Here is a 139731-nt window from a genome sequence, read left to right as displayed (position 1 = left end):
ACCCCAGATTCCTGGCTAGAGCAGCTGAGTGGATTAAGAGCAATCCACCAAGATGGGGAAGACAGATGGGCAGGGGAGGGTGCAGGGCGAGGACCAGGCTGAGATGAATGAAGCGCTTGCCTCAGGCACCAAACACAAGGGTGTACTAAAACCCCCCAGTAATCAAGATAAATAATGTCTTAATGCACCTTTTTCTTTTAAATCAAAATTAATGCAAAAAAAAAAAAATCCATGATGAACACGATCGGTATTACTGATTTTTCCTTTTGCTTTGGGCTTCAGTATGGCTCGGCTTGCCACCATTACTGATCCTGTTTTGATTTAAAATTCGGATATTTTGTTCATCATGGATTTTTTTTTTGCCTTTGCTTCTTTTTTTTCTTTAAATATTGCATTAAAATATTATTTGACGGCTGTGGGCTTTGGTGCCCTCTCAAATGTTGTACTAGGAACAAGGGCTTCATCTCCTCTAGTCTCAGCCCTGAGGAGAAGAGGAGGTCAATGAAGGCGCCATCTTGGATGTATGCCAAAATTAAAGCAATGGCCGATGTTAAGTGCCTGGATCCGAGTAGATCTCCGACGCATGTTGTAATGGACCCACCGGTGCCTGGCTTGAATCCCCCAAGGCCTTACCCTTTCAGGGCATGCCAGCTGCCAACACCTGCACTTCCTGCTTGAGGACCGTCCTGGCTCCCGAGTGAGATAGGTTAGAAGGCCCTGCTAATGAACACGCCTACAGTCGCCCTCAACCAACCATCCACCAGAGCCAGTGTGTCAATATTCCAGCTCCCTCGCCTCTCGGATGGGGCCATTTTGAGGTATATATGTAACGCCATTTCCGCCAAGTCTCCAGGTGAGATTAAACTCCATTACCTACAGTGTACCTGGGTTGATAACACACCTCTAAGCTCTGTCTCTTCCCCCCACCTCCCTTCCCTACCCTCTTACCCACATTTTCTGGGATCGCCTCCCAGGTAAACGTCACATACTACCATCTTTTTTCTCAGGCCCTGCATCTAGGGCAACCAAACCAAGACAAATATGTGTCTTTCCCTCCCTTGCCCTCTTCTCTGTGGAAACACAGAGCGTTCTGCACATGCTTGGAAGTCTGGGCATGCCCTCAAAAGAGAGACCCCTGATTCTAGCACAGTCCTGGGGCGCAGGGGGAGTTAGTAGAGGGAGGCCCGGATCTAGGATGGGCTGGCTGTGTTTCTGTAATCTCTGCACCTAGAGTTGAAAAATAATTGGCAGACACCTTTCCTGGCCATTAATTCTTTACAGCAGACGCTGAGCCCTTGGGGCAAAACCTGATAGTCTGCAGTTCCTGCCAGCCTGTCCCTGCATGCAGAACAAGGAGCACGACTTTCCCCTCACCCTCTCTACAGACAACCAGGCTTCTCCTTCCTTCTCCTCCTCTACCCGCCCCAGAGCCCGAGAATGGCCAGAAAAGCTGTTTGTATACATTGGAGAAGACGAGAACTAGCCCTCCATCCAGAGGGATGGGGCTAAGAGTTGAAAGCTCTGGTGAAAATCATGAAACGTAGAGACATGATTCATGCTTTCTCTTTAGAGAATAGTTGTCCCCACGATCACCAGTAACCCCTGCAATGATCTCACGCAGCAAGTTTTATTTCTGTGCCCATTTTATAAGCCCAGAGGCTCAGAGAGGGCAAGTGGCTTAGCTTAAATGACAAAGAGCCTCTCCTTGTCCAAACTGCAACCAGGCTCCTCTAAACCCTCTTCCCAACAAAGCCCTGACTTCAGGGATTCTGTGTTCGCCCCCCGCTGATACATACCGTATTAGCAAGAACCCTGCTAAGTCAGTTGAGCCAAGACCCCCCACCCTTAATATCTGATCCTCCTTGATGTCCAACCACGTACCTCGTTCTCCACCACCTACGCCAGGTTTAGCCACCCGGGCTTGCCTTCAGCAAGAACCCTGTGAGGTCACTTCAACCAGAATCCCCCTTACTCCTGATGTTGCCTCTTAGTAATATCCTACCCACCAACCACCCCTGGCTCCTCAGCTATAATTTACTTGTCCTTGTTGTGTTAGGAGGTGAGCTTAATCTCTGTCCCCTACCACAAACCCCGTAACAGTCACCTCTATACCCATGCCCACGCACTCCCTAAATTAAGTCTGCTTAGCGGTTCTTCACAAGTGTCATCATGAACAATGTTCCCTTTAAACCGATCACATGGAGAAGATGTTGACCCAGGTCTAATGTCAAAGGCCTTTCTCTTCCCTATGTCATATGTTGTTTTTCTTCCTTCATTAAACATTTCCTGAGCACCTGCTATGTGCTGGGCCCTATGCTGAGCTCAGAGAACACAAAGATGAGTAAGAAATATTTCTTTCTGGGGCAGCTGGGTGGCTCAATTGGTTGAGTGTCTGCCTTTAGCTCAGGTCATGATCTCAGAGTCCTGGAATCGAGCTCAAGCCCTACTAAGCAGGGAACCTGCTCATCCCTCTGCCTCTGTCTGCCACTCCCCCCTCTCTCTCAAATAAAATTTAAAAAATTATATATATATATATTTATATGTATGTATGTGTACGTGTGTGTGTATATATATATATACACACATATATATGTATATATATATATATATATACATACATATGTATACAGATACGTGTGTGTGTGTCTGTGTATAAAATTTCTTTCCTGTAAGAGGGAAGAATAAAATCTTTCCCATTCTGCCCATTTCCAGCCCAGGGGTCCAGGCCTGTATTTACAGTATTTACAGATACCCACAGGGGCTTGAGCTACAAGGGCAGAATGGAACAGGTGCCCACAAAGCCAGAGTACTGACAGCCTGACCCTTTGCAGAAAAAGGCTGTCACCCCTGGTCTATACCACACTGGGCACTGAAGAAACACCGTCTTAGTTGCTCCTCAATTTGACTCTATGAGCTGCGATTGATGACGCCCATTTTACAGGTGAGAAATGAGGCTCGGGGACATTGGGGGACTTGTCACATTGCTGGAAAAGTATAAAGCTGGATAATCCCAAAGCCCACCACCCTCCCCTTCTAGATGTCCCTTCACTGCCCCAAACCCTGTCTAAAACACTGGTGGCCAAAGTTTTGAAACACTGACACTGACACTTGAAACAACCCACAGCTCCTGCCAGGAGTGGGCCACTGGGCCACTGGACTCTGCCAGGCGGGTTTGATTGCTGAAGCTGGTCTGATCTCCTGCAAAGCACGTTTTCCTCCAGCTGGATCAAGAGGCCTTTCACGTAAACAGGCATTCACCTGCTAATCTGCAAACTGATGGGGAGTAGTTATTTCTGTTGGTTTTATTATTGAACCTTCGTGGGAAGGGCAGGGTGACAACCACAGGGGAAGATGACTGGGGGGGGGGTGCAGCTGTTGTGTGGGGTGTGCCCTGTAACAAAAGCATCCTGGATTAGTTCACTAGAAGCCACCATCCATACATTCTGATGGGGGAGGGGGTAGGTGCTCTGCAAACAGAGTTGCAAAGGGAAGTGGGTTGAGCTGAGTTGCTGCTCTGTTATCTCAGCACTCTCCTCCACAATCAAAAGTTGAACACCTCGCTGGGAACACCGGCATCTCTCTGCCCAGGGCTTGATTTCTAGCTGTGGGAGACCTTGGCCACAGAATGAACACTCTTGGAGGTGGCCCTCGACCAACGCAGCTGGCCAGCTGATAGCCTCCTCACCCCTTGGTCTGAGGGGTGTTCTGCTGGCTCCCAGAGTCCCCAGGTGGAATTCAGCTGCAGGTGTCACCACTGTCATCAGCCCAAGAATGCGCCCTTTCCTGGCTTTCTTCCCTTCCCTGCCACGTCCTCCTCTCCCCGGAGACAGGGAAGTTTCCTGGGATCACCTCCCAAATTAACTACTTGCACTTTCATTTTTTTTTTTTAAAGATTTTATTTATTTATTTATTTGACAGAGAGAGAGATCACAAGTAGGCAGAGAGGCAGGCAGAGAGAGAGAAGGAAGCAGGCTCCCTGCTGAGCAGAGAGCCCGATGTGGGACTCGATCCCAGGACTCTGAGATCATGACCTGAGCCGAAGGCAGTGGCTTAACCCACTGAGCCACCCAGGTGCCCCTTGCACTTTCATCTTATCTTAGATCTCCTTCCAGAGGAATCCAAGCTGAGGTAAGTAAGTAAGGCCCAGGAGCTCGTCACGCCTTCTCACCTGATCTCTACCTCAGCTGTGGCAGCCACGATCATCCTGATTTTTTAGAGGTAGAGACTGAGGTGCGCATGAAGTATAGGCAGTCAGAACCCCAACAAGCCAGAGATCAGCAAGAGCCAGAGGCTCAAAAAAGGTTCCTGATGGGAGGAGATTTGAGCCTGTCTTCTTGACCCAGACTGAAACTGTCCCAGACCCAGGCTGAGCCCCAAATTCACACTCATTCTGCTCCAGCTCCTGTTTTCCTCTCCCCGATGGCCTTCACCCCCCCCCCAGAATCCTCCATCAGTGAAGACAGCTGGAACGGGGTCAGAGGTTATTTCTAGAATCAACCTGTCATGAAAGATGGAAAACTAAAAGTTCTTAGCTTGTAACAATCCCATAAAAATGATCGCCGCGGGTACACGGAGGGGAACATGGCATCGAGGAACTTTGCATTTATTAAACAGTAATAGCCAAAACCTAGTTAGTGCCTACTGTGGTGTCTCTCCCAAACAGATGGGGGCCCCCAAACGTGGGGCGTGGGCAGTGAAAGCCACCCTTGGCAGAACAAAGGAGATGGGTGTTTATTGAACACACTGGCGGGGGGGCGGCAGAAGAGCAGAGGAGAGGCTGTCTGCGAGGAAGGGTAGATGCGGGCTGTGTTTAAAGGCAGAAGGTCAGGAGGTATGGGAATGTATGGAATCCTCCCTTTTTGGTAACTGTGTCTGGTTGTAAGTAGCCCATTGGTCAGTTAGGGCCTATGGATATTTTGAGCTGGGTCACCTGATGGGCCTGTCTGGATTCAGCTGGCGGCGGGGGGGGGGGGGGGGGGGGGGGGGGGGGGGGCTCCTAGCCCTTTGGCCTTGCTCTACGTTCCATTGCTCAAGCCTGTTTCCTTACAGTGGCCTCTACATCTGTGTAGTAATTTCTGGGCATTATTCTAAAAGCTTTTTTTTTTTTAAACAGAGGTGGATCTATGTACTTTTTTTTAAAAGATTTTATTTATTTGACAGAGAGATATCACAAGTAGATGGAGAGGCAGGCAGAGAGAGAGAGGGAAGCAGGCTCCCTGCTGAGCAGAGAGCCCAATGCGGGACTCGATCCCAGGATCCTGAGATCATGACCTGAGCCGAAGGCAGCAGCCTAACCCAGCCTGGGTGGCACCCCTATTCTAAAAGCTTTATAACAAAATGCTTCTTTATTTTATTTTATTTTTATTTTTTTTTTTAAGATTTTATTTATTTATTTGACAGAGAGAAATCACAAGTAGATGGAGAGGCAGGCAGAGAGAGAGAGAGGGAAGCAGGCTCCCTGCTGAGCAGAGAGCCTGATGCGGGCCTCGATCCCAGGACCCTGAGATCATGACCTGAGCCGAAGGCAGCGGCTTAACCCACTGAGCCACCCAGGCGCCCCAAAATACTTCTTTAAAATGCTCACTCTGGGGACACCTGGGTGGCTCAGTCAGTTAAGCGTTTGCCTTCAGCTCAGGTCATGATTTCAGGCGTCCTGGGGTCAAGTCCCACATGAGGCTCCCTGCTCAGCAGAGAGCCTGCTTGTCCTTCTGCCTACCTCTCCCAAATAAATAAATAAAATTTAAAAATAAATAAATGAAATACTCAATTTGGGAGCACCTCGGTGGCTCACTTGGTTAAGGACCTACCTTCGGCTCAGGTGGTGATTTTGGGGTCCTGGGATGGAGCCCCATGTTGGGTTCCCTGCTCATCAAGGAGTCTGCTTCTCCCTCAGCCTGCCGCTCTCCCGGCTTGTGCACACGCTCTCAAATAAATAAATAAAACCTTTAAAAATAAATAAAAAATAAAATGCTCACTCTCTGAAATAGGTACTATCACTTTTCCCATTTTACGAACAAGGAAACCGAGGCTCGAAGAAATTAAGAAATGTGCCCAAGGTCACACAGCTAGCAGATGACGGAACTGGAAACAGAACCCAAGCAATCTGGCTCCAGATATATGCCTTTAATCCTTATTTTTAAAAAAGATGAATGAATGTAGAAACTAATACAACATTGTATTGTATGTTAATTATACTTCCATTTAAAAAAAAAAAGTTAAAAAATGAAGGAAGGCATATGAACAATTTTAAGAGTTTGAGTAAAAGCCTATTTGACTCTGGCAGCATTAAACCAACAGTGGTTGGGACACGCCTCCCATGGGGTTAGGTGTAAAAACATACAGAGAAGGTAGGGAAACCAAGAACAGAAATTACTTGGTGGACTGTAGCTTAAAGCCTGGTCGGCTCTCTGGGGCTGACTGACCCTAGTGTTTGCCTGATTTGGGAAAGCCTACTTGACTGGGATTGGTTATCCTCCCTGGGTTTTGGTTTGCTTACATGAACCACCAAAGCCTTAGAGACACTTCCCCCTTGTGGGTTCCTGTTGAACTGATTTACCACCACCTTCACCACCCTGTGCCCGTGGCAGAAAGTGAGGGTACAGACTGCTCCTTTGCATTCTGAGTAATATTCCATTTTGCAAATATGCTACCTTTGGTTTATCCAATGACCTGGTGATAGACACGTAGGCTGTTTTCCAATTTGGGATTATTATCGGTAGAACATTTCTGTCCAAGATTTTCCTGGTTTATGTAGGATTTCATTAATCAATTAATTAATTTTTTAAATTCAGATTCAGGGGTGCCTGGGTGGCCCAGTGGGTTAAGCCTCTGCCTTCAGCCCCGGTCAGGATCTCAGGGTCCTGGGATCAAGCCCTGCATCAGGCTTTCTGCTCAGCGGGGAGCCTGCTTCCCCCTCTCTCACTGCCTGCCTCTCTGCCTGCTTGTGATCTCTCTCTGTGTCAAATAAATAAATAAATCTTTTAAAAACCCTGAATTTATATATGTGTGTGTATATATATTCAGATTCAGAAGGCTTAGGTGAGCCCAGGAGACTTCATTATTTTTTAAAGATTTTTATCTATTTATTTATATGAGAGAGCAAGCACAAGCAGGGTGAGTGGAAGGCAGAGGAAGAGGAAGAAGCAGACTCTCTGCCGAGCAAGAAGCCTGATCTGGGGCTCAATCCCAGGACCCTGGGATCATGACTTGAGCCAAAGACGGACACTGAACCAACTGGGCCACCCAGGTACCCCTCATTAATTTATATTTAATTACCAAGCAATACATGAATGCATTCTTTCTCTTATCAAAAGGATACAGAAGGCAAAAGGCAAGATTCCCTCATACCTTGCACTGGCAACACTGCTCAAACTTTATAACGTGCACACAAATCTGCCTGGGAATCTTGTTTAAATGCCCGTTATGATTCAATGCGTCTGGGGTGGAGCCGGAGATTCTGCATGTCTCACAAGCTCCCAGGGGTCACGGACATGGGCGGGGGCTCCACAGACCACACTTGGAGTAGGAGAATTTCTCAAAGCATGGTGCCCTGACCATCTGCGTCACAGTCCCACTGGAGGACATGGAACAGGCGCATTCCGAGGCCCCGCCCTGCACCCAGTGACTCCACCCTGAAAGGCTGGAGTCTGATATATTCTTATTTAAATGGAGCTCACTCACCAATGTCTGAGGACCACTCCTTTGGGTCTGTAATTTCTGGAAGGGCTGACTGGGTCTGTCTTGTTCCTGGTTATGCCCCCAATGCCTAGCACGGTGCCTGGGCCATGCAAAGTGCTTTTGAAAAAGACTTGTTTTCTCTCCCTCTGCTAGGGCGTGGGTTCTGTATCCGGGGCACACCCTCGGGTGCTCTCCGGAATGTTGCAGTTCCCCAGGACTCTCCTGTCCTATGACATCAAAGAACCACCACTGGATGCCGCATTTGCCCCCAGAATAAGGGCTGTAGTGAGAAGCAAGAGCATGTGCAAAGCACTCAGGACTATGTTTCAGCCTGAACTTGTCAAATAATAGCATGGAGAACTGATGATGGGCAAAACGTCTGCAAGCCGCAGCCCAGGGTCTGGCAGAAGAATGGAAACCTACATGCACCAGCTCAGGGACCATCTGGGAGGACAGCCCAGCACTGCCTCCTGTGGGACTTTGACAGTGGGGGAGACCATGGTATCCCGAAAGTAGGCTGTGGGTTCTGCAGTTAATGTCTTCAGAGTTTCCTCATGGCCTCATGCTCCTCACCTGACACATAGTCTACTAGGATTTCCTCATCTCAGCTCTGTCTCCCGGCTGCCCCAGGAACAGAGACTCCCTGCCAATAAGCACTGTTTTTCCATTCTGCTGTCATGCCTTCTTCCATTCTCAAGACAAACACTGTTTGCTACAAATGGGCTAGTCCGACCCCAGTTTGGTTCCATGCAGCAGAAGGGGTAGGGCTGAGTGAGGAATTAGACACCAACTACCAACATCTCTGCCAACAGCTCTTAACAACCTGCCTGGAGAACAATAATGGCCACTGCTGCAGCATTGGACAAGTGCAGGCAAGTCAGGGGGCCACACCTGAAGAGGGCCGCAAAGGAGTCGGAGTCCAGACTGGTCAGCAGCCAGGGTGACAAACAAACTTGGAAGCCGGCCCCAGGAGAGACTGGGGGACTGTGGGCATTCAGCCAGAAGGGAGGACTTGAACAGAGGGTCTGAGGGCTGCCCCCAAACACCTAGAAGACCAAGGTGTGGGAAACAGATGTGGTTATTTGAATAGCCTCAGGGACATAACCAGGACCAGTGGCTAGACAATTCAAGAATTTACTCAAAATGAGAGATGTCTAAGAAGGGACTCAGCTGTCTGGTTAGGCAGTGAACGCTCCACCACGGGAGATATTCAAGTAAGAGCCAGAAAACCTATGGGTGAATAAGGTCTTGACAATGAGAAGATTTAGATTCAGGAACCTTCAAAGACCTCCCTCACCCTGAGCTTCATTGAGACCAGGATGCGGCATCTAGTGAATTCATCTACCGCTGTAATCATACCAGTGGCCACCAGATGGCCACAGAGCCCCATCTCCCCAGTCAAGCGGCAATTCGTTTACAGAAACTAATTGGAAAACAAAAACCAAAATAGTTCTGATTCAGACAAAATGACATTCATGGGCAAAGATTATGAATCAAATCCTCAGGAGCTTTAGTCCCCAGCACAATCCACAGGGTTCCAGGTCAAGTAAATCATAAAAATTTTTGAGATAATCCTTTCTCGAAAAAAAATTTTCCGTTGGGGCACCTGGGTGGCTCAGTGGGTTAGGACTCTGCCTTTGGCTCAGGTCATGATCTCAGGGTGTTGGGATCGAGCCCCACATCGGGCTCTCTGCTCAACAGGGAGCCTGCTTCCCCCTCTCTCTCTACCTGCCTCTCTGCCTACTTGTAATCTCTGTCTGTCAAATAAAATCTTAAAAAATATTTTTTTCCATTGAAGTACAACATACATATAGCAAGGTACACGAATCATAAGCGTATAGCTCAGTGAGTTCTTGCAAACGGGGCCCACCTGTGTAACAAGAAACAAAATATGACCAGAATTCCAGAAGCCCCCAACCTCGTCACCACCCCCCCGTCCTGACCTCTAATGCCACAGACTAGTTTGGCTGTTTTTCTCCCTGCAGGGAATCAGGTGGTATGGATTCCTTTGTGCCCTGCTTAGATGGTTATGCCATGAGGTCCGCTGATTTTGCTGTGTGCTATCAATCAGTCTTCTTGCCATGTAGTAGTGTGTGGTGTGAATAAACCGCAACTGATTTCTCCATTCTCTTGTTATCCGAGAGCTCATATGCAGGCTACTAGTCAAGGGCTACTACGTGTAATGCTGCTGTGAATTTCTAGTGGATTCCTTACGGAGAGCATGTATACAAATTTACTTACAGAAATGCTAGGTTGCAGTGGTAGATGCTAGCTAGCCCTTTGAGCCTTAGTAAACAGTCTAGTGGACATTACCACACAATTTCCAAAGTGACTGCACCAAGTGACATTCCCACAGACAATGTATGAGAACATCTGGGGCTGTCTGGCCACACCAGAATCCTCTGTCTGGATAAGTTTCAGTGAAAGAAACGTGGGATCATGGAGCATCCCTACAGAAGGTCTGAGGGTCCAGGCCGCGTGAGCGAGTGGGCTTGAACCAGAAGGAAGAAGAATCCATCCCACCAGCACGCCCTGATAAGCCCTTCAGCAATGGTATCTGCAGAATGGACAGCCTCACTTCATGAGCTCTGAACAATATTGCTAGAGCGGCGCTACTCTCACCGAGTGCTCGCCGCATGCCTGGCACTCTCCTCGGTGCTGGGGATAGAGAGGAAGCAGACATCATCCCTGTGCAAATGAAGCTCATGTTCTAGTGTCAGTGGGCATGGACAGTAAATCAATGTATGTCAAGTGGTGAAAGTTCTGTAAAGAAAAAACGGAACAGTGGGTGCCTGGGTGGCTCAGTGGGTTAAAGAAAAAACGGAACAGGGTAAGAAGATGTAGAGTGCAGAGAGAAGTGCTATTTGAAACTGTGGGCTAGGGGGTGCCTGGGTGGCTCAGGCAAGTTAAAGCTTCTGCCTTCGGCTCAGGTCATGATCTCAGGGTCCTGGGATTGAGCCCCACATCGGGCTCTCTGCTCAGCGGGGAGCCTGCTTCCTCCTCTCTCTGCCTGCCTCTCTGCCTGCTTGTGATCTCTGTCAAATAAATAAAATCTTATTAAAAAAAAAAAAAAAGAAAATGTGGGCTATGATGAGCTGTCACCTCACACCTGTCACTATTTATGTATCTGACTGTTGTCTGAGAGACCAGAGGCAACAAGCATTGGCGAGGCCAAAAGGGGACCCTGTGCACTGTTGCTGGGAATGCAAATTTGTGCGGCGCTGTGGAAAACACTGCGGGGGTTTCTCAAAAAATTAAACATAGAACTACCATGTGATCCTGCAATCCCACTTCTGGGAGTATACTCAAAGGAAATGGAAAGCATTATTTCAAAAAGAGATCAGCACTCCCACAGTTGTTTGAGCATTATTCACAATAGCCAAGGTATGGAAATAACTGAAGTGTCCATTGCCAGAAAAATAAATAAAGAAAACGAATATATACAGAATGTTATTGAAATTCTATATGGAATATTCAGGCATTAAAAAAAAAAATTCCTGCCTTGGGGTGCCTGGATGGCTCAGTGGGTTAAGCCTCTCCCTTTGGCTTGGGTCATGATCTCAGGGTCCTGGGATCAAGCCCCACATCGGGCTCCCTGCTCAGCTAGGAGCCTGCTTCCCCCTCTCTCTGCCTCTGCTCTGCCTACCTGTGATATCTCTCTCTCTCTCTCTCTCTCTGTGTCAAGTAAATAAATACAATCCTTAAAAAAAAAAAAATCCTGGGGCGCCTGGGTGGCTCAGTGGGTTAAGCCGCTGCCTTCAGCTCAGGTCATGATCCCAGCGTCCTGGGATCGAGTCCCGCATCAGGCTCTCTGCTCAGCAGGGAGCCTGCTTCCTCCTCTCTCTCTGCCTGCCTCTCCGTTTACTTGTGATTTCTGTCTGTCAAATAAATAAATAAAATCTTTTTTTTTTTTTTAAGATTTTATTTATTTATTTGACAGAGAGAAATCACAAGTAGATGGAGAGGCAGGCAGAGAGAGAGAGAGAGGGAAGCAGGCTCCCCGCTAAGCAGAGAGCCTGATGCGGGACTCGATCCCAGGACCCTGAGATCATGACCTGAGCCGAAGGCAGCGGCTTAACCCACTGAGCCACCCAGGTGCCCTAAATAAATAAAATCTTTAAAAAAAAAAAAAAATCCTGCCTTTTGTGACAGTATGGATGGATCTTAAAGGCATTGTGTGCTAGGTGAAATGAGTCGGACAGAGAAAGACAAATGCCACATGTTCTCCCTTATATACAGAATCTTAAAAAGCTGAGCTTGTCAAAACAGAGCAGAATGGTGGCTGCCAGAGGCTGGAGAGGGGGTGGGAAAATGGGAAGACATTGGCCAAAGGGTACAAATGCCCAGCTGTAAGATTAGTAAATTCTAGGGGCCTAATGCACAACATGGTGACTAGGATTAACAATTAACAACACTGTATTAACAACTGGGAAAATGTCGGGAATAGACCTCAAGTGTCCTCATCCCACATGCAACAATGGTAATGACGTGAGGGGCTAGAGGTGGTAACCAGCCTGATTGTTGCGACCAACCTGCATTCGCTGAACTGTTGTGTGTTGAATCATCACACATTCTACCATGAGCTTAACCATGTTGTGTGTTAATAACATCTCAATAAATCTGGGGAAAAATAAAATATGAAAGAATTAAAAAAATAATAAGTGGTTAGAGGAATGATAAGGTGACTTTGAATAGAAACCAGAGATGGGGAAAGAAACCATAGGAATAAAGAGCTCCAGAATCAGGGAGCCATTCAATGCAAAGGCCCTGTGGTGCGTGTGTGCTTGGTACATTCAAGGCACAGTGAGAAGCAAGTAGAAGGAAGAGTAAGGAATGCTGGGAGAAAGTTAGTAAGGCCATGATTATGTAGGACCTGCCCTCACTGATGCTCGAAGATAACTATAAACCCAACCCAACACACACATACATACTCAAAGTGTTGGGGCTTGAAGGCTTGGGGCACCCACTGCTATTTATAAAAATGCAATCATGTGTATATTAACACTGGCCTTTCTCACTTAACAACGTACCATGGGCATCTTTTTAAAGTTCATAGCATGAATTGAGGCAGGCAAACTTTTTCTCTGAAGACCCTGCTCGTATATACTTGAGCCTCTGTGGGCAGACAGCATCCGTGGCTGTTGCTCAATCCTGCTCTCGTCCACTCCAGAGCAGATACAGACCACATGTGAGAGGGTGGGTATGGCTGTATTCCAACAGAACTTAACTTACAAAATGGGTGACAGGCCAGGAAACCACCTAAGGTGGTGGCTTCCATACCCTGACATGCAGCTTCCATGTTATATTCCCAATGCCAAGAGTAGTGCCTGGCACATAGTAGGCACACAAAAAATATTTGTTAAATGAATAAATTTAATGTTTTTTTAAGTGGTTACAGAGTATTCCATTGCTAGAATATCATCCTAGGGCCTGAGGTTTTACAAATTAATCCTCTTATCAAGATTTCCAGGAGTAAGGTGGTTGGGTCAAAGCCTCATGAACTTTCAGCTTATCGGTTGGTGGCTCACTGCCTCCTTGAATCCCTTTGTTCTCTTGGCTTCTGTGACACTATGGTTTATTTCCCTACCTCTCTTCCCCGTCTCTTTTCCTACACTGAAGTTTCCAGAGTCTTCCTGGCAGGCAGAATAAGGCCCCCCACCGAAGATGTCTACGTCCTCCTCCCCAGAATGCAAGATGTTACCTTACATGGCCAATGGGACTTTGCAGAAGTGAGCGGCTCAGTTGGTTAAGCAGCTGCCTTCAGCGCAGATCATGATCCCGGGGTCCTGGGATGAGTCCCTCATCAGGTTCCATGCTCAGTGGGGAGCCTGCTTCTCCCTCTGTCTGCTTCTCTCCCGGCTTGTGCTCTCTCTCTCTCTCTCTCAGTGACAAATGGATACACAAAATCTTAGGACAAAAAAAAGAAAAAAAGAAGAAGAGATTAGGTCAAGGATGTTGAGATGGAGAGTGTATCCCAAATTATCCAGGTGGGCCCAATGTAATCATGGGGGTGGGGTGGGAGTAGGGTCTCCTAAAAGGCAGGCAGGAAGCTCAGCATCAGATTTGACAATGGAAGAAGGGGTCAGGGTCAAAGTAACTGGATGCAAGGAGATCTCAACCAAAATTCATGGCTTTGGAGATGGAGGAAGGGGCCACAAGCCAAAGAATCCAGTCTCTAGAAGCTGGAAAATGCAACGGAACATAAAACCCTCCTGGAGCCTCCAGAAGGAATGCAGCCCTGCTGAAACCTGTTTTAACCCAGTGAACCATTTTGGACTCCCGACCTCCCAAACTGTAAGCTAATAAATCTGTGTTGCTTTAAACCATGGAGTTGGTGGTAATTTTTAGAGCCGCCATTCGCTTTATATATAGGAATTAATACAGTTCCCCAGAGTGTAGTTCTGAATTTTCTTCTGCTCTCCATCTAAATGTACTCTTTTGGGGTTTCCATCCAGTTTGTGACTCACAGATTTATATCTCTGGGCCACTGTGTGCATTTTTTTTCCCACTTGACACTAATAGATTTTATTTGTTTATAGGTTCTTAATGCATGTTTTACTGGGCATGGGCTTGGATGCTGTTGGCCCAAACTCATGTACTCAGAAAAGAAAAAAAAAAAAACCTGCACATTCACAGTTAATCATAATTGGATGATTACATTTCCTTATCATATTGCTCGGATGACAGCAGATATTTAAATAGTTTAGTATATCCCATTGCCTTGAGTGATGAAACCTTGTTATCCTGCCACTTCTGGTGAGAATTCTGGTTAATCCTTGAACACTTTGAATGCAGAAGCAGCCCATTCTCAGTGCCATACATGCCCTCACTGTCACAAGCAATACCTCAGGGGGCAATTCTGTGTCTCAGCAGACATTTGTCAACATGTCAAGACACTTTCGTTGACCCCCAACATTGGCAATATTTAATCTAATACTGCATTTGGAAAATACCTTTAATCTCATCCCTTCTGAGGTTCTTTCAATCATGTACTTCCCATCTCTTTCAAACTATGTCCCTGGGGTGCCTGGGTGGCTCAGTGGTTAAAGCCTCTGCCTTTGGCTCAGGTCATGATCTCAGGGTCCCTGGGATCAAGCCCCGCATCAGGCTCCCTGCTCAGGGAGCCTGCTCCCCACCCCCACCCCACCACCTGCCTCTATGCCTACTTGTGATCTTAGTCTGTCAAATAAATAAATTAAATTAAATTTAAAAAAAAAAAACTATGTCCATGACAATTTCCATTACTGAATTCCATTTCTGCAACAACTCCTGCTACATTTGCTTCACTCCAAGTAAACATACTTGAGTTGCCATGGTTCACACCAAATCCACTCAGGATGACAGCTTCTGGGATGCTAATATTTTCAGACATCATAGAGCAAAACCGACCAGAATCCAGCTTACACACACTTCCAATCAGATGGCATTGGGATTGAAAACCACAATGTGGGCTCTAAACTGTTCAATCTGGGAAATTATGGATTCAAAGTTATTAACACACTCTCTCTCAATGACAGATTTCAGCAGTTTTCTCCACAATTTTAGAATTAGCAACAAAGTGATCTTTATTTGCTGCAATTGTAGGTGTCTAAAGAAATGGAACTCCTGTGCTGTACATCTATGATTTCTCCTTTGAGTTGTTCTTTCGAAATATCAACAGAGGTGAGTTAGATCATTAAGACTCCACAGAATGCTGAGGACCCAACACTCCCTTTAATGATGATATTTGAGACTGTGTCTTTGTCTGTAGCTGGTGCGTTAGTAGTTTTTTTTTTTTTTTTTTTGTAAGAGTAGCCATTGTGGGGCACCTGGCTGGCTCAGTCCATAGAGTGTGTGGCTCTTGATCTCAGGGTGATGAGTTTGAGTCCCACGCTGGGTACAGAGATTATTTATTAAAAAAAAAAAAAAGGAGGGGGGTTGCCATTGAGCTCTGGGGAAAGAGAGGTGAGAGGAAGCACAGGATGACACCGCTGCACCTTTCTCTTTAGACAAATGAACTGCAAAAAGAGGCAGCAACACCCCATTTCCTGTACATATCCTTTAGTAAGGATATTACCCCATTACCTTCCCAAAAGGAATGTTCAGTACAACCAACACTGTATCGGTGCTTTTCTTGATTCACCTCTCGCCCATAATGAATTTTAACGAGTTTTTAAATATTGACAATTTGATGAGTGTGAAAATGTCTCATCGTTGAATTCTCTTTTCCCTAATTAATATAGCCCACGAATTTTTAAAGATCTAACTTGTATTGTATTTACCTAACTTTAACCACAGGCTGTTTAGCCTTTACCACTAGATGCCAGTATTAACACTGCTCCCCCTGTCCCTGCAACCAGCTTGCCTCTAGACTTTGCCACAAGTCCTCTGGAGGGCAAAATCACCCTCTTTCAACCCTCTGAAGAATATTGAGGTAGGACCACTCAAAAAGAGCTGGAGTATTCGGAGATACTTGAACAGCAAGTGGTATCTCACGGATACGGTTTCCTCTCTTGGCTTCTGTGACCCTGTGCTCTCCGGGTGTTCCCCGTCTCTCTGCTCCCTCATTCCCAGTCTGTTTTGCTGTAGTCAAGTTTCGAGAGTACACCAGGGCCTTCTGCTCTCCACTGAAACCTACTTCTTCGGGGTTTTCATACAGTTCTCCAGCTTTAAAAAGTATCTTTATAAATGCACTTTAAAAAGTGTATATTTCTGCCACATTTAGAAAAGGTGCCTTCCAACCTGGTGGGGGAAGAGAGGGCGCTGGGACACCCGGGGGCAGCGCACCTCTGCAAGAGGGCTGTCAGGTCTCGCTCGACTTTCTTGGGCCAGGGGCTCCCTTTGCGAGCGCCCACCGCGAGCGTGGAATGACCAGGTACACAGCAATCTACAGGTGACTCCAGCTGCCGGGGCTTCCAGAAAGGCCCACGGAGGGAGAGGGGGGATGTGCCGCGAGGCGGTCAAGGCTGACGATGGCTGGGAGTGAGACCACCAGGGACAGAGACCAGTAGGGCTGGGCGCTCACAACGCGATCCCGACCGGGCCACAGCGACTTTGGAGCTCAAGCCGAGAAAGCGGTGAAATGAGTTAATCATCCGCGCCCCGCGCGCCGGTTCCCCGCCAAGGGGACCGTGAGCGCACCAGCGGCAGAAACAAGCAGCCTCTCTTTCAGGAGCCAATCAGAGACCACGGAGGCCTAGTGTGACAACCTCGAGAACCAATGAAAAGCCGGAATCATCCCGGCCGGCCTCCCGAGCGACTGTCCCGGGAGAGTCACCGAGAGGAAGTTTTGTAGAAAGTACAAATTAGAAAACAAGTCTGTGGCTCGACAACGGGATACTGCGCTTACAGTGCACTGCGTGCAGAAAACAGTGTGAGCGAACAGAACCTCACCTCACAGAAACCTCGCGGACGGGGGACCTGCCAGTCACCCCCTAGCCCAGGGCTCCAGCGCGGGAGGGTACGCGCTGCGCGCTGACGTCACGCGCCGGCCCCGCCCCCCAGCCCGCCCGCCCTTATAGCGTAACCCTGGCGCGCGCGCACCATTGTGTGGCTGGACTCGGCCGCCGCTGCGGTGTGAGGCGCGTGTACAGGCTCTCGCCGTCCCCGCACCCGCACCGCGGCTTTTGACTTGCGGTCCGCTGTTCGATAGCCAGCCTTCGGGGCCCCTGCCCGCCACGGACATGCCGCGCGTCTACATAGGACGCCTTAGCTACAACGTCCGGGAGAAGGACATTCAGCGCTTTTTCAGTGGCTATGGCCGCCTCCTCGAGATAGACCTCAAAAATGGGTGAGTCGGGACTGGGCGCCCGCGTCCTCCCGCAACGCCCCGGGTCTGGCGGCGGCGGGGCTCTGCCGGACGGAAGAGGGCCAAGGCCGCGGCGCCGCGTGGCAGGGCCTCCAAGATGGCGGCGGCGCGGGGGCGCGGGAGCGCGCGCGGGTAGTGGGAGCGCGCGCGTGCGCGTCCTCGGCCTAACGACGCCTGCCGGTTCCCGGCCCTCGCGCCGCCCCCAGGTACGGCTTCGTGGAGTTCGAGGACTCCCGCGACGCCGACGACGCCGTTTACGAGCTGAACGGCAAAGAGCTCTGCGGCGAGCGCGTGATCGTGGAGCACGCTCGGGGTCCGCGCCGCGATCGCGACGGCTACAGCTACGGAAGCCGCAGTGAGTCCCACCCCCGCGCGCTCCGCGTCCTTGGGACCCTGGGGGCGGGGCTTAGGGTGGGCGCAGGCTTAGGGTGGGCGGAGTGGGGCCTCCCAGCCCGGGCAGGCGCGGTGGCAGGGGTCCATTGATTACAGTGTCCCCGGGCTTTGCTGCCTTCGCGCCTGCCCGGGGCAGCCACGGGACGCCGGAGCGCGGGGACTGGGTTGTGGGTTTTGCTTAGCCAGGGTTGGGGTGTTTGGGGAGGGGGCGGGTTAAATTTTCTTATTTTTGGTTATTTGCTAAGTTGGGAGGGGGGTGGTTTGGGCCCCTGTCAGCACTGTCGTGGGCTCTGCCCACGGAGGAAGTGAGGGATGGCTGTATTTGTTATATTCCCCTTGCTTACCTGACAGTGCTTTAGCTAGAAATGGGAATGTGTTAGTGTAGAAGTTTGAGGGCAGGCTGGGTGGCGGTGGGGGGTGGGGGCGGGGTCAGGGGAAGGGTGTTAAGTTTAGATCTTAGATTTAATTAAATTGGCGGGGGCCAAAGAAAATGCTGTTTTGAAGTAATGTGGTATAGTACCACAAAGTAGACTTAAATGAGCTTCATGCTATATTCGAACTAGTTGGGGCATGTTATTGGGAGGAGGTGGGAGGGGTTTGGTTATGTTAAATGTTGATGTTGAAATTGTTGCATGTTGAATTCAAACTTTTTAACAAGTCCTTGATGTTTCAATTTGAAAGTGACCAATGGGGCTGAGGCTGTGTCCACTGAGGCTAAGATGACTGCCTTTCCTGATTGGCCTTGGCTTTTCCATACATTGTGTGACCCTTGCCCTATGACCCTTTGGCTGACCTTACCGGAAGCCATGACGACAGCAGCCTTTTGCCATTAGACGCAGGGTGATGGTGAGGATTCCAAGGGTTAGACAAAACTGGTTAATCTGAACTAGGTGACTGTTACCTTGCGTGTTTTGTGGCCAAACCACCACCAAAAACCTCACACTGTGATGTAAGTACTTAGTGTAACTAGTAAACATTTTTGTAAAATGTAGAAATGCATGTAATCAGTTAAGTTTTATATTTTACAATGTTCTGTAAAATAAAACTTAGCGAGGTAAATTGAATAAAGGAGCAGTCACTCTCTAACAGATTGTAGGAGAAGTTTAGTTGGATTTAGTCTATTTGACTTGCCCTTAATTTAATTTATGGCAAATCACAACTGTATCGAAGGTTTAGCAATATAATAGCAAAGTCCTACTCCAGTAAATAAAAGTTGATATGTTTGTACTAACTTTCAAGAAAACATGCATCCCTATCATTACAAAGCATCTAATTATTCTCTTCATGTGATAAAGGTGGTGGAGGTGGATACAGCAGTCGGAGAACCTCTGGCAGAGACAAATACGGACCACCTGTTCGTACAGAATTCAGGCTTATTGTAGAAAACCTTTCTAGTCGTTGCAGTTGGCAAGATTTAAAGGTATGTGTTATAATTTGAGATAAAAATAATATGACTAATGTTGAAAAGGTAGGCTTTTCTTTCATTTTACTTCTGAGAATTGAGTACGGTATGTAGATCTTTTTCTTTACGTTTCTAGGTTTGACCAGTCTTGTTGCTTTCTTAGGATTTCATGAGACAAGCAGGTGAAGTAACCTATGCGGATGCTCACAAAGAACGCACAAATGAAGGCGTGATTGAGTTCCGTTCCTACTCTGACATGAAGCGTGCTCTGGATAAACTGGATGGTACAGAAATAAATGGCAGGAATATTAGGCTCATTGAGGATAAACCACGAACGAGCCATAGGCGATCTTACTCTGGAAGCAGATCAAGGTAATTTGTTGAAAGAGGGGAAAGGAGAGGAAACAATACTTGCCAAGAGTAGAGGAAAATCAAATGGCAGTACTTGAATTGGAACTTAATTGAAACAAGTTCAGTATTTGGTGTCCTTTTTATTGTGCATTATTGGGTTCTTTTCCAGGGTGCTTTCAGGTGGATTTAATTTGTAGTAAACGATTACGTTTTGTTTGCGTATTATTTTTTGTAAATGACCCAAAAGTTCGTTTTGAGATGTATTGAGATTAAGATTTGTATTGTGTTTCTGGTTATAGGTCACGGTCTAGAAGAAGGTCACGAAGTAGGAGTCGCAGGAGCAGCCGCAGTAGATCTCGAAGTATCTCAAAAAGCCGCTCCCGGTAAATAATAAGCTGTTTAGTTTTTTTTCTGATTGTTACTGTGCTTGTGTGTTCTGGCAAGGTACTGAAAAAAAAAAATCGACTCTTCTTGTCCAGATCCAGGTCTCGGAGCAAAGGTCGATCACGTTCTCGATCAAAAGGCAGGAAATCTAGATCAAAAAGCAAATCAAAGCCCAAGTCTGATCGGGGCTCCCGTTCGCGCTCTCGAAGCAGATCTAAGGAGTATGAGAAATCTCGAAGCAGGTCTCGTTCTCGATCTCGTTCCCCCAAAGAAAATGGAAAAGGTGATATAAAGTCAAAATCTAGATCAAGAAGCCAGTCTCGTTCCAATTCACCCCTACCTGCCCCACCCTCAAAGGCACGATCCGTGTCCCCTCCACCAAAAAGAGCCTCAAGATCCCGCTCTAGATCTCATTCAAAGTCAAGATCACGGTCCAGATCGAGTTCCAGAGATTAACCTAGAACTCTATATTCTTTGCACACTATTATGGAACACTTTCCTACTTGCTTAGGCAGTTACTCTTCCATGTTTGTACTTGGCCTCTTCTGCAAGAGGAATCTCCTGAAAATGGGGCACACAGAAATTTAATTTGTGGCCAAATTTGATGAAAAAAAAAATGAGGTTCTAAAGAAATGGTGGCATGAAGTCAAAGACGCTCTCCCTTCTTTGTAGAATTAAGATAACTTTGATTTTATAGCTTTTGAGCTAAAATAACTTTTGTAAAGATTAAGCTCATTTAGATTTTTTTTTAAGTATTTCAGCAGGATCTGCTGCAGGGATTTTGTTGTTTTGTTTGCTTTTAAATTAACCGTTTCAAGCTTTGAATACCTAAGGCTTTAGAGGGAGATCCCGATTTTCAATTATGTTGGCTTTTTATAAAGCTTGAGTTATGTAAGATTTCAATAAAAATTTGCTACCAAGTTGATTGCCTTACTGAATAGGTCACTTAAGTTCCTTTAAATATTGATAATTTGTTCTTTGTGAAACAGTGTAAATTCTACATAAGTGTAAAAGAAGGCAAGTCTCAGACCAGCAATAAATTATTCCATTTGGATAACATTTGTGCTGTTAATCAAATTTGCCAAAGTCTATCTGCCCCTTTGAGTTAAGTTAAAAATAAAAGGTATTTTGTAGTCAGTTACATGATTTTGCCTAAATTAGTAGGTTTTAAATAATGAAACTTTTTAAACTTAAGTTTGCTCAAACTCTTGGAAGAAGTAGTTCTTAACACTTGGGATCCCATTTAGCCTAGTAATTCTATTTTCTGGAAGTGGTCAGTGTAATTAGTGTTTTGTTAGAGTATGGTTCTGTGGTTTTCAATGTTTGTTACATAAAAATGGAAGTAGCCTTTCTTTGATTGGAAATTTAGTATATTCTTGTTCAAAGTAGAAAAGCAAATACTGCATTTTCTGCTGGAAGATCATTACATTTAACAGGCACTTAACAGGTTGCTTGGTAAAATCAGTTGCTTATTAAAGTAAAATTCTACCCAACAGTCAGTCCTCCTTAGAGTTGATGAGGTTATGTAATAATGGGTTAGATCATCCCTGTAACTTTAGGACATAATGGTTGATTTGAAAAGGATTTACATAGATAAACCCTAACCTTTCTGTACTTTATTATGAAGTGTAATATGCTATGGAAGCCAAATTATACTGCAAATTTCTAGGAGGTACTGGGTAACCAGTTCCTGTATTTGTAGACCTAATTAGTTGAAATTGCAGTTTGAGAAATGAATGACCTTAGATCTTTTTGTTCAGGTACTTTTCAATGAAATTAAAGCACTCATTAACCTTGGTTTGGAACTGAGATGTAGGTTATTTGACTCAGCTTTTCTATCTTTCAGGAGCTGTCACTGTAGGTATCAAGGGCTAGGTTGTACTATATAAATAGGGCATGATGGTACGGTGCTCATGGCGCAAGTATGACTAGAAAGCATGATAATCTAGAGTTGGTTTATAGGTTCATATAATCCAGAAGGCATACCTGATAAAATGAGGTACTTTAAAAAAAAAAGGAGTCAAAGATTTTAGGCATCAAAATCAGAGTAGCTGGGAGTACTTGGTAATGAGTAAAAAGACTTGTTATTGAGAAATTTCTGGGCTTCCTGTTACAAAATCTTAGAACCTACTCTTAGGAATATAGTGCCCCAAAAGATTGATGCTTCTTCCATAACCTTATTTATGTTCTTACTTCCTAAAATTTAGATATTCATATGAAATGGGTTTTTTTTTCCAGTATAAACTTCAGGATTTCAGAGAAGACACTGGTGTCTGCAGTCGTAGTTCATTATTTTGCCTACTTGAAAGAACAGAAATTACAACTCTTACATGAAGAGGCACATCTCCAGCTGCCTTTCAAAATTTGGTTTAAGAATTGGCTTTGACCAAAGGTCTCTTGTTTTCAGGGAAAAAACAAAAGCTTTTAAAACCACAGCCTTTTAAAAAGGAAGGGGAGGGAATATCAAAATGTGAAATTTGACTTTGTAAAGTCATCCTTCAACTGGGCTTTCTTGTTTTAGTGTAACATCACATGGTAATAGGTTTTGTGTACGTTGTTAGCTGCCCCCAAAGTGGGTAATTGGAAGGTAAATGCCTATACCCATAAGTTTCTGGTACTAGTAAAGACCAACTTAGTGAAAACCTAGTCCTAGTCCATACCTGTGGACCTATACATCATTGGATATGCTGAAGCCCCGGAACACTGACCCACTTAAGAGCAGAGTTAACTGAAATGTTTAGTTCCTTGCTAACTTATAAGTAGAATCTGAGAGTCTACAACATGCCATGTGTACATCTGTGGCTGGATAGAGAATTTAAACAGCAAAAACAGAAATGAGCAACATGAGGATTCCCCTTTCTTTTACCTGATAATGTTGTTTGATACGCCATAGTGCCTTTAAGGCCAGTTTGAGTCCTACCAGTTCCTGTGATTACGTTCCAGTCCTGTGTTGTTACTACCTTCATCTTGGTATCTTCTTTTTCCCACTTTGTTAACCCACTTTATGCTTTATCTCAATAAAATGCTTACTGAGGGAAAGGCTCGTTTTGAATTTATTTGTATTCCCACTTAGTGCCAAACATTTGGCACATGGTTTTTTGAACTAGAGTTGGCCATTGGCAAGCCATTCCTGACTTGAGTAGGAGAAAAGGGCCTTGTTTTCAGTCCCCCAGAGACCTGCGTTTAGAATCAACATAGTGTATGGCTTATCTTGGGGGAAGGTCTTTACCAGTCAATCTTGAATGTTATGGGTGAAATGGTAAGCATAAGTCATGAGTTGTGAAGATAGGTTAATATCTAGGGTGTCTGGCTGGCTTGGTGGAGCATGTGACTCGATCTCAAGGTTGTAGGTTTGAGCCCCATGTTGGGTATAGAGATTGCTTTAAAATCTTTAAAAACAAAGGTTAGGAATGCCTGGGCGACTCAGTTAAAGGGTCTACTTTCCACTCAGCTCGAGATCCCAGAGGCGTGGCATTGAGCCCCATGTAGCGTTCTCTGCTCAACAGTCTGCTTTCTCCCACTGCCTGCCATTCCCCTTGCTTATGTGCTCGCTCGCACTGTCAAATAAAAATCTTTAAAAATAATAAATAAAAATAAAGGTTAGTAAGAGGGAAGTGTTTAGTACCATAATGAGTACTATCTGCTACTGTGAAGAATTAAGCATACAAACCTTTTCTATATTGTCTTGCCTTATTTTCACATGAAATTTACTTGTTACCTTGTAGTGATTGAACATTTTCCATAATAATTATTTCTCAGGAAAACTAGGAAGCTTTTAATCACCTTTTCCAAAGTCCTTAATCTAATTTCCTTCATTTAGGACTTGGAGCACTCTAAACTTTGGCAGTTTACATTTAGGAAACTTCACATTGTTAATTACCTTGTGTTCAGAAAGTGTTTTGTCACTATTCAATTTCAGTCCTGTGGCACTTGAATGATTTTAAGGGTTTTTGTTTTGTTTTGTTTTGTTTTAAGATTTTATTTATTTATTTGACAGATCACAAGTAGGCAGAGAGCTGGGGGGGAGGGTTCGGAAGCAGACTCCCTGCTGAGCAGAAGAGCCGGATGTGGGCTCCATCCCAGGACCCTGAGATCATGATTTGAACCAAAGAGGCTTAACCCCCTGAGCCACCCAGGCGCCCCAAATGTTCTTAAATTTTGACTTAATTTTAATTACAAAAGTATACGTACTGAGGAACATAAAGTGTCTTTCCTTAGAGCCCTTTGTCTAAGGTAGCTGCTATTAACAATATGTCTGTGCCTAGATTTTGGTCCTAAAATCTGTTCCAACAAGCTGTTCTTACCATGAGTGGTATCCTACAACTTGTTTTTACTTAGAGATCTGCTATTTTAAATGACTGACAAGTATATTCCTGAATGTATAAACATACTTTTTCAGTACCAACATTGTTTTATTGAAGTAATCCCTTGGCTTATGTGGCAGGAATGAAAAATACTACTTTTAACATTAAATATCAAAGAATGAGAATATAGAGAGTTTTAACATAGTTTAGTACCTGGTAAATTTACGAACATTAAAGTTTGAACTTTTTAAAGCAGTACCACTTCCGGAATAAGATGGATATATGTATGTTTAATACCATGTATGCTTCTGTGTGCTGAAGGGATGAGTTGATGGGATTATGTAATTGATGTAGGTCCTCAATAGCTTGTTTAGATTGTCTTGGCTGTGTAACAGCAGCCCACAGATGGGCCCACAGTGTAGTACTTAATAAATGGTTAACTTTTTTTTTTTAGATTTACTTATTTATTGTAGAGAGAGCACACGAGTGGAAGAGAGGAAATCCCCAGACAGACTCCCCACTGAGCTCAAGAGCCTGACTGGGTGCTCTGTCCCAGGAGCCTGAGATTGTGACTAAGTGGAAATGAAGAGTCAGATGCTTAACCAATTGAGCCATGCAGGTGCCCTAGTGATTAAGTTTTTATACTTGAGCAGGAAGGAATTGTGGTTCCTTCAGAAGTTGGAAGAGAAGCATAAGAGTTAATACCAGCAAATTCCACCTTTGACCCTTTGGAGGAAGCCAGGATTGCTAGTTTTTTGTGTATCCTTCTGGAAATGCAAATCTAGAAAAATTGATAGTCCCCAGATAGTTTATCATAGGTCACTGGAATTTTACAAAGACAAGTAACATAAGTATTGGAGCTCAAACACTAGGAAACTTCTTGTAATTAAATTTTTACTGTTAACATCCATCTATTTATACCTATTACCAGTATCATTTCTAAGGAAGTCCTAGAATTACGATTTATAAGCAGAGGTAGGATTTAAAGCCTAGTTCAGTTCCTAACTGCCTTGAAGCATTAGAAAAAAATGTGTGTCAGATAATTCCTAGTGAAAAGCACTTAAGAAATTAGATTGAGGAAGGCTCAGAAAGTACAGAATGCACATGCTTTCAAGCAGAATTATTCTGGTAAATAGGAAAACTCTATGAAAAACTGCCCTTTTCAAATTCATTAATTATACTTTGTTTCATTTACATGGGTTTTTTGGTTTTTTCCCTCCTGATTCCTAGGAAAGTAGAGACATCTTGCTGTTGTATCCCTAAAAACTATTTCCTAGTAATGGGACACTGTCTATGTAACTACAGTGCGTACCAAAAATAGCATCAGTAGTTTCTACTCCACGGTCCATAGTTCTGTTTCATTAGTGGCCTGCTAATAATCTTTACATTAGTCAGGATCATTTGCCACATTTTGTTGTCCTGGTTCTTTGGTCTCTTCTAATCTAGACCAGGTCCTCTTGACATTGTCATTTTTGAAGAGTAGAGGACAGTTAACTTTGTAGAATTTTCCCTCAATTTGGGTTTGTCTGATATGTACTCGTGATTGCATTTTTAGCAGGAATGTCACAAGAATGAGACTGTGCTCAGTGCACCATATCTAGTCATTTTGTAATAATAACCTGTAAGTCACTATTTCTGTGAATAGACAGTCTTATAAAGTTAAAAGAAAGGGTGCCTGGGTGGCTCAGTGGGTTAAAGCTTCTGCCTTCAGCTCGGGTCATGATCTCGGGGTCCTGGGATCAAGCCCCACATTGGGCGCTCTGCTCCGCAGGGGGCCTGCTTCCTCCTCTCTCTGCCTGCCTCTCTGCCTACTTGTGATCTCTGTCTGTAAAATAAATAAAACCTTAAAAAGAAAAAGTTAAAAGAAGGAGTTTTTGGTTTTAAGGAGGGAGCCATTCATTTTCAAATTTAAGAGCTGCTGAAGGGAGAGCTTTATTGGCAGCAGATAATACCCCATTACCCCTGAAAGCAGGAGAGTGATTCTAGCCCAGGGCCAAAAAGGAGCAGAAGGCCACTTTAAATAGATGAGAGATGGCAAAGATGAACTGGAAAATAAGCTGCGGCCTCACATAGAAAATAGTGCCCTCTAGTGTTGTGGGGGTAAATGCTGTTACCTAAGCACTCTTGGCAGATCCTTAAAAATTAGCTGCTCTTACTAAAACATTCTGTAAATAGTCAAACTTTAACATTTCTAGCCAATGGAGGAGAAGGTAGGCAAAGCAGAGTTGCTGAATATGGTGCCCAAGTATGAGAGTCATTGACCACTACTACTTTCTAGCTATCCTAAACAGCTTTGAGCGTGCTATTTAAATATATTGCTGTTCTTTTGATTTTAGAAGATTGCAGACACCAAATAGAGAATAGTGATGAAACTTGGGTAGTTACTCGGCTTTAACAATATAGATCTGTCTGCTTCCTCCCCAGATAATTTTGAAGGAAATCCTAGACATTCCAGCTGAGGGTAGTTCACTGTATACCTCTAAAAAACATCTTAAGTCACCTCAGTTTCTTCTTTGCAGTATATTTGTTCATGGTCACTGTTGAGTAGTTTCTAAGTCTTGATTTTGCTGACTGCATTCTCATGGTATCATCTAGCATGTTCTGGACCTAAGAACAGTGGTTCTCAAAGTGTGCATGGACCAGTAATATCGGCAGCATCCTCTGGGAATTTGTTTAAAATGCATTTTCTCAAGCCCCACCCTAGATCACTGAATCAGAAACTAAATTGTAGCCCAGCCATAGTGGTGTTATAATAAGCCTTCCAAATGATTCTGGTCCATGCTCAAGTTGGAGATCCATTATTCTAGAGGCTTTGTCAGATTCTGGTGGGGGTTTTTTTCCTTCCCAAAACTACTTGGATATCTCTTGTCGTTGGGAGGCATTGATGATCTTTGCCTAGGCTCATTAAACCATGAATTCATGAGCTTTTTTTCAATCCATGGCAGTTCTCCTTACTGGTGTGGCCTTTTTCTATCTTTAGTCAGTGGAAGTCAACTCAGGTTGCCTCCTGAGTTCAAAGCAGCCCTAGTAATCTTACCAGTTTCCTTGCTTTCTAATATGGTGGGATTTCTAAACTTTCTAGTCCCAGATGTGGAAGCAGCCATTTCTCTAATGAACCCAGGTTATCTTTATTTGGAAACGGTATTTAGCAAGCACAACCTGGGCCCTTGGGTGTTATTTGCTTCTTACTGGATCTCTGCTCTTGTGAAGGTCCTCTCCTGCAGGCTAAACATCCCCTCAGCTGTCTCAGTGTGGCAGTTTTAAAGCCCCTAACCATCTCTGTTGTCTCCTTGTATTCTGGGTGGTTAGGTCCCTCTTACAGAGCGGGGCCTGCTAGTTAGGGACAGCACTCCAGATTTGCTTTAACCTACTCAGAGCAGGGGTGCCTGGGTGGCTCAGTTGGTTAAGTGTCTGCTTGCAGCTTGGATCCTGATCCTGGGGTCCTGGGATGGAGAGTTTATTTTTGCTTCTGCCCCCCCCCCCCCGCCACCGGCTTGTGCATGTGTGCACACGTGCTCTAACTCTCGAATGAATGAATACCAATTTTAAAATCATGAATAAACTGCTCAGAACGAGCACGTAGTATGTGGACACCTTGCCCTAATAGATGCTTAGCTTAATTCTGGGTCAGTTCTGGCAAAGGAGTGAGGAAACTTTTTAATATCCCTACAGAATATCTTCCACAGGGCACCTGGGTGGCTCAGTGGGTTAAAGCCTCTGCTTTCAGCTCAGGTCATGATCCCAGGGTCCTGGGATCGAGTCCCGCATTGGGCTCTCTGCTTAGCAGGGAGCCTGCTTCCTCCTCTCTCTCTCTGCCTGTATTATCTCTCCTACTTGTGATCTCTGTCTGTCAAATAAATAAATAAAATCTTTAAAAAACAAACAAAAAAAATATCTTCTGCTCCTTCAGAGTGTTTAAGCAAATACTGTGTTCTCCTGCTCTGGGTAACAGGAATAGGGGGAGAAGGAAATTCAGAGCATGAATTTCAGTGTGGTTGTAGAGTACACAACAGCATTGTAATTGGAATGAGTAAAATCTTTTTTTTTTTTTTAATAAATTTTTTTTTTTTAAAGATTTTATTTATTTATTTGACAGAGAGAGATCACAAGCAGGCAGAGAGGCAGGCAGAGAGAGAGGAGGAAGCAGGCTCCCTGCTGAGCAGAGAGCCCGATGTGGGCCTCGATCCCAGGACCCTGAGATCATGACCTGAGCCGAAGGCAGCGGCCCAACCCACTGAGCCACCCAGGCGCCCTGGAATGAGTAAAATCTTAAAGTTACACCTTTGCTATAGATGACATACCTCTGCAGACCCAGCATCGATAACTGTGGCTGTGATTGTAGTAAGCTGATCGGTGTAATATCCTGAGTCATAGTGGTCCAAACTCAGTAAACACTTGTAAGAGCCTTGCCAGATTTGTTCATAGATCTACATATATTTCTATAAATCTTCCCCCCTGCCCCCTGCTTTATGAGCAGAATACCACCTGTCCCTTGATTTTGGCCAGTGGATTTTTGGCAGGCATAACATGTTAAATAGACCAGATGTTACCCTTCTCTTCCCCAAAGATGCCTGCCTTCTAATCCTGTAAACCTATCACTATGTTACCTTACGTGAAAAAGGAACTTCGTAAATGTGATTAAAGTCTGGAAATGAGAAGATTATCCTTGAATATCCAAGTGGGTCCAGTGTAATTACAATAGGAAGGTTGAAAGTAAAAAGATCAGAAAAGGTTGATGTGAAAACAAGCAAAGTGAGAGATTTGAAGATGCTACACTACCGGCCTTGAAGATGGAAGGGACCACTAGGCAAGAAAACTAAATTGTCTACAGCCTCTGGACGGAGTACAGGCCTACCCACAGCTAGACTCTGAAGGTCCTCTCCAGGCTAAACAGGCCCTTCAACTTATTTTGGACTTCTGATCTCTACAACTCTAAGGTAACACATTTTTCTTTTAAGCCACCAAAGTTGTAGTTACTGCAGCACAAGGAAAGGCTTAAGCAGCACTTGTACAAATGGGCTTGGTCTTTGGCATCTCAGTCATCACCATGACAGTAATACCCTTTGTAAGCCTGCTGGTAAGAGATGAGACCGGTGGGGCCAAGCTGTCAGTTAGCCTCAGCCACCTATAGCTTGAAACAACAGCCCAGCCTAAATCCACCAACCTGCAGACGAATGAAAAGGGAAAACTTAGGGGGTTATTTCATTTTGCCTAAAGAGATACTTGACTTTTTTTTCCTTTTTTTTAAGATTGGAGTACTTCCAACAGCTCCCTCCCTGTAGAGTTTAGGTTGGAAGTGGTTGGAGTTTAGGTTGGTGGCCCTCATCGGAAGGACATACTGTCTTCTACATACAGCCCTCTTTTTACAAGTCCTGATAACCACTGTCACATTTTCCTAGCCCCAGTGATCTTTTGCTAACAGTTGTGAATTTCCAGCAACTGACGTATACCTTTAAAAACAGACCCTTTATTAAATTCTCTTCAAATTTACTTAGAGTGTATGCCGTGTTTCCTGACCCTAACAGAAAAAAGTAAATATTTCCTATTTCAATAAAGTATAAAACATCGCACGCACTTGATGAAGTTTGCTTTTTTCATTTGCAATCCAAAGCCAGGAAAAGTTCTCTTAACAAGTACACCAAGGAACTTTATTCTTAGCTCTCAGTAGATAAGCTTTTCTGAGGGACATACCCACCCACTCTGCCACCCTCATATCTGGCTAACATTGTCCAAGTACCTGGCTTGTACCAGAAAGCCAGTGTGTTTTGTTCCTTGAGTGGAAGAAGTTCCAAATAGCTGATTGTGTGTTGGGAAGTGCGATGGACTCTGTATCTCTCCACAAAATTCATGTGGCAGCCTAATCCCGATGTGATGATACAGCAAGGTGATGGCTGTTTGTGAAGCCAGGAAAACTTCACTAGACATGAAATTTGCAGCGCCTTGGATGTTCCAGCATCCAGAACTGGGAGAAATAGGTTTCTGTTGTTGTAAGCCATAGTCTTGTCTGGTGTTCTGTCCTAGTAGCCCGAGTGCACTAGGACATGAAGGTATCTGAAAAATGAAATCAGAAGATGGCCTGGAGCAGATAGAGCCAGAAGAAAGCAACATACTGCCTTGTACAGAGACCAGGATCTTGGATCACCTTTCCTAAGTGGTATTTGTCCCCACTGACAAGCAATTCTTTGGGAAGAAAGTCCTTGAGAGCCAGTGAGAACCAGTTTGGGCTTCTGATCTCCTGAACTACAAGGTAATTTGTGCTTTTCTAAGCCACTAATTTGTTCCACAAAAGTAAATAAGCCTTGATTGAGTGATTCTTTTTTGTTGGCACCTCAGTGTCCTAAGACAGGAATTCTATCAGTATGTTGAGAACAAGGTTCAAATGTTTAGCAGGATGGGGGTAAGGGAAATAGCTGAGGCTCTGGCCCTCACCGAAACAAGTTCTAGCAATTACAAACATAAGCTTCCATTCCCAAAGCCAAATAAAATTTTATCAATGAAGTTCTGAGTAACAAAGCCATGCGTCGGGGAGAGCAAGACCTGAAGCTGATCATGTTTGGGAACTTGGGTCTCCCTTGCCTTTCCCACTATGGACCCACAAATACGTAGTCTGTGTATGAGAAGTGTCCAGTCCTTAACGCTGGTTTCAGTTCATACTACTCCCAGTATTGGCTAGACCTAAGATCCCATCTCCTGCCATTAAGTGTGTGATGAAACCCAAGTCCCTAGCAGCTGGTCCCCATCTCTAATCAATAACCACCTCCAGGACAGGAGAGACACCAGGGCACCCCCACCTCCATGGCTCTGTTTCCCTCTTTTGTTTCTGGCTCTTCCTGTTACCCTTTTCAGCCATGAATTTACTCTTCTTCCTCCTCTGTTTGCTTTTTTTCTTGTAATATTTTACCCACGAATCTGGGGTGTTTATGCTAGAAAAGTCTCCCTATTAGTAAAGTCTGTCAGGTTGTAACCAGAAGGATGTTCACATTGAACAAAAAGGGCACATTTTAATGATTTTCCTAAATAGACTGCCTCAATGGTGAATTCTGTAGAAACAGATGTGGGCTTAACAATTTTCCCAGTGCTTCTGTTAACATTTCAAACAAATTTGGGTCCATTCTTTGGTAGAAGTTCAACTTGGAGTAGACAGTGGAGGTTTTTGACTTGTACAAGAGGGCTCTGTCACTTGAGGGAAGGACAGGACTTGCTTCCTTGCTCCTAAAGGCATACTGGAACAGCGGAACAAAGGGTGGCCTTAGGAGAAGCCACCATCCCCAAATCCCATCAGCTTGGGAGGAGCTCTCCATCCCTGAAGATGTTCAACAAAGCGAGACTACTGAAAGTGCTAGGACCACCTGTTAAGACTGTTAATGGGCAGAACAATGATGTCTCAGCAATTCCTGTTGGTTCCTGCATCCTGCTAGCTCAGATTCCACTTGTCTGTCTGAATCACTGTAAGACACATTTGTAATTGAGAAGCCATGTGTTTGTGTAGTTTCATCACTTTCTTATAATCCAATACCTAAAATAAATCTTTTGGAAAATCTAGAACAAGCAGTCTGGGTAGAGAGGAGAGAAAAAGAGGATGGCTGTGTGTGTATTGGTGTGTATGAAGAGACCACTATTGTTATGGCAACCAGCATCCTCAACTATGCTGTTCTGTTCCCAATAATATGAGATGTGATTAAAAATTGACATTGCAGCAAGGAAGAACACATGTAATGCGTTGGTGTAGCAACCAGAATAAAGTCTGCATAAATTTAAACCCGATGATCACAATTTGGGGAATTTGTCTACGATTAATTAGGAATTCTTTTCTCATCTGGACTGAAGTCAGGAGTCTGGAGGTCTGACCTGTGTCCATGACCTTAGGCCAAAGGGACCTCCATGTCCTCTTCTGTAAAATAAGGTATTAGGTTTAATCCTTTTGTGTGGGAGGGGGGCCCCCAGCTCTAGGCTATACCAAGAGTTTCCCTGTTATCTGCATGCAGCGTATTACTAGCAAATATTTATTGAGCACCCACTCAGTATCCAGTTTAGTGCTAAGGATACAAGAAAATGTCTCTTAAAGCTTGCAGTCTCTTTTTTTTTTTTTTTTTTTAAGATTTTATTTATTTGAAGGACAGAGATCACAAGTCGGCAGAGAGAGAAGGGGAAGCTGGCTCCCCGCTGAGCAGAGAGCTGATGGGGCACTCAATCCCAGGACTCTGGGATCATGACCTGACCGGAAGGCAGAGGCTTAACCCATTGAGCCACCTAGGCGTCCCGAGCTTGCAGTCTCTTAACCTCTCTAATTACACAAATCTATGTGAAGCTACAGCTGTGTTAAGTGTGAAAGGAGGTATTTTGTGCTATAAGAACCAACAACAGAGATGTAACTAGTTAGATCAAGGATATTTAAGCACAGAGCGGCAGTGACTTGTTCAAGGTAACACCGCAGCGGGAACGATATGCCATGAAGCAGTGAGTCTTTACAAATGGAGAAATGAAGTACCAGGAGGATAAGGTGAGGTCCTCCAGGTCACACTAGAAGCCATGGCAATAGGTCATCTAAACGCAGGCGCGGCTAATGAGGCCCTGTATGCCTGTCAGGGGCTGAATCGGAACCCGCTGTCCTGGGCCTCCTATCCTCTGGCCCCAAAGCCCTTCGCCCCCTCTGGAACCGTTTTCGGACGCTCCCTGGCTCCACTTCTCAAGGGAGGGGATGGAGCTGTCGCGGTGGGAAGGCACTGGACAGCTCAGCGACCCAGCCGGCGTGCGTGCGGGAGCGCAACCCCGTCTTTTGTCACTGACCACTCAGCCGGGGGCCGGCAGGCTCGCTCTTCGGCTCGGCGGGCCCCGCGCCCCCTGCTCGCTGCTGGCCGTGACGCGGACGGCGGAGGGCAGGATGAATCCCCACCCGCCTCGCCTGCGCAGCCCTCTGGTCGCGGCGGGGAGAAGCCACCAGGCCCACGCGGCCGGGCCCGCGCCCCTCGATCCCGCTCTGCGCGCGCTCCGCGCCCCGCGTCCTGCAGGGAGGCGGGCCCGCCCCCTGTGCGCGCAGGCGCGCGCGGCGCGGGTCTCGGACGGCAGCTCGGCGCTGGGCGGCCACGGGCGGGCCTCGCAGGTAGGGAGCCCTCGGCGGGGGCTCGGCCCGGGATGCGGGGCGCCGCCCGCCCTGCCGCCAGTGCCCGGTGCGCGGCCCCAGCGCGCGGCCCATGGCGAACGCCGCCGGCGGGGGGCGCGGGCTGGGGAGGAGAGCAGGGGAGCGGAGCGGAAGGGGTCCGGGCAGAGTGCGGCGGGGCGGGGGCAACGGCCGCGGGGCTGGGGGCCGCGACCGCGAGCGGGGGAGGCGGCGGCTCCGATTTTTAGCGAAATGCAGTCAATTAAGAGTTTTCCATTAATACGACGGAGGGTGTAGAGGGCGGGCTTTGAGGTTTCTTAGGAAATGGGTCATTTGGCAAACTTTCTTTTTCCTACCATTGATTTCCGATTTTTATAACGGGAAATGGGATTATTACTATTTTGCCATAAAGAGAAAGAATAAAAAGAATTCCGCCATTTTGGCGTCTTAAAAAGTAACCGTTGCGCGGAATTGACGGGTCAGTGGCCGCCCCACCCGCAGCCCTGTGTGCTGGTTCCCCGAGGGCTCGCGGGCGGTGGTCCCGACCCGGAGCGGCTTGCCCCGCCTCCCGCGTCCCGGCCGCAGCTGCGGGGGGGGTGGCCCCAAGTTTGCGGCGCTCTGTCAGACCCGGGCTCTGAGTGTGTGTCGCTCCCCACCCCCAACCCCTATAGCCAGGGCTTTTATTGAGCGTCTGTTGTATACGAGGCCTTGAAGGGCAGGCGGTTGGGAGGAACCTTAGCAGAGAGACGACGAGAAAATAAACAGGGACATCCTCATGCAATAAATATTTATTGAACATATGCTATGGGCTGGACACCGCTCTGGCCCGGGGACCCAAATGGGTATTTTGGGTTAGGTTCCTTGGAACCAGACTCCCAGAGGGAGATGTGAGCGCAGGTTTACTGGAGTGCCCTTGCGAATATCACCTGTAGGACAGGGAAGACAGCAAGGTGGTGGGCAGAAGTTAAACAGCCAATGGCCTGGGACAGGCCCCAGCCTGTCCCAGGGGAAGCTCTGGAGTGGACAAGGGAGGGCGCTGCTGACATAATCTCAAATTGAGGCTAGGGGGCGAGGTCTTCATTCCCCTTATCAGCTGGTCTAACAGGATGGCTGCTTCCAGGAGAGGGCACTTGGGCGAGGCAGCTCCCCTGGCTAAGGGCAGTTCCCAGAGAAGCTGAGGACTGCCCCCTGACAACCTGCAGGGCAGCTGGGACCTCCCACTTTATCCCCTCCTCCCGGAGTCCCTGAACAGCTTGGGGAGGGGTGGATCGAATTCCAGCCCCTAAGGCAAGAATGGCTAAACCTTTTATGAATTTCAGTACCATTGTTTCTTACACTGTTGACCACTTTTTACTCCCAGCTCTCTGATTCATTCATGCACTGCCGATTTGAGCGGGCCTGTCAGGCTTTTCGCACGTCGGCAGCTTTGTTCCATCCCTGGGGGAGACAGACAAGTTAATGCATAGTTAGACTGTGGTGGAGTGGAGTACAGCCGAGGGGATGATTAACTTTGTTTGGGGGTGGATTCTGGGAAAGCTCAGAGAAGAGGTGTCACTCAAGCTGGATCTGGGAGGCTGCTTGAGATATTTCCAGACCTATGGGATGTGGAGAGGTGTGTGCAGAGGACAGAGGAGTGGGGTTCTGAGGGTGTGATCAGGCCGTAGGGTAGGAGTAGATGGCTTCCTAGCACGTGGCTGGGGCCTGGGAGCCATTGCAGACTGGTTGTGCTGCTGTATGTACCGAGTGAGACGATGTTTATGAAAATGCTGCATGAGCTGCAAACACAAGGGGTGGCAGCGGGAGAGGAAGAGTGAATTCAGATCACAGAGAAGGCAGGTACGGGCCTCAGAAAAACTCATGGTCTAGCTGGGGAGGATGGACACGGAAGCAGTGGGTGCCGCGAGCCAGGAGGCCACAAGTAGGTGTGATGGGTCCCAACAGCTCAGATGCACCAGCTCCTCTTTCCTCCTGCATATTTAAGGACTTGTCTTCTAGAATTATTCTTTTCCCCTTCACTGACCGTTTTTTCCTCTCTGTAGGCTCATTTTCATCAAATACAAACATGCTCTAATATCTCCTATTTAAACAAACCAGGGGCGCCTGTGTGGCTCAGTCTGTTAAGCCTCTGCCTTTGGCTCAGTTCATGATCCCAGAGTCCTCGGATGGAGTCCCCGCTTTGCTCTTTGATCAGTGGGGAGCCTGCTTCTCTTTCTGCCTCTGCTTGCCACTCTGCCTGCTTGTGCGCGCTCTCTCTCTCTCTCTCTAACAAATAAATAAATAAATAAAATCTTTAAAAAACAACAACAAACACACCACGCCCCTTCCTTGAGACCACATCACTCTCCAAACAGCCGTCCCCCAATTCCATGCATTCCTCTTGATATCACAGCTCACTTCCCTATCTTTCATTCTTCTGTGAGGCGCAAATTTTATTATGTTTTCTCCACTAGAATGTAGAGTCTGTGGCAGAGGGCAGAGGTTTTTGTCTGTTTTGTTCAGTGACAAATCTGCATTGCCTAGAACAGTAACTGGTGCATAGTAGGTGTTCAGTAAACATTGAGCTAATCCAGGATCCCTCTCTAGAACCCACTCCAATTTGGTTTATGTGTCCACAGCTCCTCCGAAGTGACTCCTTTGGTCAGTGGTCAGATCTCAAGATCTGACTTGATCTGTCAGGGGCATTTCACACTGAGCAGTCCCACGGTCCTGAAACTTTCCTCCTGTGTCCTCCAGAAGTTCAGACTCTTCTGGATTCCCTCTGACTTGAAGGCAGGCTCTTTTACCAGATCTTCCTCTTCCCAACCTATAAATCTTGGTGAGCTCCAAAGCTCCTACCTGTTTCTTTATACTCAGTTCTGTGCTTTTCAATGCCAGCTATCCACAACGGCTGTCCAGTTTACATCTCCAACCCAACTTCACCCCTTATTTCTACAATATGTTTCGTGAGAGCACTTTTGTCTGGTTTGAGACTGTATTCCCAGAGCACAGAATGGAGCTGACACCTAGTTGCCCTCCAGTGTTTGCTGAAACAACGACAACAACCCTGAGCAGAAGGCCATTCCCCTGGCCTCCCTTTCTGGACATCCCCAAAACATGTGAGAGGTTCTGAAACAGGAACAGAGTTCTTCCAGGAGTAACCACATGCACTCTCAGTGACTGCCAAGGTTTTGAATAAAAAGATTGACTCTATCTAAAAGAACTTAAAAGTGGTCCAAGTACATCATCTGTGAAAAGCAAAATAATTAGAATTGAAATTCAGGGAATTCTATTTTACAATCTTAACAAAGGGAAACACACCTTGGTTTGAGTATTGCCTTCATTAATCAGGTTATATATCTAGTCTTCACCTACCTGATGATATAATACAGAGGATGGACTCTCTGTTTTAGAGAGGAAAAGCTGGAAAGTAAACGAGTGCACAGGAACAGCAGGTGGGAGGAGGTGGGAGAGAGCAGCCCCCTCTGCTAGCAGGCAGCTTCTATGTTACCAGAAGTGACCCAGCTCCCTGGAATTTCTTTTTTTTTAAAGATTTTTATTTATTTATTTGACAGAGATCACAAGTAGAGTGAGAGGTAGGCAGAGAGAGGTTGGGGAAGCAGGCTCCCTGCTGAGCAGAGAGCCCGATGCGGGGCTCGATGTGGGGACTCGATCCCAGGACCCTGAGACCATGACCTGAGCCAAAGGCAGAGCCTTAACCCACTGAGCCACCCAGGCACCCCTGGGATTTCTGTTAAAAGGGAGTGAATTGGTGTTTGTTGAAGACCTGCTGCTACCAAGACTTTACCTGTTTTTTACATGTGATATTCACTAGAACCCTTTGAGACAGATATCATTTCTGTATTTATTTTACACACGAGGAAACTGAGGCTTCAGTCAGGTAAGTTTCTTACTCAGAGCCCCATGAGTTAAGCTCTGGAGCTGTTTCTTTTTCTTTCTTTCTTTCTTTTTTTTTTTTTTTAAGATTTTATTTGTTTGACAGAAATCACAAGTAGGCGGGGGGGGGGGGAGCAGGCTCCCTGCTGAGCAAAGAGCCCTATGCGGGGCTCCATCCCAGGACCCTGAGATGATGACCTGAGCCGAAACCAGAGGCTTAACCCACAGAGCCACCCAGGCACCCCTGGAGCTGAGTTTCACACTGTCTTAAGTCTGTCTTGAGCTGAGGCCATGTTTTCCTTTAACTTAATGCCACAAGCCATTGTCAAGGACTGTCAACACCTTAAAGCAACCAGGAATCAATCACACACCCAGAGCTTTTTATTAACACGTTGAAATTACTGAAATCCAACACAGATTTATTTAGCACCTACTGTGTGTAGGCATTGTTCCAGGGGCTGGCTCTATAGCAGGGAACAAGACGGATTAAAGTCTTTGCCTTCGTGGAACTTAGATTTCTATAGGGATGACTAATGACACACAAATAAGTAAATGAAGATCATTACTGATTATAATGAAGGATGCAAAGGAAAGAAACACAATAATGGGATGAGCAGTAGTGGCATGGGTGAGGGGTGTGCTGCTTAAACTGAGTGGCCAGGAAAGACCTCTTCTGAGGAGGTGACCACTGAGCTGAGGCCTGGAGCATGGAAAGCAGGTAGCCAAGCAGAGAGCTTGGGGAGGAGCATTCTAAGCAGAGTTTAGAACAAGGATCCAAGGGCTCTGCAGTGAACATGTTTATTAGTGAGTAGAAGGAAACCAATATTTGTCAGGGGTGGAGAACAGGTGGTGGACGATGAGGTCAGAGGAACACAGGGGTCAGATTCTATAGGGTAAACCTCTTTGATTTTATTCTAAGGGCAGTGGAGAACCATGGAAGAATTTTAGGTAGGGAAATTATGTGATTTGGTTTACATCTTTTTTTCTTTTAAGATTTTTATTTATTTTTTTGACAGAGAGAGAGAGAGACAGTGAGAGAGGGAACACAAGCAGGGGGAGTGGGAGAAGAAGAAGCTTCCTGCTCAGCAGGGAGCCCGACGTGGGGCTCCATCCCAGGACCCTGGGATCATGACCTGAGCCGAAGGCAGATGCTTAACCACTGAGCCACGCCCCTGTTTTACGTTTTTAAAGCTTTCTCCTACTGGAGAATAAACTGTAGGAGGCAGGAGGCAGTTTCTGAAGTCCAAGGAGGGCTGATGGGAGTTGGGACTTGCAAGGCAGCAAGGAGACGGAGAGAAGTCAGACTCTGAGAGGTGTTTTGCAAATAGAGGCGACAGGCCAATTATATTATCTGTAAAGTTTTGCTGTCCAGTACAGTAACTATGGCCACTGTGACTATTTAAATTTTAATTTGAATTAAGATTTTAAAAATTCAGTTCTTCATTCACACTAGCCACATTGCAGGTGCTCAGGAACCACATGTGGCTAGTGGCTACTAGTGTGTTGGACAATGTAGGCATAAGACATTTACATCATCACAGAAAATTCTCCTGGACTGGTAAGCCACTAGGGCAGTGGCCAATACGTTTTAGGAGTTAAGTAAATGATAGGTATTTATTAAGTATAGTTGTTACATCATTAGGTCTTTTTTCCCCATATATTTACTTATCCACCCACCTCTTTATTAAATACTTTCTTGCCCTTGCTTTATTATATGGAAGAGTCATGCACTATCTGGGTTCTCCAAGAGCACGTCTTTGCTTTTCACATGTGTGCGTTTGTTCAGCGGACCTTCTAGTGCTCACTCTGTGCTTAGGGTTGGAAGGATTGTGGCCAGGGGGCATCAAAGAATGTGATTGGGAAAATGACCTCCCAGGAAAATGGACCTTAAGAGTGAGAGTGAGTTTGGTACTTGAGGGCTCTAAGTCCCCACAGGAAGAAGAGTCTAGTGGGGCTGGAGGTGGGGCTTGAGAAGAGGGGAGTTTGGACTTAGCCTGAGCTCTGCATTGACGCTGGCCAGACAGAACCTTGGCCTGAGACCTACTCCCAGAGTCAGTGGTGCACCTGTACATCACAGTTTACAAAGCACCCTCACACATGCCCATCTTCGTCCGGGGGAGAGGCAGGGCCTGGCCAGAGCCCTCACCTGGGTGACCTGGTTAGAACCAGGAGCCAGACTTAGTGTTGGTCTCCTAAGAAACCGTGCTCTCCTCAGGGCTGAGGCTTTTCTCTACAGGGTGACCAGCTCCTCCTCAAAGAAGGCTCTTCCCTCCCTGATCACCGTGGGGGTCGTGTTCAGCTTGTAGGCCTACCAGGATGGAGGGGAATGCCGAAATGGAGATGCTGAGGACACTGAAGGGGCCCTCCACAGGAGAGGTCAACGTGCACCTGGTGGCCAGAGACAGCCCAGGTTCCAGCTCTCACCTACCCGCTACCGCCTTCATCATCCCAGGTGGGCCAAGCCAGGGGCCTGGGGGGAGGAGCAGCCCCACACCTGCCTAAGCAGGTGTGGATCCCGCGAAGGACATGCTTTCACCTGCCTACACACACGCATGGGCCAGGGCCGCCAGGCTCACCTGTGTCATGTCTGTGTATTTGTTCGTAGCCGGCTCGGCCACCCTTGGCCTGCCCAGCAGTGCCCTGGATGTTTCCTGTTTTCCACGGGAGCCCATCCATGTGGGCACTCCGGAGCGAGTGGCGGGCAGCGTACCTGTCACGGCCACCGTTCTGCCGCAGTTAAGCCCCGGGCCTGCGGCCAGCTCCGGTGCCACCTCAGTGCGGCTCCTGGAGTGGACGGAGGCCGCGGCCCCGCCTCCTGGGAGCGGCCTTCGGGTCAGTGTCTGTGGGGATTGGCGGAGGGGCCGGTGAGGGGCACTTGTGGGGCGGGGCCAGCGGGCAGGAGGCGGGGCCCGAGGGGAGGGAGGAGGAAGGAGCCCGCGATGGAGGGTTCTGGGGTGCGGCTTTGACAGAGGGACTCTAGGGGCATGGCTTGGGTGGAGGCGCTGGGAGTCTGGCGGGCTGCCGGGGGCGTGGCTTGGAGCGAGGCTCCCGGAGCCGAGCCTTGCGGAGTAAGGCGGCGGGAGAGGACCTTGCGGGTCGGAGGTGGGTCGAGGGGGTGCGGGAGTCCCGTCCTCAGACCCTCCCACGCTACAGTTCCGGATAAGCGAGTACGCACCGCTGAACATGGTAGGAGCGGAGCAGCCCCCGAGCCCAGAGCTACGGCCCGAAGGTGTGGCCGAATATGAAGATGGCGAGGCCCCGGCGGGAGGTGGCGATGCGGGCACCCAACAGCCGGGTAGGAACCCCCAGTCCCCAGGCTGGGGCCCTGCCCGGGTGGGGCATGGCCCGAGCTCCCTAAGGAGTATTCATGGGGCTGCAGGGGGAGGTTGGGGTGGGTGACCTGGGTTCTGCCGGTGCACCCAGAGGTTGGTCCTGAGATGGCAAAAACTGTTGGGGGGAAGGTCCCGGGGAGCCTGAGGGGGCGTGAGCTCCGAGGTGGGCGGAGCCCGAGTGTGGTTGTGATGGATGGGCGGCCTGAGGCCCCTTTGGCCTCCACAGCGGACCTCCCCCAGGATCCTCCAGAAGATTCCCCCCAGGATCCCCCAGAAGATGATGGCACCTGTCAGTGCCAGGAGTGTGGACCTCAGCAAAGCGCGGTTCCAGATCCTGCTGGTTCCTCCAATGATGACTGCCCGCCGCTGTTCCAAGAGCGGTAAGGGGGAGGGGATTGCACCCCTACTTGCTCTGATTTAGGGATCCCATTCCCCCTGTTCTGGGCTTAGGAGAGGGACTGGGTGGTGTAGGGTGGGTGGTTCTTTCTCTCAGGCCATCTGTCCCTCAGGTCAGTCATAGTGGAGAACTCCTCCGGTCAGAACTCCTGCACCAGCGCTTCTGAGCTTCTCAAACCCATGAAGAAGAGGAAGCGCAGGGAATACCACAGCCCATCAGAGGAGGAGTCAGAGCCTGAGACCTTGGTAGGAAGAGGGCTGTGGGGAGGGGAAGGGGAGGCTAGAGGCTACACGTCTATTCCCACTATCCTCTCCATCAATCAAGGCTGTGGGGCAGGGCCAGAGAAGACACATGATGACTCACTCATTCTATTTGGGGGTCCCGTTTTTAACTCAGGTCCTGTACAGGGTTAGAGGAAAATGATTAAATCACCTTCCCGCTTTTCTGGAGCTCCCATCTCAGTCTAGCGTCAGGGCTAAGTCACATTCACATACACCAGCACCCAAGGAGATGAGTAGGCAGATGGAAAGCTCCATCACTGGAACCCCGTCACGAAGCCAGAGGCAGAGAAGCTGGAAGAGACAGAGCATGAAAATTCCAGTGGACAAGAAAGATCAAGACACAGCTGGTCTGAGGAATGGAGGGGACTGTAGTCAGACTGTGTAACTAGGGGCTGTATGGTCATGTGAGTTTGTGCCCACGTGGTAGGGGGTTGCCCGCTGGAGCCATGCTCCTGCTGGTAATCTAGAAGAGATTCCACTTGTTTGGGGGCAGAATACCATGTGACCAGAGAGCCAGGCGGGGGCCTGGAATAAGTCTGGGGCTTCACTCCAACCCGTGAGGACAGGAATGAGGCTTGCCTTCCACAGGAGAAGCAAGAAGAAGGAAAGGATCCAGAGGGACAGCCGGCTGCTAGCACCCCAGAGAGTGAGGAGTGGAACAACAGCCAGTCTGGTACGGTGGTCTCCCTGTGTGTCTGCGTTGCTGTAATGTGTGTATACGTCTTTGGAGGTGTGAGGCTGGAAGTATGGGTTACGTATGTGGTGGCGTGTTGTACATATAGAGATAAGTAGAAATTAGTGTATGTGTGAGGGAAAGAGAGAAAAATGAGAAACGATGTTTCTGGTTTACACGTTAGTATATGTGTTTGCAGAGGAATTGTATCATGTGCTAGCCAGTCGTGAATAGGCCTCACAGCCAGGCTCGGAACCCAAAGACTTAAGCAGCTTTTAATGGCATCACATGGCATGGCTTCCCCTTGGTGGTGTGAGCAAGTTTGTGCTGGCCGTTGGTCTGTCCTTGCTATCTGAGCCCCCATTCTGGCCTTCTGGTTCTTAAAAAAAGGGGGAAACAAAGGCCATTTATAGTCATCTCTGGCCCTCAGGCCTTCTCCATTTCCATGTGACAGCAGTCAGCTGGAGCTGAGTAACATTCATCACACTTGTAATCACGTAGGTACTGTATATCAGCTTGTTTAATGTCTATCTTCCTCCCTCAAAACTGAATTTATTTGATTAATCATTGTATCCCCGGTGCTTAGCTCAGCGACTGGTATTACGTAGACTCTCAGTGTTTGCTCGGTTCAGGAATGCATGAGGTGTGTGTTGGTGATTCCGCTCGGACTGTGGCGTAGTTGCCTGAGTGACTGTCCTTCCTGTCTCAGGAGAGCCAGAGGATGAGGTGAGTTCTTAGGACATTCTGCCTTGATGGATCCAGTACCAGCCAGAGGAACCCAGTCTATGTCCTGGGCTCCGAACTCTGCAGTGCCTGTTAGAAGTTCTGCGCACTGCAAGCAAACCACATTTTCACTGTTGTCTCTCAACCCAAGGCTCTCACATCAGAAGCCGAAAACATAGCTCTCATTGGTTTATGGCTTCTTAAGTCTTACCTAGAAGAAGGAGACAGTCCAACCACCCAAGACAGTGGCTCAGCTGCTCTTACTTAGGGAATCCATTCATTAATCAGCATTCTTTTAGTTGGGTCCTGTTGGCCAGTATGGTTATCTTTTGATTCATACCTCTTGCCATCTCAACGGTAAATAAACATTGGTGTGGCATTGATTTCTGGATACTTTCCTCCTTGTGTCTTTTTTCCTTTGTCCAAGGGAAGCTACTCTATCAGTTGGCAGAAGTTTGCATGTATGGCTCAGTTTTTTTCCAGTTGTTTTTGGGGTCTTTTGGCAGAAGAATCTGGCATGAGGGGTAGGGGTAGCAGGGTTGTTTGAGTGTCCTGTGTGTGTGGAGAATCCACGTTATAGCTACACTCTGGCAGTTGGATGGCGAGCTCCTGGGTCCATGCTGAACGGCCTGACGTGTCTAGTCCTGACAGAATGTTCCAGTAGTTCATGAGTTAGAGCCTTGTAACTCGTGTATGCACTTGGGCTCTCTCTCTCTCTCATGTATCCACATTACGTTTTCAACAGCTACTTCGTGTAAGGAATCTTTCCAACATACCGTGGTTAAAGTCTTCACAATATATGTCGTTATTAATAGCTATTTTGATATTCTCGCGTCATCTCTCATTCTGCTGACGTCCAGATCGGGTATCTGTGGTGGCGTTCTTTGGAGTCAACCTGTTACAGCCTTTTCAGATTCAGAGCAGCCCCCCAAAATTCCTGTTCTGTCTCCCTTTAGTTACCTCAGACATATGTTTTTGCCCATTCTTTTATTTATTTATTTATTTATTTTTATTTATTTATTTATTTTAGAGAGGTGGAGGGGCAAAGGGAGAGGATGAGAGAGAATCTCAGGCAGATTCCCTGCTGAGCACAGAGCCCAGTGCAGGGCTCGATCTCACAACCCCGAGCATGACCTGAGCCAAAATCCAGAGCTGGACGTTTAACCAACAGAGCCACCCGGGCACCCCACATTTTTATCCATTCTGAATTGGGTTGTTTATCTTCTTCCTATTCTTTATATATTCAGCATATAAGTCCTTTGTCATATGTATATGTTACAAATATTTTCTCCCACTCTGTGGCTTGTTTTTTCCTTTCTAAATGATGGTTTTTGAGGAACTGAATGTTTTCATTTTGATGATGTCGACTTTATCCATTTTAAGCAGTTAGTGCTTCATACATAACTTTACAAAGTAGTGTCGAACAGCTTTATTGAGATGGAATTCACATACCATGTAATTCACCCATTTGACTTATACAAATTCAGTGTTTTTTAGTGTATCCACGGAGTTGTGCAACCATTACCACATTCAGTTTTAAAGCATTTTCATCATTCCAAAAAGAAGCCCTGTACCCATGAGCTGTCATTCCCCCCAAACCACCACCCTCCTGTAGTCCTAGGCAACCCCAAGTTCATTTTCTGCGGATATGATTTGCCTGTTCTGGACATTTCACATAAGTGGGATCATCTAATACATGGCCCTGTGTGACAGGCTTCTTTCACTTAGCCCCGTGTTTGTTGTTGTTGTTGTTTTTTCTTTTATTTGACAGACAGAGATCACAGGTAGGCAGAGAGGCAGGCAGAGAGAGAGGAAGAGAAGCAGGCTCCCTGCTGAGCAGAGAGCCCGATGTGAGGCTCGATCCCAGGACCCTGGGATCATGACCTGAGTTGAAGGCAGAGGCTTTAACCCACTGAGCCACTCAGGCGCCCCTTAGCCCTGTGTTTTAAAGGTTTATCCACATTGTAGCGTGCATCAGTATCTCATTCCTTTTTACTGCTGAATGATAGTCCATTGTATGGTTGTATCACACTTTGTCAATCGATAGGTATATGGGTTCCTTCCACTTCAGGGCTATCATGAGTAATGCTGGTAGGAATATCTGTATACAAGTTTTTTGTTTGTTTGTTTGTTTTTAATTTTTTTTTATTTCTTTATTTGACAGAGAGAGATCACAAGTAGGCAGAGAGCCAGGCAGAGAGAGAGGAGGAATCAGGCTCCCTGCTCGGCAGGGAGCCTGATGCGGGGCTCGATTCCAGGAGCCCGGGATTGTGACCTGAGCCGAAGGCAGAGGCTTTAACCCACTGAGCCACCCAGGCGCCCCTGTGTACAAGTTTTTGTGTGGATATGTTTTCATTTTTCTTGGGTATGCACCCGGGAGTGAATTGCTGGATCATGTGGTAACTCTACGTTTAGCTTTTTTTTTTTTTTAATTACGTTTAGCCTTTCAAGGAACTGCTAGGCTGTTTCCCAAAGTGGCTGTACCATTTTCTCTCCCCCCAACCCCAGCAGCATATGAGGGTTCGTTTATTCACACCCTCATCAGGGCTTGCTGTTGTCTTTTTTTTTTTTTTAAGATTTTATTATTTATTTATTTATTTGACAGAGATCACAAGTAGGCAGAGAGAGAGGAGGAAGCAGGCTCCCTACTGAGCAGAGAGTGGGATGGGGGGCTGGATCCCAGGACCCTGAGATCATGACCTGAGCGGAAGGCAGAGGCTTAACCCACTGTGCCACCCAGGCGCCCTTATCTTTTTTTATTATAGCCATCGGGGTGGGTGTGAAGGGTGCGTGTGAAGGGGTAGCTCACTGTGGTTTTGATTTGCATTTCCCTGATGACTAATGATGGTGAGCATCTTTTCATGTGCTTATTAGCCATGTATATATTTTCTTTGGAGAAAGAAAGTTTATTCAGAGCCATGCCATTTTTTTAATGACATAGAAGAAACATATTTTTTAATCAAAATACAAGGAATCCCTTACAGAGCTGGGGAACAAATTGGGAATGATTTAGTATAAGTCATTAATCAGTATGACTCTTCTAGATGCCTTCTTAACTGAGGTCCCTAGTCCAAATTTACATGCAAAATTCTGTGAATTATTTATTTTTCTGAGGAGATGGTCCATGGCTTTCATTAGGTTTTCAGAAAGGTCCATTTATATTTACTGGAAACTGAAGGCCAGGTAAAAAGTAGACCATACCATTTTGGAGCTCACCCTCTTCAGTTCTGTGTTCCCAGTGGAAAGTCTGGCTAGAACCATTTGTGAATTCTCTCTATGTTTTTCCTTTTCTTTCTTTCTCTTTTTTTTAATGTTTTTTCTTTTTAAAATTTTCTTTATTTATTTGTGGGGCACCTGGGTGGCTCAGATGGTTAAGTGTCTGCCTTCGGCTCAGGTCATGATCTCAGGGTCCTGGGATTGAGCCCCACACCGGGCTCTCTGCTCAATGGGGAGCCTGTTTTCCCCTCTCTCTCTGCCTGCCTCTGCCTACATGTGATCTCCCTCTCTCTGTGTCAAATAAATAAATTTTTAAAAACATCTTCTTAAAAAAAGATTTTATTTATTTGAGAAAGAGAGAGAATGAGAGAGAGAGAGAGAGCATGAGGGGGTGAGGGTCAGAGGGAGAAGCAGACTACCTGCTGAGCAGGAAGCCTGATGCGCAACTCGATCCCAGGACTCCAGAATCATGACCTGAGCTGCAGGCAGTTGTTCAACCAACTGAGCCACCCAAGTGCCCCAACAAATTCTCTCTACTTAAATGACTGAAGAAGTGCCAAAGAAGCTTCCTAAGAGATTGAGCAGAAAGAGAGAAAATCGGGGGGATTTACTGTATTTCGAGGGATCCACCATTGAGGAGCAGGGTTGGGGTCAGAGACAGAAGAACCACTGATGGCAAAAGAAGAGGAGGAAGATAGAGCTAAGAGAGCGCGGCAAGAAGGAAATGCGCAGATGGAAGGGGTGTTGGTAGCACATGGAGATCAAGAGAGTTGAGGAATGAGAAAAAGTCACTGGACTGTGGCTCTGGTGACTCGAGAACAACTTCACTAGTGCGCAGAGGTGGGCCTGAGACTGGGTGATGCAGGAGGAAGTGTGTCAGAAGGATGTAAAGTTGTTCATAATACCCTCTTATCTTTTAAAGTCTGCAGGATATGTGGTGATATCCCTTTTAAAATTTCTCTTAATACTATGCATGCCTTCTCCCTTTGTTTCTTTTTTTCCCCCAGCTCTATTGAGATAGAAGAGTTCAGACTAAGCAAAACACAGTACTAGCCCTTGGAAAACTTGTAGTCTGATGTCAGGGTGAGATGTATGAACAGGTAGTTATCATGCAATGGTAGAGTAAGTGTTATGTTTGAGATGTGTAGGTACAAAGGACCGTCACAGAACAAACTGCCTCATATAGTCAAGGAGGGCTTCATGGGGTAGGTAGGTGGGGTGACATTCCATCTCTGCATCCATCTGTCCACGCATCCAAGCATCCATGCGTTCAGTCATCCGTACATCCATGTATGCATATATCCACCCTTCTGGTCATCCATTTAACAAACATTCGGTGATCATCTTTCTGTGTAAAACCCTGTGCTAGGTGCCAGAGCTATGGCTGGGTCTTGAAGGATGAGAAGAAGATGGGATGGGACAGGATCTGTGGTAAAGGGATAGGATGGGCAGGATCTATGAGGTCGGGAGATTAGGGTGCGCACATGCGCAGAAGCACCCAGGGTCTTGGAAACGCATGATCAGGCTAGTTCACTGAGAGCTCCGTATGCTGCAGAAAGATGTCTGGATTTTTAAATTTTTTTTGGTTGTAAATCAGAAGCCATCATGGACTTTAAAGCAAAGAAATAAACCGGTTTTATTTTAGAGCTTTTCTGGTAATAGACTGAATCTAAGGCAGAGAGATCAATCCAGAGGCTCTTGGACCAGGTTCAAAGCCAGACGAACAGTGATCACGGAGAGGTGGGGATGGTTGGAGAGCCAGGTAGAGCTGGAGTCAACAGGTCTCGGGGACTGAAGGATCCTTGGGGGTGAAAAGAGAGACCTGAAGGATCCCTCCCAAGTCCGTGCCTTATGTGGCTGGTTGAACGGATGCCACGGACTGAAATAGACTGCACCAAGAAGGCCAGAGAAGCAACGAGCTTAGTTACAGCCTGGGCTAGCCGAAGAAAGTGCTAGCCGAGAGCGCTAGGTCTAAGGAAGCAGGAGTAAGCAAAAGAGCATTTCTGGAAGTCAAGAGAGGATCAGGACCATAGGGAGTCTGTATCATGCCTTGGGACACATCGTAAAAAGGTGCGCTTTCTGAGCAGACCCAATTAGAAAAAGACAACCTGAGTAGACAGCAACACGGCTCCTCAAGGAGCCCCAGCTGAATGTCAGCCCACATTCACCCTCCTTGCTGGGTGTCTGTGTGCAGTGCACAGACCGCACACCCGTACCCAGGAGCTTTGGGACTTCTCTGGTCTGGAGGTTGTACCTAACAGCTCAGCCCATTGTTCACCGTGGAAGACAGATGCAGGCAACTGGAGGAGGCTGGGGTTTTGGTCAGGGAGGGGAGGTCTAATCAGGACTGAAAGGTTTAGTAATCGGGCCCCTTTTCCAGTGGATTCTGGATAATTTATTTTTTTTTTAAAGATTTTTATTTATTTATTTGACAGAGAGAGATCACAAGTAGACAGAGAGGCAGGCAGAGAGAGAGAGGAAGGGAAGCAGGCTCCCCGCCGAGCAGAGAGCCTGATGTGGGACTCGATCCCAGGACCCTGAGATCATGACCCGAGCCGAAGGCAGCGGCTTAACCCACTGAGCCACCCAGGTGCCCCTGGATAATTTCTTTTCTCATCTGTGAAAAGGATTACTATGAATCCTACCTTTCTCCTCAAGGCATTGTATGAGAATGAAAGGGGTCCGTGGATGTGAAGTCGCTGAGGCATTCCCGTACCCCCAGTTTCTGGCACCAGCCCTGTCACACAGGAGGTCCCACTCAGTGGTAAAGGAACGGTTAAGGTTAATGGAAGTGGCGTTTGAGAACAAACTGCGCCGTCTGTATACCTATTATGCATCATGACTAGTGAGAGAATCCAGATAATTAAAGAGCCAATGACAAGGTTGGGGGTTGGGAGGCCAAGGGACAGAAGATGAAGTCAGAGGCCTCTGCTGTAGCACGGGGGTCTTTGGACTCAGCCACTTTGGGGTACAGCCAACAGACAATGAACTTGGGAGTTAGGACCAAGGAGGGGCAGAGGTACCTGAGGGGAGAAATCCTACAAGTGGCTCATGTTACGGTGAGGAAAAGAGTAGAGAAGAATGTCATCTCATCTCTAGAGAGAAAGGGATGAGTGCTGGGAAGGGCTAGTGGTAGAAGTGGCGATTTGGAAAAAGTGGGGAGATATTATCCAGGATGATGTGGAACTAGTGGCGAGAGACAGAGAAACTGTCCCGAAGACTGGGGTCCCGAAGCCTGCTCTCTCCCCTGGCATGTTCAGGAAGTCTGGAGAAAGGCCAAGTGGGAAAAGCAAGGCTTTCTTGACAGAGCACAGTAGGTGGTGTGTTCTTGGAACAATCCAGATTTCACTCAGGACAGAGGATGTGCTCTGTCTGGTGTGTCCCTGTGGGTGTCTGAGAGTTTGATGATGAAGAAAATCCTTGCTCTGGCCCAGCTGGGTCAGGCTCAGCCCAGTGACCCCAGACCTTAGGTAGCTCCCGGGGAGGAGCTTCTAGCCACCTAGGTTCCAACTAAAGAAAAAAGCGTCTTTGTGAGTGACAGAGCCCTCCACATCTGAATGACCCAGGGCAGTTGCCAAATGGGCCAGAGCATGGCAGAGCTAGAATCCAGGTAAGACAGACCAGGGGAGCCCTGGGAATCCAGAAACTCAAGACCAGACTTTGCATTTCGTGAGGATCTTTTATTCCCAGCATCTCATTTACTCCTCCCAACGACTCCCTGTGGTAGATGAAGTCGTTTGCATATTGCAGATGACAAAATGGGGGGGCAGAGAAGTTACTAGAAGAAGCTGGAGCTGTTTACCCAAGGGACATGAATTGATTTTTGCAAGTAGTTGCCTCTTTCATTGTCCGTGGCCTTCAGTTGAAGGCAGCCCAGGCTGACCTCGTGAGCCTACCTCACACGTTGCCAGCTGTTCTAGTCTCTAAAGGATGTTTCTCTTCCCTGCTGCTGGCCAGGTCCCCACCACAGGCTAACCTGAAGTTCCTTCAGGGGATTGGTCTCCCCTCGCACTCCCCAGGACCTGGAGCTCTGAGGGCTGTAGGCCCGGGCTGTAGCGTGCGTGCATGTGCTTGGGGGGGGGGTGCGCGTGCACGTACAGCGTGTGTATGTCTGGGAGGGCCATACAATCTGTCTCTATTCTGTGGGCACGCCAGACACATGGATAAGTATTTGTGTCTCTGTGCATACCTCTGTGTTCAGAAGAAGGATGGAAATATGAGTTTCTCATTTCCCTGTGATCTTGCTCCTCTGTTTCTTCCTCCTTCCATGTTTTCTTTTTCCTTTCTCTCTTCCTCTTTTCTCCCATGAGCTTAGGCAATGAAGTCCTCTGGCTCAGGACTTGCCACTCAGCTTTGTCAGAGAGCAGGGTCCCTCTGTGACTGAGACTTTGTAACCTCAGTTACGTGCTCTACAGTCCAAAGTACTTTTCCTGACAGTGGCCTGGGGATGAGGGCGGACAGAATTTGGCGTAGCCCCACCGGAGATTAGGCTCACCTAAAGTCTGAGCCCCTGGGGCCATCATGGCTGGGAGGGCCCAGAGGGCGGCACACAACCATAGAAAAGGGTTTGTTTTGGAGGTAAGGTAAAGTTGATTTGGGGGAAACTGAGAAGAAAAATCTGTCAGGAGCAGTCCAGGGGTCAGTCTGTCTGTCTCCTGTTCACAGCATCAGGGGAGAAGAAAGAAGGCTGGTCATGGGAGTCCTACCTCGAGGAGCAGAAGGCTGTCACTGCCCCTGTCAGCCTCTTCCAGGACGTGAGTCGGATAATTTCTACCTGGGAAGAGCTTGTATGCCCAGGCCAGGAACTCACTACCAAACTCAGACCTTCTGGTGTATTTTGTGTCTGGTAACCCTCAAAAAAAAAAAAACCTGGCAGAATAGAAGGGGGAGAGACTGGTTAGGGTCCCAGAATAGAAAAGGGACTCACCGTGAGAGGCTTTCAGGGTAGGAGAAAGTAGAGGGGTGGGACCCAGGCTTGCCCATCCCGCACCTGTGGACTCTGCAACCCTCGCACCTTCTACCCAGTTCTGTGCGCTCATCTTCCCATGGCGTGGGTAAGGGGGAGCCCTTTAGACCAGCCCTGACTTAGCCCACATTTTTCAGAGGACTCGGGAGCTGGTCTGTCCTGCTCCTTGCACTGAAGATCCCCAAATAAGTTACCCTTTGGTAACACGAGGCGGGTGGGGCCTAAAGGCCGCTCCTTCACCCCAAGCCCACTAGGCAAGGATAAGGCTGGATGGAGGCTGGGTCCTCCCCAATCTGTGCGTTGACAGTACCAGGCCGTCACTCATAATAAGAATGGCTTCAGACCGGGCATGAAGTTGGAAGGCATCGACCCTCAACACCCGTCCATGTACTTCATCCTCACCGTGGCGGAGGTGAGCTGAGGCAGGCACCCACATTCTGGCGATGTCTCTTTGGGTAGACCGACGGGGACTGCTGGGGGCACGGAGGGCCTGGTTTGGATGAGGGAAATGCTGACCTGCCCTCAGAAAGCACAATCTTTAGGGGCTTATAGTGGAACACACAGAAAGCTAAAAAAGGAACAAACACCAGAGTATTGGGCATGGTGATGTTACTGAATGGTGTGTCCTTCCATGCAGGGGTGGGGGGCAGCCCGAGGAGGAGAGGGGCTGAGAGCAGGGATGTGTGTGTGTGTCCAACCAAGGTCCTGTCCTCTGGGAGCTTGTGGTGTGGGAATCAGTGAGAGAAACACAGCAACGTGCGGCACAGGCGGGCAGGGGCGGCGGGGATGAGAGTGGAGCAACTGAGGTTGCGCAGGGCAGCACCGAGGGGGCAGAAGGGGTTTCATAGAGGAAAGTCCTCCTGCTGAGCCTTGAGGGATAAGTTGTGAATGAGTAGGGTGTTCCTGGCAGAAGTAGCAAAGGAACAAAAGTACTGGGGCATGGACAAGGGTGTCACGTTCAAGGAGCTGCCATCAGCTTGGTGAGGTCAGAGCAGTGTGTGAGCAGAGAGCAGGGAGACATGGTAGCAGAAGGCAAGGCTGTCAGCGGCCCTGAACAGGCCTGAGCCTTGGTAGGTGCCCGTGGGGTTCTGTCCAGGGCTCCAAAGGGCAAGAGGATGTCCTAGACTCCGCCTGTCACACCCAGAGCTCAGGGCTCATGAGTACCTGATCTGTCCTCAACGTGGGATGAGAGAGCTCGGAGCCACGTTTGGGATCGGGGGGAAGAGTGGTGGGGTGGGGAATCTGCTAGCATTTGAGACCCTTGAGACCACCAGCCTGGGCTAGGAGAGGTGAGGGGGAGGGAGTGGGTGTCTGCTGGCGTCAGAGTCCCTGTGATTTCCCCATCATGGGGCTAGGTGTGTGGCTACCGCCTACGTCTGCACTTTGATGGGTATTCCGAGTGCCATGACTTCTGGATCAATGCCAACTCCCCTGACATTCACCCTGCCGGCTGGTTCGAGAAGACTGGACACAAGTTGCAGCCCCCCAAAGGTAAGGCCTGGCTGGGTTGCTTACAGTGACCTTCCCTTGTTGCCCGTCGGTCGCCCTTCCTTACTCCCCATTCCACAGCTGGCCTTCATGCAGTCCCACTATGACTAGGAACCCAGGCTTCTGCTTTGCGCTTGCCCCTTGGGTGTCTACCCAGGTCACATCCTGCCTCAGCAGGGTTTCCCGGGTGGGCTCTTGAGGGTTGGGAGGTCCTTGGGCTTTCCCTATTCTGGTGCTTGGGTACGGGCCACCCTTGCTGCGGCCTAGCCTCTGTCTGCACGGCCCTCTCTTCTTCCCCCACTGAGGGGCCCAGGTTACAAGGAGGAGGAGTTCAGCTGGGGCCAGTACCTGCGAAGCACACGAGCTCAGGCCGCCCCCAAGCACCTGTTCGTGAGCCAGAGCCACGTGAGTGCCCCTGGGGCAAGAGTGGACACCACCCTCCGGGACAGAGTCCCTGCCTCGGGCTTGGCTGTCCGGACTCCTCCAGGAGAAAGTGCTCCTACCAGTGCTCTCAGCTTTGTTCTGGTCCCTCCCACCCAGCAGGCGGGGCCTCTGGGCTGGCCCAGGGCCAGAGGGAGAGCTGGTTATAGGTTCCACCCTGTTTTCCCCTCCGCCCCACTGCAGAAGCCCTCTCCTCCTAGCACCCCCTGCGAGTCCCTGGCCACCAGCTTGGCCCAGGCCCAGGGATGTCACTGTGCTGGTTTCTTGCTCTGGTTTGCTCTGCAGGTCTTGGTGTTAAGGACCAAGCCTCTGTTCTGGAAGCTGCTTTTTCCTTCCCTTTGACCCATACCGCAGCTCTCCCACTTAGTCCCAACACTCGCTCCTTGCCTTCTTCTCTGTTCAAGGCGGCTGGCAGCTTTATCCAGCAGTTAAAGTAGCTCCTGACCCCCAGCCAAAGGTCCGAGAGACTTCGGGAACCCCCATTAAAGTTGTCACTATATCAAAAGGGCAGGGTCCCGTGCCATGCAGACAGGGACCCTTACTCCCCCACCGTGGTCTGGCCCCAGGATCCCAGGTGACTGGGGGCATTCTACCCACTATGAGGACAGGGAATCCAGACTTTTAAGTCAAACTGTTTAAATCCTGGTCCCACCATTGACTAGCATTGTGGTTCTGGGCAAGTTATTTACCTTCTGAAATGGAGATGATCATACCTGTCTCCATGGGGTTGTGATAAAGGTCAACAGGGAGGTGACAGTTTTGGAAGCTTATGCCTGACAGATGCCCTCCCTTCCCTCTCCCCCGTCATGTCATTTCCTCCCTCCCCAGTGGCCTGGTGTTGACCCAGACGCCCCAGCCGGCAGCAGTGCAAGCTTGGCCAGGCTTGCCTGGGGAGGAGAGGCTGTGCTCACCCTGACGGACTCTAGGGGAATGTGTAACTTCCTGCCTGTCCCTCCTCGTCCAGCTCAGTGAGGCTGCCTGTTAGTGCCCCTTGGAGAGCAGAAGCTCCCGAGTGGCTCAGGGCTGGGGATTAGGATTCTGCCCTGGGGGACACTCTTTCTCAGCTGATTTCTCTCCTGCTCCCCACCCCACCCCAGGGATGACTCCTAGAGAACTTCCTCCTTCCTGGGCCAGGGGGTTCTGGGTTCATGCTGGCCAGCCTGGGGCTGGCCATGGCAGCCCCTCTTCTTGCCCCCAGAGCCCCCCACCCCTGGGCTTCCAGGTGGGCATGAAGCTGGAGGCAGTGGACCGCATGAACCCGTCCCTCGTCTGTGTGGCCAGCGTGACCGACGTGGTGGACAGCCGCTTCCTAGTGCATTTTGACAACTGGGATGATACTTACGACTACTGGTAGTGAGAGGGCCCAGACTTGGCCTTGGGTCGGGGGGTGGGAGGCTGGGGCCCAAGGCAGGGCTTTCAGACCTTAGGCCCCATGTGGCCCCTGCCTGGTCCTGACATTGATATTTGCTCTGGGGCTCACTGACTGTCCTGTGGCTTTGATCTGTTGTATCCTCAGCAACCCGGTGTAATATCAGATGTTTCATCTAAAAATACCAAGGTTAGGATGAGCAAGCTGCTGTGTTTCATGGTTTTCCCTGCGATATTATGGTTTATTATAGTTTGTAGTTAATGCTGCAGTTTTCTGACTTTTTTACCAGCCATCTGTGTAGCTGTCGCCAAGCAGCAAAATGAGGATGGGCACTGAGGCCGTGCTGTCCTCGTCCTGAGTGGCCCTTGGGACAGTGAAGCATTCTCGGTTTCAGGTGTGACCCCAGCAGCCCCTACATCCACCCGGTGGGCTGGTGCCAGAAGCAAGGAAAGCCCCTCACCCCTCCACAAGGTGACCCTGCTGTCTGAGAAGATGCCCCCTCCCAGGCCTGGCCCCACAGCCCTCTCCTCTGCCAACCCCTTCACAGGGCCTCAGTAGCAGGGCCTTTAGGATCTGGGTCCTAGAGCCTCATCTTTTTGGCTTGGGAATTGAGAAGTCTTTGATGTCAGGAGAGACCTGTCAGCCCCCGATTCTGTTGAGGTTTAAGGAAGAAAGTTAAATGACTCCCTCCCCAGCCCCTGCAGGAATCCAAAGCAAAGAAAGTTTCCCATGGGGGCTGGGGCTAGGGCTGCAGCAGTAGGGCTGGGGAGGGGAGAAGATAGCCCAGGAACCCACAGTGAACTGTGGGGTGGTGATGTGTTTAGTTCTGGTTAGTGCCCCTCTGCCTCAGGAGCCCCTGCCTGGAGCTGGTGCTGGTGGTGCTGGGGGTGAGGGGGATTGTACCCCTTCTGAGCTCCTGGTCCTGTTTTGGGGAGAGAGAGCTCCCCTGGTGTGCAGGGATGCCGAGACATTGTTCTCATCCTCTCCTCCAGACTACCCAGACCCTGATAGCTTCTGTTGGGAGAAGTATCTGGAAGAAACCGGGGCATCTGCTGTGCCCACCTGGGCCTTCAAGGTGGTGAGTCAGCTCTCTCTGCTCTCAGAGTTGACCTCTGGGAAGGCATGGAACACTCAACCAGCCCAATGGAAGGCTGCCCCTTTGGCACACCATGATTTCCAAGGCACAGGACTTGGCCTCTGTCCTTGGGGCCTCGGCCCCCCTGAGCTGGGCGTTGGCCTGAAGGCTGCTGTCCCCCTGCAGCGACCCCCACACAGCTTTCTGGTCAACATGAAACTGGAGGCCGTGGACCGCAGGAACCCAGCCCTGGTGCGCGTGGCCAGTGTGGAGGACGTGGAGGACCATCGGATAAAGGTGGCTCTGGGCCCCTTGAATTGGGGAGTGCACAGGCTGTCTGGGCAGGAATTCTTGACAGCTTTGCGGTCAAGGGCATGGCAGGAGCCAGACGTAAGGGAGGCTGCAGGTTGTAGGGAGGAGAGCTCTATACTCAAGGTTGAAGATCCTGGGTCTCGCTCTGCCCTCGTCCGTGAGTGATCTTGATGAGCTGGGACCAGTCCTTTCCCCTCTCTGAGCCTTCCACGTGGGTCTGATGACCCTTGTCCTGTGCCTAGATTGATGGAAGATGCCAGTAACTTAATGAAGGATGCCCTTGGAAAATGTGGTGGTGGAGGCGGGTTACTGTGAGGTTGGCTGCTTGGTCCTTCCAATCCAGGATGACGCCTGACCGCCAACGGCCTTTCCTCCACAGCTCCACTTCGATGGCTGGAGTCACGCCTATGACTTCTGGATTGACGCCGACCACCCAGACATCCACCCTGCGGGCTGGTGCTCCAAGACAGGACATCCCTTGCAGCCTCCTCTCCGTGCGTACACTTAGGACACTCGGACCCTTTCCTACTAAGAAGTCCCAACCCCATGAGCTCTGACCGTCCCCCTCCTGTAGAATCCAGGGGATTCTGACCGTCATGCACAGGTGGGCTCCAGTGCCCACAGTGAGTTCTGGGTCCCCCATCCTCCCTGTATCAGGGGTCTCTGCTACACTGAGCTGTGCTTCTGGCTTCCCTGGCTGTTGGGTTTAGGTTGCTTCAGTGTGCCTAGGAGGGAGCTCTGCACCCCGGGGGTTCCCTCAGCACCCAGCAGAGCCACACAGAGCACACATTATGTTTGCTGAGGAAGCTGGGTTCCCTTAAACAAGATCCTGGTCCCTGCGGGTGGCTTGGGAGGTCAGGTCATTGGACTACTTAACCCCAAGACACATGCGGTGTTGATCCTTCTCGATTTTTCTCCAAATACGAGTAGGGCCTAAAGAAAGTTACCAGAGTCTCAAGAACGAAACAGGGAAGCAAACAGGGTAACATAATTGTGCCTGATGTGGCTTCTAAGCTACTGCTGTGCCCACACCAGCTTGGAGTTGATTTTCTCCCATAGGGATCTCCTCTCATAGACAATGGACATGGCCTGGGGTTTTGACAAAGCGTATAAGAGCCAAGCCCTCATTCCCCAAGGAGGGGCGCTACTCATTAGCAGGAAATGATGTCACAGTCTACGTTAGGGCCCCTTAGGTGGGTGCTAGCTCCTAGTGCTGACCTTCCCCAGAGAAACTGTTCCTTCCCTGCTCTCCATCCCCCACCCCACCCCCAGTCCAGGACCTCATGCTAACTCTCTTTTCTTCCTGCTCCCCCAGGACCCAGAGAGCCCAGCTCTGCCTCCCCCGGGGGCTGTCCCCCTCTCAGCTGTCGGAGCCTGCCACACACTCGGACCTCCAAGTACAGCTTTCACCACCGGTGAGCGAAGGGCTTCTGCTTAGAGACTCTCAGGCATTGTTCAGAGAGGGGTCCTCTATACCTCCTCCGTGAGGCCCATCAGGGTTCCCCAAAACACTCTCTGAAGGGGACCAGCCTGGGGAAGGGCTCAGTGGGGACAAGTGGATTCAGCCCAATGTAAGCCTTCTCCTTCTAACTCTTCCCCAGGAAGTGCCCCACTCCTGGTTGTGATGGTTCCGGACACGTCACAGGCAAGTTCACAGCTCACCATTGCCTCTCGGGCTGCCCGCTGGCTGAGAGGAACCAGAGTCGGCTGAAGGCGGAGTTATCCGACACAGAGGCCTCGGCCCGTAAGAGGAACCTCTCGGGCTTCTCCCTAAGGAAGAAGCCTCGCCAGCATGGCCGGTGCGGAGGGCAAGGGTACAGGGCCTCGTGTCCTCTGGGGCCAGGCCAGGCCCTGATGCCCTGCCACGGACCGGGTCCCTCTCTCTCCAGGATTGGACGCCCTCCTAAATACCGGAAGATCCCGCAGGAAGATTTCCCAAGTAAGTCCAGAGTCCTCTACTGCCATGCCCTCCACACCGTGTTCGCAGTGAGTGCTTAGTGATTGGTGGGATGAGTCACGAGGGGACCCAGGGGAAGTGGAAGGGAGGCGCCTCTTCCTTTCACGCCTCGCGGAGCACAGAGCAGAGGCCAGAGCTCAGGAGGCCCTTCAGGCTCCAGCCCCACCTCACCGGAGACCCTGTTGTGAGTCTCTGGGCCTCAGGCTCCCCACTGTGCAGCAGGCGGAGGCCCCCAGCTCTGCTCCTCCTGGGAGGGAGGCCTGGCTTGCACTGTCTAGCTGCGTGACCCTAAGCAAGTCACTTAATATCTCCGAGTCTCAGCCTCATTTGAAGACATGACTAATACTTCTTTCGGGCATCCAGTACCTGGAATAACTACTTAGTGATGCTGTTTACTGAGTACCTACTGTGGGCCCAGCACTGTCACAGGCGCTCTACATACACGGTCGCTGACCCTCACAGGCATCCTATAACATGGACACCACTCTCTTCTGCTGAGAGAAGAGGACTGGGAGGCTCAGAGGGCGAAGTCAATCAACTTGTAGGGGGTAGAGCTGGGATTCAGACTCGGGTCTGACTTCTGCCCTTGCCACTGGTGTAACAGTGTGGAAGCACCTAGCCAGATGTCAGTTACCCCTCCAGCTCCTTTGTTTTAGCTTTGGTGCCCTGACCAAGTACCACAGACTTAGCCACTTAACCCACAGAAATTTATTTTCTTACACTTCCAGAGGCTCAGAGTCCCAGATCAAGGTATCCACAGGGTGGGTTTCTTCTGAGACCTTGCCCCTGGCTTGCACATGACCGCTTTCTCACTGTGTCCTCCCGCAGTCTGCCCCCTGTGCGTGTGTGCTCCCGGTGTCTCTCTGCGCGTGTCCAAAACTGCTCTTGTTGTCAGGACACCAGATTGGATGAGAACCCACCCTGATGCCCTCATTTGAACTTAGTCATCTGCTGAAAGACGCTGTCTCCCAGTACAGCTGACCCTTGAACAAAGGGGTTTGAACTATGCATGTCCACTTACATGTGAATTTTTTTTTTTTTAAGATTTTATTTTTACTCATTTGACAGATAGAGATCACAAGTAGGCAGAGAGGCGGGCAGAAAGGCGGGCAGAGAGAGGAAGGGAAGCAGGCTCCCTTGCTGAGCAGAGAGCCCGATGCGGGGCTCGATCCCAGGACTCTGGGATCCGGAACTGAGCTGAAGGCAGAGGCTTTAACCCACTGAACCACCCAGGTGCCCCACATGTGAATTTTTTATAGCACAGTACTGCCAATGTATTTTTTGGGAGACTTTCTTAAAAACGTTTTGTGTTTTTAAGATTTTATTTATTTATTTGACAGATCACAAGTAGGCAGAGAGGCAGGCAGAGAGAGAGAGAGGGGGAAGCAGGCTCTCTGCTGAGCAGAGAGCCTGATACGGGACTCGATCCCAGGACCCTGGGATCATGACCTGAGCCAAAGGCAGAGGCTATAACCCACTGAGCCACCCAGGCGCCCCTTAATAACGTTTTCTTGTCTAGCTTCCTTTATTGAAAGAATACAGTATATAGGGACGCCTGGGTGGCTCAGTGGGTTAAGCCGCTGCCTTTGGCTCAGGTCATGATTCCAGGGTCCTGGAATCGAGTCCCACATCGGGCTCTCTGCTCAGCAGGGGGCCTGCTTCCCTTCCTCTCTCTCTGCCTGCCTCTCTGCCTACATGTGATATCTCTCTGTCAAATAAATAAATAAAATCTTAAAAAAAAAAAAAAAGAATACAGTATATAATCCATATAACATAGAAAACCTATGGTAATGTATATGATGTTGGTAAGGCTCCCAGTCAACAGTGGGGTGTTAGCAGCAAAGTTTTGGGGGAAGTCAAAGTTCTACGTGGACTTGACTGTATGGTCATGACTGACTTGACCCCTCCCACACTGGTCAAGGATTAACTGTATAGTCCCATTCAGGGGCATTGGGGGTTAGGTCTTCACCATGTGAATTTGGGGGGAACACAGTGAACCCCATGGCACGTTCCAAAGGGAGGGACAGGGTGACTGAGCCTCCCGTTGGGTGACAGATTGACCTCACAGCTTCAGGCACTGACACAGGGCCTGACACACAGCAGGCATGCTGGGGATCTCACCTCAGTCGAGTGGAATGCCCTTGTCTTTGAGGCCAGAAGAGTGGGTAGGAGAGCATCTAGTTCATGCCTAGTTGGTGGGCAGCGCTTAAGCTATTCCAGTTCTTCAGGAATAGTCTCTGCAACCTGGACAGTATCTAGGATGGTGGTTAAAAGCACAGCCCTGGAGTCAGATGGCCTTTTACAGGCTGTGAGACCTCGGGCAGGTGACCCCCTCTCTGAGCCTTGGCTGGCTCATTTGTGCAATGCTGATAGTACGCCCCACCTCAGAAGGCAGTAGGGGGCTTAAATGAAAAGGTCAAGTAGGGCGCCTGGGTGGCTCAGTGGGTTAAGCCGCTGCCTTTGGCTCAGGTCATGATCTCAGGGTCCTGGGATCGAGTCCCACATCGGGCTCTCTGCTCAGCAGGGAGTCTGCTTCCTCCTCTCTTTCTCTCTGCCTGCCTCTCTGCCTACTTGTGATCTCTGTCTGTCAAATAAACAAATAAAATCTTTAAAAAAAAAAAAAAAAAAAAAAAAAAGAAAAGGTCAAGTAAAGGGCTTAACACCAGTCCCTACTGATATTATTAGCCCTGAGTGTGGCTGACCTCCTCGTGCTGCCGGTCCATACTCTTTTTGGTGGAAGCAGAAGGCACGTCGTGCAGCTTCAGGCTTGAGTGAGGAGGGGCTTGGCCAGCCTCTCAGGCCCCAGGGTGAGGACTTCTGGGGATGGGACTGTAGTGGGCACCTTTTCTAGCCGTCTGTGGGACGGACACCTGGCCAGCTTGCCATCCAGAGCCATGTTCTGACCACCAGAGGGCGTGTGCCTGTGTGTTCATTCCAGAAGCATCCTGAGAACTTAAGTCTCTTCAGACGGAGGCTGCAGCCCAGAGAGGGTGAAGAAGGGCTTATCCAATAATATGATAATAATAATAACAACAACAACAATAATGCTATGGACTGAATGTTTGTGTCCCCCCACAAATTCATATGTGAAACTGAATCCCCAGTGTGACCGTATTAGGAGGTGGGGCCTTGGGGAGGTGATTAGGTCATAGGGGTGGAGCCCTCACAAATGGGATCCGTGCTCTTATAAAAGAGACTTCAGAGGTTCCAGTGCTCCTGCGAAATGACACCCCGTGAGAAACTGGCAATCTGTTAGCCAGGAAGTGGGCGTTCGCCGTATACCAAATCTGCTGGTGCCTTGATCTTGGACTTCCCAGCTGCCATGACTGTCAGGAATATGTTTCCGTTGTTTATAAGGCCAAAAAAAAACAAACCCCAAAACAAAAAACAAACTTAAGCAGGTTCTGACCGGCTCCAAGGCAGTTTGCAGTTCGGTAAGACACCCCGACGGCGAGTGAGAGCTCCTGTCCTGTGATATCTTTCTGGGGAAGAAAGATAAGGAGCAAAGCTCCCTACAGCCTCTTGGCCTTGTCCCCCAGGACTCCTCCACCAGTACCTGAAGAACCAGAAACAGGACCTCAAAGGCAGGAGGCCAGACCTGTGGCCAGGGAACAAAGCGCTGGGGCGGAAGCGGGCAGGGGAGAGGCTGCCGGGGTGGCAGCTGCCTCGTGGTGCCCAAGGCAGGGCTCTCTGGGGCCGATGAGCAGGGATGGCAGGAGGAGCTGCAGAGTACGGCACATGGGGCTGCCGATAGGATCCCAGAGGCTCGGGGGGTGGCTGCAAGGTGCAGAGTTGTGGTGAAAGGCTGAAGCTTAGGGGCCGAAGGTCAGGGAAGGACAGTCTGATGAGCAGGGGAGGCCCCATGGGAAGGGGGTGGTGGCGAGCTGCAGCCGCATGTCCAGAACCAATGCCCCGTGAACAGGAAAGAGGCAGCTCTCTTGGACTGTTAGAGGCAGGGCAAGCCCCGTGGGACAGTGACCGCGTGGCTCCAGGCCTGCCGAGGCTGGTGAGAGAGGCAGGGGCCAGGCTTGTCAGAGCGGCCAAAGGTAACTGAAGTCCAGGCAGGCAGGCGCCAGGCCTGGCCAAGAAGGAGGCCCAGCAGAGCGGAGTCCCACAGGAGACCCTGTAGCAGCCGAGGCTGGAGGCCAGGAGCTGGGACTGCAGGCAGAGCGGCGGGTGGCTGGTAGCGTGGAGGTGGCGAGCAGGTTCACGTAGGCAGCGGGCAAACCGGACCGGGCTCAGGTGAGCACAGGGACGAGGACGGGAGCCGGAGGCGATGGCCGCGGCTTCCAGGCCCGGTTCCCGCACAGAATCTCCCTCGCCCCCCGCCAGTGGTTCGGGGCCCCGGAGGTCTCAAGAAGAGGAGGGCAGACCGAATGGGCTTCTGCTGCCGGGGCTGAGATCCTTGGCGGGTAGAGGCCGTTCTGCTGCAGGGCATCTAGAGAACAGTCAGGAATGCTACAGCATCTCCTTGTGGGGCCCAGGGTGATGTAGCCTCAGAGACAGGGGGCTGGGGTCGTTCCTGACAGCTGAGCCCCAGAAGTCTGTGAAGTGAGGAGCGTACCTGGCCAGAGGGAGCGAGCTGTGCGTGAGGGGTCCCATCGCCCTCCCTCTTGGCTCTGCAAGACTCTCAGAAAGGGGCCGCGGTCCTCCCAAGGGGCAGGGGTACGAGCGGGCCCTGGGGACCAGCTTCGTCCTCAGAGTCAGCCTGCTGGCCTCGGCCTCTGCCTCCGCCTGCAGCGCTAGCCGCGGACGCCATGCACCAGTCCCTCTTCATGTCAGCCCTGTCGGCCCACCCGGACCGCTCGCTGTCCGTGTGCTGGGAACAGCACTGCAAGCTCCTGCCGGGAGTGGCGGGCATCTCCGCCTCTGCAGTTGCCAAGTGGACCATTGATGAGGTGAGAGCGAGGACCCATCCCCGTTCCTCTCCCTTACTGTGCCCTCCCCACAGCCTGGCGGGAGGGCTCAGGAAAGGCCCCGGGCAGGCAGAGGCGGACTCGGCTCCTGGCAGCATCCGCTGCTCCTGTCTCCTGTCCGTGGTCCCTCTGGGTGGGTGCCCAGCGGGGGCCGATCGATGGTTCAGCAGGCCTCCCCTGGCCGGTGGGGGCGCCCCGCACTTCTAGTCCCCAGGCAAGTCCAGCGGGAGAGACGCTTCCCCTGGGCCCCGGCTCGCTCACCCAGCAGCAGGGACACAAGCATCCTCGCAGGCTAATAAGGAAAAATGACATTGTCAAAGCCCCGAGAGCAGCCAGTGCACGTGGGACCGCCTCTCCCTTGCGCTCCCAGGCCCCATCCCCTTGGCAACAGGTGCTTCTCTGGTTTCCAAGGTCTTCAGCTTCGTTCAGACCCTGACCGGCTGTGAGGACCAGGCACGACTCTTCAAAGATGAGGTGAGGTACAAGTGCAGAGTGGGGCAGAAGGGTCAGTCACTGAGGCGACAGGGAGCAGATGCCCTCAGCAGCGCTGCCCCCTGCCAGGAAGGGCCCTCTGTTGTCCTGCCTGTGGGGACTCTGGGAAAAATCCAGTACGGACCGTGGCCCAGCTTGTAAACCCTCTGTGTTCAGATCACCGCAGGAAGGAGAATGCCTCTCGGAGACGGGGCTCCATTCGCTCCTCTGCTCTCCTTGCGGCCTGCCTTCCAAACCCAGCTCACTAGGGACAGTAAGTTCAAGTGGGTCCTGAAAGGCATAGGTCTGCCTCTTTCGCCAGGGTCCTAACACATACGTAGTACCAAGACCCGAAAGCTTACCAAGGACAAGAAGCAGTAAGTCGTACATAAAAGAACCATAGCTTTACAGACAGGGTGAGTGTGAATCCCAGTTCTGCCAGTTGGAGCTCTTTACTGTGTGTGACTGCATCTTCTTATCTATAAAATGAGTTAAAACAGGGATAATGCGGCCATAACGGTGACAACCTCACAGGGCTGTCCTGAACAATGGCCATGATGAATGGATCGTGATACCAGAATGTCTAGTATAATTATATCGCTCGCCTGCTATAGAGTAATACACAAATCCTATCACTATAACAGAATGCCTGGTACTGGGGTGGGGGAGGGGGGCTCAGTGGTGGTTTTAACTCTGAATAGTCGTCCTTAAGTCCTCAAGTGAAGATTTTTATCGTGATTCCGAATTCACACAGTTTGAAACTGGAAGGGTAGCTTGGAGTTTGTTTAGATCTCCCCTCCCAAGAATACACGCGTCCATACCCCTTCATCCAGGAAAGCATAGTCTCAGCTCCCCATAAGTGGGAAAGGCGCCCATAGGAAAGAAGTCTCTTCCTCTTCCCCGAGAAGACTCACTCCCTCTAGACCCAGCATAGCCAGTTCTTCATAGTAACCTCGTGTGGGGGAGCCCACAGATGCCACCCCACTCCCGGTGCTTGCCTGCTGGGCTGGTGGTCTCACTCTGACATATGTGTTCAGGGCTGTACCCCGGTGTCAGATGCTTTCTGACCAGCACAGAACACGCCGGTTGAGTTCTCCCGTACATGCTTTCTGGTTTTGTTTTTTAAAGGGCTTTATCTTTACAGAGCAGTTTTAGATTGATAGCAAAATGGAGAGGAAAGTACAGAGATTCCCCATCCAGCCCCCACCCTGATACCCCCACCTGTCACCAGGCACAGCCGCCCCCCCCCTTAACAGCTGCACCCACCGCAGGGTTACACTTGTTAGAATCCTTGAACCGACCCCCAGATGTTTCTTAATGGAGTTAAAAATGTACATGGAACAAAATCCACGCACCTTAGAAGTACAGTTCCACGAGTTTTGTGAGACGAACACACCTGAACCCAGAACTTCAGCCAAGATCTAGAACGTTCCCATCATACCAGGGAGTTCTTACAGTCTTTCTTGGCCCCTTTGTCAGTCCCTGCCCTCATCAGTGGCCACTGTTCTAATTTCTAGCACCGTAAGTTAGTTATACCTGTTCTCAGATGTCACATAAAGGGGGGTGCAGCTTTTATCCTTTGGTGTCTGTCTCTTTTCACTCAGTGTGACGTTTCTCAGGCTCATCCGTGTTACCGTGTATAACCAGTGGTCTGTCCATTCGTATTGCTCAGTACCGCTCCATTTTATGAAGAGCCCATGCTTCTCCTGTTACTGGATATTTGGGTTGTTTTCTCTTGCCCTAGACGCAAACCCTATATAATTTTTTCTTTTCTTTTTCTTTTTTTTTTAAGCAAAAATTAAGTTTGCACTAGCTTCATTATAGCCACATCAGACCAGCTTGGAGGTCACAAAAGTCCCCAAGTGCCGTTTATTATATCAATTTCCATTATATTCTAACCACATTTTCCAGTTTGTTACTTGTACCACTGTTCTTTTTTTTTTATTAACCTAATGTACAACTTTACATTTATCCCTATTAAATGTTATTTTGTTGGTTTCATAGTCTCATTGTTTTAAATCTTGATCCTGTCATCTCTAATACCAGTAAGCCTTTCCAGTGTCATACACCTTGTCATTTGGTGACTCAGCCACACCTTTACCACACCTGTTTCACTGGTTAGAGGTCTCCCTCTGTGACGACAGTCATAACTCCTTGCTGAGTGTAGTCATTCAGCCAGCCACAGAGCCACACGAAAGTTAGGTGCTACAACATCCTCCCCTTGTCAGAAGAAGGGCTCTCTCCCACCCTGAGCACCTGCTGTGTGTCTCAGTTCGGCATGGTCTGGGACACAAAAGCAGTGGCCAGAAGGGGCAAAGGGTGGACGGCCAGCATCAGATGGGGTCTCAGTGGGAAGCAGGACGCCTGTGAGAGCTGAAGATGACCCTTCCCAGGATCTGGTCCGTGGCATCACCCCCCACCCCCCAGGATCTGGACCACGCTCCAGGGAGTGGCCGTGGTTGGGCTGAAATGGTCCACTCCGACACACACAACGTCAAGATTCTCTCTGGCTGGGACACAGACCAGTCATTAGCGTGAGAAATTAGGGCAAAGCAGACTGACGGTCTCATGGGTAGTCAGTCTGTCCAGTCTGGCGGTTGGCCCAGCCCAGATTCAGACGAAATCACTCTCCCATCCTCTCTCCCCGCAAACCCCCAGCAAGAAGAGCTCATAGGTGACACCGTGCACATCCCACTGCATCCCCTGTGCACGCCCCCTGCGTCTGCGTGTTGACCTGCCAGCAGCAGGGACACTAACCTGGGGCAGGTGTTTTGAGGCCACTGGCCGGGAGGACTCAGAAGACGTTATGCACACACACTGACCTCAGACCAGGCAGCAGAAAGAAAGAAAGAGTATGTGGGTGAACGTGGGGGAGCCAGTGGAGATCTCTGTCCTTCTCTGTCCCCATCGCGATCTTCCTTTTTTCCTTTCTCCCTCCCTCGTTTCTCCTTTTCCTTCCTCTTCCCATCTCTGTCCCCCCCTCCCCTCCCCCATCCCTGACTCCGTTTCTCTTTCTCCCCCGCCCGCTCCCTACGCATCCCCCGCCCACCTCCCCGCCACTCCTTCCCGCGGCCCTCTCCCTCCACCCTCTCCGCTTTCCGCCTCCCTCCCCTGACCCCTCAGATGATTGACGGCGAGGCCTTCCTTTTGCTGACACAGGCGGACATTGTGAAGATCATGAGCGTCAAGCTGGGTCCGGCCTTGAAGATCTATAACGCCATTCTCATGTTCAAAAACGCCGATGACACCTTAAAGTGAGTGGCTCGGGGCCGGGCTCACCTCCAGCCCAAGCTGGGCCTCCCTCCGCAGCCAACGCTTCCTTCCCAACTCGAGTTCCTCATATCCCACCCCCACCCCCATCCCCCTCTACGACTTACCAGGGGTTGGTGCTCCTTCTCTCTGGGGTTGCTTCCTACAGGATACCTGGGAGTCCTAGCCCCCGAGTCCTGGGGCTCATCTGCCAACAGGCACACCAGTGAGGGTGTGACTGGGCTGGGGGAACATTACCGGTGGAGTAGACCGGAGGGGCCCTGCCTCTGGCCGCCCCACATCTCTAGCTGACTTGTGTGATCACCAAAGGGTCTTTATCTTAGCGGTTAAGGACAATCTGTTAGAAGGGGAATCCTCGGGTCAGAGGCTCATTTCTCTTGGGCCTCTCTCCATGCTTTTCTTGCCTTGGCTCCAGCCAGGAAGTGACCCAGCCACAAACATACGTACTTGCTCCGCTGTCTGGTTTCCTGGGCAGGGCCCACCCAGACCCCACTGGCTCTTCCCCCGTGGATGGGTGAGCTTTGGAAACAGGTTGTCCTAGGATACACTGGGCGTCTCTGGCTGCTTTTCTCGGGATGCTAAGCCCAGATGCCTTTCTGAGCATGCTGTTCTGATGAGCTGGCATTGTGGTGGCCCACGCCAAACCCTGTTTCCAGCAGAGTGGATGGTTAGGACCTGTTTCACTTGTGCGGAAGAGTTTAAGGCTCCACATGGGTTCCCCATATACCCTTCCTGTATCAGGTGTGGGGAAGAGGCAGCACAAGGGTATGTCAGACAATCTCGGGTCTTTGCTCCCCAGAGGGGCATCTCCAGCAAGCATGATGGTCCCTGAAGCTGGGCCTACCATCCTTCCCTGCAGGCATGGATCTCAGCCAGGGTACTGGTCCTGGGGTGAGGACCCCATGCCTGCCAGGCCTCCTGCCGTGGGGATGTGCCGCTCGGTCTAGCGCGCATACCTCACAACATCACATTCGACCTGTCCCGTCAATGTCTTGCTCTTGAGGTCTTACAAAGCCCCCTTGAAGTTGGGAGTTGGGAAGGTGAATTCTTCTGTCTTTGAATTCTCTGTGTTCCGTAAGCCTTTCTTACCACTCTCCATCTGTCTTGCACTGCCAGCCGGGTGTCTGCTGGGGCTCGGGGACTTCAACCTTTCTGTCCAAGTGGGGGCTGAGCCTCCACCGAGCCGCTGCCAAACCAACCAGGGTGGGGCAGGGGCAGAGGGCCCAGAGCAGCTGGCCCCACAGGGAGGTGAGGGGCAACCGCCAAGCTCCCGTGGCCCCAGGTGCTGCGATGGGCCTGCGGGGTGCAGAGCCCGACCCTTCCCTCAGTCACGTGGTATGTGTGTGCACATCAGCGCCCCCCCCAGAAGTGTTTGACAGGTGCATCTGTGAGGCTCAGTGTTGGGAAAATGTCAAGGGCTATTATTGTTAAAATATGAAGCTTTATCTTTCCCATAGAAGTGGGACACCCAAAGCTCTGTTGATTTCCTGCCACAGCCCAGTAGGGGACTCTCCCTCCTGTGGGCCCAGACAGCTCTGGGCCGGGGCAGCCATTCAGCCGCCCCGCTGAACTCCCACAGGACTTCTAATGTTCCTGCCCTTTCGGCCCTTAGAGGCAGCTCTGAGCACAGCCTTCCTGAGAAGAAAGTGGGTAGGCCCTGCCTCTGGCTGAGGCTCAGGCTCCCAGAGGTTGCATTGGTGCCCCACCTTGGCCAAGAGGCAGGAGGGGCCAGTCCGAGCCTCTCTCCCTTGGTTCGCTTGGGTGGTGGCGGAATTCTCTAGCAACTTGGCCTGGTCGGCTTCTCTTTGAAACTGAGGAGAAGCTGGCTTTGTGGTGTGAGGAGAAGGCGGCAAGGATGCACGGCTGTGCCGTGGGAGCTCCCCACTCCCGAGGAGCAGGACTGGGACAGCTCTGCCACGCGGATCTGCCGGCCACACTCGCAGTCGACGGGAGAGGCAGGCTGGACTACCAACGGGCCTTGAGGAGAGGGGCCCCAGGCCTCCGAACTTGGAGACCTCAGCACTTTCTGCACCAACGTCAAACTCTTCAGAAAGAAACCATAAGAAAGGGGGAAAGCAGTCGACCCTCCGGCCCCTTCACCCACATCTTGTCCCTAGAGGAGATCCTCCCACGTTGACGGGGATGCAGGTGATGCGCCAGCGCCCTGCTCTGGGCAGCAGACACGGCTCACACTCTGGCCCCCAACAGCTGCACCCAGCCCCCCGCCCGGCCCTGGCTTAGGTCAGTGAGGACCTTTCTGTTAAATTTCTGAAGCAGAGAGAACGGACCCAGAGTTTGAAAACGAAGCCTGTTTGCACTTTCATTCACATGCACTTTGGTGGGATTGTTTTTGTATCTTCCGTATGTGTGTGTGTGTGCACGCGTGTGCGTGTGCGTGTGTGTGTGTTCTTTAAGAGCATCTTCTGGTTTAAGATAAAATGACTCTTGGCTCTTGAGGGAGAAAAATTTACAAGCTGTGGTGTGTTGTCAGTGTATTGAAACAACATAAATAAACTTTGAACATCGGGTGATACACAGTCAGAGTCTGTTTCTATTTTCATGGTAAAACATCCAGAAAACACCAAAATGAATATCAATAGCGCCATTATTGAAGAGAATAAAGCATTCCCTTTATTGTTAGGGGGTCCTTATTCTATTTTAAAGGTAAGGAACAAAGGGTAAAGATAAACCAGTCTACTTGTCTACACAGAGAAACGTAAACAATGGGAACCTCCAGAAACAGTGGACAGGGGTGGAAAATTCAGCGAAGCCCTACAGTTTTTAAAATAACATCAAACTGGGACCCCTGGGTGGCTCAGTCGTTAAGCGTCTGCCTTCGGCTCAGGTCAAGATCCCAGGGTCCTGGGACGGAGTCTCACTTTGCTTCGGGCTCCTTGCTGAGCGGGGAGTCTGCTTCTCCCTCTGCTTGCCGCTCCTCTGGCTTGTGTGTGCGCGTGTTCTCTCTCTCTCTCTCTCTCTCTCTCTGATAGATAAATAAATAAATGAAATCTTTAAAAAAAAAAAAAAGTAACATCAAACTTTCAGGTGGAAAATGTCAAGCTAAACCGTCAAACTTCATTAAGTTTCCCAGAGACCGTGAGCAAACAAAAGCAGCAGACATGCCCTGTCCAATCCCATCAACCCCTTTGTTGTCAATATCCTTGATTTCTTGGCCCCGCTGCTCTTCCAGACTGCTCGGCTAGAACACCAACCACGGAGCTGTCCACGCCCATCTTCTCCACACCTTTACCCGGAGCTAATCTGACTAAGCCCACTGGTGCCATGGTTGACTGATGGTCTCCAGCTTCAGTGTGGACCCTCAGGGCTGCCCAGGAAGCAGCTGGGTTTTTGAACAGTGTATTACCTTTGATTTCCCTTTTCACTGTCTTCAAACCTCCTGCCCTGTTAACTTCCCTTGTTGTCTTAATATATGTGCTCATTGTCATGCTCATTCACAGAGAAAATGGAAGTCATCAGAAGGAATACCCCCACCTTCCTGCCGCCTCATCTGCCAGTCTTCTTCCACCCATATCCCTCCTTCCTTCTCCCCTACTCATCACAGAAGAAGAACTGATCCTTCCCCTTGTGGAAGTTCTCCCTCTACCAGCCATGGCTGCTATCCCAGAAAAAGAAACATTGAGAGGCAAGAAAGGACTTTGGGAAATTTAAAACTGATGGCAGGGATGATTCAACACACAGGTTGAAAGATAAAGTTGATAGTGCCCAGAAAGTAGAAGAAAAAGACAAGGCTCAGTTGGTTAAGCGACTGCCTTTGACTCAGGTCATGATCCTGGAGTCCCAGGATTGAGTTCCGCATCGGGCTGCCTGCTCGGTGGGGGGTCTGCTTCTCCCTCTGGTCCTCCCCCTTCTCATGCTCTCTCTCTCTCTCAAATAAATAAATGAAATCTTGGGGAAAAAAGAAGAAAAAGACAAGGAAAGAAAAAGGGGAAAGAACTTTAAAAATTAGAGGACTAGGGGCACCTGGATGGCTCAGTGGGTTAAAGCCTCTACCTTCAGCTCAGGCCATGGTCCCAGATTCCTGGGATCGAGCCCCACATCGGGCTCTCTGCTCAGCGGGGAGCCTGCTTTCCCCTCTCTTTCTGCCCGCTTGTGATCTCTCTCTCTCTGTGTCATATGAATAAATAAAACCTTTAAAAGAAAAAAAAGGAACAGAGAAATTACATATTTTTTTAAAAACTTTTTTTTTTAAAGTAACGTTCACAGAGTTGAAAGGTAGTAGTGGCCAAACTAAAACGTTACACTGAATGCCCAACACAATGGATGTAAAAGGAATGACACTAAGCTACATTAGTGCAAAATATCAGAATAATGAGAACAAAGAGAAGATTTAAAAGCTTCCAGAGGGAATAAGACAGGTCTCATCCAAAGGAACATGAATCAATAACATCGAACCCAGTGGCAATGCTGGAAGCAAGGAAGTGGAGCAACATCTGCACAATTCCAAAGGAAAGTTATTTCCTCCCTAGAGTTCTGTGCCTAGCCAAGTTGTCAGTTAAATCTGAAGGCATACAAAGTTTCAAACTTTAATCTCCTATAAACCTTTCCTCAGAACCCCCCTGGAGGATTGCTCCATCAAAGTGAGAGTATAACGGTCCTGGGATAGATACTTCCTGGACCCCCTGCTTAAAGGGGAGTCTCCTTATCCCTCTCTCCTCTCTACCATTCATGCTAGCTCGCTCACTCTCTCGCAAAATAAATACAGTCTTTTTTAAAAGACTGTTTTTATTTCTTTGACAGAGAGAGAACACAAGCAGGCAGAGCAGCAGGCAGAGGGAGAGGAAGAAGCAAGCTCCGCACTTAACAGACAGCCTGATGCGGGGCTCGATCCCAGGACTGTAGGATCATGACCTGAGCCGAAGGCAGACACTTAATTGGCTGAGCCACCCAGGTATCCCAAATGAAATCTTTTTTTAAAAATGTGAGAGTCGGGGCGCCTGGGTGGCTCAGTGGGTTAAGCCTCTGCCTTCGGCTCTGGTCATGATCCGCATCGGGCTCTCTGCTCAGCAGGGAGCCTGCTTCCCCCTCTCTCTCTACCTGCCTCTCTGCCTACTTGTGATCCCTGTCTGTCAAATAAATAAATAAAAATCTTTTTTAAAAAAGGGAAATAAATAAAGGGCACCTAAATTGGAATGGAATAAGTAAAATTATTTCTATTCATAGATGACATGATCTTATATACCAAAAAATCAACAAGCAATCCGCTAAAGCCAAAAATTTATGCAAAGGTGCAGGGTATAAGATTAACACAAAAAAATCAAGTCACTTGTGTTTCTATAACAAACAATCCAAAAAGGAAAGGAAGAAAGAAATTCCCCTTGCAACAGCATCTAAAGGAATAAAATACCTAGGAATAAATTTAAAGGAGGTGAAAGGCTTATATACTAAAAGCGACAAACCCTTGCTGAAAGAAATTGAAGAAGACCTGATTAAATGGAAAGACATCTGTGCTCATGTTTAGGAAGACTTAAGATTGTTAACATGTCACCACTACCCGAAGTGACCAACAGGTTCAAACCCTATCAAAATGTCAATGGCCTTCATTGTAGGAACAGAAAAGCCAAACCTCATATCCATGTGGAAGAGCAAGAGAACCCTAAAGGCCAAAACAGTCTTGAAAAAGAACAAAGTAGGAGGACTCTGATTTTCTGATTTCAAAACTTGCTGCAAATATAATCAAGACAGTGTGATACCGGCATAAGAACAGACATAGAGACCAACTGGAGAGAACTAAGAGTGCAAAAATACCCCCAAACATCTACAGCCAATTGATTTTTTTTTAAAGATTATTTGTTTATTTATTTATTTGACAGAGAGAGAGATCACAAGTAGGCAGAGAGGCAGGCAGAGAGAGAGGAAGGGAAGCAGGCTCCCCGCCGAGCAGGGAGTCCAATGTGCGCTTCGATCCCAGGACCCTTGGATCATGACCCAAGACAAAAGCAGAGGCTTTAATCCACTGAGCCACCCAGGCACCCCTACGGCCAACTGATTTTTGAAAAGAGTGTTCGTTCATTCAATGGGGAAAGAACAGTCTCTCCATCAGAGGGTGTTGGGACAACTGGATCTCCGCACGTGAAAAACATGCAGTTAGATGCCTACCTATACCATATAAAAATGGAACTCAAATGGGCCAATGACCTAAATATAGGAGCTAAGACCATAAAATCCTTAGAACAAAACCCAGAGGTAAATCGTTATGATTTCAGAATTGACAGTGAGGTCTAGATGCGACACCAAAAGCACAAGCAACAAAAGAAGAAAACAGTTGAAGTTCATCAAAATGAAAAACTTCTGTGCATCAAAGGACTTTGTCAAGAAAGTGAAAAGACAATCTATAGACTGGGAGGAAATACTCACAAATTGTCCATCTGTCAAGGGTTCAATATCCAGAATATATAGAGAACCCCTAACACTAAACAACAAAAAGACAAACAACCCGAATAAAAAATGAGCAGAGGTCTTGCCTAGACCTTTCTCCAAAGATGTGCAAATGCCAACAAACACATGAAGAGATGCTCCACCGCTTTGTCATTAGAGAAATGCCCATGAAAACCACCATGAGCTACCACTTCACACCCACCAGGATGGCTGTCATCACAAAATTGGAAAATAATAATTGTTGGCAAGGGTGTGGGGAAACCATTGGTTGGAGTGTACTAGGTTGGAAAACAGGCTGGCTGCTTGAGGAGGGGTTTGCCTTCTCAAAAAGCTAAACCTAGAATTATCACATTACTCAGAAATTCCACTCCTAAGTAGACACCTGAAAAATCTGAAAACAGATACTTGTTGCCAGTAATCACTTTAGCCTTACTCACAACAGCCTAGAGGTGGAAAGAACCCGAGTGTCTGTTCATAGATGAGTGGGTAGACAAAACGTAGTCTACCCGTACAACAGAATATTATTCAACCGTAAAGAAGGATTAAACAACATGGAAAAACCCTGAAGACATGATGCTACGTGGAATAAGCCAGGCACAAAAGGACAAATATTCCGTGAGTCCCTTATAAGAAATATCTAGAATAGGCAGGTCCATAGAGACGGAAAGTAGATTGGAGGTTACCAGAGGCTGGGAGGAGGGAAAGGGATGATTATTGCTTAATGGTTACAGAGTCTCTCTTCGAAGCGATGAAGTCTTGTAAATAGGTGATGGTGGTTGTACAACGTTGTGAACGTACCTAATGCTGCTGAATTGTTCACGTAAAGATGGTTGAAATGGGGGCACCTGGGTGGCTCAGTCGGTTAAGTATCTGCCTTTGGTCATGATCTCAGGGTCCTGAGATAGAGCCTCGTGGGGCTCCTTGCTCAGCGGGAAGCCTGCTTCTGCCCCTGCCTCTGCCCTTCTTCCCTCTCTCCCGGCCCCACCGCGCTCACGCTCCTGTGCTCTCTCTCACTCTCTCGCTCTCTCAAATAAAATCTTTTTTAAAAAGATGGTTGAGGGGCGCCTGGGTGGCTCAGTGGGTTAAAGCCTCTGCTTTCGGCTCAGGCCATGATCCCAGGGTCCTGGGATCGAGCCCCGCATCAGGCTCTTTGCTCAGCGGGGAGCCTGCTTCCTCCTCTCTCTCTGCCTGCCTCTCTGCCTACTTGTGATCTCTGCCTGTCAAATAAATTTTTTAAAAAATTAATTGATTTAAAAAAAAAGATGGTTGAAACGGCAAACTTTGTTAAATAGATTTACCCACAATTTGAAATTAAGAAAGAAGAAAGAAGAAAGGAAGGAAGGGAAGGAAGAAAGAGACAGAGGATCCAAGAAACAGGACCTCCAACAAGGAGAGAGACTTGCAGGGAACTTGCAGAGGGATGAGAAGGGAGGGGCCAGGTTGACAACTGAGCCGCTGTCCAAGTGAGAAGAGAAGAATGTGAGAGGCTCCCGGAAGGATGAAATACAAAACAAACAAAGGAACCAAAACTATCATATCATTGTATGAAGAGAATGTGTCCTGCTCTGACAGAGTTTAAGAGAGAATTGTCGTGTGTGTGTGTGTGTGTGTGTGTGTGTGTGTGTGTTCAATGTTTCAAACCCTCAAAGGAGGAAGTATTAACTTTAGGAAAAGCGGAGTGTGTATTTGGATGGGTGAGATCTGGAGTCCAATAGTAGAAAGGAACCCGCTTGATAACGCTCAAAACCAAAAGAGGAAGGAATAACAGGATGGTCATGCGATTTAGACAAATGGAAATAAATACCGAAGGAAGCAGCTTTTTTTTTTTTTTTAAGATTTTATTCATTTATTTGACAGGCAGAGATCACAAGTAGACAGAGAGGCAGGCAGAGAGAGAGAGGGGGAAGCAGGCTTGCCTCCCAGCAGAGAGCCTAATGTGGGGCTCAACCCCAGGACCCTGGGATCACGACCCGAGCCGAAGGCAGAGGGGTCTGAGGCCTCCCAGGCGCCCCTCTCTATTTGATTTTTTAAATTCTTGTACATTGATACATTTGTAAAAAAAAATTTTTTTTCTGAAAGAAACCTGGGGCCCATCAATGGCCTATGTGTGGACTCCATTGGCTCAAAGGTCCTGCTTCCAGCTTGTGTGGGTGTAGGGTCCTTACAGATCCTAGGCCCCTTATTCCCTCTGCCTGTGGCTGAACCTGCAGGCGTGAGAGGAGGAGGGTGTGTGCAGGTGGGGGAAGCCCTGGGAGTGTGGGCAGGACACCCGACAAAGCGCGGGAAGTGGGCTGAATGTCAAGGCGGAGGGAATATTCATGGAGGCGGGTGCACGTTGGTTGAGGTTCTGGCTCCCCTTCTCTTCCCTGAGAACACGTCTTTGGTCTTCGTGCCCACACCGCAGAGTCCAGCCAGCCTCTGGGAGGAAGGGACAGGAAGGGTGGCCGGGGGTGGGGACGCAGAGGAGGACAGGGAGGAGGTGCACCTCTGCCGGAGGGGCCTCACTGTTTTCTGGGGCCTCGTGGAGGGGAAGGGCCAGTTTAAGCACCGCTGATAGCCATGTCATTTGGTCCCACTGTCTACAGTAATTTGGTAGATAGGTCAGAATTAACCCAGCCCTCCCCCCATAGGAGTTTATCAGACAGAAACAGGAGTGCCAGGCCACAAGCTATTAGCACCACGGGTTTCTCTAAAGCCTCGTTAGAATTCCTGTGAAATTGGTAGCAGCCTAAACGTCCAACAAAGAAACAGGAACCAGGGAACAGGGACAGGGAAATTAATCCCACATTATACAATGTGATGCAGATGATTAAAAAAAAAAAAGTTGACTCTGTGTTGACGGGGAAAGAAAGAGTGTGAGAGAAAGGGAGCTCCTGAACCATGTGTGTGGTGTGGCCCGTTTTTTTTCTGGAAAAATCATTTGAGATACGGAGATTAGGTTGCAGACAAAGGTCTGGAAGGGTGGTCCCCGTTTAGTTCTCAGCGGTTACTTCTGGAAATGAGAATGAAGATGGGGTCGAGGAGAAGCTTTCACTTTTTATTCCACATTCTTCTGTACACTGGACTTTTTTTCAATACAGTTTATGCAACTCCATCGGGGTGGGGGGGGGGTGTTTGAAAACTCGTTCTGGGAAGGCAGGGGAGGAGGAGCCCAGTGGAGCTGACACGGGAAGGCTCTGGAAAGGGCCAGGACCCAGGGCTTGGCCCCAATCTGCTCCGCGCAGTTGGGCCAGCCGTGGCCCCTCTCCAGGCAGAGGCCAAGTATTTGCTCCTGTGTGTGTTGGTGGAGGTGGGGGATAGGGCATGCCCGGCTTCTCCGGGGGCACACTAGAAAGATTAAGAAGTTGCTGAGGTCTTGGGGTGCCTGGGTGGCTCAGAGGATTAAAGCCTCTGCCTTCGGCTCAGGTCATGATTCCAGGGTCCTGGGATTGAGCCCCGCATCGGGCTCTCTGCTCAACGGGGAGCCTGCTTCCCCCTCTCTCTCTGTCTACTTGTGATCTCTGTCCGTCAAATAAATAAATAAAATCTTAAAAAAAAAAAAAAAAGTTGCTGAGATCCTAATGAAAAGGCAGTGAGGAGGCAGCATGATAGCCAGACCCTGTGCAGCCCGCCAGTCCCGGCCCCTGCCCTGAGTTGGAACCCTCAGTCTGGGCAGCTTCAGATTGACCAGGAGCTAGCCTTCCTTCGGTGCAAGCTAGGGAGTGCTGAGCCCTGGTTCCTGAGCCCCAGGTCACTGAAGGGCAGAGCAGAGCATGGGGCTCCACTCAGCCATGGTTCTCTTCCCGAGGTGGTTCCCCAAGCGGTGCCCCAGCAGGTGAGCTCTGGGCGGCAGCCTCGGGCTTGGCAGTGTCCGGCAACAAGGCTGGCTCAGGATAAAATGAGCTTTCCATTCCCAGAGGTGTCGGGGAAGGGGTCATGTCAGAGGCTGTGGTCCCCGCTCAGGGGAGAACCGTGTGAGACCAGCCCTTTCAACGGTCAGTCCTCCAGGCACTAAGGGAAAGGGGACGTGATTCAGCTGTTGGAATCAGGGCAGACCATGCAAGGTCAGCATTTGGGCCGGACCTGGGAGGTGGGGCGGGAGGCATTTCAGAGAATGGAAACGTGACAGGGTTGAAAGGCAACTCAGAGACCCTTCCTGTGAGGGTCAGGACACACGCCATCCTCGGTAGTCCTCACGAGGCTCGGGGAGCTGGCGTTGCCAGTCCAAGGTCACACAACTCGAATGGTGCAGTAGCTCTTTAAAGTTCAGAGGGTCCCCAGGGCCAGGCCTGTCTAGAAGCTGTCTTCCATTCAGGTCCAAGGTTAATTAGTAACCAGAAGGCCCTGCAGCTAGCTCCTAGCTGGCTCGGGAGCCAAGTGAGTGGGTGACAGGTCGCTCCTGACCGGGAAGGTTGTCCAGCACCGCGGGGCTGGGTTTCAGGTCAGCGGGACCATGCAGAGAGACAGGAGGGCAGAGCTGTGCCCCGGGCTGCTCCCCAGGACCTGACGGAGACCCCACATTTTCAGGTGAGAGGCTCAGGCGTGAGCAGGACCCCTGCCTGCCAGCCTGTTGGTCGGGCTGCCAAACGGAGAAACGGGTCACCTGGCTGTCTTCGTTTCGGGCTGCCAATGTCCTCCCTTTCCTGCCTAGCACCCTCTTTCCTAATTCCTTTCCTACCACTTTCCTTCGTAACTATTCCTGCCCTCCTCCCTTCCTTCCTCACCCCTCCCTAATGCCTTTCCTGCCCCTCCATCCCGTCCATCCCTCTCAACTACCTCCCTGCCTCCCTGTCCCTAATCTCCTCTCCTCCTGATGGCAGCCACACCCTCCCGCCCACCCCGCTCAATTCCTTCCTTCCTTTTCTACATTCCTAACTTCTCCCTGCAGTTCTAGGCCACGGGCTGGGTTCAAATCCCAGTTAGAGCGTTAGCCAGCTTGGTGTCTTGGTCAAGCCACTTCACCTCTCTGTGCCTCAGTTTCCTCCTCCTTCAAACAGGGATCCTGGTGGTTTCTAACCCCTGGCGCTGTGGGAACAAAACAAGACCAAGCTGGCCCTTGGTGGCACTGTCATTGGTATGTCATTGGTATGCACTGGCCAGGCAGGCAAATAAATCACAGTAGTGTGAAGACAGGTGTTACAGAAGCAGTGGACACAGAGGAGGGGGTAAGAGTTTAGGGGATCCGGGGGGGCGGTGCAGGAGGAGGTCTGGCAAGGCTTCTGGGGACGGCAAATGAGGACAGAGGCGAACGGGCTGGCCGAGCAGACCAGAATGGTCAGGGCAGTGCTCCAAAGAGAGGGAACGGAGTGACCCCCACCCCCGCTGCAGCCAGCAGCCCTCGGGAAGTGTGAGCAGGTTGGTGCCATGATGGCCAGAGGCGTATGCGTCTAAGCTCCAGCAGTTAGGAGGGATCACACCGTGCAAGTTCACGGGCATCCCTGTGGGTTTGAATAGTCACGATGAGGTATTGATGCCCAGCCTTCGGCCAGAAAATCAGAAGACGATGGTGCAGGTAAGAAAGAAGCTACAGGAGCTGTGAGCTGCTTCGATGTGGGAGTTCCAGTCGAGGTGATGGGAGTGTGGTGGTGGGCAATGCATGTGTCAAAATTCTCCCCAGGCCTTCCTACCAAAGAATTAAGGGAACAGCAACCTCTCGAGACATTTTACACCAAGGTACGAAGATAAAAATTAGCTTAACCCTCTGTCACCTTGGGTTGTAAGCGTCCAGCCTTTCTTGGTGCCTATGCACAAATGTATACGTGCATATGTGTCTCTATTATCTTACAAGGATGATCTCCCTGGCACACCTACCATTTTGAAATGTCCTTTTTCTGCTTGACGTTGTGTCACGCATACATTCCCATTCTGATTCACAAATCTATCGTTTTCCGTTGGGCAATTTTCCATTTGATATATGTGCGCTCCTTGATCTTATCAACTCATTCCTGTTTCATCACTCAAATACTGAGCACCGATCCCGTACCAGATCCTTATCTAGGTGCTGGGGACTCCACCGTGAACAAGAAAAGTCTTTGCCCTCGTGGAGCCGATGTTCTAGCGCAAGACAGAAAGAGTTGATGACGAGATGTCAGAGTAGAACGTGCTCAGCAGAGAAAGGGGACAGGGAGCAGGCGGGAGCGTGCTGTATAGTGACCAGCCATCCTGCTGTGCCCCGGGACTGCTCTAGCTTTAGCCCCGAGAGTCTCACATCCCTAGAAATCCTCGGTCTCAGACAAACGAGGAAAATCAGTCATGCATAACGAGAAGAGGCCTCTCTCAGTGGTGACAGTTGAGCAGAGACCTCTGTGATGTTCCTGGAAGCCAGCCATGCAGAAGTCGGGGGTGGGGGGAAGAACATTCTACGCAGAGGGGAAAGGAAGGGCCAGGGCCAGGAGGCCAGAGGGCACTCAGTGTGTTTGAGCAACAGAAAGAAAGTCAGAGAAGCTGGAGTGTAGAGAGCATGGGAATGAAAGTGGAGACGGCGACAGGAACCAGGTCACATGGAATCTCGCAGACCATGGCAGACTTTGGATTTTAATCCAAGGTGTGATGGGAAGTGACTGGAGTTTCTGAGCAGCCAGGTCACGTGGTCTGGCTTCCAGTGTAAAAGTGGTGCTCTGGGGGCGCCTGGGTGGCTCAGTGGTTTAAGCCGCTGCCTTTGGTTCAGGTCATGATCTCAGGGTCCTGGGATCGAGTCCCACATCGGGCTCTCTGCTCGGCAGGGAGCCTGCTTCCCTCTCACTCTCTCTGCCTGCCTCTCTGACTACCTGTGATCTCTGTCAAATAAATAAATAAAATCTTTAAAAAAAAAAAAGTGGTGCTCTGGCTTTGGGTGGAGAAACATGCAGAGGGTCAAGCTAAAAATCAGGAGACAGCAGGGAGGCAAATGATGAGTGTCAGTGGCTCAGGCAGGGACGGGGCAGATGCTCTGGTGGGTAGCAGTGCTCCCTAGGTTCTATGGGAAGGTAGAGTCTCCTGGGATTTCATGGTGGACTGGAGTTGGGGGAAGGTTCCGTGTCTCTAGACCGAATTCCAAGTTGCTGGCTTGACTCTTTGAGCAGGTAGGAGATGGAAGACAGAGGAGCAGGCCGGAGCGGAGGGGAAGGAATGGGCGTCCAGACTCTTGGACGTGTTACGAGTGAGGTGCTTCCAGGCACCCAACTAGTGAATGGCCAAGAGTGCAGTTAGATACATAAACCCAGACTTAGGGGGCACCTGGGTGGCTCAGTGGGTTAAAGCCTCTGCCTTCGGCTCAGGTCATGATCTCAGGGTCCTGGGATCGAGCCCCATATCGGGCTCTCTGCTCAGCAGGGAACCTGCTTCCCTTCCTCTCTCTGCCTGCCTCTCTGCCTGCTTGTGATCTCTGCCTGTCAAATAAATAAATAAAAATCTTAAAAAAAAAAAAAAAACAGACTTAGTGCAGGAGAGAGTTTGGGAGCAAGGGTAGCTAGAGGTCTGAAAACGGAACCCCAGGACAGGCCACCATTTAGTGGCAAAGGAGGAGGCAGATTCGGCAGAAATGGAGAAAGAGCAGCAGGTTGAGATGGAAAGAAAACCAGGAGCTCCGGAAGCCAAGTGGGAAGACCGGGTGTACCCAGTCCTCCACCTCCAGAGAAGCTGGGCGAGCTGGGGCCGAGGAGCCCATCACTGGCTCTGGAACGTGGGAGTCACCGGCCCAGGGTCTTGGTGGAGGGCTGGGGTTAAAGCCTCTTTGGAATGGGCTCAAGAGAGAAAAGGAGGAAGAGTGGAAACTGAGTCCAGACAACTCTTTCAAGGCGTTTAACTGAAAGGGAGGACACCGAAGTGGAACTGAACTCGGAGAGGAATGTCAGGTCAAGAGAGGGAAAGTCACAGCCAGCAGGGGCTCTGAGCAGGCCATTTCAGTTAGGATTACTTTCATGATTATTCTCCTGTTCTACACCTGGCTGCTGAATAAAGTCCCATCAGGGTCTTGTTATTCAAAAGAAATGTCCTTGTGGTGGGTATGTGTTTTGTCAACATGACATCCTGCCCATCGGTGTATTGGTTCAACATTTCTAGTTTGTTGAAAGATGGAAGGCTCTGATATTGTTCACTTGGGTTTGCTTTGCTGGGACAACCCCCCACTGGTCCCCTGCTTTTCAGAGCCCAGTGAGAACCCCCAAGGCTGCTGGGCTCAGGTCCCTCCCCGGCCAACCTTCTTAGCCCTGGCCCCGTGGGTCCCTCCACTGTGGTGAATTGCAGAGGTCCAACTAAATGTGGCATACGGTAGCCACACAGAAAGTTCCAGAAAGGCAGGGGCTTTCTGTCAGGCCCCTTGAACTCTTTCATTCCCCAGAACACCCCTCATGAGTGCCTGGGGAGAGGAGGGATCCCGTGAGTACTTAATTATTGCACCACATACCACTGACACAGCTGGAGAGCTGTAGGCCAACCTGTCCTTTCCTAGAGACAGTGGGCCAAGTTCCTGGAGCAGCGAGCAAGGAAGGGCCCAAAGGGCCAAGTGCTCAGCAGGCAAAGACCAAGGCTGGCTGGACTGGGCCAGACACCTGTGCCTGAAACACCTACAGATTCTTGGAAGGCAAAGTGCTCTCAGCTGCCTTGGATGAGGTCTCTAGAACCTTAAGGAGTCTGTCTATGCCCGGCCTCGGTAGGCCCCAGGGAGCGCGTCTTCTTACAGACAAGCCCCCTACACACACAGACACACACACACAGCCTGAGCCATATACTCTCACACATTCGAACAAGCCTCAGGCGTCAGCAGGGCGTTCCCGCAGCTGTTGCCCACCCCCCTCCCACCCGCCCCCCAGGGGGAGGTGAGGTCCCTGGTCCCATCCTAAGCGCCGCTGGATCCCACGTGACATTAACAGCCCCCTTGCTGCTGTTGCTGCTGTTGCTGCTGCGGCGGGGAGTTCTGAGCTGGGTGCCGGGGCCGGCCCGGCGCCAGGCACAGACACTTCGGCCCTTGTTGGGAGAACAGAGAGAGGCTCTCTTGTCCACGGCCTGTCCTCCGGCTCCAACTGCCGGTTCTTCCAGTGGCCTCTCCTCAGGCTGCACAGGTATGTGGGGCTAGAGAGGCCTGGGCCCCGCAAAGGGGCCTATGGGATCAACCCAGGAGTGGGTGTGGCAGCATTATGGGCCCTCGGGGAGCACGGACCCCAGGGGGCTGGCTGAAGCCAGGCTACACTCCCTATCAGGCAGATCTAAAGCTCGTTCTCTCAGGATCCCAGGATCCCACGGGCCTGGGCCTTTTGGAGCAGCCTGGGCTAGGGGATTCCCTCCTTTCTCCTGGGATGACTTTGTCAGCGCCCAAGGCCATCACAGGAGTGGTTGCTTCAGGATCCTCCCTTGTAAAGACGGGTGGTTTTTTTTACCCAGAGAGGCTAGGCTGTTGTCCAGGCCCCCCGGTGGGTCAAGGCTGTGGTCCTGGGATGTACAGTACCTACATCCTCCATGAGCACCTGGGTTCTTAGGTGGGATCTCAGTTCTTCCCCTTGGCCTTCCAAGCAGGCATATGCCGTGAACATCCTGAGCCAGAGCCCGGACAGCCTCCTTCAGCCTGCAGCATGGGAGCAGGAAAGACACTGCTAGCTGCAGAGACCAGCTGGTCACACTCTTCAAACAAACACTAGCCAGGCTTGGGTCATCTCTTCGTGGCTCTAGCCCAGGCCCCCAGGCCACTTGCCATTGCAGGGGCATTAAGTAGAAGTCCATGCGGCAGGGAGATAACAGTCAGCACAACACAGATCCCAGCTCAGGGATGTCTCCAGGAATTCAGGGTTGCAGTGTGCCTGTCTGGGAGCCTGGGGAGCCCAGCCTTCCAGCCCTGGCCATCCTAGCCTTCCAGAGCCGCCCTGGCTCACAGGGATCTTGCCACACTGGCTGTCCCCAATCCTTGAAAACATTAAGCCTGGGAGGGATACCCCTGGGCATTCTCCTTGGCTCCTTCTTGAGATGTTTGGTTAGAGAGGCTGGGTTCAGGGTGTATCGGTTCTTGTCCCTTGCAGGGGTCATCAGCCTTGGGTTGGAGGTGTTCAGACTGGCAGGTGCATGGGGTTGGAGAGGGATGGAGAGTGCAGCAGTGCCTAAAGCCTTAGACAGGTGAGACTCCTTCCCCAACCACAGCTCTCTCATGCCCGGTCCCTCTTGTGTCCTCAGAGCCCACCTGATCGCTGCCATAGAATGGACTCTAGCCAGGCTGGGATGCCCAGTCCTCTGGTGAGTGAGTCTTGGTTCCCCTACACACCACCAGGGGGCTCACTTCCTCCTCCAGGGGAAATCCGGGGGATGCTCAGGCCAGCCTGGTGGGCCCACCTAGAGTAGGGGGTGGGGTGCTGTCAGGGGTCACTGTCAGCTCACGGAAGTGGGCCATTTACAGGGTAAACAGGGCACAGAGTTGGGCAAGAGCTTCAAGAAAATGGGGTGTTAGGAGAAACAGATGAGATGGTGGGTGGCTGGGAGGGTTGGGAGACCAGTGAAAAGAAGGAAGGAAGAAGCAGGCAGGCTAGTAGAGAAGGGAGCAGGGCCTAGGCCAGGGGAAAGCAGGAGGCTGAGGATCCTAACACTCAGTCCCTGCTGATCTTACTAACTTTTCTGTCCATGTCTACCAGCCCTCAAGGGCCAATGGGAACATCAACCTGGGACCTTCGGCCAACCCAAAGTGAGTTCTGGTCTTTCAAGCAACTTTCCCTTGGGCTTCCTTCATACCTGGCTCTCCTCTCTTTGGGAATCAGATCCAAGTTCTCTGGTCTACCGTCAGGACTTTCTGCCACCTGGGACCCAGCTGTATCTCCCACTAATTCCCCAGGCTTTGCCCATGCTGAGTCGCATGCCTGAAACGCACCCCAAACTCTGCATTGTTAGCAATTCCCCACCCTTCAGGCCCTTCTCAGGTTTGGGGGGCGGGGGGAGCAGAGTTCTTGTCTTCTTTTCAGTTTTGTCAGTTTTCTCCCCAGCTTGTCTGTTGGTTGCTTGACTGTGGTTCCCCAGGGGTAGGGGTCTGTCCTCCAAGTCCTCTTGGCTGGGAGAACATGGCATGCTTCAGTGACCAGGAGGCTTGACTCTTGGAAAGCTCCCTCTGTTCCCCAGCTTCCAAGTCAAAGAGAAGCCTGGATTTCCTATCAGGAGCCAGGTTTCCCAAGTCCACAAATGTGTTCTTCTCCCTCCCCTGCAGCGCCCGGCCCACCGACTTTGACTTCCTGAGAGTCATTGGCAAAGGGAGCTATGGGAAGGTGAGTGACACAGGGAGGTTGGGAGACCTGGGTCTTCCCTTCCCCGGCCTTCTCCACCCTCTGCCTGTCGCTTGCACGCACAAAGCAGGAGCTCACAACTGTAGAATCCTGGACGCAGGGCCAGAGCAAGCGGCTGATGGAGAAATCCGAAGCTCAGAGGAGTCATCCCTTGTGGGGCCTTACGTTTGTGCTTCTGCTCAGGTCCTGCTGGCCAAGCACAAGTCTGATGGGATGTTCTACGCAGTGAAGGTGCTGCAGAAAAAGTCCATCTTAAAGAAGAAAGAGGTACCAGAGCTCGTGCTCAGGCATTTCCCCTCCTACTTCTCGACCCCAGCCTAAGATGTTTTCCCGAGATGGGTCCCAGTGCTGAAGGACCCACGGGGCTGGGTGCAGCTGTGATCACAGCAGACAGAGGGCCGGGTGGTGCTGACGGTGGTGACCCTTTTCAGAGGACCCAGCCAACCAGCTCACCCATAGGGCTTTCGGGAGGACCCCATCCCAGCTCTCTGCCGTCCACTGGGAAACTCAGGGCTCCATGGCCGATGAGCCCCCTCTGCCTTGTCTAGCTGCCAGCCTTCCTGTATGTGCAGTGTTGGAGCCCCTCAAGCCACAGCCAACCCACAGTTCTAGCTTCTTCAGCTGACTTGAGTCTCTTTAATTCCAAGCTCTCGAGCGGTACAGAGCAGACCAGGAGAGAGGACCATCAATCAGAGGGCTGAGGCGAGGAAATTAATGTTAACAAGGACATCCTGAGGGCAGATAGCCGAGGTCTTTAGGGAGGCCTGGCAGTTGGCCTCAAATGTGCGGTGTCCAGGCAGGAAAAACAGCATGAACAAAACCATAAGTGGGACTCCTTTTATGCGGTAATCACGTGTGCTTTCCTTATCACCCCTGGAGAGAGGCTCAGAGATTTCTGACCCAGGAGCTGGAGCTGCACGCACAAAGCTGCGGATAAAGCTGACCATTCAGAATCCTGGCTACTGTGCAGGGAGCCTGGCTCTGAGGGCACTAAGGAGCCACAGTGGGTATTTGAGCAGGGGCATGAGAAGGTCCTGGGCAGGGCAACCCCATGAATGAGTGAGGCCACGTGGGCTGTGCCAGGGCACTGGGGGCTGTGTGGGTGGTGACATGCGCCCCTAACTATGACCCCACAGCAGAGCCACATCATGGCGGAGCGCAGTGTGCTGCTGAAGAATGTACGGCACCCCTTCCTTGTGGGCCTGCGCTACTCCTTCCAGACGCCTGAGAAGCTCTACTTCGTGCTGGACTATGTCAACGGGGGAGAGGTGGGTGGACCCCTAGGGAGGATTCTTAAATGCCTGGTACGTGTACCAGATTCTCGAATGATAGCACCTCATCCTCACAACAGACCCATTTTGTAGCTGAAAAATCGAGGCTCAAGAGGTAACTCCCTTGCTCACGGCCACCCAGCCTGTCCCTGACAGAGCCAGGATTTGAATGCAAGTCTGTTTGGCTCCCAGCCCCCCATTTCTTTTTTTTTAGCCCCCCATTTCTTGACTGCCCCCACACAAGGCTGCCCAGACTCACTTCAGCACACCTGGGCAAGGTCAGTGTTAGTGGAGTTCCGTGGTTAAGAATTCCGATGCCCTCTTTTTTATACCATAGGCCACTGCGGGGACGGGGTGGGGGGTAATGGGTCCCTGTGGTGAACAGAGACCCAAGGCCACCTGGTGACCCAGAAGCACAGCAGGGGGCGGCTAGGCCCCATCCTGGACTGTCTGTCTGGGCAGGTGATCCCAGACTGAACCTGTATGACCTCATGACTTTTGGCCTGATACCAAGAGGTGGGTTTTGCTCTGGATCCCTAAGTCCCCTGGTAGAGGAAAGGCCTTTCCCAGGCCAGCAAGACAGACCAAAGCAGTTGGCCCCCGGATAGATCTAGGCTGGGCTCAGTTTGACAGCTTACTGCTGGGGCAAGGGAAGATGCATCATCAAATGACCTGGGGTCCCATGGCAGCTCTGCCAGTTATGCGCTCCCTGGCCTTGGGCAAGTCACCTGACCCCTTCCAGTTGTCTCTTAGGTGAAACTGGCATCCTATTTGATACCCTAAAGGTAGTCAAGAGAATTAAATGAGGTAAGAGATGTGAAAGGGTCTGGCTTTGACCCTGGAATCTGGTAGCTGCTCAATCCATGTGAATTCATCTCTCCTGCTGACACTCTGGACACCCACGACTGCTCTGTAGTGTGGGGGCCAGCATTTTTTAAGTAGGCTCCATGCTAGCATAAAGCCCAATGTGGGGCTTGAACTCACAACTCTGAGATCAAGGCCTGAGCCCCCAAGGCGCCCCAAGCATGCCCCTGTCCGTCTGAGAACATTGCAGCTCAGCGAGCGGGTGACTCGCCCAGTTGCCCCCCACGCTGCTCTCTAGGAGCTGGAGCCCCCGCCCAGAGACCCTCTCTCACACACCTCCTCCCCTTCTAGCTCTTCTTCCACCTGCAGCGGGAACGCCGGTTCCTGGAGCCCCGGGCCCGGTTCTACGCCGCCGAGGTGGCCAGTGCCATTGGCTACCTGCACTCCCTCAACGTCATTTACAGGTGAGTCCCACCTGTGGCTCCGAGCCAGCTCTGGCCCTTCTGCCACAAATGCCAGGGGTCGTGTGGACCCCTAGGTCCTGGTGAACTTGGCCCTTTGTCCAAGGAGGACGGCTCAGCAGTGGGGGTAGAATAGGAGCTTCCTTTCTGGCATCAAGTGCCCATTCTCCTTGGGCTCTCCCTCCACATCTCCGTGAGCCTCCAGGAGCAGTCTTCCTGCCAGGATCCTGGGTCTCCTGCTCTCCTCACTAAGGGAGACATCACAGTGCTCTTTTCTCTTGTTTTCTGCAGGGATCTGAAACCAGAGAACATTCTCTTGGACTGCCAGGTCGGTGTGTGTGTGTGTGTGTGTGTGTGTGTGTGTGTGTCTATATGTGTGTGCTTATGAACATGTGTGCAAGCATTGTGCCTTGTGCTTATGGATAGGGATGCATTCAGTTATGTGTGCACGTGTGTGTGTGTGTGTGTGTGTGTGGTTTGCGGGGGGCAAGTGGAGGCTCTTGGACTTTGTAGTTTCTCCGTGTCTTAGACTGGGTCCCCTGGAAACAGATGGAGTGTTGAGTGCAGATGGTTATTGGGGAATGCTTTTAAGAGATCCAGTTTTAAGGGGATGAGGAGGCAGGACTGGGCACAGGAGAAAGCCCACCTGCATTGTGGTTGCAAATGAGGTTGCCTTGGCTGATCTTACAGGGGTGGGGAGGGTCCAGGCTGGGGTGACTCTTCAGAACCGTTCCAAACTGAGGCAAGAAATCTGGGCTTTTGTGCCCTTGAACTGACCGGTCACTGGGTGTGGATTGCCCCTTGGGAGGAACATAACTTGGGGTAAGAGGAATGTCCCAGAAGTGGGGTATGGGCGTGACAGCTCCTAAAGGGGAGAGCTGAGCAGAGTATCCACTCACTCCAAGACCTCCACCAGCCATCCAGCTGCCACACGATATGGTTGTTTTCTGAAACACCAGCTCTCTTTCAAGGGAGCTGCCACCGCCAGTCCCCTCCAGCGACGATATTCATGGAGCTGCCATGTTGTAGGGCATGGGTCTAAGTCTGTGATAAGCTGTGGGGAGGGGGCGGGCAGACAGTGGAATGATACCCCCCAACCTTGCCCCTTGTACCGCTCCTGCATCCAGTCTAGGAGCTATGGGTCTCTAAGTGGAGCCTATAGCCTATGCCAGAGGCATGAGACTCCCCAGCTGCTGGCCTGGGGTAAAGCATCTGGGCTTTGGGGTTAGGCCTGACCATCCCTTTAGCTTAGACCACCTTCCAGCTTCTACTCACCCTCCTCTGCAGGGACACGTGGTGCTGACGGATTTTGGCCTCTGCAAGGAAGGGGTAGAGCCTGAGGATACCACATCCACATTCTGTGGCACCCCTGAGGTAAGCCAAACCTTGTAAGAGAGGTCAGAGTTCAGGCCATGAGCAGTTGAGCTTAGAGCCAACAGGTTCCACCGGGTTGGGGGAGGCCCAGTCCTGTCACCCAAGCCCTTGCCCTGAGCTGGCTGGTCCTCTGCCTTGATTTCCTCATCTGTCTAATGGGGGCACCAGCTCTGGGGGCTGCTGGGGAAGTTCTGCAGCAATACCGTCTTAGAAGAAGAGAAATAGCTATGCAGACTCTATACTCAAGGTAAAGTTTCCCAGCAGCCACATTTAAAAAGTAAAAAGAAACAGGCAGAATTCATTTTTGTAATATATTTTAATTAACCCAGTATATACAGAACATTGTCATTTCAGCATACAATCAATATGAAGTTGTTGAGATAGGTTATTCTTGTAGCCATGTGCAACGAGTGGCTGTCATGTTGGACAGCCTGCCCTACAGGGTGAAGTCCATGTGTGGCAGGAGGGCTTGGCCTGACAAGTTAAGATCAGGGCTGGCGAATACAAAATGCTGGTCTACTCCCCTCTTCCAGCTGCCAAGAGCCTGGGGGGCTAAAATCTGTGGGTCTCCGCAGTAATCCATACATGTCTGTGTGTCCTGCCGGGCTTCCCGGGAGCCTTGCAGGTGAAAACCTTTCCCTGGACTCCCAACAAGGTGTTGACCCTTGGACCTTGGACCCAACGGGGTTCCCAGTTGACTGATAATCTGGGTGGGGGCTGGGAGGCAGAGGCTGTAGGACTGGGAAGTGCCTCCTGATCTGGCATGGGACAGGACTTTTATCTGCTCTGTTGTTCTCGGTATGCTAGAAAATCTGGATCTCAGATCTCGGCTGGGCCTCCTCCATTTGGTTTTGGAGCAGCTGATGGAATTAGGTGATCTCTCTGAGCAGGAGCCATTGTCTGTGTTTGCATATATGGCAGGGTGTCCACTGGACAGAGCTGGTGTCCCCAAGCTTGACAGCCCAGCTATCTCTTCCGTGGACATTGCCAGGGGTGAGGAGCAGAGCAAAGGACATCCCGGATTGTGGAGAAGACATGGGGCTCCAACACATCACCTCTTCCATAAGTCAGCTACTGCTGTGATGCCGGGAAGCACAGACAAGAGTACCCATGGTTGCTCCCATTGTTCAAGGCCTGCACACATGTCCTGTTATGCCCAGATGAGCACATAGCCTTAAAACAGCCCCCAGGGAGGGATCCTGCAACCCCATTTTACAGAGGAGGAAATCAAGATTCTGGGAGGTTAAATGAGCCCCTCCTGGGGCTCAGGTCTGGATAACTTCCTGTCCCTCCCACATCCACACAGTCTCTCCAAATGGCTCTTGTCCGTTGCTGAGACTCAATGGCAGAGATGCCAGACAAAGGGGTCACCCCACCCTTGGGTTTGGCAGAAAGCATAGATCTGTCTCAGGTAGTCATCTTGTTGGAAGGCACAGCTCTGTGGCATGCATTCATCTGTCACTAGGAACTCCTCTTTCCTGATTCCTATGCATCTCTCTGTTACTGAGGTTTCCAGTACAAGTATGTGCCGCATTTACTTCCACTTCAGCATTAGTCTCCCCAGTGCACTGTGAGTACTCACAGGGTTTTCTGGTTCCCAGGACACTGATAGGATGCTTTTGTGCAAATTAGATAAAGGCACCCCCTTGGGCACATTAATTAGAAAGAGTTACTCTATTAAACATTAATAAAGTTGCAAGATATAACCCTATACTAGGGTTATGGCTTGGTGAGTTAATCACTGCCAGGCTTACAACTCTGTATATCCTTTTGGCTGGTACTTTTGTATTGTGCACCACTTATACAACCGTGTAAGTCTACCTTTGCACGTTGGCAAAGGGTCAGGCACAGAGTAGGCCTTTGGCAGATGGATGATGATTGAACATACGCACATGCATATCACAGCAGGATCAACCCCTGGTGATCTTTTCTTCTAAGTGCCCTGTTTACAAGTGGGGAGACTGAGGCCGAGTGTCTTTCAGATAAATGTATTTTCTCCTCAACAGTACTTGGCTCCAGAAGTGCTTCGTAAAGAGCCTTATGATCGGGCAGTGGACTGGTGGTGCTTGGGGGCCGTTCTCTACGAGATGCTGCAAGGCCTGGTGAGTGGGCTGTGAGCATCTTCAAGGGACATGTGGCTCCAGGAAGAGATGGGGGTGGGTCTCTCCCTTGTGTTGCCTCCTCCGGCTCTTCAAGGAACTGAATGAGCCATCTTTTTACTCCAAGCTCAAAAAGATGATGTCTGGATTATGGATGTTTCTTCAATAAGGTTAGTTAGCCCTTTACAACACACCATCTCATCTATGGCCCCTTCGGCAGCAAGAAACAGCCTTGGGAGACTGCCACTGGAGGAAATGGAGTTGTTCTTATTTACAGGGAGGGAAACTGAGGCTCAGAAAGGTCGCAGTGCCGGAAGTCTGTGGAACCAGCCCCGGGCTGCCTGCTCAGAGGGACACTTGTGTAGACTTACCCTGGCAGACACTGCTCTGGTCCAGCTTCTCTAGCAGAACGTGGTGGATATGAGAGATGGGTTCTGTGGAGTCAGGAAGAAGCAGCAGAAGCAGGAGGCGGGATAAAGAGTCTCAGGAAAGAGTGGGCTCTGGGCATGGGAGCGGGGTCTGGCTCTCTTCCTGGCCATGTGGCTCAATCTCTTGAGCCTTGTCTCGTCCAACAAATCACTACCTGTCTCCAAAGACGGCTGTGCGGCTAGGCTGGAATCACGAGGGCAAAAGTGTTCACTTTGCAAAAAAAAAAAAAAAAAAGTGTTCATTTTGCAAAGCGCAGATTTGGTGCCTAAGCTGGGTTAAGAGAGCTGGGATAGGGGATGCTCCTGGGCGGTCCCCTCTCAGCCCTCCCAGTGGCCCTCTCCCCTATGCCGGAAGTGAGGTCTCTGTTTCTCTCCAGTCTGTGGTGTGAACCATTGCACAAGACGCAGTCTGGCTGAATCCTTCCATTACCTGGCTTTGAGCCAAGTCTCCCTGAGACCTTTCCCCACTTTAGCATGGATGAGCCTCCAGCTTCTCTCTCTCTCTCTCTCATCAGCCACCATTCTACAGCCAAGACATGTCCCAGATGTATGAGAACATTCTGCACCAGCCGCTGCAGATCCCTGGGGGCCAGACTGTGGCTGCCTGCGACCTCCTGCAAGGCCTTCTCCACAAGGACCAGAGGCAGCGGCTGGGCTCCAAATCAGACTTTGTAGGTGAACTGCCAGCAGAGCACTAGTCCCTGAGGGGGGTGTTCAGCTTCCTGCAGAAGCAGCTCAGATGCACAGTGATGGGCATCCAGCTCCCCTCCAAAACCGGGCATTGCAAACTCCTTCGTTTGGAAATTCACAGCTGCTACTACTGCTTCATTACTTCCTTTATTCTAGTTCTTGAATTCATCCAATGTTTACTGAGCACCTGCTACGTGCCAGGCATTGAGCTAGGTTGTAGCGATTCAGTGGGCTGGGTCTATGCCCTTGTTAAGTTGATTGGGGAAGGCAGACAACAAACAAACATTATGATATATATGATTACAGAGTGTGACAAGCACCAGGAAATAAATGAACAGTGAGCCAAGATAGACAATAATGGGAGGGAGTGAATTTACAGTGGCATAGTGAAGTAGGTCTACTCCGAGGAGGGGACAACACCTTTTTTGCACACAGCATGTACCAAAGTCCTGTGGCATGAACAAGAAGAGTGGTCCACTTTGCTGGATTTTGAACAGGGCTCTGGCAAGACCCAATTTCAGTTTTAAGATATTCCTCTGGTTTCTATGCAGAGAGAGGACCGGACTTGGTTTTTGCCAGTGCCAGGCTGGGCATTCAGGATACAGAGATGAGTAATTCACTCTTGATTTCTATAATGAATTCAGGATTTTTTTTTTATTAAAGTAGAACTTGAAAAATAATCTTATATTCTCTAGTCAACAAGAGATAATTTGAATTTATAAAAGAAAGACCATAGTGCTTTTCTCCCTGGAAGTTTGCTTTCTCTTCTAGCACAGTGGTTGTGATACACGGACAGACTATCTGGGTTCAGATCCCTCCTCCACCTTCCTCGTCCTTCCTAGTTGCAGAACCTTGGGCAAATTGCATAACTTCTCTCTGTAAGCTTCAGTTTCCCCATCTGCAGTGATAACACCTAGATCACAGCTGCTATAAAGATCATGTGAATTAATATATACAAAGCCCTTAGGCCAGTGCTAAGTGTTGGTACCCGGAGCCCCACATGCCGGATACCATGAAGTGTAACAAACATTTAGGGCATTTTTCCACCCATCCCTGGCCAGCTAAAGAAGGGGACTCTCATGAAGACTAGTCCCCTTCTTTCAAGTGGAAATTTGCATCTTAAAAATATGTATGATTTTTCAAATAAGGGATACATTCCCATAGATCAAAACTCAAAGGATATTAAGAAAAAGACCCTTTAGTTACCTAGTTCCTTAATTTATAGTCAACCAGTGTTAATCCATTTCTTGAGTCGTCAAGATCTTTTGGATCCGGCTCTTTAACACCTACACGGGGCATGGGGTGGGGAACATTTATGATGTAGGGAGCTGGAGAATCATTCCTTATCAAACATGAATAGAGAGGGTCCTGCTGGGATAAGAGGAACTTGATGCTGACATTGGCTTAGATTAGGAAAGAAGTAGTGAACGAGGCCCAGGGCTGAGTCCTAAATTCTGGTCTCCAGGAAACTGCAGTTTTTCTTGGGGCTTTACTTCCGTTACCTTCCTTACTGAGCAGAGGTGGTCTATTTCTCTGGTTTGCATTCTAGAAGAATCAAGATGCACTGAGGCAGGTGGATGGGGTGGGAAGATCCCTGGGAACTCCAAAGGCAGGTTCTGCACTTGTTCACTGACATACCACCACCATGTTCCATGGTGCTGGCATAGAGTAGGTGCTCAGTAAATAGTTGAGGAATGAATGAATGCTATAGGGGAGGAGGGTTTGGGTTCTAGATGATGGTGAAGGGAAGAGGCCTGGCTGCAGAACAGCCCTTTGTCCCATGAAACCAGCTGGAATTACAAGTTACTTTCCCAGTAAAGGTTTTAGAGCTTAACAGCCAGCTGCCCGTAGAGTTGGAGCGCCCAGACATGAGGAGTCAGGGGGTGGGGTGGGGGAGGAGTGCCGTGGGGAGGGCTACTTGTGATCAGCACCTTCTTCCTACAGCTTGAGATAAAGAATCATGTATTCTTCAGCCCCATAAACTGGGATGACTTGTACCACAAGAGGCTGACTCCACCCTTCAACCCAAATGTGGTAAGAGGTCACTGTGTTCCATATTCTGGTTTTCTGGGGCTGGTGGGAGAGATCTGGGCCACTCTCTTTCTACAGGTGGGATAACCAGGGGCCCAGGTCCACATGGTAAGTTAGAGGCAAAACGGGGTCTAAGCCCCAGAAGTCCTGACTGCCAGAGCCACACTGTCCCCCACCCCTTCATTCTCAGCACCAATAACCTTCATTGCAGGGCCCTTTACACTGTTTAAAGCACTCTCTGGGGACTCCTGGCTGGCTCAGTCAGTGGAACACATGATTCTTGATCTCTGAGTTGTAGGTTCGAGTCTCATGTTGGGTATAGAGATTCCTTAAAAATAAAGTCTTAAGGGGCGCCTGGGTGGCTCAGTGGATTAAGCCTCTGCCTTCAGCTCAGGTCATGATCTCAGTGTCCTGGGATCGAGCCCCGCATCGGGCTCTTTGCTCAGCGGGAGCCTGCTTCTCTCTCTCTCTCTCTCTGCCTGACTCTCCGCCTACTTGTGATTTCTCTCTCTGTCAAATAAATAAATAAAATCTTAAAAAAAAAAAAATAAAGTCTTAAAAAAAAAATGGGGCACCTGGGTGGCTCAGTTGGTGGAGCATCCATCTTCAACTCAGGTCATGATCGTAGGGTCCTGGGATCGAGCCCCACATTGTGCTTCTTGCTCAGCGGGAAGCCTGCTTCTCCCTCTCCCTCTGCGGGCCACTCCCCTTGCTTGTGCTTTCTCTCACTCTCTCTCTATCAAATAAATAAATAAAATCCTTAAAAAAAATTTAAAAATAAGTAAATAAACCCCTTTTTGTCACATAGCACACCCAGATGGAACCAAGCCCTGTAAAATTCTTTTTTTCCCCTGATAATAAAAGTGGCATATAATCATTATAGAAAGTGTGTAGGGACGCCTGGGTGACTCAGTCAATTAAACATCTATCTTCGACTTAGGTCATGATCGCAGTTTACTGGGATGGAGTCCCACATCGGGCTCCCTGCTCAGTGGGGAGCCTGCTTTTCCCTCTCCCTCTGCCTGCTGCTTTGCCTACTTGTTCTCTCTCTCTCTCTCTCTGTGTCAAATAAATAAAATCTTTTTTTTAAAGATTTTATTTATTTATTTGACGGGGAGAGATCACAAGTAGGCAGAGAGGCAGGCAGAGAGAGAGAGGGAGAAGCAGGCTCCCTGCCGAGCAGAGAGCCCAATGCGGGGCTCAATCCCAGGACCCTGAGACCATGACCTGAGCCGAAGGCAGAGGCTTAACCCACTGAGCCACCCAGGTGCCCCTCAAATAAATAAAATCTTAAAGAAAAAAAGAAAGAAAGTGTGTAAAACAGTTTAAAACAGCAAGGTGGAAAAGTTTATTATCTCACTGCCCAAGAGAAATTGCTGCTGGTATATTCCCTCCTGTCTTTTTCTATGTGTTTTTACATAGATTATACTTAATACATATAGATATCTTCTCTCCTTACCTTTCTTTTCTTGCTAGAAACCAATGTCATTATTTCCCCCAAATCATATAAAACTTTATAAGTATCATTTTATTTATTTATTCATTTTTTAAAAGATTTTATTCATTTATTTGACACACAGAGAGAGAAATCACAAGTAGGCAGAGAGGCAAGCAGAGAGAGAGGGGGAAGCAGGTCTCCCGATGAGCAGAGAGCCCGATGCAGGGCTCGATCCCAGGACCCTGAGATCATGACCTGAGCTGAAGGCAGAGGCTTAACCCACTGAGCCACCCAGGCGCCCTAGAAGTATAATTTTAAATGGTTACATAAGATTTTAATCCTCCATTGGTGATATAATGTATTCAACTATGCTCTAAATGGTGAGCTTTAGGTTATTATCATTCTTTCTTTATCATAAAAGTACTGATGAACACTTTTAAGTGTGTATCTTTGCCCCGGGTTCCAGTTATTTCCTTAAGATGGATTGCAGGTAGGGAGTTACCAGGTCAGAGAATGTGAACCTGTTTTTTTCTTTCTTCTTTTTTTAAGTAATCTCCCCATTTTTAAGTAATCATCCAATTTGGGGCTTGAACTCAAGACCCTGAGGTCAAGAGTCTCTTGCTCTCCTGACAAGCCAGCCAGACACCCTCTAGGCTCTTGATTCCCTAACTCTGCGACGGGGAGTAAAATCCACTTCCTGCCAGCAGGGTCTGCTGGAGAATTCTCATCTTCCTTTCTACAATGTGTGCAATTGTTACTGTTTTCAGCTTTGCAAATTTGTTAAGTAAAACATGGCATCTCATCCTGTTTTAATTTCTTTTATAGTGAAGGTGTTTAGTGTTTAATTAGCAGTGTTAATTAGTGCTGATATTAATTAGCGGTGGCAGTGTGCATGAAAGGAGCCCCATTTGAAGGAGACGTTGGAGGTTCTCTCAACTGCTTGCAAAGCGTCCCGCAGTGTCACACTGCTTGCATCCTTGTAGTTCGCACACCTCAACACTGCCAATGTTTGCTATCTACACCTCGCCTTTTGTGAATTACCTATGCACAAACGTCTCTTTGAGCATCAGAGTCCTGACAAGTAGTCAGATAGGATACTCTGAGTCCAGGTACCTGGAAAGTTTCTTTATCTGGGGGTGTGGAAAAGACCCTGACGATAATATTGAATGTACACCTTGGAGAGAGAATAATGTAAAAAATGGTAGACAGGGCGGAAATAGAATGCAGCGAGTGGACTGTAAAGTGAGACATACCAGGGGTAGATTCCTGGTTCTGTTGTCTACAGCTGGGAGACCTTGAATATGTTTTGTTTTGTTTTTTAAGGTTTTATTTATTTATTTGACAGAGACCACAAGTAGGCAGAGAGGCAGGCAGAGAGAGGAAGGGAAGCAGGCTCCCCACTGAGCAGAGAGCCCGATGTGGGGCTCGATCCCAGGAATCTGGGATCATGACCTGAGCTGAAGGCAGAGGCTTTAACCCACTGAGCCACCCAGGCGCCCCTTGAATACATATCTTTAACATCAGTATCATTTGTAAAAAACAGAGAAAACATCTGTCTTATCTAGGACCACACAGCTATCAAGAGCCAGGGCCAGGATCCACACTCTGGTCTTGGAACCCTGGTCCCTGAGCTGGGACCCCTGTGCCCTGTGGCCTTTTTGAGAAGCTGGACACAATGGTTCGTTTGGTTCTACAGCCTCAGGCTTGCATACTCAAGCAGATCTGTGGACCCTTCCCCTTGCTCACCTGTTCATTTCAGAAAACCCTGGTGGACTAGTGTTCTCCAGAGGCTGTGCCTTCTTCACAAAGAGGATGGTTCATTTAGCTCATGCTGTCTAACAAGCCAAACAGGAAACTAGGTGTCTTCAAACAATTTTGTATTTCATCCCGGTTCAGTGGGTTGGTTGGGTGAGTTTTTTGGGCCGGTGCCAGGCCAGCCGGTCTCTGTTGGGCTCTATCATTCCAGTAGTCTAGAACTGCCTCACCCAAATGCAGGGCAGTTGGCCAGCATCTGACTGCATTCTCTTCTGAGGCCTCTGCTACTCCAGCAGACTTGGACTTGTTCACGTCACTTGTTCGGACTTGGACTGGACTTGTTCACATGGTGGCCTAGGGTTCCAAGGGCAGCAGGAGAGAACAACTTCCAGTGTGTGTTTTTCAAGTCTTGGCTTGCCTCCCATCTGGTAACGTCTCATTGTCGCAAACAAGTCGCATGGCTAACCTGTGTTAAAGGTATGGAGAGCTGGACTCCAGCTCCAAATGGCGAATGGAGGATGTGTGACCATTTTTACGATCTCACACCCAGGTCTTCTTCCCCGATGGCAAAAACAGCCAGTCACTCTCTACCGTATTTATTTTATCTTCTTCACAAGGTCTGTCAGCACCCCAGATTGTCTATTTGTCTATTTATGTACATGTTCATTATCAGTCTTCCTACCCTCTGCATAATACAGGCTCCATGAAAGCAGGGGCCCATTCTGTTTTGTTCTCTCCTGTTTCCAGTGCCATGAACAGTGCCTGGTAGGCATTCAGTAAGTGCGTGTTGACGAGACTTGTCTGAGTGTTGGTGTGGAGCAGGCAGGATGCCAGGAGGTTGGAGGCACTGATACATGGCTAGTGGGCCACGAAATAAAATTACTAACAAACACATGTGTCACTGTCAGCTAAAGGTGAGTATCCACAAGGCCCTCAGAAGGAGACCTAATAGCCCTCGCAGGTCTGTGGGTTCCTTAAACAGCTCGGACTCCCGTGTTCCCATCTCACTGTTGGTTTCTATTCACAGGCAGGACCTGCTGACTTGAAACACTTTGACCCCGAGTTCACCCAAGAAGCTGTTTCAAAGTCCATTGGCTGTACTCCTGACAATGTGGCCAGTAGTTCTGGGGCCTCCAGTGCCTTCCTGGGATTTTCCTATGCACCAGAGGATGAGGCCATCCTGGACTACTAGAAGAGAAGTGTTCCTAGACTAGTGTAACCACTGAAGACAGCTGGTATCCTTCAGGAATTATCTTCCTTACCTACTGCTGCTAGTAACAGAGACTCAGAGTAACAAGGACTTACATAAGGTTACATATATCTTTCCAGCACATAAAGGAAGAATGTTGTTAGGTGGTCCAAGGCTGGTTGGACAGGTCTTCAGATACTGAGGCTTTCTGTATTTCTGCTGTGCCGTCTTCGGCAATTGGCTTCCAATATTAGGATTGCTGTATTGCCACAAAGTGGTTGCTAGAGCTCTATAGTCACTGCTTCTGTGTCCTGAGCAAGGAGAATGGAGGCAAGGAGGGGAGAGCAAAATAGCACCTTTACGCAGCTTCCCCAGAAGCACCCACCAATGGCTTCTGCTCATTAGCCATCCACTCCTACCTGCAATGGAGGCTAGGATATGTGGTTTATTAGCTGGGCACATTACCACCCTTAAAAACACAGGCTCTGATGCTAAGAAATGTGGGGTAGGCAACCAGCATCTCTCTACCAAAGGATCTCTAGGTGTTTGGATTTTTATCTCCACGTGTAAAATGACAGAGATGTCATTTTATATGTCACCTCTAGGCTATCCCCCAGCATGCTCTCATTTTTCTCTGTTGATGGTGTCTTTTTCTTTGTTGTGGGTGGTATTGGACGTTTGTTTTTAGGTTTGCCTGCCTGACATCTGAATCCTTTCCTATGTCCAGAGAATCTCCTAGCTCGTGAGCCCCGATGAAGGGCAGTAATTACCTCTACTTACAGTGGCTGAAAATGCTAGATAACTGACTTTCCCAGCCTCCCCTGCTGTGAGGGCCAGGCATGTGGCCCAGGGACGCACCTGTGCCATATTTTGACTCAAGAAAGGGACTAGAACCTTTCATGTGGTAACTGTGGTAACAGTACCCACAAAACCGAGTAGGATGGATCATATTGCCTTATTTCCGTGGCAAAGTGGTTCTTTCTTTCTTCTTCTTCTTCTTCTTTTTTTTTTTTTTTTTGGTCCCCCACAGACCTGTGGTTCATCAGCTACTTCAGGGTGGGCTCATTGGCTTTTTGGCTTGTGGACAAGGAGGGAACTTTAACATCAGTGTGTGCTGGTGATTTTACTGCTTTCTCTTCCTTTTTTTTTTTTTTTTTCCCCCTCAGCTTCTTGCCCCAGAAATAACAGGGGATGGTGCTGGAAAACACACCAATGACACTAACACTGACCTACTGAAAGCTGTATCAGGAAGAGTTACTGTTACCCTATGACATGTGCTGAGAACTTTCAAAGAAACGCTCTGATTTGGTTTCTATCATAACAGCACCTGTTAATTGACAAATGTGGAACATGATGGAGAGCCCCATTCCCCCAACTTCCCAAAGCGAAAAGCAAGAGTGTAATTGTCAGTAACATGATATTACTGTCAAAAGTACACAACCTGCTATTATGGGTTGTGAAACACATGTGGTCTAAGATTGTAAAGTCACAAAATTTTCACCAGGATAGAGAATAAAAATGGAGAACTATGATATGGAATGGATCATGCTTCATCTATGTTTATTGAGCACTTTCTGATCTTTGCATGCGTTATCTGCAATCCTCACAATAAACCAGCATTTAGAAATTATTAACCGCACTTTACAGATAAGAAACATTCATTCTGATAGATTAAGCAACTTGCCCAAGGTCACCCAGCAGGTACAAGGCACAGCTGGGAAATGAACTTGGTGGTTGCTGATTTTTAAACCCGCTGTTCTCCTGCAGGTCTCAGCAGTGGGAGAAGTGCTCTGAGCACGCCCTCCTTTAGGTTTCTGGCAAACACTGACCGTACATCAGGCAGAACTCCAAACCTGTCCAAAGCCTCAAGTGGCACAGCCTGCGCCCTCTCTAATGGGAATACATCACTTCGATCTTACTAATTTTGCACCAAAATGCAGCATCCCCATGAAGAGAATCCTCATCCTCTTCTCCATTTTTTAACTTTGCAGTGACAGTAGTTTAAGGCAAAAGAGAGTTGTGTGATTCAAGCTCCTAAAACCGCTACTACTGTGTACCTATTGACAAACATATATGTAAAACCAAACTGCTGGTTGACTCTCTGCTCTTGGTTTGAACCAGCGAGGAAGTGGCATTGCAGTCCACACTCTCTCAACGGCCGGCAAGGGGCGCTCCCTTGGAGCGAAGGATGGCCTGTTTGTGGTCACGGGTGCCTGGCTTTTCATATTGAAGGCGATGGCAGAGCAACCTCTATGTGGCTTTGGCTTTTTGGCAGAGCAGTTCCTTCTCCAGCCTTTGCCTTCATGAATATTACTCTACTTAATATTAATCATATCTCTGCTCTTACGGGCCGCCTTTCAGACCATCTCCGGGCCCTCACAGCTCCCGTAATAATACAGTTTATATTACCACTGTTTTGTAGCATCTGGCCAACCTCTAACTCCCTGTCCGGGGAGGCCCAGAGGGCGGGGCTCACGACCACACCACGGGCCTGCCGCAGGGTCCCTCAGGGATGCTGGGCTCATCAACGAAGAACGATCTCCGTGACCATTCGCACCCCTAAACCTAACCACCCTCTCCCAGGAAGCCCTTCCTGGGCTCCCAAGACCCTGAGCCCCTTCCACGCAGTGCACGGAGCCCCCAATCTGCGTTCGAAGAACCCGCACCCCGACGCAGGGTCCTAGCCGCCCCTCGGCTCCGCACCTGCGTCCTTGGGGTCTAGGCTGGGGCATTCCCCCGTCCCCACCCCATCGGAAGCCTTCACTCTTCTCCCTCAGGGTGGAGCGAAGTTTGGGTCCTAGGGTCCTACCATTTTTATCAGTCTCTAAGAATACTTGGCATTGAAGGACGAAGCGAGGTGGGCTTTTCTTCGGCTTAAAGTTAATTCACGTTCCGTTTGGGTTTACCCCTCAGCCATCATAATGGTACAGTCCCCTAGTAGCCCCGCCCCCTGATCTCCTGCCCCGTGACGCTCTAGGCGAAATGGCGTCTTCCTGTTACTGTCGTCATTACGTTGCTCCGGCGCAGGTCCCCGCCCCAGTGCGCCTGCCCGGCGCGCCGCCTCGCACCGCCGTTGCTAAGAGGCCTTGGATACCTGGCCGCGGGATGCTGGGCGGTGTCAGGTGAAGATGGTGGTCACTGGGCCTCAGGTAAGAAGGCCTCCGACTGGGCTGAGCTTGCCGGGCCGTTGGGGCCGCCTGGGGGCTGGCGAGGGTCGCGCCGGCCTGTTCCTGAGGCCTTTGGGCCAGTCTCGTGGAAAATCGAGATTGGTTGGGGTAAAGTAAACTGGGGCCGCGGATGTAGGCCGGGATTCCGAACCTCACACTGGGTTCAAATCCCCATCGCCTGCGACTGGGCGGATTTTTAGTCGTCTTGCTGAGTATGAAAGAGCATTGGCCTAGGAATGGTGACATCTAGTCTCAAACCTTTTTCCTAGGAATCGTGCTTCTAGGAACTTGTCCTACAGCAAAAATCATGGCAAAAGCTGATGTATGTAAATTCCAGTGTGTTTGCGATGGCAGATCATTGAAAAGATGCCCATAAAGGTGGTGATTGAGTTCATTATGGCATAACTACGCAAGAGTGCATACAACCTACTAGCCTAACTAGTAGACTTTTTTTTTACCCCCTCAGGAAACTGGTAAAAACTGGATACAATATTGTGTCTACATATTGGGAAGAAAAGAGTATGCACAGATGGTTGGAACATGAAAAGATAGTGGTGCTGTAATCATAAGCCTTTTATTTTATTTTATTTTTAATTTAAGATTTTATTTATTTATTTGACAGAGACACAAGTAGGCAGAGAGGCAGGCGGGGGGGGGTTGGTGGTGGTGAAGCAGTTTCCCTGCTGAGCAGAGAGCCCGATGCGGGACTTGATCCCACGACCCTGGGATCATGACCTGAGCCGAAGGCAGAGGCTTTAACCCACTAAGCTACCCAGGCGCCCCAAACCTTTTATTTTTTAAGATGACAAAATTTAAAGTTCAACTGGAATAAAAAAAAAAATATGTGAGGCTGGGCAGGAAAAATTCTAAAAAGTAAGGGCAATAAGGAGGATAAGCTCTGCAGCACCACCAGATAGTATAAAAGTTGTAAATTAATAAAGTTGTAATTTGGGGCGCCTGGGGGGCTCAGTGGGGTAAGGCCTCTGCCTTCGGATCAGGTCATGGTCCCGGGGTCCTGCGATCGAGCCCAGCATCGGGATCTCTGCTCTGCGGGGAGCCTGCTACCTCCTCTCTCTCTGCCTGCCTCTCTGCCTAGTTGTGATTTCTCTCTGTCAAATAAATAAAATATTAAAAAAAAAGTTGTAATTAAAATAGTATGGACTGAGCAGGAACTTAACATGCAGATAGAATGTAATGGAATTCAGAATAGATCCAAATACAGGTACTTACAGAAATTTATTATGTAGTCAAGGTGGCCTTTCTTTCTTTCTTTCTTTCTTTTTTTTTTTTTTTTAAAGATTTTATTTATTTGATGCAGAGGGAGAGAGAGATCACAGCAGGCAGGCAGAGAGAGAGGGGGAAGCAGGCTCTCCGACAAGCAGAGAGCCTGATGTGGGGCTCGATCTCAGACCCTGAGATCATGACCTGAGCTGAAGGCAGAGGCTTAACCCTCTGAGCCACCCTGATGCCCCTCAAGGTGGTATTTCAAATCAGCCTCGAAAAGGTTTTGGGGTACCTGGGTGGTTCAGTTGGTTAAGTGTCTGCTCCTGCTCAGGTCATGATCCTGGGATCCTAGGGTTGAGCCCCCAACCCCAGCCCCATTCTGGAGCAGGGTCCCTGCTCCATGGGAGCCTCTTCTCTCTCCTCTGCCTGCCACCCCCTGCATGTGCTCTCTCTCTCTTTCTCTCTGTCAAATAAGTAAATAAAGTCTTAAAAAAAAAAAAAAAAGAAGAAGAAGAAAAAGTGGTTTGGTGTCAGGCAGCTTTCTAGTAATAATAAAAAAAAATAATGAACCTCATTTTGATGACTAAAATAAATTCCAAATAGGCCAAAATTTAAATCTTAAAAACCAACACAACAGAATACTGGAAGAAAGCATTGTGTGTATTTGTAATCTTGGCACAGCAAAAACTCTTGTAAATATGTCATATAATGCAGAAGCCAGAAAGGAAAAGATTACTACTTTTGACTCTATAAAATTTAAAACCTTCTGTATGTCCTGCAAAATTCCACTAAACCAAAACAAAAGAGCTGTTAGAGGCTAAATCTAAAGACAAGTACATTTATGAAACTATTTAATGATCGGGTAGAAAAATATTAAACCCAAGAGAAAAATGAACAGATACATAAGCAAGATAATCAGAAGAAACACAAGTGGCCAATATGCACAGTGAAAGATGGCCACCATACTAATTTCAAAGTGCAGATTAAAACAGTGAGGTCTTTTTTTTTTTTTTTTTTTTTTTTTGCTCACTTTACTACCAAAGATGAAAAGGATTAGAAATAAGATCATATACATATAAATACATTAGTATTAGTGGAAGTAAAAAGTACAATTTTTGGAGGCAGTTTGGAAATAATTTACTTAGCTATTCAACAAGTAGGAATTTAGTCTAAAATATGGAAAGTGCAGGGTGCCTGGGTGGCTCAGTGGGTTGGTCCTCTGCCTTTGGCTCAGGTCTTGGTCTCAGGGTTCTGGGATTGAGCCCTGCATCAGACTCTCTGCTCAGCGGGGAGCAGGCTTCCCTCCTCTCTCTCTGCCTGCCTCTCTGCCTACTTGTGATCTTTCTCTGTCAAATAAATAAATAAATAATCTTTAAAAATATATGGAAAGTGCAGAAGAACATTGTGTTTAAGGATAATGTTTGTAGCATTGTTTTACTAGGAAAAAATTTGAAAGAATATGTTCATCTATATGTCTGGTTAAATTATGGTACATCTGTAAAGGCAATATTGTGTAGCAGAGGGAGAGAGATCACAGCAGGCAGGCAGAGAGAGAGGGGGAAGCAGACTCCCTGGCGAGCAGAGAGCCTGATGCAGGGATCGATCCCAGAACCCTGAGATCATGACCTGAGCTGAAGGAAGAGCCATCCACAAGAAATGAAATCTTGCCATTTGCAATGAGGTGGTTGGAACTAGAGGGTATTAACTAGAGGGTATTAACCCTCTGAGCCACCCTGATGCCCCTCAAGGTGGTATTTCAAATCAGCCTCAAAAAGGTAGTTTTGGGGTATCTGGGTGATTCAGTTGGTTAAGTGTCTGCTCCTGCTCAGGTCATGATCCTGGGATCCTAGGGTGGTAGATCCATGCGTACTGACATGGAAAGATACAAGGTTAGGTGAAAAAAGTGTGTTGCAGAATAGTGCATATTATAGGATCCTGTATCATAAAAAAATTATAAGTTAACACATGTATAAAAAGAATCTAGAAGACTATGCCCCACGCTTAACAGTAGTTAGCAGAGAGAAATCAAGTGGGAAACATGGTTTAAGGGCATAAAGATAGGGTGATGGTAGGGTGGGGTCGTGAGAAGAGGCTGGTAGAAAGGCCAGGGCAAGAAGTGGGAGGCAACCTAGATGTCCATCAACAGATGAATGGATAAAGATGTGGTATATGTATACAATGGAATACTATGCAGCCATCACAAGAAATGAAATCTTGCCATTTGCAATGAGGTGGTTGGAACTAGAGGGTATTATGCTTAGCGAAATAAGTCAATCAGAGGAAGACAATTATCATATGATCTCCCTGATATGAGGAATTTGAGAGGCAGGGTGGAGGGTTTGAGGGGTAGGGAAGGAAGAAATGTTGCTGGGGGGTGGAGGGCTAGGGAGAAGGTGGTTGGGTTCTGGACATTGAGGAGGGTCTGTGCTATGGTGAGTGCTGTGAAATGTGTAAGCCTGACGATTCACAGACCTGTACCCCTGGGGCAAATAATACATTATATATCAATAAAAATAATTAATTTAAAAAAAGAATATCTACCAGATCTCAGTACAAAAAAAGAAAAAAGAAACAGGAGGCAAAAGCCAGAGTTGGCCTTTACATTTCTGTGGTTGTGATTATGCATTTCACTCTCAACCTTTGAGAATCCTAGGGATTTCATAGCTAGGTTCCAGCTGTATGCCCTTTTTGGATAAGCCAGAAGACTATTCCATTTAGGGTCTTTTGGAATATTGTTTATTATTTCCCTTTTTCTGATCCCTTCTTTTTTCCCATAAGGTAACCATGGAGAAAGAACTTCGGAGCACCATTCTTTTCAATGCATACAAAAAAGAAATATTTACCACCAACAATGGCTATAAATCCATGCAGAAAAGACTGCGGAGTAATTGGAAGATTCAGAGGTGACTGTGTATATTGTTTTCCCTTCTAAGTGATAATAATAGCCTGCTGGTAATAATTGGAAAGTCTTTATTTTCTTATGTAAACAGTTGTTTAGGTAGGAGGAGTTCAATTTAAGGATCGTTCAGAAGTAACTAAATGATTTCTTTTAAAAAATGGCAATTAGCATATTAAGTTGTCTCCCAAATCACAAACCAAAAAGTTATTCTAATTATACATATACAACTTTTTGAGAGGTTAGAGTCTTTCTCCATACTTTAACTTGGATCAATACTTCAGTTTAGGGAAAGGAAAGATGAGAATACCTTTCTTTGTGCGTGTATAAATGGTTTTTCTTTTTTTTTTTTAAAGATTTTATTTATTTATTTGACAGATCCCAAGCAGGCAGAGAGGCAGGCAGAGATAGAGGGGGAGGCAGGCTCCCTGCTGAGCAGAGAGCTCATTGCGGGGCTCGATCCCAGGACCCTGAGCCTTAGGCAGAGGCTTAACCCACTTAGCTACCCAGGCACCCCTAAATGGTTTTTCTTAATAAGGTGAGGATATCATACCAGCTAATGGCAGAGCTGATTAAATTAGTAGTTGGAGGACTCTTTATACTCTTGTGTGGGTTAATTTGGACATCTTGGCCTATAGGAAGTATTTGAGCAGAGACTGATCTGGGACAAGCCTATGGAAGGGATTCTTACTTTGGGAAAGAGGCTCTACCAGGTACCTCTAAGTCCCTTCATCTCTGGGCCTCTGTGGCCTCTGGTTCCATATAGTCTAGAGGCTAAAATAATTCTTAAATTGGCTTAAATTATGGATCTAACACTTTAAAAATCATATTTCTAGCTTAAAAGATGAAATCACATCTGAAAAGCTAATTGGGGTGAAACTGTGGATTACAGCTGGACCAAGGGAAAAATTTACTGCAGCTGAGGTAAGAAATATGCAGAAAGAAGAACTATAATAAGATGGTTAGGTGCATGCGCTCTAAATTCTGGATTTAAATCCCTCTTCACCATACACTGTGTTGCCTTAAGGTAAGCACTTTCTTCCTCATCATGGAGTTGTGGTCATTAACTGAGCTAATGCATGTCAAGTGCCAGACACATAGTTGAGGCTAATGAAAAACTAGCCATATCTGTTTGCCATATTTTTGTTTTGAAAATAGGAAAATTCCATTTATTTATTTATTTACTTTTAAAGATTTTATTTATTTGACAGAGAGAGAAAGCAGAAGTAGGGAGAGCAGCAGGCAGAGGGAGAAACAATCTCCCCGCTGAGCAGGGAGCCCAATGCAGGGGGAAAATCCTTTGATTTATTTTATTTATTTTTTAAATCTTTAGAAATTATTTATTTATTTTTAAAAATTTATTTATTTGAGAGAGAGAGAGAGAGAGAATGAGAGGGGATAGGTCAGAGGGAGAAACAGGCTCCCTGCTGAGCAGGGAGCCTGATGCAGGACTTGATACCAGGACTGCAGGATCATGACCTGAGCTGAAGGCAGTCGTTTAATCAAGTGAGCCACCAAGGTGCCCAGGGGAAAACTCCTTTTAAAGTAAAGCTGTTTTTAATCCTATTTCATAGAATAGACAATGTTAAATTTAGAGCCCAGAACACAAGTATTGGCAAAGATGTAGAGAAATTGGAACCCATGTGCACTGTTGGTGGAAAGGTAAAATATGTGTGTACAGACATTATGTAAAACAGAATGGCAGTTCCTCAAAAAATTTAAAATAGAATTATCATGTGATCCAGTAGTCCCATTTCTAGATATATATCCAAAAGAATTGAAAGTAGAATCTCAAAGAGATATTTGTACATTCTTATAGCAGCAGCATTCACAATAGCCAAAAGGTAGGAGCAACCTAAGTCTACTAGCAGATGAATGGATAAACAAAGTGTGGTATATACATATTATTCAGCCTTAAAAAGATAGGGAATGCTAGGGGCGCCTGGGTGGCTCAGTCGTTAAACATCTGCCTTTGGCTCAGATCATCACCCCAAGGTTCTGGGTTTGAGCCCTTCTCCCTCTCCCCCTGCTCCCCTGCTCCCCTGCTTGTATTTCCTCTCTCGTTTTCTCTCTCTCTGTCAAATTAAAAAAAAAAAAAATATATATATATATATTTTATATATATATATAATATATATATAATATATATATAAAGGTAGACAATTCTGATACATGCTACAACATGAGTGAATATTGAGGATGTTATGCTAAATGAAAGAAGCCAATTATGAAAAGACCAGTGCTATATGATTCCATTTATATGACGTACCTAGAGTAGTCAAATTCATATAAAGTTAGAGTCATGGTTGCCAGGAGCTAGAGTGAGGACGGAAATGAGAAGTTGTTTAATAGGTATTGAGCTTCAGTTTTGCAAGATGAAAAGAATTCTGGAGATGCACAATAACTGAACTGTAAGCCTAAAAATGGTTAAGATGGTAAATGTTACTTGTACTTTACCACAACTAAACAGAAACCCCAGAACACAGCAAGAGCTTTTCTCATAGAAACTTGCAGGTGCTTTGGTGCTCAGGTAGGGTTGTGGAGAGTAGGGAGGCTGAGGCAGGGTGGGACTGGTGTGGTCCTTAGACTGGGGCAGTCCAGGTCTTCTGCTCTGAGTTTGGGTAGGGCCACAGGGAGGAGGTCTACAGGGAAGCATTTCTATTGTTCTTTATTTTGTTGACCTGACTGCATTGCGGCCATTGGCCATGGAGCGAGACTTAAGTGTTTGATCAGGTTAATTGAGAGAAGGAGCCGGAATTCCTATTAAGAACATGGACTTGGCCAGCTGCCTCCACCCTATGAGACCCTGAGGGTCTCACTCCAATAGTTTCTCCCCTGCTACCGCTCTTCTCCACCTAGCAAATACAAAGAGAGAGGTAATCCGGTCTTTGCTGAGGAACAGCCAGCCTCAGAAAAGCCAGGGCATCCATCAGAGACCTGTGCCTGTCTGATCATTTTCCAAACAGGAAACAGTCCTCTGTCAAACGTTCAGGCTCTTAGGGATAGACGGCAGTGGCTTCCAAAACATAGACTCCCTTGAGAGGCATAGTTAGCCTAATAAAATGTTCTCCCACCAGACCATCTCCTGCACTGTGCCTTCTCTTTAGCGGTGGAGTGACATGGGAAGGAAAGGCAGAAAAACTTTGAACTTCTAAGAACCAACATTCCTTTGGGGCACCTGAGTGGCTCAGTCGTTAAGCATCTGCCTTCATGATCCCAGGGCCCTGGGATTGGGCTCCGCATCGGGCTCCTTGCTCAGGGTGAGCTACTTTTCCCTCTCCCTCTGCCTGCTGCTCCCCTTTGCTGATCTCTCTCTCTGTCAAATAAATAAAATCTTCAAAAAAAGAAAAAAAGGTACCAGCGTTCCCTTGTGTTTTATTCTTACATCAAGCGGATTCGAATGGTTAGCAGAGGTCTTCCTCCTGGCATAGATCACTGCCTTTCTGGGCATTGCTGCTAGCCTCCTAGGACCAGTAAAGGGGTCAGTTCACCCCTCATAGACTATATGATCTGTCTTTGATGTTGTCCTCCAGAAACTTCTTTGGCAGGACATCATATGTCTGATATTAGATGTGAGAATCAAGCTAGAACTTAGACTGACTTTAGTTTTTCTTTACTCCCACCTCAGCCACATGGGCTTAAGCATTTGCCCGGTGGGGATACTCACTTCCTGCCCATTGACCCAGACCATGTATCCCCACCTTGTCAGATCAACATCTATCTATATTAATTTTTACAGATTTTATTTATTTGTCTTATTTGAGAGAGAGGGAGAGAGAGCAAGTAGGGGGAGGGATAGAGGGAGAGAGAGAGAGAACCTCAAGCAGACTCCATGCTGAGCAGAGCCTTATGTGGGGCTCTATCCCATGGTGCTGAGATCGTGATCTGAGCCAAAACCAAGAGTCAGATGCCTAATCGACTGAGCCACCCAGGTATCACTGTCTGTATTATAAATGTACCTTTATTCTGAATCGAGAAGGCTAGATATTAGTACCCACCACCATTTAAAAAAAAAAAAAGTGTCTTAACTGTAACGTAAAGAGGTTAAAGGAAGATGACTTATGAAAGAGTGTGTATACTTCAAATTGTCAGTGTTTGGGCACATGGGCACTAGAAGAGTATGTATATTTCAGTTTGTTTACACTGGAGTGTCAGTAGTACACATACACTAGAGCACTTCTTTATATCTGACATTTTGAAACAAATGCTAAAAATACTAGGATCCCCATGAATGGGGCAGTCTTGTGGAGAGTCCAGAATCTATGGAGTTAGTCTCATTTGGGAACAAGCCACCTTGGCAATGTTAATCATTGAACTATGTTTTCTATATTTAGGGGGCTGAAGGAGAGAAGGAAATCTAGGGAGTGTGCAAGTGCAAGGGCTTTGCTGTTGCAGAGCTGGACCGAGGTGGTGGTGTCCAAAGTGGGGTGTACGTGGTGAATCACTGAGGTGCCAGAAGGAAATTGCATTTGTCATATCTTTATTATCCTTCAGAATTTCCCTTCTTAAGAGGATGTTTTATAATTCTATAAATACACATACTTCATATACATATCAGAGTGGGTGTTCACATTTTCTTACGGGATGCTTGAGGAGAGTTGAGACACTATTGGTCTAGACCACTCACCCCACCAGGTTTTCTCAGGCTGGGTCAACAAGACCAGTCTTAGATTTTTCTTTCCTCTCCAGCTTTGGGAAAGCAAGAGAGAGATTCCCAGGAGATAAGCAGATAACATGCATTTCTCACGGGTTGATCAGTCAATGAATGACTGGAACAGAATTCCTCCCTGGGGGTGGTATGCAATGTCTTCATCCTGATGTTGGTAGCTGGCGGGGAGGGGCAGGTATGGTCCAGAGCAATCGTTTTCAGCCAGGGCTGATTTTATCTCCACTGGGTTGAGACCAGGGCTGCTGCTCAGTGACCTGTGAGCTTTGTTTCCACTTTTGGTTTGCTTTCCAGATAGTCAAGGTGGAAAATGTGAATTCCGTTTGAGTATTTTGGAACTTTATGCTTAAAGACAAGCTTTGAAATTCTATGTAGAGAGTAACTTTTATGTTATCTTATATACATTTATATTTAAGTGGCTTATATTTATTTTTCAGGTAGTTAAGGTCTTAAAGTCTTTGGACAAAAGTCTTTTGGGTATATTCATAGATTTTTTTTTCTTTTGTGTAGTTTGAAGTCCTGAAGAAATACCTTGATGGTGGTGGTGATATCCTTGTGATGCTGGGAGAGGGTGGGGAATCCAGATTCGACACCAATATTAACTTTCTTCTAGAAGAATATGGAATCATGGTTAATAGTGGTAATTATGATTATTGTTATTTTAGTAGAAGCAGTTGTTTCCCATTTATTATTCATATTGTAGCCCTCTGGACCCAGTAGTACAGTGGAAAGAGCCCTGGGCTGAGGGTGCATGGTCCAGCATTCTGATCTCAGTGGCAGTCTGAGCCTTCTGGGGCTTCTTCCATGGTATTAAAATGGGAGGAATGGGAACAGAGTTCCAGGATTTCTTACACGTAAAATTTTATATGTGTTTATAATATCAAACCTATTTCTAATCTAAGATGCAACTTCCTCTCCTTTCCTCTAAAGATGCTGTGGTTAGAAATGTATATTATAAGTATTTCCATCCAAAAGAAGCTCTAGTTTCCAATGGAGTCCTGAATAGGTGAGTGTGTTGAAAGCAGAATTTTTTTTTTTAAGTTTTTTTTTTTAATTTATTTGGCAGAGAGAGATCACAAGTAGGCAGAGAGGCAGGTGAGAGAGGGGGGGAAGCAGGTTCCCTGCTGAGCAGAGAGCCCGATACGGAGCTCGATCCCAGGACCCTGAGATCATAATCCAAGCATAAGGCAGAGCTTCAGCCTACTGAGCCACCCTGGTGCCCCAAAAGCAGAAATATTTTAACAAATGATTCCTATCTTCTCTCTTCTCATCTCACACATTCTTTTCACTAGCCTTTCTTCCTTTGTTACTCTTTTATTTTACTATATTATAGTTTAGTTTATTATTATTTTTTTTTTTTAAAGATTTTATTTATTTACTTGACAGAGAGAAATCACAAGTAGACGGAGAGGCAGGCAGAGAGAGAGAGAGAGAGAGGGAAGCAGGCTCCCCGCCGAGCAGAGAGCCCGACGCGGGACTCGATCCCAGGACTCTGAGATCATGACCTGAGCCGAAGGCAGCGGCCTAACCCACTGAGCCACCCAGGCGCCCCTATAGTTTAGTTTATTATATTACTTCTCATTCCTCAAATTATATTCCTCCCATCTTTTGAAACTGTATTCCACATTCACTCTTTGTCAGAATGCATTCAGCTGCAAGTATAGAAAACCCTATTCTCTCAATGAGATGAAACAATAACGAGATTTTATCAACTCATGTAATTGAAAAGCCCAGAAATACGGCAGGCTTTGGGTGTGGATTAACTGAAAATTCATGATGTTGTTAGGGCTCCAGTCCCATTGCTCTGTAGGTCTCTTGGCTCTGCTCTCCTGTGTCTATGGGCTGGACAGTTTTAGCAGTTCCCAAATTTATATCGGCATGCCACACCATCTAGGGCAAGAGAGCCTGCCTTGGTCCCAGCATTCTCAGCAAGAGTAGTCCTGAGATTTGCTGTGTTTGAGCTGGTTTGGGCCACATGCCCATCCTGAACTGGTCGCTGTGGCAGAGGGCATAGAATGTCCTGATGGTATAATTAGGTCATATTCCCTATCCCGGAGACTGAGGTGAAGTCAAGTTTTTCTGTTTCACTGGATCTTAAGGGCTAAATTAGGGCCTTTGGAGAAGTGGGAAATGAATGTGTGAGAGAAGCAACGTCAGGTGCCCTCTCTGTGCGTTTTTTCCTTTATTCAAAATTATTCATTCCACACTTGAGTTTGTTATATGCCAGGTGCTCTCCTGGTTCTGGTGATACAGAGTCTAGAATATAGGACTAGAATGTCTGTCTCGTCTAGAATGTAGTTTAGTATATTGATCTTTCCCTCAGGACTCAAGAAAGAAGAGCTGAACCTCATATTTAAATGTTAACTTTTTCAAGCTACAGGAAGAGGTGTAGGTGTGTAGGTGTATCTTTAATTAAGTTCTGAGAATTGTATTTTGAATAAGTCTGCAGAATCATTGCAGTTAGTTCATACTTACTACTAATGAATGGAGTATGAAATTCCTAAATTTTTTTTGTTTACTAGGTTTAATTTTTTTTTCTTCAAGGGAAATTAGCCGAGCTGCAGGGAAGGCTGTGCCTGGAATCATCGATGAAGAAAGCAGTGGAAACAATGCCCAGTGAGTGTGTTTTCTGAGTCTCCCTAAAGAGGTTGCTTTTGTCATTTTGAAGAGTTTTCTTTTTTGAAGTGAAGAGTTTTCATTTCTGATTACAAATGTCATTCTCACCAAAACAAAACAAAACAAAACAAAAACAACTCCACGCAATTTGAACAGTTCAAACGGAAGAAAATAGAAGTCCTACACTATAAATGTATATCCTTTTCCCCAAGGATTATGACTCTTAACAATATGGTATTTAGATTTCTAGATTTTTTTTTCATATATAAACAGAGAGAGATGTACCATATCCTTTTAAATGACTAGATTAAACTGGAATTATCCTAATTTATCTAACAGTCTCCTATTGTTTAACATTGAGGTTATTTATGATATTTTGTTTTAATAGTTAAACCTAACATTTATTGAGCACTTACTTTATGACAGAAATAGTGAATGTCTTTGTATGTGCAGTTTTTGTGCATTTATGCCAGCAAGATTAGATTCTTAGCATTAGAATCTCTTGGTCAGAAGTTTTCCAATTGTTGCATTGCCAAATGTGGTACATCGCTAAATTGCCCCCCAGGTAGTTCGTAGCACTTTCTGTCCCTGTGAACATGCTCCTTTTTCCTCTCTTCCCAGCATGGAGTATTCTAGTGAAAATGATATCTCTTTATTTTAATTTGCATTTCTTTGATTATGGCTGAGTGGGATGGCCTTTAAAGCCTATTGGCTGATTGTATTTCTTCTGTGAATTTCCTGTTGACTACTTTTTGCCCATTTTCTATTGATGGTTTTCTTTTTTTATTCATTTATAAGACCTCCATGTATTATATTTTTTCTGCTTTACCTTTCAACTTTGAGATATTTCACCTCATAAGAGTTGAACCTTTTTTTTTAAAAGATTTTATTTATTTATTTATTTGACAGAGAGGTTACAAGTAGGCAGAGAGAGAGTCGGGGGGGTGGGGGAATCAGGTTCCCCACTGAGCAGAGAGCCCGCCCGACACGGAGCTCGATCCCAGGACCCTGAAATCATGACCTGAGCTGAAGGCAGAGGCTTAACCAACTGAGCCATCCAGGTGCCTCAGGAGTTGAATATTTATGTAGTCAAAGAATATCATAAAACTCTAGTAGTAAAAATAATGTGGTACTAATGCAGAAATAATGAGAAATAAATAAATTAGAATTAGACTGTATATGAAAAATGAGAATTATTAGTGACATTTCTAAATTATTGGGGAATAAATGGCATAATTGTGGCTAACCATTTGAAAAAACATTTCCATTTTTGTAGCACACTCCTAAAATATATTTCAGATGGATTAAAATTTTAAATATTAAAAGAAATGAAATCATAAAATTTCTAAAAGTAGGTGAATTTTTATAATCCTTAAAATAGGGAAGACCTTTCTTAGGATGAAACCAAGGTAAAGTTGTAAAAGGGAAAAACGTATGGCAACATACATCATAGAATTAACATTTTTGACATTTGAGAATCATAATCTTTTTTTTTTTTTAAAGATTTTATTTATTTATTTGACAGATCACAAGTAGGTAGAGAGGCAGGCAGAGAGAGAGGAGGAAGCAGGCTCCCCGCTGAGCAGAGAGCCCGATGTGGGGCTTGATCCCAGGACCCTGGGATCATGACCTGAGCCGAAGGCAGAGGCTTTAACCCACTGAGCCACCCAGGTGCCCCGAGAATCATAATCTTATTTATTTATTTTAAAAGATTTTATTTATTTATTTGAGAGACAGAAATCATAAGCAGGTAGAGAGGTAGGCAGAGAGAGAGAGAGGAGAAAGCAGGCTCCTCGAGGAACGGAGAGGCTGATGTGGGGCTCGATCCCAGGACCCTGGGACTGTGACCCAAGCTGAAGGCAGAGGCTTCAACCAACTGAGCCACCCAGGTGCCCCACTTACTTATTTTTAAGTAGGCTCCGTGCCCAGTCTCTTTTTTCAAGAAAGTTTTAAATTTTAATTCCAGTATAATTAACATACAGTGTTGCATTAATTTCAGGTGTATACAATATAGCGATTCAGCATTTCCAAACATTCTTCACTGATCATGAGAAGTGTCCTCTTTAGTCCCTGGCATCTGTTTCACCCCTCCCCCACCCCCATAACCTAATTCTTAAGCTTCGTGTCAGCTTATCCAGTGGTGTAGGTGAAAGAACCGTGGACTTGGCAGTAGAAGTTTCTATTTTCATGTCTTAACCTGCAGGGTGACCCAGGCAAGTTACTCTTAGCTTCTGTTTCCACGTCTGTGTAATGGAGACAAAATGAATCTCACGAAGTTACTGGGAGACTCCACTGAGACCATATTTTTCGAGGTGCTTTGTAAGCCGTGTGGTGTAGTACCTACCTGCTGTTGTGTTACTGAGTCTTCTGTAATTGTGGTGACGGGCAGCTGTTTCCTGGGGCATCCTGGAAGTAGCGGTTTCTGGGCAGGCTCTGAGATGTAGAGACCTAGTCCTGTTTGTGTTTTGAAAACTCTTGACCTATTGAAGTCTGAGGTTCTCATTTAACCTACTTTTCTGTCATGTCCGTTTTCCTATCTCTCACTCAGCTGTAGCCACACTGACTTTGTTTCAGTTCCTTAAATATGCTGAGCTCATTCCCACCTTAGGGCCAGGACATATCTGTTCCCTTTCCCAGGAATACACTTTCCCAGCTATTCCCGCAGCCAGTCTTGCTTGTTCACGTGTAGTTTAGAAAAATCCTGTTTTTGGATTTTAGGTGGATGTATAGTCTTACGCTTAAAATCCTATCAAATTGTCAGTCTGATTGCTTTCTTAGTAATAATAAAGGAGTGGAGGAAATAAAGCTGACAGTTTTCATTGTATGACTCAAGTGTCCATCTCCCTTCCTCCTTGAGACTCTCCTCCTTGGTGTGCATTCGGGGGAAGTGTGAGGCAAGGATGTGCACTCACATCCATATAACTATTTCTCCCACATCCCTTTTCTTCCTCCATGACAGCTGCTCTTTTCTTTCTGTTTCTGGTGTGGGACTCACGGCCACAGTCCCCTTTCCTGGGCTGCTGCTGGGACAGGGTGCCAGGGGGAGAATAGAGAATGTGGGGCCAGTGCCACTTCTCACCCACCATATGACACGGAAGGCAGAGGGGTAGGTGAGATTGACTGAATGAGGGGGAACCTAACTCTGGAAGGAAATAATTTTAAACGTAAGCTATAAGGAATTTTCTCATGGTCTAAGAGAAAAGAAAATTCACATTAGCTTCATAGAGAGCTCTTCATGGTTTCTAACTTTACACTTTGTTATAATATTCCTGTTTTTCTTCATTTAGAGAGCACTTCCTTCAAACAAGAACCTTTGCAGAGCTCCATCTTGCTTTCAGTTAAGCCTTAACCCCTCCTGCAGGGGTTGGCCACAGCCCTGGGTCTGCACCCTTCCCTTACCCCTTTTTAGGAGTAATTTGCCCCAGGTCAGACTGATGCACTCCAGATACTCTTAAGTGTGTGTTAGGGGGAAGGAGGCCAAGGCAGGTGTGTGGAGAAGTGTCTGATGTCACGACTACTCTTAAAAGCGCTGGACTGGAAACACAGCCTTCTAATGACAGCCATTCATTCCTGGAGATGACACCAGTCAGATCTGTAAGGAAGAGGGAGCTGCTTGCTTGGAAGGCATTGTCATACAGAGTAGGCTCATTTGTACCTCCAGTTCAGCTGTAAGATAAGGGCCCCTCTTCCTCCTCCACCATAGGGATTTCTTTAGTTCTTCCAGTTACAACCATTTACACATGTGATTATGTTGTGAATTTGCATTCAGATTTGTAAAATGCTTTATTAAACTAGTAGCTAGAGTTATACCAATTTTTGAGTTGACAAACCAAAGCTTAGAGCAAATTTTGTGGGTTTTTGTTTTTTTTTTTAAGTTTTGTGATGAGATACCACCTCACACCTGTCTGAACAGCTAAAAATAACAACACAGGAAACAACAGATGTTGGTGACAATGCAGAGAAAGGGGAACTCTTTTACAGTATCGGTGGGAATGCAAATTGGTGTAGCCATTCTGGAAAACAGTATGGAGGTTACTCAGAAAGTTAAAGAAAGAACTACCCTATGACCCAGCAATTGAATTACTAGGTATTTACCTAAAGGATACAGAAATGACTGATTCCAGGGTGATCACAGGGCACTGTGATGTTTACAGCAGCATTATCAACAATAGCCCAGGGCACCTGGGTGGCTCAGTGGGTTAAAGCCTCTGCCTTCGGCTCAGGTCATGATCTCAGGGTCCTGGGATCGAGTCCCACATCAGGCTCTCTGCTCGGCGGGAGCCTGCTTCCTCCTCTCTCTCTCTCTGCCTGCCTCTCTGCCTACTTGTGATCTCTGTCAAATAAATAAATAAAATATAAAAAAAAAAAAAACAATAGCCCAACTGTGGAGAGAGCCCAATGATGAATGGATAAAGATGTGGTGTATGTACACAGTGGAATATTGCTCAGCCATCAAAAAGAATAAAATCTGGCCATTTGCAATCAATGTGAATGGAGCTAGAGTATATCATGCTAAGTGAAATAAGTCTGTCAGAGAGTGCCACATACTGTATGATTTCACTCACATGTGGAATTTAGGAAACAAGACAGATGAGCATATGGGAAGGGAAAAAGGGAAGCAAACCATAAGAGACTCTTTTTTTTTTTTTTTTTAAGATTTTTATTTATTTATTTGACAGAGAGAGATCACAAGCAGGCGGGGAGGCAGGCAGAGAGAGAGGAAGGGAAGTAGGCTCCCTGCTGAGCAGAGAGCCCGATGCAGGGCTCGATCCCACGACCCTGGGATCATGACCTGAGCTGAAAGCAGAGGCTTAACCCACTGAGCCACCCAGGCACCCCACCATAAGAGACTCTCAGTGATATAGAACAAACTGAGGGTTGATGGAGAGAAGCAGGTGGGGGATGGGCATTAAGGACGGCGCTCCTTATGGTGGGCACGGGCTGTTGTCTGTAAGTGATGAGTCATGAAATTCTACTCCTGAAACCGATATTACACTGTATGTTAACTAACCAGAATTTAAATAAAAAATTGAAAAAGAAAAGAAAAGGAAGAAGTAAAAGATATCCTTATCACCAGATGTAGGGAACTTAAATTCGAGGAAGCTATAGAAATAAACCTTGCTGCCTTTTTACTGGTCTAGTACCTCGGCCCAGTTTCCACTTAGAATTCCTAACTAAAGTCCTCAAATACCTGTTTTCTTTTCTTTTTTTTTTTTTAAATTTTTAAAAAACTTTTATTTATTTACTTGACACAGAGAGAGAGAGAGAGATCACAAGCAGGCAGAGAGACAGACAGAGAGAGAGGGGAAGCAGGCTCCCTGCTGAGCAAAGAGCCCGATGCCACGCTCCATTCCAGGACCCCGAGATCATGACCTGAGACGAAGGCAGAGGCTTAACCCGCTGAGCCACCCAGGCGCCCCTGTTTTCTTTATCCTGTCAATCCCTCACACATTTATTGTCTCTGTATAAAAAGTGTTAAGAAACTGCCTGCCTTGGTCATTTCTTTGGGTCTCAATTTTGTTATTGGGCCTCTGTGTGTATGTAATAAAACGTCGGGTTTTTACTCCTGACTATCCCCCCCCCACAATAAAACCTTTGTGTTTGATCTTAAATTGTTCAAGAGGCACTGAAATCATCTTCAAAATTTTTTAATTCTTTTTTTTAATTTGAGTGTTTCTTTAATTTCTTTCAGGGCTCTCACCTTTGTCTACCCTTTTGGTGCCACACTGAGTGTCATGAAACCCGCAGTGGCTGTTCTGTCCACAGGCTCCGTCTGTTTCCCGCTTAACAGACCCATTCTGGCGTTCTATCACTCGAAGGTACAGCCTTTCTTAGATGTGGGTGGATATGTTATTTTTATTATTGAAATAATAAAAACTGCTACTTCCAGAGGAGTTTCATGTGTTTTCTCACCGACCTTTACACCAGCCCTGTGGGTAGTATTTCAGTTAACTCACTTCATTTATGGGGAAACAGCAGATGGTCCAGTAATCAATGGAGTCGAGACCTAAACCTTGTTCTTACCATTCTAAATCCAAAGCTATTGCACGGTAGCATGAGGCTACCTGTATGAGAACTGTCTATGACTACAGGCTCTCACTCTCAGCGGAGAGTCCGTCCAGGGAAAGGGTGAGTTAACGCACAATGCCAAAATCCACACAGTTGTGCTGTTATTTTAGTTTGTCTCAGGGCAACGTATCAGAAGACTAGTTGCTCAGTTCTCATCCTGGAAACCCCACAGAATGTGGCAGTAGATGATGCCAGAGGACATAGTGCCTCTCAGCGTGACCCCACTTTTCCACTGCCCAGTGCAGGACTTGAGCTCATGACTCTGAGATTAAGACCTAAATCAAGAGTCGGGCACTCAACTGAGTGAGCCACCCAGGGGCCCCATCCATTCGTTGCCTTTCATGTTTTGCTGTATTCACCTTTATGCAACTACTGAGACTTAGAATTCACCAGCTGACCTCCCAGTTTTCCTCTAATTCCTCACATCTTATTTTTCTTTGTGACATTTAGGTATTACTTTTCTCTCCCATATTTAAAAGGTCTGGCTTCATTTTATTAGGAAGTAAATAAATACCTATGCTGTTTTTGAAAGAATAGATTTGGGCAAAATTCCATAGTTATTATGGTAGTTAGTTTCTCCCAAACACCTAGAAATACAGTTTTAAAATTAGAGTGAAGTATTAAATGATTCAAAATGTGGAAATAATCAGTTTATAGAAACTGTCAATTTATAGTCACCAAAGTAATGAGACAACTAGGGGCATCTGGTAGTATAATATTTCGATTACTTATTTATTCATTTAGAGAGGGAGAGGGAGAATCTCAAGCAGGCTCCATGCCCAGCATGGAGGGATATGGCCTGGGGCTCTATCTCACAATGCTGAGATCATGACCTGAACCAAAATCAAGAGTTGGAAACTTAACCGACTGAGCCACCCAGGCACCCCTATGATTTTTTATTTTTTAACTGTGCACAGAGACTTCACCTAGCTTCCTCAGTGGATTTTTATGAAACATCTATTAGGTACAGAGTTCTGTGCTAACTGATGATTCTTCTAGAACTCATGAGATTATCATTTGCTCATTGCCTAGCTATTTAAAAAGGTTTGCTTTTTAAAAGGGAAAGCTATTTAAAGGGTTTGCTTCCTTTTTCCCCTTCCCCTATGTTCTTTTCCTAAGAAGCTTTTATTTTAGTTTTTTAAAAAAGATTTTATGTATTTATTTAGAGAGAGAGCATGTGCAGGCTGGGGTAGGGGCACAGGGAGGAAAGAGACTCTCAAGTAGACTCTTTGTTGGGTGGGGGAGCCTGCTACAGGCCCATCCCAGGACCCTGAGATAGTGACCTGAACTGAAATTGAGAGTCAGATGGTCAACCATTGAACTGACTGAGCCACCCAGGCATCCCTCCTACCAAGCTTTTAGTCCTGCCTTAGAAACACAATCTTTAAGAGGTTTTTACCTGTCACTTTTAAGCTGGTGAGATAAACCAGTAATGCCTGAGAGGGGCCACTCCCATACTCCTAGAAACCCCAAGCAGGGTGAGGCTAACATGGGATTGGGATGGGGGGTGTGTTCTGCCTCCTCTCCCAGGGCCATTGCCTTCTTGAGCTTGTCAGGATCCTTTCTAGGTCTTTCATTTACAGGATCAACTCATTAAAATTGAAGGAGCAAATCAGTCCTTAAGTAGATAGACTCTTCTTTAATTGGAACAAATCATAGACAAAAGATGGAAAACGAAACTGAAGACAACAGTAGAATGAATCTCTGTCCAGAGTAAAAAGATTGAAGGAAGATCTATAGTCTGAAATAAATGAGGCAGGGAAAAAAATGAATAGTAAAGAAAAAGTATAGACCAAACTGTGGATAGTAGTGAGAAGGAAAGTCCTTTTCTCATCCTGTATTTACTTACATATGTGGGTTCAAATCGCAGCGGGGTTCGATCAGCACTCCTCCGTTCTTTCTTTGGAATTCCACCAGATTCACTAACTGTTCTCAGTAAATGGTGCGCTTTCAATGGTTATTTTATAGTAATAGTGTTATTTTTCCTATAAGCCATTTGCTTTTAATGTGGCATAAGTCACATTTTGCAAATCTTGTTTTATTTATGGAATTTGTGTATTTTTATCTCTTGACATCTCTGGCTTGAGAGTAGTTCTTTCCTAGTAGTTCTTTCCACTGGGCCTGTTTCTGTATGTGACGTTGCAGGAAAAACTGAATTCATTTTGTAGTTTTACATTGTACTATTTTCCTCATTATAAAAGTAATTTATGCTCATTGTAGAAAAATTGAAAAGTACAGAGATGGAAGGGGAAAAAAAAGAATTTCTCACTACAGAACTGACATTGTGATCATTTTCTCCCACTTTTTTTTGCAGCTCATGTTTGTATATTTGCCGCATGGACTTTAACCTAGGGTAGCTATACAATTTATGGTGTACTTTTTTTTTAAATCTCATGTTTAAAAAAAAAAAGCACCTCATGTTATGATAGAAGCCTTCTTCTGGGTTACTGAAAGCGCTTTGTAACATATAGCTTCACGACTGCAGGAGAGCCCCTTATTCTTAACCTACTGTTTCTGTGGCTGAACATTTGAATTTATTTCTGAATTTCTGTGATTATGTCTGCAAAATTGTCCATAGAGTTTTATATGCTTTCTTGAGTACATTGACAGTTTCAGCAATGTGTAAAAGAACTTATTTCATTGAAATCTGACACTGTTTGTAGTCATCTTTTTCATATTTATTAATCTGATAGGCAAAAATACTTTGTTTTGATTTTAACTACAAATTAAATTTTTTCTTATTGAGCAGTTATTTCTTTTGTGAATTTTTTCTTCTTTTTTGAGAGCGAGAGAGAAATGGGGGAGGGGTGGGAGGGAGAGAGAATCTTAAACAGGCTGCACATCCACCATGGAGCCCGACATAGGATTCAGTCTCTCAACCCTGAGATCATGACCTGAGCTGATATCAAGAGTTGGACACTTGACAGAATGGGAGAAGATATTTGCAAATGACATATAAGAGTTGGGACACTTAACTAACTGAGTCATCCAGGTGCCCTCTTCTGTGAATTTTTCATGCTCGTGGATTACTTTTTTGTTTAGATCTTAAATACTGTCTTTTTTTTTTAATTTTAAGATTTTATTTATTTATTTGACAGAGAGAGAGAGAGAGATTACAAGTAGGCAGAGAGGCAGGCAGAGAAGGGGGGGGGAGCAGGATCCCCGCTGAGCAGAGAGCCCGAAGTGGGGCTCAATTCCAGGACCCTGAGATCATGACCTGAGTTGAAGGCAGAGGCTTTAACCCACTGAGCCACCCAGGCACCCATTAAATACTGTCTTTTCATACTCATAAACTATCTTTAAATCTTTATAGATTGCTTTTGGATTTTTTCCTTTAGGATTATAATCTTCATTTATACGTTAACAGGGAAAATGTTATAAATCTAATTCACATTGCTTTTTGTTAAAGTCAAGTAGAAGGATATAGAGGTGTCTAAAATGAGAAGCAGTTGGGAATATAGTTGCTGTCATAGTTGATATTTCTAGGTCATTAAAATCCTGATATCAGTTGGCAGTGAGTATAGACAGTTGCTCACATGATTCTGATGGTAAGTTTTTGGGTACTAGGATGCATGTGGTGCATTTTGGGGTCTGAGTATCTAATACTACTTTGTCATTGACAGAACCAAGGTGGGAAGTTGGCAGTGCTTGGCTCCTGTCACATGTTCAATGACCAATATTTGGATAAAGAAGAAAACAGCAAAATTATGGTAGGTTCTTCTCTTTCACCACATTAAGGTATAATGTGTATGATTTTCATGTCATTAAAAAAAATACTGCTAAGGTCATCTATTCATTTAAGACCAGATCTTCAGGGACACCTGGCTGGTCCAGTCAGAAGAGCACATGACTCTCTGGGGCGCCTGGGTGGCTCAGTAAGTTAAAGCCTCTGCCTTCAGCTCAGGTCATGATCCCCGGGGTCCTAGGATCGAGCCCCGCATCGGGCTCTCTGCTCAGCGGGGAGCCTGCTTCTCCCCCCACTCTCTGCCTACTTGTGATCACTCTCTCTGTCAAATAGATAAATAAAATCTTAAAAAAAAAAAAAAGAAAACATTCATAGTACATTGCGAGAGAGTGTGAGAGACAGAGATGTAAATTTAGAAGGATGTGGTGGATGTTTTTAAGCATGCCATGTTGGGGTGGGAGCCAATCCCGGAGGAGAGGTGAGGAGTATGCTTAACCAGGGCCTCATGTAGGCAGCCCAGGAACTTGATTGGAAGGCCTCCAGGAAGCTATGGAGAGCCCTTGTAGAGTGTCCAGCAGCCTTGGGCATAGTCAGATCTGCGTTTCAGAAAGAGTCCTCTGTCAGGCATGTGGAAGATGAGAGGGAGGAGGCAACCTGGAGCCAGGTAGGAGGTTGGCGGAATCAGCCAGCCAAGAGGGGCTGACGATGACCTGAGTGAAGGCGGCAAAGGTGGGAATGAGGAGAGGGGCTGGCTGGCAGGTGGTGCTGGGAGGGGTTATAATGGGACTGGTCGCGGGCTGATGTGGGGGAGGAGGTGAAGGCACTGCATAGTGTGAAGGAAACATGTCCTGTGAAGGATGGCACCTGGTGCATGCCGGAGCTGGACACGGGTGGGATTCGATGACTCACTTGCTGGTCCCTCTGAACGTTTTCATGAATGAAACAAATTCCTTCATCCTTTTGCACTGTTACTGTATTGAGAGATTAATTAAGATCTTGTTTCTGGGGGCGCCTGGGTGGCTCAGTGGATTAAGCCGCTGCCTTCGGCTCAGGTCGTGATCCCAGGGTCCTGGGATCAAGTCCCACATGGGGCTCTCTGTTCAGCGGGGAGCCTGCTTCCCTCTCTCTCTCTCTCTGCCTGCCTCTCTGTCTACTTGTGATCTCTCTCTGTAAAATAAATAAATAAAATCTTAAAAAAAAAAAAAAAAGATCTTGTTTCTGCAGAATGCATAAGAAATTCTGGTGTCTCTAGACACATTCCAGGGGCATCTAGATGTAGTCTACTGTTTAAGTTCACATTGTCATCGGCACATGTAAACAGGGATTGTTCTGGGGTCGTGAACAAGTTTTAGTACATTTTGTCCTGTTATTAAAAGTGAAAGTGCTCTAAGATAAATGCTCAGTTTTCAATAGGAAAAGTGACATTAGGGTTAGGGAAACTTCGATGTTTTCGTATGATCTCACCAAGAGAAGGGGAGCTACTCTTTTTTGAAACACGGCTGTGTAGTCTCTTTCTTTTTATCATTGTTTTCTTGATTGATTTAATTCTCTAGCCCTGTCTTGATTTTCTCAAATAATTAAGGTGTCTAATTCTGTGTTTATTTTTTAAATCCAGGATGTTGTTTTCCAGTGGCTCACGACGGGAGACATCCATTTAAACCAGATTGATGCCGAGGACCCAGAGGTAGGGGCTGTGAATCATTAAAAAACTTTGGAGGCAAAAAGATGGATCCAGCCTCTCAGCACCCCTTCCAGCAGTTTCAAAGGAAAGCGTATCTCTTACTTTATCTGTAAGACAGATGGAAAGAAGTGATGGCTTTGGGGGGTAATGAAGGCCATGTTATAAAAATAATAAATTAAGAAAATATAGAATTGGGGCGCCTCAGTGGCTCAGTGGGTTAAAAGCCTCTGCCTTCGGCTCAGGTCATGATCCCAGGATTCTGGGATCGAGCCCCGCATCGGGCTCTCTGCTCAGCGGGGAGCCTGCTTCCTCCTCTCTCTCTGCCTGCCTCTCTGCCTACTTGTGATCTCTCTCTGTCAAATAAATAAATAAAATCTTAAAAAAAAAAAAAAGAAAGAAAAGAAAAGAAAATATAGAATTAATTGGGATGGGTATCTCTCTCTGTGTGTATGCTCCCTGGCCAGACTTTCAAAATCATTATCTGTAGAGAAACACTTCTGTCAGAAATATGAAGGGTATATGGGGCGCCTGGGTGGCTCAGTGGGTTAAGCCGCTGCCTTCGGCTCAGGTCATGATCGCAGGGTCCTGGGATCGAGTCCCGCATCGGGCTCTCTGCTCAGCGGGGAGCCTGCTTCCTTCTCTCTCTCTCTCTGCCTGCCTCTCTGCCTACTTGTGATCTCTCTGTCAAATAAATAAATAAAGTTTAAAAAAAAAAAAAAAAGAAATATGAAGGGTATAAAAATAATTCTTTGTGAATAAAAGATCATCAGAATTTAAGTTTTAAACTATAATTTTGATGTCTTTAGGAACAACAAAGGCATTAGGTTCTTATTTATCAGATGATGGAGAGTGAGACCAGTGTGGGAATAGGGTCAGTAACCTGCCTTCCCGGTCCTGCTCCACTGGCCCTTGGACCTTAAGGGGCCTGTTTCTAGCTCCTTTTCATCCAGGTTTCCTCATCTGTGAAGCGGGAATACCAGTACCTGTGCTCTCTCTCTGTCTCACAGGATGATTGTGAGGCCTCAGTTAATAGATGTTGACTGACTTACTAAATAAAAAGGTGTAGGAAGCGATGCAGCTGTCAGACTCTTTACAACTCTTGGATTTATTATATGCAGGCACCATGTATCCTATATCTTCCCACAGATCATCTTATGAAATCTTTCCAACAGCCTTGGGAAGGTCATGGTCTTATTCTCATTTTAGAGATGAAGAAATGGAAATTCTCCAAAATTGCAGTAAGCCCAAACAGCGAATGACTGCAGAGTTGCGACCCAAACCCAGCTCTCCTGATTCAGAGTCTGCTTGTTCTGTAATTGCTTCTCTCTCCCTTTCCTGCCTCCCTCCCTCTCTCCTTTCTTCCTTCCTCCCTTTTTCTTTCTTTCCTCCCTTTCTTTTTCTTTCTCCTTCCCTCCCTCCTTCCCTCCCTCCCTCCTTTCTTGCCTTTTAAAGATTTATTCATTCATTTTAGAGAGAGAGGGTGCACAGGCAGGAGGGGGCAGAGGGGGAGAGAGAGTCCCAAGCAGACTCCCTGCTGAGGGCAGAGCCCCATGAGAGTCTCACGACCACAACCCGAGCCAAAATCGAGAGACACTCAACTGACTGAGCCACCCAGGCACCCTGCTTCTCTGTTTCTTAAACTCTGAAGTGTCAGGAAAGTGATTTCCTGGCTGTGGGTGGGTAGCAGGGAGGGGGCGAGATGTTCAAAGTGGTGGCCTACTGCCTCCTACTTCCCTCAGCAGAGGATGTGGTCTCCCACGGACTGACTTGGGTTAGGAAACAGGAGAGCCTCGTGTCTAAAATATTCCCTCATATGGAAACTTGAAATATAAGGCTATTTTGCTTAAATTTCTCCTGAAAAGTGATGTAAGCCTCCCAAGTAAAAGAACTGGAGGACAGTCAGGAATTCACTTTTCAGATCTCACAGGACCCGACTCTTGAGGGATGGCGACTTGGTCAGCTGCTGATTCTAGTCAGTGTCGGGGGGCCGGGAAAGCAGCACTGAGATGCCACCTCTGCCCCTGGTCTGTGCGGCTGCCTTGCTCTTTCTTACTCAGTGTCTGTCATTCCTGTTTTCTAGCTGAGGAAGTGGAAGTAATTAAGTTCTTCAAGGTTCCCGCCAAAATTGATAGCTGCCTTGCCACTACTAATGTCCATTTCAGGCTGATTCTGGAGCCCGTGCCTTTTCTACCGCTCTCTTCACTGTGCACCGCTTGTGACACCGGACTGGTTCGGAGGGGAGTGTCAGTAGAGTGCCAGAGGAAGATGGTGTCACCGAGGCCTTTCTCTAAAGTCATGTGGTTTCGTGTATTTCCTGCACAGGAGACCTAGCGCAAATGTCCTTTGTGTTGTAAGGCTTTGGAAAGGAAAATGCTGGACCCAGTAGCTCTGCAAAGAAAGAAATTCTGAAAGTCCAAACTTCCTAGGATTTCAGATCAAATCTTTTTTTTTTTTTTTAAGATTTTATTTATTTGTCAGAGAGAGAGAGGGAAAGAGAGCAAGCACAGGCAGACAGAATGGCAGGCAGAGACAGAGGGAGAAGCAGGCTCCCTGCTGAGCAAGGAGCCCGATATGGGACTCGATCCCAGGACGCTGGGATCATGACCTGAGCCGAAGGCAGCTGTTTAACCAACTGAGCCACCCAGGCGTCCCTTCAGATCAAATCTTATGTTGGAATGGGTTTCAGACCCAAACAACAGTTCAGATTCAAATGATACTTAATAAAATGGTAGCTCAATAAAGAGCTGCGAGGATTTCCATGACAAGTTTTGACCTCCAGATCTGCCAGGAAATCATGAAGACCAGTGGTCTTGGGAGTCCTCTTACGTTTCTGTCTGGACATTGAAGGCCTTGATGGTTTCCTGAGGCAGAATTGTGTAGCAGGTCTCTGTGCTGAGATTAGAACCAGCCTCAGGACCTTTGGGACTGCTGGGCCCTTACCCATCTTCCTGCTCCGTGTGGGTGCATGTCCTGACATGGTCAGCGCCTCTGTTAATTGTTTTCACCTTCAATGCCCATCCTGTTAGCAGGGCGAAGCCTCTAACACAGACACATATTGCAGGGAAAAGCAGTTATGTATTTATATTCCTCTCCTGTTTTTTATCTAAAAAAAAAGTTTGAAGATTAGGGGAGTTTTTTGACTTGGAATATAGAAAAAAGTGAGCCTGTGTGTCTAGGCTTATTTCTGTAATGCTCAGGTATGTCTCCTCCCATGCTGGCGCTGGAAAACACATCGTTGCAGGGGCCTTAGAAGGCAGTTACAGATAAACTTTTTATTGCCAGCATGCATTTTTTAAAAAAGATTTTATTTATTTATTTGACAGAGAGAGAGATCACAAGTAGGCAGAGAGGCAGGCAGAGAGAGAGGGAAGCAGGCTCCCTGCTGAGCAGAGAGCCCGATGCGGGGCTCGATCCCAGAATCCTGGGATCATGACCTGAGCCGAAGGCAGAGGCTTTAACCCACTGAGCCACGCAGGCACCCCGCCAGCATGCATTTTTTAAAAGTTAAATACACTTTTTGAGTAAGTAATGGATTCACAGTTTGGAGTTCAAAAGCATACCCAATGAACAGTTTCCCTCCTGTCTTTGCCCAACCGCTTTGTTCCTCTCCCCAGTGACAGTAGTCTTAGCGGTTTCTAATATGTTCTTCCAGAGATATTTTATGCATATATAAGTAAATACGTGTATGCATGTATCTCCTTCTTCCTTGTTTTACACAAATGACACTATATACACTGTATTCCCCACCACCTAGTTTTTAAAATTAACAATATGTCTTAAGAGATGTTTCTTTATTTATACATAAAGAGCTTTCTTTTGATTTTTGTTTTGTTTTTTTAAGGACTGTATTTTCCCTTGTTTGATAATAGTATATTAACTAGTCTCCTATTGGTGGATGTTTAGGTTTCCCTGGTCTTATACTGCTACTAGCACACAGCATGTGGCATCATAAGGGCTTTCAGCAGTGCTGGAAGCATGTCCTTGGCTAGATAAGAAGGACTGGGATCCAGTGTCCGAGTGCAAGGGTCATCTGTGCTGGGGTCACAGGCGGGTAACACATATAACAGCAGAAGGAAGGCGAGTGTGTGGCCTAGATGCTGGTGGGAAGACAGCAGCTCTAGTGGGAGCTCGTGGACTGTCTTTTATGATTGCTTCTGTTTTCTCACTGAAATAGAAAATAAGATCAACAACCAAAATTAAGAAAGGGAAAATTGTTTGAGATAGCTGAAGTGACCAAAGGAAGGTATTGCTTAGGACAATGGGAAGTTAATGAACTAAAGAAATACAGCTAATTGCTGACCACTCAAGATCGGTGATCACGAAATTAAAAGGAGGCCAGTCAGCATGCTTGTTTCTCCAGCTGTGTTCTGTAACACATGAGGAATTACAGAGTGGGATTTAGTCAGCATTGGGGTTTAACGAAGTGACTTTTGTTCCTCTTTCCACATGAAGTGTCTTACTTAAGGTTTAGTTGTTAGGGACCAGGAACGGTGAAATCTCTTGATAAGAGAGTAGAAATACTGCAGATTTAGACAGATAAAATTCTAACTCCCACCGTGCTGTGTGAACCCTCTTGTGGCTTTCAGATTTCCGACTACATGATGCTGCCGGACACAGCCACCCTGTCAGAGCGGCTTCGAGTGTGTCTCCAGGAGGGTGATGAGAACCCAAGAGACTTTACTACCCTCTTCGACCTGTCCATTTACCAGCTGGATACCACCTCCCTCCCCAAGGTCATCAAGTCAGTACCTGTAGCTCTTGGAGCTGCCCTGTGCTCCATTCCTAGTGTTTGGTTTGAAAACATGAGCCTGGGGACAGGAGTTAGGGTCATGGCCTATGTGGTATGCACAGCATGTTCTCAAATCTTTGATGAGGCCAGCAAAGACAGCTGGGAAAATTGGGGTGGGGGCCGATGGAGAGGAAACTGCCAGCAGTCGTCAGTCGCCTGTTGTGTTCCAGGCTCTCTCTCAGGCATTTAGCGTGACCAACGTGTTCTGGTTTGCCTGGGACTTTTCTGGCTTCAGCATGGAGAGTCCCATGCCCCTCAGTAAACTGGGTTGGGTAGACGAGGCACCCTGCAGGCTCCCCACGCTGATACCTCACGTCATCCTTCATTTTCCTCTGAATCAGCCGGTTTTCCAGCTGAAGAAACCAGTTTAGAGAGAGTCAGGTATTCTCCCAAGGTGGGAGCCTGGGTGCGTTGCAGACCTGGGCTTTCCTCTGTTTGATTGTCTGCTCATCATTGACCATTCCTGATAACCGGGACAGAGACATGGACTGGGGCCACTATTCTTCAGCATCTTTGGCCTGATAATGGGGTCTACACCTGAATAAACCAAAGGCTGAGTGTCTGACTTCCTACTGCTGCTTTTATGCTCAAGTTCCACAAATACTGACTGAGCTCCTCCTGTGCCAGGCCCTGTGTCCAAAGTTAATGGTTTTACGGAGGAGACGGACAGAGGCTGTGAGGCGAGGTTATTGTATTAATGCCAAATGTGGAATATTAACCTAGAGGCCATGGGCATAATGAAGAGAGAGATTTTGACTCTGTCTAGGGTGAGCAGGGAAGGCTTTACGAACAAGGGGCCCTTTAGCTAGGCATTGATTATTTCGACATTTTTGGGGGGCTTTGTGTCTGCTTGTCAGGATGCTAGGAGCTCCACTGTCAGGGTGAAGAGGCTTCAGGAGCTGGCGGGGATGTTCAGAGGCAGTTGGGCAATGATGTAGCTTCTTTGGGCAAAGCCCACATACTCATAGGTGTGTGTGTATCCAAGTAAGGAAGGTTATTCCTGATTGCCCTTTGAACTGCGTGTACCCTTGACTTTGAACAAGGCCAGCTGAATAGTTGAAAACTTGGTCCCCTGAAGTCCCCTGCAACAGTCTGTCCTGTGTTCTCCAGCCAGAACTTGCAGAGCCCAGCCTGAGCATTACCGAAATAAGAAGCCAAGGCAACAGCCTGAGGCTCAGGGCAGAGGCCAGATTTGTGAATGGGATGCTAGTAAAGACCTCTAGAAGAGGGTCATGATTGAATCTTTGTTTCCTGAAACCAGATGAAAGGATGCCTTGCAGCAATTTGTACAATTGATCGGAAAACAGGAAAAGTAGAAATGAAGAAACCGACTAGGGAGACTGCTAACAGCAGATGGGAAGTTTGAGAGGTTTGAGATGGGACTGGTGGGAGCAGTCAGTGTGGTTTCAAGAGGTGTTTGGTAAGAAAGAATCAGGAGCCACGGGCCAGGCATGGAAGGCTGCGATGGCGAGATCAGGAACAGGGGTTTCTCCCTTGGGGGTCTGGGCGCCTGGCGGTGCTGCTGATTGGCGCTCAGGATGTGGGGAGAGGAGACAGAAATGGGTTCTGCTCTGCCTCCATCTGTTGTGACTGAGAGGTTGCCCTGTGAAGAGTGTAGGCTGAGCCAACAGTATAGATGATGAACCACTAGTGTAGATGATAAAGTGATTAGAGAAGTGGGGGGAGGGGCTGGGACCTTCAGGGACAGCACTGGAGTGGGGGATTGGGCTAGACACAGGGTTTCACAGCTGCCCTGGCATTTGAGGCCGAAGAGGAGGGCCTTTAACAAGCTGGGGAAATGGGTGCCTGGGTGGCTAAGTGGGTTAAGCCACTGCCTTTGGCTCAGGTCATGATCTCAGGGTCCTGGGATCGAGTCCCGCATTGGGCTCTCTGCCCAGCAGGGAGCCTGCTTCCTCCTCTCTCTCTCTGCCTGCCTCTCTGCCTACTTGTGATCTCTGTCTGTCAAATAAATAAATAAAATCTTTAAAAAAAAAAAAAAACAAGCTGGGGAAAAGCTGCCGGAGGGACAGGGGAGTATGGGAGGCAGCAGAGTCCCTGGAAGCCAAGTGAGGCAAAAGGACAGGGAAGCGGGGTGGTCTGGAGATGGACCTGCGGCTCCTTCTCTGCAGTTTGCACTTTTCTCAGAATAACAAAAGGCACCTCTGCTGCCCCACCAGCCAGTTAGAGTCCACCCAGCTTCTGCCTTTAGTGTCTGCTTCTCTTCTGATGTGGCTTAGATCAGGCCTTTGTGATCGCTTCAGCGCTGAATGCGGGACGTATTGGAGCTGTCTGTTAATTTAGTGTTAGCAGAGTCAAGTAGAATAGATATTTTGGAGCTCGTGGAATTGTATTTATCGTTCATACCATAGCAAAGGACAGTAGTTACAGGCTGGTTTCTATTTGGTGTTCCTAAGTATTTGTAGTGCTAGTAATGTCTTTTGAACACAGTGTCTTCTTCTTCTCCTTCTTTTTTTTAAAGATTTTATTTGGCAAAGAGAGAGACTGTGAGAGTGGGAACACAAGCAGGGGGGAGTGGGCAAGGGGCAAGCTTCCTACCAGGACCCAGGGATCATGACTGAGCCGAGGGCAGATGCTTAACGACTGAGCCACACAGGCGCCCCAATGCAGTAAAATTTTCTGAGTAAAAATTCGATTAGTCTTTAAATATTTATATTGTCTGTAGAATGTTGCTCTGAAGTGACTTCATTTGTCCATCCGGTATTTATTGATGCCTGTGGGGGTGATGTAAAGACAGAGTGTGTGGCGAGTCCCTGCCTTCTGAGTTCCTGGGCTGATGGGTTGGGGACTAAGACCAGGGTGATAAAAACACAGTGCCAGAGGTCAGTCCAGAATGTTCTGGAAATAGCTTTCTGAATTAGGTTTTCTTGGTTTTAAGATGAGTTTCTCATCAGGTATGTGCTTGCTATTGGCTAATAGGCAAAAGGAAGATTTGGGGAGGTGGTGAGCTGAGCAAGAGAAGGTCGAGGCAATGGGATTGGTTCCATTATTCACACGGGGCTTCCCTGTAGCTGGCTCCGTCAGGGGGTGGAAAGCGGAAAATTGTGGCTGGAATGGCAGATCAGGGTTTGACAGCAGGATTTTTTGTGTGCCAGTGCTGGGACTTTAGCTTAGATGCTGCCATTAACGGCGTTCTGCCTTCAGTTTAGACTGAGTCCTGGGGCCTCTGGTTGGCAGGGATTGGCCAGCTATGAGTTCTAATCTTGCCCTTGTCCCTTCTTAACCATGTGACCTTGGAAAGCTATTTCATCTTGATACATCTGCTTCCTCTTCTATAGAGGATTATACCCACTGTTCAGGGTTGTTTTGAGCAGTAAGTGAAATAAGTTAAAGTGCCTGGCACAGGATCTGGTACAATGTGTGGCATGCAGTAGGTACTCAGGGAAAGTTGTTTCTGTTCACTCCAGAGGGATCTGCTGCATTGCCAGGAAAGCTTCTCCCCAGGCACCTGGGAATAGTGGGGGAAGTCATGGTAATAAGCTCAGCTCAATACCTTTCTGCAGTCACAGACCTCTTTCCTTTCTGAAGTCACCCATCTGTAGAAGCAGGCATAAACTTTGTCTACACCCTTTGGCATTTGCTTGTTCAGTTTAATTTTAAAAGGTCACAAATGGGGGCACCTGAGTGGCTCAGTGTGTTAAGCCTCTGCCTTCGGCTCAGGTCCTGATCCTAGGGTCCCGGGATTGAGCCCCACACTGGGCTCTCTGCTCAGCGGGAAGCCTGCTTCCCCCATCCTCTCTCTGCTCCTTGTGATCTCTCTCTCTGTCAGATAAATAAATAAATAATTTTTTTAAAAAAGGTCACAAATATGTGTATAGTTTAAATTAGGTGAGTATATTTTAATTTGCCTCATTCCCAGAGGAGTTCAGCCAGCTTACAAAATTAGGTACAGTACAAAAAGATAAAGAACGTTTGAGAGAATGGAGGCAGAGCAGAAGCCACAGTCAAAAAGAAAGACCTTACGCAGGGGTAAGGTCAGTACTTGACTCTGAACTCCTCACTAGCACTCTACCCCTGCTGTGGCCATGCTGGGTGCCCTGCAGTCCTGTGAAAACCCCTCACACCCTTACTCCTGCTCTCCTTGCTCTTGCCTCTGCCTGGGATACTTGTGAAAGTAAGTGTATGACTTCCTCCTCCCCTTCACTCAGGGCTTCTCTGACAGGCTGTACCCCATGCCTCCTCCCTAACTCTAACCCTTTCTCCTGGTTTTTCTTCTCAATACCTATTAATACCTGGCACTTTGGGTTGTGTTTATTGTATGCCTGTCCTCATGGAGCATGTAAGTTCACAAGGGCTGCCTTGGTCTCTTGTTTTCACCGTTGCTGTTCTCCTGGGTATAAAACTGTCTGGTGCATGGTACATGTCCAGTAAATACTTGCTGAGTGAATGGGCACTCAGGGGTGCCAGGAGCACTATAGGGGCGCCTGGCTGGCTCAGTCGGAAGAGCATGCAGACTCTTGATCTCAGGGTTGTGAGTTTCAGCCCCATGCTGGGTGTCAAGAGGACGAAAAATAAATAAATTGATTAAAAAGAAAGATGTGTATGCTGTACAGATCTGTTCAGTTGCCAGAAACAGACTTTAGATTTGATTCTCATCCCTTGGTTGTAAGAACAAGGAAACAGTGAATTACAAGACTGACATTATCCACTGGGTAAAGATAAAAAACCCCATTTAGGTGAAGCCTGATACGAAACTTGAAAGAACTTTCCCTTTCAGTTCTCGACATAGTTAATACCATACGACATAGTAGAGAAGATTCACAAAAGGATCCTTACATTACCTATAAATAATGCATTCTGTGTGTTTTTCTACAAAAGCATTGAGACCCCTGATTTGATGGAGAAGGGCACAGTGTGGTCAGTTAGATGCGTTTTGCACAAAGTCTCATGTTGATCCCTACTTTTGTCTTCTTATTCCCACAGGGCCCATGAACAGCTAAATGTGAAACATGAACCTCTCCAGCTCATCCAGCCTCAGTTTGAGACACCCCTGCCGGCCCTTCAGCCAGCGGTGAGTAGGTGTGCTTGGGGGATCCTGCTCCAGAGCCCCGCTCTTTGCCCTTACCTTGCCAACTGGGCCATCATGTGGGTCCTTCCGCCAAGCATGTACATACGTATACTGTATGTGTGTGGCAGTTCTCACAAAGTCACGTTTCTCTGGCTCTGAACATGCAGAGGCCAAACCATTAGTATTCTATAAGGCCTTCCGTTGGCTGTAGCTCCCAACTGAGAAATCAAGGGTGTGGACTTCTGTGGCTGTTAAGCGTTTCCCATCTTGTATCGTTGGAGGGCATATATGAGAGGAGGAATCCTGGGTGAAAAGGAGGAAATGCTTTGTGCTGCAGTTTTCCAGGCAGCAGGTACTCAGGCTCATGGCAGAGATTCACAGCCCCCCGGGAAGGTGGGGCATGTGTGCACAGGTTACTTTCAACATTCCTGTCCAGCAAAACTCTCCCCACCTTTATTTTTTATTTTATTTATTTTTTTAAAGATTTTTTAAATTTACTTGACAGACAGAGATTATAAGTAGGCAGAGAGGCAGGCAGAGAGGGAGGGGGAAAGCAGGCTCCCCGATGAGCGGAGAGCCCGACGCGGGGCTCGATCCCAGGACTCTGGGATCATGACCTGAGCTGAAGGCAGAGGCTCTAACCCACTGAGCCACCTAGGCGCCCTCTCCCCACCTTTAAAATCGTCCTATCCCATGTGGAAAAAAAAAAAAAAATCGTCCTATCCCACCACATTCTGGAACGTTATGAGCCACTCGGCTTCATTTTGGTAGCTTCAAATTGGCCGTGGTGAGAGAATTTACATCGTAGAAAATGACAAAGCACAGAGCAGGCCTACGTTCTGTTGTCTTGAAAGCTGATAATGAAACATTTTTCAGCATACCTCTGGCTCATACCTGCGAATTCTGGCTCTAGGTTTAGCACTTTCGACATCTGCTTCTCCAATTTCTGTCCCTAATGATCTCATGGTTAAATGAGAAACATGTTGTACAGTCAAATGTTCAACACAAATAGCCCTAAGCTTTCATCCTTGCACTACTTAATGAGCACTAGTATGTCAGTTTGATTGGTTTAGGGTTTAGCTGTGTTTTGGTTTAGTGCTGGCTCTGTTTGGTTGTGTGCATTGGGCTAGTTGTCTCACTTGATGTGGTCTGATGGGTTAGGGCAGGAAGAGATGATGGGCATTTGGGTGGTTCATCCCAGAGAAGAGCTGAGTTGGCCTCTCATTTCCCTTCCATGTTATCACTGCCAGGTATGGCTTTGCATATGTTGTTTCATGAAAGACCTTATTCCTTTTAGGTTTTCCCTCCCAGTTTCAGGGAATTACCACCTCCTCCACTGGAGCTATTTGACTTAGATGAGACGTTCTCTTCCGAGAAGGCCCGCCTTGCTCAGATTACAAATAAGTGTAAGTTTGGCCGAATTTTGTTTGTTTTCTTTAATAAGTTTTACTTAATCGAGAACTTCTGAGATTTGCCATGAGAGAAAGCTAGATTTTGTTCAGGGAGAACAAAACACGAAAGGCAGCATAAAATGAGTTTCCATTTGTTTCACGTAACTGATTGTTTCTCTGGGCCAGTTAGTTCAGTAAGTTAGAGCATGGTGCAAAGCAGAAGCCAAGGTCTCAGCTTTTTTTTAAACATTTTATTTATTTATTTATTTGACAGAGAGAGAGATCACAAGCAGGCAGAGAGGCAGGCAGAGAGAGGAGGAAGCAGGCTCCCCACTGAGCAGAGAACCTGATGTGGGGCTCGATCCCAGGACCCTGAGACCATGACCTGAGCCGAAGGCAGCCGCTTAACCCACTGAGCCACCCAGGCGCCTCCAAGGTCTCAGCTTTAATCCCTGTAGGTCCTTAGTTCTTAGGACCTGTTGAGTAACCAGAGGATGGATTCTGACCCTGGCTGTCACTTAGCAAATCTAGGTCACTGGTCATAGGAGCAGTTAAGTAAGAAACCTCAGTCAGGGCCAAAAGAAGTACAGAGACTTGGAATTGGAAGGGATCCTGGAGGGAGTTGTGTGTGCTCGCCTTGACACGTGGATGAGGACCTGAAGCTCCAGGCCACACGGCTGCATGGTGAGTGGTTCTTCTGACCCTGGGCCCACTTCTCCTCCTGAGATGCCCTGTTTCCAGCAGAGCAAGTGGGGCTGCACTCACGAGCTCAGAGGCATAAAACTGACCATCCATTTTGAGGCAGTGACCCCACTTCTGGGAATCTAATCACAGGTGATAAGGGAAGGTACACAGATGACTGCTGTTATTTATTTTTGAGATTGGGAATAAAAATTATTTAAACAATTGGACTTGGTGCTCAATAGCAGGAGAATGGTAGTGAATTGTGTCACATTCATTTGATGGGACAACATGTCCTTATAAAAAAGGTTTCCAAAGTTCAGGGAGTGACACTGATAGATCTTAAGTGAGAACCCTAAGTGAAGAAAGACAAGATAGAAACTTTCATGTTCAGTAGGATCCTAACTGTGTCAACAACATCTCTGTGTGCCCGAAGACCAGGAAGGAATGTGCAAAAATGAAAATACTTCAATGTAAAGCACCTTCACTGCATCTCTCTTCCGTGTCAGGCATTGTGGTAGGTGCTGAGCAATTAAAAATTAGCAAGACATAGTGATTGGTCCAGAAGGAATAAGAGACGTGTGAAGGGTCAGATGCTTTGATTCAGCATTTCTGTTCCTAGCAGTTTATCCTATAGAAATCCTTATAGAAATGTGAAACAAAAAATATAGCTATAGAGATACTAATTGTAGCATTCAAAAAATTGGCAATAGTCTAATGGCCCATCAGTGTTCTAATGGCCTATTAGTAGGCCCACTGAAATACAGTGGAATATTCTACATAGATCTGTTAAAAGATATAGAGCATAAGCTTTGACATGAGAGGTCTGTGATACCTCATTAAATGATGAAAGTAACTTACAAATTATTATTGTTTGATCCCAATTGTTTACACATACGTAAATATGTAGGTGCACATGGGAGTAATTACCTTAGGTGGTATTGGTGGGGATAGAGTTAGAGCAAGAGAATTTTGCAGCTGTATGGTTTGAATATTTTATTTTTTAAAGATTTTATTTATTTATTTGACAGACAGAGATCACAAGTAGGCAGAGAGAGAAGCAGGCTCCCTGCCGAGCAGAGACTTGATGCGGGGCTCCATCCCAGGACCCTGGGATTATGACCTAAGCCTAAGGCAGAGGCTTTAACCCACTGATCCATCCAGGCGCCCCTGATTTGAATATTTTAATAAAAACTTACATTTATGTCATAACTTAAAAATAAATGCACATCAGAAGGGGAAACAAAGAAAGGAATTACACTGCAGTGTAAGAAGGGCTGTAATGGTTATCCATCCTTAGTATCAGGCTGTTGGGGATAGCTGCACAGAGAGATATGTTATGGGTGAAATTATGAGTGATTTTTTTTCTTCTTTAATTTCCTTTTCTATAATATTGTTGTAATAAATGCTGTTTAAAATACCCATATGCCTTTCTCATAATGGTCCTTGCTGCATTCAGAGAATGGTAATTTGATTTCCTACTAGTTCTTCCTGTTCTTTGTAATGTAGGAATGTTGGCTCTGGGAGTAGGAAAGCCAGATCTAGTCCAGCTTTATTCTAATTACTTTTGTCCTAATTTATAAAAGCAGCATATCAGAGATCTCTTCAGTTTGTTATTGTTTAAGTCCTGCAGTCATATTACCTTAGGAAGAGGTGAGTGATCTCGAGAGGTATAGGAACCTGACGGGGGGATGCCTAAACCACAGTAAGTCTGTATTGGGGAAGGACAGGACATGAGGGTTCATCTAACTGCCCCAACTATGCCTAGGTACTGAAGAAGACCTGGAATTCTATGTCAGAAAGTGTGGTGACATTCTTGGAGTAACCAGTAAACTACCAAAGGACCAGCAAGATGCCAAACACATCCTTGAGCACATCTTCTTCCAAGTGGTGGAGTTCAAGAAATTGAACCAGGTAGAGCCTAGAAAGCCCACTGAAGTGGGAGCCTTTCGATTGTGGGTACCTTCCCTAAATTGGACTTCTCGTGTTTTATGCCATTCATTCATTCTGCAAGGATTTATTAAGTATCTACTAGGTAAACAAAACAGACAAACATCCCTGCACTTAAGGAACTTCTGTTCTAGTTGGAGGAGCTAGACAGTAGACTAACATAGTATGCTACAAGATGATGGTGTAAAAAAGGTAAAGCAGGTATCAAGTGTGCTGATGTGGCAGTATTAAATAGGGAGGGTGTTTAAGGGTAGATCTCACTACAAAGGTGACATTGGAGCGAAGACCTGAAGGTGTTGAGGGATTTCACCATGCAGGTAGCTGTAAGACAAGTGTCCCAGACAGAGGGAAGACCTATGCAAAGTCCCTGAGCCTGGGCTTTGCTTGACATGTTTGAGGAATAGCAGCGATGCCAGTGTGGTTAGAGAGACCGGAACAAAGGGTAGAGAAGCCAGCCATGAGGTTAGCATCTTATGTCAGAAATTATCTTTCTCTGGACTGAGGACAAAGTACTTCAAAGTTATGCCTGGTCTTCATTTTGTCTATCCCTTGATGAGATTTCTAAAATTAAATGTTCAACCACTGCTGGTAAATGGGCATTTATATACTACTGATGGGAGAGTAAATTTTTCCCACTTTTCTTGAGATGTGTTTTATAATATTCTTTGGAAGCCCCCAAAATTTATCTTTGACACAATAATTCTAATCCTCAGAATTTGCCATAGTAATATAATCCTGAATGTGTACAGATTTACCAACCAGCATGCTCAATATAGCATTGTTTTAATAGAAGAAGAATCTTCATCAGTAGGGAACTGGGTAAGTTCCTAGGATACATTCATAAGATTAAAAATGTTTGGAAGAAAAAAAAAGTTTAGAATGTTTAAGGACTTGGAAGACATTCAGGATATAGTAAATGGAGTTGCAGGGGGGAAGGGCTATAAAACAGTATAAAGAAGAAAAGTCCATTATATATATATATTATATATATATATTATATATATATGTATATGTATGTATGTATGTATATGTATATGCCATTCATCCTACATACATATGTAAATGGTTAGGATTTTAGATGCTGATTGGAAAGATTAGATCCTCTGCTGGCAGGAGCTGGCTCTGCTGATACTCATGGTAGATGTTGGGGCTGTTGTAGTGAACAAGAAAAATGTGGCCTTTGCTCTTTCTGAGCCATGAGCTATGAGGGAGACAGGAATACTATATGGGCAGTTACAGTGCTCTGAGAATAATGCCATGAAGGGAACCCAGATGGGAGTTGGTATAACTGCTGGAGCACTGTAATGTGGGTCGGGGCTCAGGTCAGTTCTCGAAGTACTCCTGTTGCTGGCAGGGCAGACACAGGCCTACAAGGCCAGGGTAAGAAGTCTGGTGTGGTCTTTGCATTGGTGCCTTCAACTCTATTTGCTCCCTACCCATTGTGGATGGTGGGCAGTAGTCAGAAGCCTTGTCTTGATAGTGAAAACTTGATCCTTCAGCTGGATTCAGCTTTCAAGTCAGAGATTACCTATGTGTCCCAATTAATGATTCAGAATCTTAAAGTGGGAAACACCGGAGTTCCCATTTCATACTGAAATACTAAAATTCTGTGTCTTACTCCCTCATCCAGGAACATGACATTGATACAAGTGAACCAGCATTCCAGAACAATTTCTGAGGATCATGCCTCTTGAAGCATCTTCTGCCTCCTGATTTTCTTTGTAAACTATTTTTGAATTCTTCTTCAACTCTTTATCAAAATTGTCTATATACTCTTTACCCAGTGAGTTGTAGGTCTGCATCTCCTGTGGTGCCCAGATAGGTATTTCTAACAAGATCGTTATGTAAGATACATTCCATTTTTAAAATTAAATCTGACTGAATCTTTACTTTTATAATTTTTGAAACAGTCTTTCATTGAAGTCTTTTCTTTGGCCTCTAGTTCTGAATTTGAGTCTCCTTTATCTGAGATATAAATGTCAAGCTTATGAATATTGTTCAGCTTTTGGACTAGCTCAGAAGCATAAAAACAAACTTAAACAAGGTCTGTTTGCCCCATGTGCCTAATGAAAAAGATAAAATAGTAGATCGATACCTTCTTTACTGGATCATTCACCCCTTCAGCTCCCAGCCGTCCACAGGACACAACCATTTGGAGACTGTCATCTCTACCCACACTTTGTCACCCTCCTCTGAACTCCTGAAGCACTGATTTCTGTCATCATTTGGGTTGTAATACGATCATCTGTCCCAAGGACAATGGGAGACTGTACCTGCTTGACTGGTGCAGCTGATGAGGTAATGCAGTGTACTGGTTATACTGGGAACCAACTTTAGGGAACCCTGAAAGCCAGACAGAAGATTGCAGTACTGCCCCTTTGTACGGGATGTGATGCAATTGAACAGCTTAACTAGTGAGTTCTATAAAGATGGGAACTGTGGAAGGAAGGCCATTTATGGACAGTGTGATATAGGCCCAAGAGGAGGTAATGGGGATGTGACCTGTTGCTGTTGTAGGAAAGGTGCCATTAAAAAAAATTTTTTTTTGGAAGATTTTATTTATTTGACAGACAGAGATCACGAGTAGGCAGA

General features: G+C 47.7%; 4 protein-coding genes across 16 annotated transcripts; all 4 read left to right on the top strand.

Moving 5' to 3' along the window:
- The first annotated feature begins 17180 nt into the window (after positions 1–17180).
- Positions 17181–23033, top strand: SRSF6 (serine and arginine rich splicing factor 6). Of its 2 annotated transcripts, XM_004746416.3 has the most exons (6): positions 17189–17446; positions 17671–17819; positions 19153–19277; positions 19423–19631; positions 19910–19993; positions 20090–23033. In XM_004746416.3, the coding sequence occupies exons 1-6, from the start codon at positions 17340–17342 to the stop codon at positions 20448–20450; spliced, it is 1035 nt and encodes a 344-aa protein (XP_004746473.1). In that variant the 5' UTR covers positions 17189–17339; the 3' UTR covers positions 20451–23033. The 2 variants fall into 2 exon arrangements, with proteins under 2 accessions (XP_044938136.1, XP_004746473.1); XM_045082201.1 differs by lacking the exons at positions 19910–19993; positions 20090–23033 and adding an exon at positions 18539–18806 and having other exon boundaries at positions 17181–17446; positions 19423–19475.
- A 9431-nt stretch (positions 23034–32464) lies between these two features.
- L3MBTL1 (L3MBTL histone methyl-lysine binding protein 1) lies at positions 32465–68692 on the top strand. Of its 9 annotated transcripts, XR_006607374.1 has the most exons (23): positions 32465–33398; positions 39568–39720; positions 39874–40100; positions 40422–40563; positions 40827–40980; positions 41110–41242; positions 41867–41951; positions 50556–50644; positions 51164–51268; positions 52212–52347; positions 52658–52749; positions 53984–54135; positions 54549–54625; positions 55147–55232; positions 55416–55526; positions 55921–56035; positions 56857–56956; positions 57143–57340; positions 57431–57480; positions 62239–62396; positions 62826–62888; positions 65544–65737; positions 66045–66126. XR_006607374.1 is itself a non-coding variant. In XM_045082193.1 (22 exons), the coding sequence occupies exons 1-22, from the start codon at positions 32828–32830 to the stop codon at positions 66141–66143; spliced, it is 3132 nt and encodes a 1043-aa protein (XP_044938128.1). In that variant the 5' UTR covers positions 32465–32827; the 3' UTR covers positions 66144–68692. The 9 variants fall into 9 exon arrangements, 8 of the variants coding, with proteins under 8 accessions (XP_044938128.1, XP_044938133.1, XP_044938130.1 ...); XM_045082193.1 differs by lacking the exon at positions 65544–65737 and having other exon boundaries at positions 66009–68692; XM_045082194.1 differs by lacking the exon at positions 65544–65737 and having other exon boundaries at positions 32466–33398; positions 66045–68692.
- An 8178-nt stretch (positions 68693–76870) lies between these two features.
- Positions 76871–98839, top strand: SGK2 (serum/glucocorticoid regulated kinase 2). 2 transcript variants are annotated; one of them, XM_004746414.3, is made up of 13 exons: positions 76871–77057; positions 82668–82727; positions 83120–83169; positions 83683–83740; positions 83942–84025; positions 84895–85026; positions 86185–86297; positions 86586–86622; positions 87582–87668; positions 89675–89770; positions 90711–90866; positions 92830–92919; positions 97137–98839. In XM_004746414.3, exons 2-13 carry the CDS (start codon positions 82692–82694, stop codon positions 97299–97301), a joined length of 1104 nt encoding a protein of 367 aa, XP_004746471.1. In that variant the 5' UTR covers positions 76871–77057; positions 82668–82691; the 3' UTR covers positions 97302–98839. The 2 variants fall into 2 exon arrangements, with proteins under 2 accessions (XP_004746471.1, XP_004746470.1); XM_004746413.3 differs by lacking the exon at positions 76871–77057 and adding an exon at positions 79902–81568.
- A 1462-nt stretch (positions 98840–100301) lies between these two features.
- Positions 100302–139034, top strand: IFT52 (intraflagellar transport 52). Of its 3 annotated transcripts, XM_004746412.3 has the most exons (14): positions 100302–100447; positions 104468–104592; positions 105422–105509; positions 109762–109891; positions 110182–110257; positions 111796–111867; positions 117560–117686; positions 121560–121646; positions 123237–123305; positions 127889–128043; positions 133033–133120; positions 134415–134523; positions 136958–137103; positions 138770–139034. In XM_004746412.3, exons 1-14 carry the CDS (start codon positions 100427–100429, stop codon positions 138815–138817), a joined length of 1341 nt encoding a protein of 446 aa, XP_004746469.1. In that variant the 5' UTR covers positions 100302–100426; the 3' UTR covers positions 138818–139034. The 3 variants fall into 3 exon arrangements, with proteins under 3 accessions (XP_004746469.1, XP_044938125.1, XP_044938126.1); XM_045082190.1 differs by lacking the exons at positions 100302–100447; positions 105422–105509 and having other exon boundaries at positions 104466–104592; XM_045082191.1 differs by lacking the exons at positions 100302–100447; positions 104468–104592; positions 109762–109891; positions 110182–110257 and having other exon boundaries at positions 105425–105509.
- The last annotated feature ends 697 nt before the right edge of the window (positions 139035–139731 follow it).

The sequence above is a fragment of the Mustela putorius genome, unplaced genomic scaffold (genome assembly GCF_011764305.1).
Source record: "Mustela putorius furo isolate JIRA1106 unplaced genomic scaffold, ASM1176430v1.1 tig00000592_pilon_pilon_pilon, whole genome shotgun sequence".
In the NCBI taxonomy this organism is placed as follows: Eukaryota; Metazoa; Chordata; class Mammalia; order Carnivora; family Mustelidae; genus Mustela; species Mustela putorius.
The sequence above is the reverse complement of the archived record's forward strand: the minus strand, read 5'-3'. Positions and strand labels throughout refer to the sequence as shown.

Bases quoted from the DNA above. Each gene is read 5' to 3' on its own strand.
- SRSF6 (XM_004746416.3), top strand. From the start codon at position 17,340: ATGCCGCGCGTCTACATAGGACGCCTTAGCTACAACGTCCGGGAGAAG. The intron at 19,632-19,909 runs GTAATTTGTTGA...TTCTGGTTATAG, and splicing joins TACTCTGGAAGCAGATCAAG to GTCACGGTCTAGAAGAAGGT. The intron at 19,994-20,089 runs GTAAATAATAAG...CTTCTTGTCCAG, and splicing joins ATCTCAAAAAGCCGCTCCCG to ATCCAGGTCTCGGAGCAAAG.
- L3MBTL1 (XM_045082192.1), top strand. From the start codon at position 32,828: ATGGCAATAGGTCATCTAAACGCAGGCGCGGCTAATGAGGCCCTGTAT. The intron at 40,101-40,421 runs GTCAGTGTCTGT...CCCACGCTACAG, and splicing joins CTCCTGGGAGCGGCCTTCGG to TTCCGGATAAGCGAGTACGC. The intron at 54,626-55,146 runs GTGACCCTGCTG...CCTCTCCTCCAG, and splicing joins GCCCCTCACCCCTCCACAAG to ACTACCCAGACCCTGATAGC.
- SGK2 (XM_004746414.3), top strand. From the start codon at position 82,692: ATGGACTCTAGCCAGGCTGGGATGCCCAGTCCTCTG. The intron at 84,026-84,894 runs GTACCAGAGCTC...ATGACCCCACAG, and splicing joins CCATCTTAAAGAAGAAAGAG to CAGAGCCACATCATGGCGGA. The intron at 86,298-86,585 runs GTGAGTCCCACC...TGTTTTCTGCAG, and splicing joins TCCCTCAACGTCATTTACAG to GGATCTGAAACCAGAGAACA.
- IFT52 (XM_004746412.3), top strand. From the start codon at position 100,427: ATGGTGGTCACTGGGCCTCAG. The intron at 109,892-110,181 runs GTAATTATGATT...TTTCCTCTAAAG, and splicing joins TGGAATCATGGTTAATAGTG to ATGCTGTGGTTAGAAATGTA. The intron at 117,687-121,559 runs GTACAGCCTTTC...TGTCATTGACAG, and splicing joins TGGCGTTCTATCACTCGAAG to AACCAAGGTGGGAAGTTGGC.